This window comes from Durio zibethinus, chromosome 15 (assembly GCF_047325235.1).
Source record: "Durio zibethinus cultivar Kanyao isolate XHJ-2024 chromosome 15, ASM4732523v1, whole genome shotgun sequence".
Lineage (NCBI taxonomy): Eukaryota > Viridiplantae > Streptophyta > Magnoliopsida > Malvales > Malvaceae > Durio > Durio zibethinus.
In genome coordinates, this window is record NC_143176.1 from 14,100,138 (window position 1) to 14,244,316 (window position 144,179).

Sequence of the window (144,179 nt, forward strand, 5' to 3'; positions counted from 1 at the left end):
CTTGCCTAGGTATGCTGATTATGTTAATTTCATTGTTAGCGGAGTTTTACCCCAAGATCTATCATTCCACAAAAAGAAGAAGTTTTTTGCATAATGTTTGGTATTATGTAATTGACGAGCCCTATTTGTTTAGGTAGTGTAAGGATCATATTTTAAAGCGATGTGTCCCGATAGAGAAGCTCGATGATACAATGAGACATTGTCATGCTTTTAATTATGATGAACATTTTGAAGGACAGAGAACTGTAGTTAAAATGCTTCAATTGGGATTTTATTGGCCTACTTTGTTTCAAGACACATATTTGTTTGTTCAAAAGTGCGATCGATGTCAAAGTGTTTGGAGCATATCTACAAGACATGAGATGCCCTTAAACTTGATTTTAGAGGTTAAGATATTTAATATGTAGGGTATAGACTTTATGGGACCTTTTATTTCTTTTTGTGGGAACCATTATATATTGATGGCTATGGATTATGCTTGAAAATAGGTAAAGGCAGTAGCTTTGACTACTAGTGATGCTAGGGTAGTACTTAACTTTTTGAGAAAAAATATATTTTTTTAGATTTAAAACTCCTAAAGTCATCATTATTGATTAGAGATCCCATTTCTATAATAAGGTGTTTGATACATTAGTAGCAAAATATGAGGCCATTCATAAGATTGCCATGGCTTATCATCCATAATGGGTCAAATAGATTTATCAAATAGGGAAATCAAGTCTATACTTGAGAAAACTACGAATTCAAGTTGTAAAGATTGGACTAAGAGATGACATGATGCATGGTAGGCATATAGAGTCACCTTTAAGACTTCGATTGGGATGTCACCCTATCAATTAGTATATGGGAAAGCTTATCATTTGCTAGTAAAGTTACAGCACAAGGCATATTAGGCTATTAAGAATTTAAACTTTGTCTTAAATGTTACAGGTGAGAAATGACTTTTACAGTTCCACAAGCTTGATTAGTTTTGCTTGCGTGCTTATGATAGTGCTCAGTTGTTTAAGGAAAAGATGAAAGAGTGACATGACAAGCGAATATTGAATAAAACATTTGAGCCCAATCAGCATGTGTTGGTATTTAATTCCCACTTAAAGTTATTTCCAAGGAAGCTTAAGTCGAGATGGACAGGCCCATTTATAGTGACACGAGTTTTTCCCTATGGCACTATTGAGATTATGGATGAAATGAAAAAGGTTCCTTTTAAACTGAATGGACATAGATTAAGGCACTATTATAGAAGAAAGATTGGAAAAGTGATAGATGTGTTTCATTTTTTAGATTGATTCTTTTGGGCTCATAGTCTAAGATTTTGGCTTCAAAGAAAGTGCTTATTGGGAGGCAACCCAAGTTTTATTTTTCATGTTATTTATTTTATACATGTTTGTGTACATATATGTTTGCATGTTTGTTTTATTATACATAATTGGGTTCATGGTTTATACATAGCTATTTTTTGTGTTCCTTTAGTTTTTGTACACATTGATGTTGTTCTTTCTGTGGTTGTTTTCTTGTTTTATAAGAAGAATAAGAGCTTCAAAATGATACACTAGTTTTGGCCAAAGCTTTAATGGGAGATTCGATCATCGTCCTCCATAAAGATAGGGGAGTTTACTTCTTCCTTTCTCTTTTATGCTTTATTGCTTGATGCCTACACATTGAGGACAATGTGTTATCTAAGTTTAGGGGTATTAGGGGAATTTTAAAAAAATTTTGCAAAATTTTTTACTTTTCTTGATTTTTGCCTTGAAATTAGGCTTAACATGTAGTAGCTTGAATCATTATTATACTTTCTTTAATTAATTCTTTATGAAGCTAATGGCAAGTAGTGATTGATAATGAATATAACTTTAGGAAAAGATTGAATGTGTGTGAAATATGAGATGATATTTAGGTTTAGTGAATTCTTGAATATGATATCCATTTGTGAATGATGCTTTAAACATTGAATTGCATTTTTTATTTAGTGTTGATTATGTGAGCATAAGATTGTTTTTGTATTGGTGTTTAGAGTTATGTTTCATGATTCTATAATTTGTTTTGTTCATCTCTCGAGGTGAAATCCTAAAGGACAAATGATTAGAAAAATGATATAGGTCATCTTTTTATCGATTAAACCTTTTGAGCAATCCTTGATATAATATTTTCATAGTCACTTTATTTGAGCCTTATGATATCATTTTCTTTGTTTTGAAACCACATTACAAGCCATAACCATATTTTGATATTTCTTATCTTTTTGGTCCTTTACCTTATATGCATTAAGATATACATGCACCATTTGTAAGCTATGCATTACTAGGGAGAAAGGGTGAAACTTGGGAAAGAAAAAGGGAAATTGAAAAAAAAAAGTTGTGAAAAAAAAAACCATAAGGAAAATATAAAAAAGAAAAAGAAAAAGCAAAGAAAAAAAAAGAAGAAAAAAAAAAAGAAAAATTAGTACAATCAAAGTTTTGGGGGAAATTCCTTATTCAAGCTTACCTTTCTTGCCTTGAAAGCTCAATGATGAATGATCCTAAACATTTAGCGAAAGATTACTTATTCAAGCTTACCTTTCTTGCCTTGAGAGCTTAGAAATGAAGGATACTAAACATGTGATGCATTGTTAGTGTACTTGAACCTAAATAACTTTTATCATACCTTGACGTTAGCCTTACATTATAGCTTAATGAAGTCTTAAATGATCTTTGGTCATGTGTTTATCTATATTAGTGGAAAGATATGTGATAAACTAACTTATAAAACATGAGCACGTTTTATTGATCATTGTTATTAATGTTTCATTTTTTGCATAACATTACTAGATTTCATGCAAGGATATGTGATAGGTGTTGCTTACTTGTTGAATCATAGTTAGGAATAATCTTCGCTTAGGTTTATTCTTATATATTAATATTTATTCATGATTTTGCTTTAGTTATATTCATTGATCAAACCATAAGGCAATTATGTTGAATCAAGCATTGAGAGTATAATATGATTCTTGCTCAATCTTATTTTGCTTGAAGACAAGCAAAAGTTTAAGTTTGGGGATTTGATTACACTTAAAATTTTAGCTTTTTAATGCTTAATTTTAGTGCAATTTAACTATTATTTTAGTTTTTTTTTTAGCATTTCTTAGCAAAAATACTCCTAAAATCACAATTATCTTATGTGTAGGTGCAATTGAAGAAGATGAAGAATTTTGAACGTAATGTAGAGGATTTTGGTGCTAATGGCCTTCATTAGTGTCAGTTGGTCACATTAACACTTAGGAAGTTTTTTAAGTTTCCTTACTTGATTATCTTTAGCTTTATTTTCATATTTTTTTTAGTAAAATGTGTGATTAAAATACTCATTGAGTTTTAAAAATTTTTTGCAAAAAAAAATGAAAGGTGTAGGATGCATGGTGGTGAACGTATATAGGGATCAAGCTACTACAAAGCTACCCTAATTGAAAAACATGACAGAGGCTAATGTGAAACATTTGAGAGATTTGATTGGCTGCATAGTTAACTTAGATCAAGGTTATATTTAGTAAAGGATAACCAAGCACCAAGGAAGAAAATAATAAAACCTAGGCATGCACCAGAACCCAAGCATGCACCAACATCAGTGCTACGACACCAGCAGGAAATGTGAAGGTTTCAGAGGCTCAAAAGTGCACCAGCAAGAAAAGGAAGTCTCTAAATATTTTTAAGACCCTAGGTCCCTCCCCTCTGCCTATAAATAGAGGAAAGGACTTGCCATAAAAAGCACTTAGTCTAGATTTTAAATTTCTATTTTTCTCTACATTTTTTTCCTATTTTTAGATTTTCCTAGCTTCCAAACAACTATTTTACAAATTTTTCTATTGAAACTCACTGCCAAATTTCATGTTTCTATATATTTTCTTGTGAATTTTTCAAATCTTACAATAATATTCTCATTTGTAATCATCTTTAAGCTCAAATCACCTAATTTTTATTCACTTTCTAAACTGTTTGTGAAATTGATTAGGTTGGTGTTCATCCAGTTTTTGCATTTAACCTCTAGCAAATCTTATTAGATTTTGTTCAATTTTTTTCACCGATTCCGAATACACAGATCTTCAACACATAAAAAATCTAGATTTAAACTTGCAACAAAGAATTCTAGATCAAAGATCGAAAGTGCAGCAATATCAAAATACAGGTGCTAGACATGAACTATCTACATTAGTGTGGAGCCTCTTTTCTCATGGAGTTTCATTTGATCTTTCTTTTTCTTAGACCTATAGCTTTATGTTTTACTTGGTAAATATTGATTGATTCTATTGATCTTACTTAAAGTTAGTGGCTGTTTAAATTGAATATTTGAGAATACAATTTGCTTGATGTTTATCAATGCACTATTGGAAGTTTAAGATGTTAAGCTAAATTTCTGCATAGGTTCTCTAATTTTTATGTTGATTCTTGCTAAATGCTTGTTAATGAAGATGTTTTTAACTCATCTAAAGATCTCTTGCAGCTAATGATCATATTTTAAAATTTTCATAAAGATCATGTGATTTAGTCATACATGAGTTGAAACAATTTCTAGTTAAGCATTACTTTACTATTATCATGTCTTCTACTGCATTTTAGTTTTTTAATTGTTTTTACAAATTTCAATTAGATATATTTTCACTTGTTTAGTTTAGATCTACTCTATACTATATTTTCATCTACTATACATGCATATTCAATACATGCAGTAGCTTTAGAAAGCATTTGTTCATGTGAGGCTTACCGATTGTTCAAGTTTTTCTTTCTTTTTGCATGTTAAATCTTTAAACTTTTAGATATTCATTGAAAGTTCATTTAACTTTAAGTCATGCTTACAGTCTAGAAATTCAAATCCTATTTACTATGGTTTACCTCAGATTTAACAGCTCTTAATTGTATTTATATGTATTTTTGTGCTTTTATTTAATTAGAATTCCTAAACAATTTTATAAAATATTATTATCTTTTTATAAATAAATCGGAGTATTTATTTATTTAGTTTTTCTATTTATGTATATTTTAATATTTATGTAATTACTTTTAAAAAAATTTTAAAAAAATAAAATAAATGGAAAAATTGTAAATAAAATATAATTAAATATGATTGACAAATAAGTATTATCAATAGAAATTTGAGCTATTACCGACAAAATTTCAACTTTACAAACAATTTTATTATTTTGCAAAATTGAAAAAAGAATTATTAAAATAATATATCGCTATGTTACAAACAAAAATTTTCATCAGTAAATTATCAATGAAATTTTATAATATCAATGGAATTGTATTACCTACTATTCTCATCCCAATGGAATTTTTTTGTAGATAAATTTGTCGATAAAATTATTATCAACAAAAATTTTTGTCAATCATTTTTTTGTAGTGTTACCCATATATATATATATATATATATATATACACATACGTATGTATGTATGTACGTATGTATGTATGTATGTACGTATGAAACTATAAACTTAAAAAAAAAAAAAACATAAGAGAAAAAAGAATGAAGGAGAGAGGAAAAAACAAATTTGTATATTCAAGAGTTAATAGTATGCATGGTTCTTAAACTTTGAATCAGATTCTATATGGGTCCCTAAACTTTAAAAAAATTCTAATTGAGTCTTCAATTGGCCAAACATGTGTCAATATTGTCCGTCCATCTGCTACCCATCTAAATTAATGGTAATCCTACGTGGAATGACACATAATCTAACCAAGTTGTATTACGTAGAACTTTTTAAATATTTTAATACATTATGTGGAATTTATCAACTCTTAAACTAATCATAAAAAAGAAAAGGCAAAAGAAAAAAAAAATGAATGTTGACCAGACAAAAACCAAAAAAAGACTAAAAAAACTTTGTGAAAGAGAGAAAAGTTTGTGAAACAGTGTGAAAGAGAAATACATGTGTAAGAACAAGGGGGCTTTATGAAATGAAAAGATTTTGCTTACCTTATAAGAGATGATCGACTAAAGGGGATCGCTTCTCAATGAAGGGATCGACCAAAGGGGGACCACATGATTAGGGTTTACAAAAAAGGAATACCATGAGTTGGAAGTTGAGAGAGAACGATAATGACACTGTTTATGGTTAGTTTTTGTTATTGTCTATTTATGATATTGGATAGTTTTGCATTATTTATGACTTGGGTTGTTTAGTATTCGTGTTTGCTTTGGGTTTTTTTTTTTTAGGGTTTTTCATGTTTAGGGTTCTTTTTTTATTTGTTTAGGGTTTTTCATGTTTAAAAATTTTTGTTCATTAATTCTGTTTGATTTTTTATGAGCTTAGTTTATATTTAGGGATTATTTTAGGGTTCACGTTTTAGGGCTTCATTATTTTAGGATGTTTTGCCTATCTTGTAAATGACACAAATTGACAGAACCCTCAACATGAACTTTACATCTAAACCATTTGTCTATCATTTTGAATTTACATACATTTTAAATACACCCCTCCTTGCATAAACCATTGAAAAATCTCACAAGTTAAAGGCTGAATTATAACAAAGCAAATAATACCTAATGTTGTATGTTAACAAAATCCAAAAGAAAAATTAAATTAAACAAAATAACTAGTAGGAAAGGGAATTATTGATAAGGGAATGGGAATTGATAACTGTCACAACTAAATTAAAGAAAAAGTATCAATGATAACTGTTAGAACTTTAAAGTAGTAATAATAATAAGACAAAAGCTTGAAAGGCAACAAAAATGAAATTATTTAGTTTATTAATTATTTTAAGTCAGGACCTATCAATAAGATTTCCACCATTGTCAAGGCATATGTCATATTGATAATTGTGATCTGTATACATATTAAATACAACTTCAAGGAACCATTTCCACAAACACAAGTCATCATTCAATGTAGAATTATATTTTGCATAGTGCATCTCACATCATATAGAATAAACAACAATAAAGAACACTTTCATACAACAAAATCATTCAATAAACAACAATCTTATACAAGACTAAACATCAAAAAATAGAAACTAAACATATTGATACTATATCACTTAATAATGCCATAGTTTCTTTAGACTCATAATTCATATTTACATAATCAAATGCTAATTCCTATTTACATAATGATACAATATCACTCACAACCTCCAGCAATTAAATTACATAATCAAGCATTAAATTGTCAATAGCACGCATGGTTCTTGAACTATAGGGTCAGATTCTCTGTTGGTCCCCAAACTTTGAAAAGTTCTAATTGAGTCTTTAATTGCTCAAATGCATGTCAATTTGGTCCGTCAATCTTGGAACAAATTGACACACATTTGGACAATTGAGGATCTAATTTAGAACTTTTCAAAGTTTAGGGACCAATATAAAATCTGACCTATAGTTTAAGAACCACGTGTGCTATTAACTCAACAATATTTTTTTTGAATATTTTGTTGATTTTATTTTTTAATATTTTATCCTTGATAGTGTTAAATCTTTTAACAATATTGTTTTTTGTTTTTGCATGGCAGATGACTATTCCCTGTACTTCACTATAGTTTTGCATCATTGGGGCTATCTTTTAGGTGATCAATATAAATAGAACAAATAGTTTATTTTAACTTGTGTGAGGTTGATAAAATATTTTTGTTTGAACTTCATAGCATGGCAAATATGATAAAGCATATTGGATTTAATATGCATTTTTGAAAAATGCCTGATAGAAATTATCACTAATACTGATGTGATAGAGATGTGTGAGCATATGATGTTGATATGATGGAGATGTGTGCCTCCAAGTAGGTACATTGTTATTTGTCAATAATCCAAGGTATATGTTAAGTCTAATGCACAAAAGCCTAGTACCATTGCAACAGGGCCTAGTGTAGAAGAATTTTATGAAAATGTATATAATGAAAATGGAACTGAGAGCGAGGACTTTGACTATAGGGATAGTAAGTATGAGTTGGATGAGGATGAAGATGATGTGAATTATGAAAATTACGTGGATCTTGAAAGTGATGGAGATACTGGTTATGAGGAGATAAAAGAATTAAGAGTCAATTCTGATGATGATTTTTATAGTATTAATGGATTCAATAATGATGATAATAGGAAGAATTGGCTTGAATTTTAAAACACTAACATGGATGACCTTATATTCTATGTTGGAATATAGAAGCAATTAAAGATATTGTAAAGAATGTTAACATCAAGGATAAAGTGAACATTATTTTTAGGAAAAATGACAAACTGAGACTAAGGGCTATTTGTAAAAAAAAGTGTGAATGAACACTATATAGTAAGAAATTTAAGCTTGAACCAAAGGATCCTACCTTTCATATTAGAACATACAAGCCAAGCATTCTTATTGCAAGGACTATGCCAATAGGAATATGGATTGTAGGTGGTTAGCAGATAGGTATATAGAATGTTTCTTTGCTAATCCAAATTATTCTTTACCTTTATTTGAGAGGCAAGTGTATAAAGACAACGTGTTAATTGTGCCTAGATTGAAGTTATGGAGAGCAAAACAGTTGATTTTGAAAAAAACTTAGTGGAACTTACTTGGAATACAATTCCAAGATTAAGAGCTATGCAAAAGAAATTAGAAAAACTAACCAAGGATCCATTGTTCAGTGTAAGTTAGATGGTGGTCTATTCTAAAAAATGTATGTTGTCTAAAAGAATGTGCTACTATAGTTGATTATAGTTGGCCAATAATTAGTGTTGATGGCTATCATTTAAAATAAAAGTATAGAGGCCAAACATTTGTTGCTGTAGGAACTGATGTTAATGGCTGCATTTACCCTATTATATATATTGTGGTAGAAATTGAAAATATTGAAATAAGGACCTAGTTCATTGAAAGATTAAGGGAAAATCTGAAGATAAAAAGTCAATATAGTTAGGCTTAAATGTCTAACAAACAAAAAGTAAATTATATGCTTCTGGTTTAACTTCTACTTTAATTGTTTTGTCTAATCAATTGTTTTTTATCATAAGGTTTGAAAGATTCACTCAAAAGGTTCTTCCCAGAATCAACGCATAAATGTTGTGTGAGGCATTTACACAATTTCCAAAATGATGGCCATAGAGGGAAGGCTTTAAAGGATGCTTTATAGGCTGCAACAATGGCAAACCACATGGCAGAATTCAATGCAATTATGGACAAGATAAAAGATAAGCATATGGTTGACTTTTAAAACGGCTAGTACAGGAATGGTCAAGGTCTCAATTCAGCATAGTCCCTAAATGTGATATTCTACTTAACAACTTGTGTAAGTGTTTCAACAAATACATTTTCGATGCTAGAGACAAGCCAAATTTGACTATGTGCAAAATAATTACACACAAACTAATGAATAGATTATATGTGAAGAGGAATGTTGTGGAGAAGTATTCTTGATTGATTTGTCCAAAGATTTAGAATAAACTTAACAAGAACAAAGAATTGTATGGAAAGTACTAGCCACAACTATCTACAAAAAAAACATTTGAAATAAAAAGCCTGACGAACTAGTACGTAGTTAACCTAGATGAACAGTCTTATAGTTACAGGAAATGGGAGTTATATGGTATTCCTTGCTTACATGCAATTTCTGTAATTTTATTCAGCAAGGTGCAAGCTGAAGACTATGTGCATGAATATTACTCTATTGACAAACAAAAAAAGATATACAAGGAAACCACCAATCCAATCAGGGGTGAAAATTATTGGCCTCCATGTGACTACAAGCCAAAACCTCCAAAAGTGTAAATGAAACAACCTAGCAGACCTAAGACCAAGAGAAGAAAAGAACCTGATGAAGTAAGGACCATAAATGCTAAAGTTGAGAAAACAAGTGTCACAATATCATGTTTCAAATGTGGACAGAAAGGTCACAATAAAAGGTCTTGCAAAAATGTTTCATAGGTACAATCAACTGCAATTAATAGTTACAATTTCAAATTTTTTTGAAATCTTGTTGAATTGATACTGTTTATTTCAATTTTTTTTCTATCCAATAGTAGCAAACCATCAACAACAACAAACTTTCAACAAAAAAAAACAATAATCACTTCCATTGCATGATGTAACACTTAGATGGATGCCTAATATAAGTATTTATATTTATATTGGTTAATAATGATTTAGCTATATATTAATTTTATCTAATCATCATGGTTTGTTATATTTAAGGATTTAAGTCAAACTATGTATCATAACAATCCACCATTAGGTATGCAACATTCACAAAGTGATACATAAAATGTAATGTTGAATCCTACTCCTACTCCAACTTCTAATGAAGTAAGTAAACTAAAATTTTGGTTTTTGATTAGCTTTAGGGTTACTAATAGATTATATTTTTTAGTAATTTTTATCTTTGTATGCAATTTAGGGTTCAACATCTCTTTTACATAGTCCAAATTCCATGAAAACCTTGTTCAAGCATGTTGCTCAAAAGCTTATGGCCAAGCAGCAAAAGGTCTAGAAGTTTGCATGATGAATGAAATTTGCAGTGTGAAATAGAAACTTGTTTTGTCCAAAACTATATTTTTTGTTAAAACACTATGTATTTTATTGTGCTAGCAATTTTCAGTGTAGTTTAGAACATTGTGTTCGATTTTGCTGGGAAATTTTAGTTTAGCCAGTTTAAGGTTCGAACTTGTTTGCATTAAAGTGTACAAAACTTTACAAAGTGTAGAACTATAGCCAATATAGGGTTTGTCCATAACTATATTTTTTGTTAGAACATTGAGTCTTTTGAAGTGTACAAAACTTTAAAAATTTTACAAAACTTCACACAATAAAGTGTACAAACTTATATTTTGTTGCCATTTTAAATGAAACTATGAAATTATTACTTATGTATGGAAGTGTTATACAAACTTTTAGTGATTTCTACAAAATAGAGTTATTATTTCTTATGTATGTGAATAGTAATCATTACTTATGGAAATGTGCTACAAACTTATTGCTACCAAACAGTAGTCAACTGCTTGCTGTTCTATTCTCAGGATCATTTCATTTATTTTGATGTGAACATAATCATATTACACAAAATATGTAAGTTTACAAATATACAATTTTATGAACAAACTTGCATTAATATCCACGAAACATATTCATATTATACAATATATGCTAGTTTACAAACATAAATAGCTTCCAATCGACTACATACATATTACAAGCCAATTACCTTAAATAGTATACTAAATTTTATTGAATTTCTTTCCAACAATAACATAAAAATAAAAGAAGCAAACACATTGCAATCTATTTTCAATTTTTATTCTTGCAATTGTAGTTGTTTGCATTACCTGAAAAGACTTAATTTTGGTGTTTTGTTCTTTGCAATCTCCTTAATAAACCTAGAATGACTGCTTTGCTATGTTCATTTATTAAAGGATCATACCATTTAAAAAATCCACATGCATTAACTTGCTGCAAATTTAAACAAAAACCATCACCAAATAAAAGGAATAAAAACACAATAAATTAAAGAAATAAAAATCATAAAAATAATAATATGCTACCCATTGTTACTACTTACTACCCGTATTAAAAAAAAACACTTATTAATTTGTTGTCTTAAATATTTACAAAATCCAAAACCAATAGTTGTGTTCTCATATTAAAAAACCATTGCACATTTGTTGTGTTGCTAAAACCTTAAATTCAATTAATTAAAAAAAAACTAAAATGTTGTATTCTTACCCCATAATTGTTACAACCAAAAAACCGATGGCCTAAGTTAGTATCAATCTATGATGTCCTAATTTGAGTTTGTTGACCACAATGACAAATAGGTAACAAGCCTATATCTTCCATATAGCAACACGTAGCTCTTTCTTTTCAACCTTTAGCTCCTCCTTTCAACCTTTAACTCTTTCTTTCAACCCTTAATTCCTCGTTTTCAATCTACAGCTTTTCCTTTTCAAACTCCCTTAATTTTTCTCTTCAACACCCAAAAAATTGCAATAGTTGCTTACAAGCCTATATCTTCCATATAACAACTAGTAGCTCCTCCTTTTCAACCCTCAACTCCTCCATTTCTCTTCAACACCCAAAACATTAATAAGATCTCACAAGTTTCTTTTTTTTTAGATGGTTAATTTATTTTAATGGACATTAAAGTTTCTTTTGCTTTTTTTATTTGCTTAGTGGACATTAAAAAATTTCACATAATACAATTTGTTCAAATTATGTGTCATGTCACATAGGATCTACTATCAATTTAAACAATTCAGTAGATGGAAGGACCATATTGACACAAGTTTGGGCAAATAAATACTCAATTATAACTTTTTAAAGTTTAAGAACTAATATAGAATCTAGCCCAAAATTTAGGGTCCATGCTACTATTAACTCTCTATTTAAATATTATGTGTTAAATTTTATTTATTTAAATGTTATGCATTAGGTAATATTAGATTTATTTAAATGTTATGCATTAGGTAATATTAGACAAAAAATAATGGACATCTTTATTATATTGATTTTTTAAGTGCGATTAAAGATGTCAATATGTAAGATATGGATGAGTAAAGCATTTCCCATTTTCATATCCGATTTTTTATATTATATACATTCCCATACCCATACTCAATGGGTATTTTAAGTTCATCTCGATCCCCATCCCCGTAGGTATTTAATGGACATAGATAATTTTCATATCTTTGACTTTTTTAAAAATATTAAAAGTTAAAAATTATTTTTTAGTTTTTATTTTTTATTTTTTATTTTTTTTAATCTTGCACATTCAAATAATTTTTTTATAAACATTTACTTTTTTTAAATACAAATATATTAGTTTTAATAAATATAAAATAAAATTTATATTATTAAATAAAAAATTAATTTATTAAATATATATAAATATATAAGAAACGGGTACAAAATGGGCGCTATATTATCCATCTTCATACACATATCCAATAAAAAATTTAAAACTATATCAATCTTCATCTCCATCCCCATTCTTATCCTCATCTCTAATATTTAATACATATCCCCATTAAAATAAAAAATCAAATTATTTATTAAATTTGGATAAAATTAACATTCCTAAATGCGGCTAAGCTGAACCACTTTTTATCTTTATAGAGAAAATCTTCTCCACTGGAATAAGCAAAGAGAAGAGCTGAGAAAGTCCAATATGGACTTCCATGTTCTCTGCATTTTGATGGATGAAAAATCTAATTTCTTTTGGGACCCAATGGCTTAAAGAAAAGAGGAATTATCAAGGTTTTTCTGGCTCAAGAGTAACTTAAAATCTTTATTCTTTAATAAGTGTAGTTTTATACTTATTTCCCTTATTAAGGTACTTTAAACCAATTTAGTGCCATGTCAAAGTTCATTTTTTTTGCCTTTTATTAAAATCTCTTTAATATTTTTCAAACAAAAATCTTCTGTGTCTCAACGTTACTTTAGATTTGCTTAAATCAATAAAAATCTTGATGAATTAGCATTAAAACTCAAGAAAAAAAATCAAATCAAATCAAATCAACTCAATAAAAACTAAAAAAAGCACTACCAAACTTTTTTTGGTAAAAATTGTCTGATTTAAATTTGAGCAAAATGTTTAAAGATTAAAACTTGAAAATTCTGTCATTGTATTTTGAAACAGAAAAAGTCGACAAAACAAACAAAACCAAAGTTTTATGGTTAAAAATAAGCTTTTTACTCTCTTTGCGTTCTTGAAGAAATTTTTTTTTTTGGCTCTCGCTGTGTTTGTTGCTAAGCTGCCAGTTGTTGCCTCTCTCGCCTTTTAGCAGCAGGAACCCAAGTACTCTAGACAGTTTGGCATTGAAACCCTCGGCTTGTGCAACAAATCCTGCATCTCAATTGTGCACAGTCTTTCTTAGCTTTGTTTCCACAATCTTGGCAGTTCATGCCTCTTGTCTCATAACCACAAAACCTGCTGATCTCGAAGACAACTCATCAGAGAGGTTAAATCCACCAGTTTTTAGACTAGGACCGGCTCCAAACGAGTAGTTGTTCACATCTTGCCGTTGTTTGTAATAATACTATGACCATATCTCAAACCCTTTGTTGTAGATCTCTTCGTTTCTGTACAAATACAAGTTCTTGAAAATGCAAATTCTCAGTTTTTAATTGGAAAAGAAAATGATGATTTGATAATGGTGTTAATTGAATAAAATTCCTTTATCATCTTCAGCAAAACAAAAAAATAAAAGGAAAGAAAATGATGAATTTTCATGTTCTAAACTTCAAACTTTTGGCTTACATTTAAATCAAACATTTTTGCCAGAAAATTTGGGTAATACTTTTTTTTTTTTTTTTTTTGAGTTCTACATTGAACTCATTTGATGATCTTCTTTGAATTTTAATGCTAACCCATGAATTCTTATAGGTTTAAGTAATCTCAAATAATGTTGATCAGAGATAAAGTTTTCATTTGAGAATATAAAAAGCAGTTTCTTGATCCAAATGTTTAGTTTTCCGATGTTGAAATAAAGGGGGGTGGAGAAGATGAATGAAATGCTGACACGATATATTTGGTTTAAAGTGCTCTGTTTAGGGAAATAAAGTTAAAAACCATCTTCATTAAGGAATAAAAGTTTTAAATTACTCCTGTTTAGGAAGAAAACTCGCGAATTATCCACCATGTTCTCCAACATGTGGGTGATTTGCTTTTAATTCATCACACTCCAAAATTTATTCTTCTATAATTGTCATTTTTAACTCTATTGCTATTTTCTTTTATTTTGCTTCACTTCGATTTCTGCCTCCTCTTAGTTTCATTCATCTACCATAGATTACAAGGGGACTCCAAAACAGACATTCGAGAAAGGGGATGGGAGGACTAGCCCTTGTCTAAAAAATAAACAAATGAATGAACTATTTGAACTAAAATTTTATTTATTTCTCGAAAATTAACTTTCTTTTTTTTTTTTTTTTGGGCCAAAAAATTTTTATTTTTTGTGTGAATGAATGAATTTTTTTTTTGAACATTTATTTTTAAAATAAAATAGACAATTATTAAAATATTAAACATAATTTATTGTTAACATATTAAAATTGGTTTATTTTAATAATATTTTTTAATATTAAACACTTGAAACAAAACTATTTATTATTTATATTAAAAATTTAAAATATTTAAAATAGTATTACTATTATTAAATGTTATTTCTATTAATATAATACTATTAAAATAGTAATATTCATTATTAATATATTAAAAATATTTACACTATTAAAATATTTATTATTATATCAAAAGTATTTCTTATTAAATTATAACAATATTATTTACGTAGTAATATAAACAATATGTCAACAAAATATAAAAATAATATATTTTAACTTAAAAATATTAGCAAATGAATAAAAATATTCATAATATTATTATATTAAAGAATATTAATTTTAAAATTAGTCAATAAATTATTTTTGTTGACCAATCAAATTTTGCCAAACAAACAATAAAAATTATAAAAATTATTTTTTAAAAATCAATTTATGCAAAACAAGTGCAGCCTAAAATCTTCATGTTTTCATTTGTACTTTGAAATTTGAACCTTCACCATTAAGGTAAACATTTTATTGCTAGCTTTATCATACACCAATCTCGTTAAACCAACGAAGTTTTTAATAACCACACATTTCACCAACTTTTAGCTACAAAGATTTAAATAAATTCTAATACACAATTATTTTTCAAACTAATTTTTAAAGAATAGGAACACAAATCATAATCAGCCTACTCCAAATCCTCATCCTCCAATTTTTCTCCAACAACGTTATTAAACTCGGTCCACTTCTTGGATTTGCGTAACTTCATTACAAAGTACCATACAATGGTAAAAACAGTTACTATAAAACTCACCAAAAACACTCGTACCGTAGCCACTGACATAACATAGACCAAAAACCCAGAAGGAATCAAACACATCACAATCAAACCAGATAACTCCATTGGCACTTTGAACGGCCTTTCGATCGTTGGCAATTTTCTCCTCAGCCAAAGGAATGCTGCAATTTCCAGTAACATCCCTAAACTATATAAGAAATTAGCTGAAGAAATCAAGTCTGCAAAATTCATATAAGAAACTCCAACAGTTATCAATGTTGAGACCAGAATTCCCAGCCAAGGTGTATTGAACCACTTTGATCTTACCGAGAAACATTGTGGCAAAATTCCTAAATCAGCCATTCCAACGAGCTGGTACACACAACTGCTCAACTGTGCTTCATAGAGTCCAATATTTGATAAAACTGCACCAATTTCAAGAAAGATCTTTAACCATTTTCCTGCAATGATTTCAGCTGCATCAGCAAAATACCCGTCAACCCAATTCTTTTGCTCTAGTGGTATAGCCCCAGTAGCAGCTAAAAGAGGTAGCAAGTAAGCCAAACAAGTGAGCAATCCAGCTGAGAAAAGCGCTTTGGGGAATGTCTTTTGGGGTTGCTCTACTTCACCTGCTAAGGTACTGGCATTGTCCCAGAAGTTCAGGTTCCAAAAAAGTGTATTGAAAAACAATGACCAATCTTTTTCTACTCCTTTCTGACCTAAACTGATCCATCTACCAGGATCTATCTTGGGAATTGAAATCAAAGTCAGTAATATGAATGGTAGAAGTGAAACAACACCTAAACATACTGCAGTGTAACCAACTATGACCAAACCTGTGTAGTTCAAGAAAGACAAAACCAAAGTTGAGGACACTATTGCAAGATAGCGAGGCAGCCCCGAAGAGAAAAGTGGAATGACTAACTTGACATAGTCGATGCAAAGAACTGGATACGAAGCTAGGTTCATCACCCCACAGAGGAATTTCCAGGAGCCCATAAGTGAACCCCAGAATGGCCCAAAAGCCTGGTGAGCCCAGATGACATATCCACCGTTACCAGGGAAGGCGGTGGCAAGCTCAGCTGTGATCAAGGCCTCAGGAATGCTCCATATGAAAGGGAAAATGAGGAAACCCAGTATGGCCCAAAGAGGCCCAGCAGCACCAACCGCTGCCTCCTCACCATATGCTCCCCCGGATACCTCGAAGTAAATGACGAAGATTAGGGGGATGATAGATAGCTTTTTGGAATTTGTTCTGGCAGTGGCAGCGGTGGTGGTTGGACGCGTTTCCTGGTGGCCTAGGAGTTGCTGGGAATAAAGGTTGGAGTCTCCCGTCATGGTAGATATTTTCCTTGCACTTGGGGGGTTTTGAATTTCGAAAGCTTCTTGAATGTAGGACATTTGCTAACAAACACTGCTTTTTCAGCATCATCAGTGCGAGTACGGAGTGATGACAATTCAAAGGCAGTAGTAGGCCACAGCTTTTAAGACTCTGTTGGAGTTAGATCTATCTTATGTTGTCGAAACGTCTTTCATAATCGTATAATTGGTAGATATAAATATACCTCAAGTTATTTGTGTTCATTTAAGATAATATTTAAATTTAATTTAATTATTGTTAAGTTTAACTTCGAATAATTTAATTTAATGAATGAATTGAATTAGAATATTTTGATATGAGAATTAAATAATTCATGAATTTAATTAAATATTTATATTTTAATATATTTTTTATTATTATAATTAAAAATTATTATTTTATTTTATATATATATATTAAATTAAATTTAAGCTCAAATTTTAACATAAATCATTAAAAAATTTTAGACACTTTTTTATTTATAAATTTAATAAATTTATAGAAATTTTTTATATATTATAAATAAATATTTTTAAAAAAATTTAGATACGTTACTGTTCTGTTAAAGTTAGATCTCTATAGGACGGCTTAATAATCTTAATTGTTCATAAAATATTATAATTTTAATTATACTGATCGAAATTTATTTTTTCATAATTTTTAATATAAAAATATATATTTAATGTATAAATATTTTATAGTAATAAACAAATTGAAAAGTGAAAGTCCTTCAAAAAAAAAAAAAGGAAAAAATGCAACTGGGGGTTAGGACCAGTAAACGAAGTCAATCATCGAAAAAGTTGGCGGACAGCTCATTTTGGCCCTCTCTCCCATGATTTCTGGAACTAGGTCCACAATGTATGAATATCATAATATATGGCTGGAGTAAATTCAATTGAAATGCATCTCAAAATGATAAATATAATATTGTATAAAAAAACCACGTGAAAAATGAAATGATAAATTATCTCAAACCTAAATTTCACTTTTTTTTTTTTCATCATTAATTAAATGGATGGCAATGGCTGTGTTTGAGTGAGTTAAGTAGTTTGAGCGAGTCAAACCAAAGCCAATTAATCAATTTTTTAATTAAATGTCGTAATTGGGTGTAGTTATATTTTTAAAAAATGTATTAATTATTATAATTTTTTTATAATTACATGATAATTGATTTTTTTATTTTAAAAATATATAAAATCGTTTTTTTATTTGATGATAAAAATATTAGTCGTTATGTTTTTTTAAACAAAATAAAATATTTTTCTTTTAAATTGTCAAGGATATTATCACAAAAATACATAATTTAATAAACGTAAAATTTTTCTAACCAAGCACAGAAATTTGAAAAGAGAATACCTTAAAAATTAAACTTTCCTCGAAATATCACACTTTTATCTAAAATTTAAAATTTTGTTTATTAGACACCTTTTAAAAAAAGGAGTTTGAGCCTCTTTGTCATTTGAATATTAATTAGTCATATGTTAAAGAACTTATGATTTGTGGATTTTACTTTTTTTTTTTGCATGCATTTATAAGTTTGTTTAGGCCTTTTTTCATTCGTCGACTAATAATGGATAATGGATAGGACATATGATATATTTAGTCATCATTTTCAAGGAGAGTTACCTATAATCTATTTAGACAGATTGTATGATTAATTCTGATAATATTAAAAATAATAATTATCATGAAATTAATTATTATAGTAGTAAAATTGAGAATTTTAGTAATAAGATTAAAATTTACGGTAAAATATACATAAAATTTAAATATACTTTAGTACAAACATACATGTAATATCAAAATTACAAAACAAAAAAATAAACAAAAAAAATCAAATCCAAAAAAAAGATTTATTTGTTGCCAACAACATCATTGGCATGCTACAATTTCAAACATGACTCTAGTTCATACTTCAAGTTATGGATATTGTCAAAAAAAAATCCAAAAACTCAACCTTTTCCGCTTGAATCTTATACACCAAGACTATTATTTCAAACCAAAGTCGTCTATGTGCCGCCTCTAAATATAATTCACACAGATATCAAATTGAAACCTTCAAAAGAACAAAGATTGTATTTGACTAAAACCTATGCTAGTATTTTAAGATTCAAAATTCTTCCTTTCTTATGACAATCTCAACTAGTTTAGCCAATTATAAGAACATTTAAAAACAAGAAAACTCTTTTCTTCTTCATGGGAACAGGTTGCAACAAGATCATAACACTAAGACCAAAGTCAGCAAAACCTTGTAAGAAGGGTGTTGTAATCGATGAAACCTTGTGTTCTCTTTGATTACTGAATTCTATTATCTCATATGTATACAAAAAGGCCACCAAACAATTATATTTTTACCTTTTCACTTAATTAAACATTTTAATTAAGTTTTATTTTATGAAATTCAAAATTTCATAACACTTAATCTCATGTTAATTCATTATGTCATCTCATTGTATGTGATACATTGGCTCCCAAAATGTTATCAATTAATATAAAATAATTCAAGCATGAATTCTCTTTATATTATGATCATAAATGATATTTAACAATGCATCATGACCATCTAAATGTTAGAAAAGTCAAAATGATTTGACTAACATTTCAGTGTATAGTATGTTAGTGTAATTGGATATTTTCATCAAATATCCTAAAAAGATAGAAAGCATGGTGCAGTGTATACCTTTTAATCTTTCCATATTAGTCTTGCAACTTTTTATATTAACCTTTTAGCATAAGTACCTTAGCCATGGACTTTTCGATTAAGATAATCATGAACAAATGAGATAAGTCCTTTCTATATCACTTAAGATGATGAATTCTCTCTAGATCTCTCACCCACTGTCACATATTTCATGCTATACCTAAAGGCATTGTTTTTAAGCATCAGATGTCTTGATTGATAAAGATGAAACCAAAACATGATAATTCACATATAAGATGACCTGTTATCACAAGTCAAAGATTACTTACACGACTGACACATTAAGAGTATAGTCTTTAGACACAAAAGTGAAATACCTCATAACAAGTCATTTTCAATGAATTTATTCTCTAATAAGCACACACATGCTATCCCCAAAATATCACATACTTAATTTATGCAATCGGTTGCTTACCTAATAAGTAAAGAGCCTTAATATGTACCAATCTTTTAAGATTATTGATGGTTTTAGTTTTAACAATACAATGATCAAGAATGTCTCTAATGAATAAGGATCTCATAATTATGACTTTTTATAATTCTTTTTGCAAAGTATATTTTGTTTCAAGGGTTTTATTTACATATATTATTAATAACACATTATTTAATAAAATTTATGAATAAAAAATATCTCATACATTAATAACCAATAATGTATTTTACATAAAAAAATTATGATTAAATAATATTTTTACAACCAATCTCAATTAGTTTGTAAGGATTATACTAATGGTGATATGTTTGGATACAAACATAACAATTGTAGTGGATGAAATATAGTAAAAAGAAAAAATTATCATTAAAGATATTTGATTAAAATTTTTATATGTAAAATTTATAATATATATTTAATAATTGTAAAACTAACAAATTATTAAAAATTATTTTGTTGTATCAAATAACTTTTATAAAAAAAATAATATTTTTGTAAATAAATAATCAAACTATAAATAAAACTAAAAAAAAAAGTCCAGTTGGCCATTACATAATTCTTCTCCTATTGGACAATAAAGGATTAAATAAAAAATTAAATAAAAAATTTCAACATGATGCAAACACAATCTCCATTGTATATTTGTTCCCTTTTCAAAAAATTAAGATGATTGTTTGTTGATAAAAAAATATAAAAATATTTTTTAAAATTTAATTTTTACTAAATAAATGCAATCTTATTCTCACAAAAGTTCTAGCTTACCTGCCATCCTACGACTCCCCTTCTGTATCCTCTCATCCCTTCTCTCTCTATATATCTCCATCCACATTTAGATACAGATTTGGAGACAAAGAGATAGGGGCTGTGAAATTTAGTTAAAAGTCTGTAAGGTAAAAGTAGAAATGGTGCAAAAGATGGGCAAAAATAGTGATTTCAAAGGAAAGGAAGATATGGGTATTGTTGTAGTTCATAACCAATCGAGAAATATAAAGCAGGAATCGAAGCAAATCATTGATAATCACCTGGACTGCTTGACATAAGACTTGTTGATGGTGCTTTAGGAATGTTTTAGTTGGAAGAAGATGTTGGGAGGTTGAAGGTGGAATGGCCTGAACCTGCAGTCAGAAATACGGTTAAGGAGTTCCGAAATTGATTTTTCATGATACATTCCAATGTTCAAGTTAGTGAGGTATTGGAAGTAACATGAGGAAGAAGGTGCGGTGTGTGTGGAAAATTATGATGGAAGAAAAATTGCTTAACTGTGAAGTATGGTCTTGTATCTTACTTTACGTACCTAGGTCTCTTTTTTATTTTATATGTGAGATAAAGGATAATAATTTAATTGAGACAATTAAAAGTTTATAGGAAGCATACGTGAAGCTTGAAAGAATCAATGTAGGTGGTTACAAATTATATTTAATGATCCCAGATAAATATGGGCTACATTTAATGGTCTTGAGTAAGTTGGTGGTTAGATATTCAATTCTTAAGTAATGTATTGATAAGATATAAAAGGAATGTTGGGAAGCCTTTTCCTTGGTGAGGCTGAGCTAGTTCCTTGAGTAAAGATGATGTGGCAATTATGTGTGCACTATCTAGTCATTCCAAGGAGTTGACCATGTTTACCAAGAGAAGATCATGCTAATTTGAGTAAATGGGTGTAACAAGACTTATTTTGAGAGAAACTTCTAAATAGCAGCTTTCTCGGTTTTTTTTTTTTTTTTATGTTAACCAACAAACCAATCTTTGTTAGTCACTAGTCTTGTACATCAATTTGATAAGAGTCTTTTCAAATATTCAAAGAATACAAAGAAAAAGTCCTTTGCTTTCACCTAGATTTTTATTTTTTACAGCTCTTTTCTTTCTCTTTCTCTCTCTCTTCCTATCTCTTTGAACATCTTTGTGTGTATGTATATATATATATTGATAATTCTATGAAATAGAGTTGTTTAAACTTATTTTCAAGACTTAAATGAGTTAATTTTACTTAATTCTTGATAAAAAAAACTTTATCTTTTGATTCTATGGATGAAATATAAGCTAGCTTCGATTCAAAAACTTAAGATTTATTTGCTTGAAGCATTTTTTTCACCTGTGAATGAACATAATTGAAAACACAAAATCATGACTTTTTTATTTTTATTTTTTTGAAAACCAAACAAAAAAGTAAATTTTAGATTTGACTTGGACGAAAATTAGGAGTTAGTTTTTAGAATGTTTTATCCGTTTAAGTTCTTGCAGAAGAAAGCGCCATCGTCAATCAAAAAGTTTTAACTTTAAAATCAAATTAATATATAAAGGATAATTTTGACCAATAAAAAATATCATTTTATCTTAATCTTAATTTTGTACATAATAAACATGATAAACTAATATTTTATCTTATTTTTAATCTTTACATATATCAAATATAACATAAGATGATATAATTTAATTCAATCCTATCTATAATCTTATATTATTCTATCCTATTATAAATTTATGCGTTAAACATAGGCTTAAGTTCTTAAAGTGTTTTTTTCTCTAAATTAAACTTTTATTTGAATCAAAAAGGTCAAAATCTTGTTACCTTTTCATATCGGTATTTCTTGCCCGTTGTCTCTACGATGTCAACATTTACATGAAATATAGCAATCGTACCTCTTCCGCCACAATATTTACATGGCGCATACATTCAACAAATGACTCTTTCTAGAGGCTGATGTAACATGGGTTTTAAGCGTCAACTCATAATAAAATTTCATATTTTGAGAGGTCTGTAATTTGGTAAACTAGTTAGACAGTACCAACATGATAAAAATAACATATTTTAGTGATTATCATTTAAAAGCTTAATTACGTAAAATAAAAAGTTGCGGACTTATCTAAGAGATTTGAAAAAAGTAGAAAGTTGTTTTAATAATTTAGCCTTTTTTTTTTAATTTTTTAATAAAAGTACATGGGATTAACGGTCTTTTTTATACTATTTCAACAAAGACAGTTTTTTTTTTTTTACTCATTCATGACATTAGTTTGGATTGACCTTCTACCATATCATTAAGTATGTTTTATAGTAGATTTCTTTAAAAATTGTAGGTATTAGTATATAATTTTGTAACAAAAAATATTATTAATTTGCATGGTTTTACGTAGAATAATCTTGTATTGCTTCATTTTTCGAATTCTATTGTAATTTCAATTTTGGGTTGATCTCTCCGTCTATTTGTTTGCATCTTGAATGGTGTTTTGGGTAAACCAAAAAAATTGCAATAGATCACAAAAAAGTACACGTGACATATGAACCAAAAATCAATATATTTTAAGGTCTATTTTTGTATTTTAACTATAACTTTGTTAAATTTTATTCTCCGCTTTTTTAAATTTCTGGAATTCCCTCTATAAAGTTTGTAATATTACCAATTAAAAAATAAGATTTAATAGATCGATAAAACTGAATGAATGGATTATCAATCACATATAATTAAAGTTGTCTCTAAGAATAACTACTCAATTAAAGGGTGAATTACAATTGCGCAACGTATATATTTACTTGTATATATAAAAATTCAAAGAATTTAACATATTTTGATATTTATTTAGTAATAAATATTTAGCTCAAAATTAAAAGAAGTTATTCAACATTCATTTATTACTAATTAAATTTTGTATAAATACTAAATTTTAGTTAATTGTTTACATATCAAAACCAACTCGTAGATTTCGATTTTTCAATTAATAATTTTAACTTAGAACTTGGCAACCCTCATTTAGAAAATTCCACCTTCCTGTCCGGATGCTGTAGATTGTTGCTAAAGAAATCCTAGTCATAAAAAATCCACCTTTTCCTTCTCAATGAAACAAAAATCTCCACAAGAGTGGGTCGAAAGAGAGCAAAAGACTGAGATGGGTAAAACATGGAGGATTCCATTTATAGGCACGTAACAAGTTCATTTTTCGTGCATACTTCTGATTAATTTATAGGTGGGCTCTATTCTCACACATAGTCGAAGCCAACTGTCCCATTATACATGCATTCATCATTAAACCAAATATTCAGCCAGCCAATAAATTGACTGTTGGCTGCTAATTATAATAATAAAAAAAAACAAAAGAAGAAGAAGAAACTTGATGTGTAATTTCATCCTGCATTTGCCTCGGCGAGTTGTATCTTGATCATCTTTCTTCATCTTCAACGCTGATATACTTAAATACCTTCTTTTTCCTGCAAAAATTCATCAGAAAGTACCATCCAATGGCGCCCATAGTCATCAATCCACTAACCAAGTACACAATTTTAGTGGCAATAACCATAATAACTATAAGGAATGCTGATGGTATCAAGCACATGACTACCAGTCCCGGCATCCTCAGAGGAACCCTGTAAGGTCTTGTCTCAGGCAATTTTCTCCTCAGCCAAATAAAAGATGCAAATTCCAGGAGCATTCCCAAACAGTACAAGAAATTTGCTGATGATATGATATCTGTTAAATCCATATATGACATGCCAATTGTGATCAAAGTTGAAAGCAGTATCCCCACCCAAGGAGTGTCGAACCATGTGGATCTGGTACCAAAAAACTTGGGCAAAATGGCTAAATTTGCCATACCCTCGAGTTGATAAGCACTGCTGCTTAATTGAGCTTCAAATAAACCAATTGCTGATAACACAGCACCCACTTCAATCCAGAATTTTAGCCACTTCCCTGCAATCATCTCTGCAGCAACAGCATGAAATCCGGACTCCCAAGCAGTTTGATCGACGGAAACAGCCCCAATGACCGCAAAGAGTGGAACCAGGTATGCTACGCAAGTGAAAATCACTGCTACAAGAAGAGCACGAGGAAACGTCTTCTGGGGTTTATCAACTTCCCCAGCAAGAGTACTAACATTGTCCCAAAAGTTCAAATTCCAGAAAAGGGTATTGAAAAACAGATTCCAGTCCCTTTTCACACCTTTCTGGCCTAAACTAAGCCATCTATGGGGATGGATCTTGGGGATTGCTATGAGACACATTATGATAAAAGGCAAAAGCGAAACAACACCCAGCAAAACAGCAGCCCAACCAACAATGGTTAATCCAGTATAGTTTACAAAAGATAATACTAATGTTGAAATCAAAATAGAAATGCGCCGAGGCCTGCCCGACTCCAAAGGATGGATAATATTTTTCAGATAGTCTACGCACAGAACTTGAAAAGCCGCGATGTTAATGACACCACTCAAGAATTTCCAAGATCCCATCAGGGAGCCAAAGAATGGACCAAAAGCACGATCAGCCCAAATAACAAAGCCACCATTATCAGGAAATGCAGTAGAAAGCTCTGCAGTGATGAGAGCTTCGGGGACACTCCAGATAAAAGGGAACAGAAGGAACCCCAGAAGAGCAAAGAGAGGGCCTGCAGCGAGAACAGCGGGTTCTTCGCCAAAGGGGCCGCCAGCAACTTCAAAATAGATTAGAAAGATGAGAGGGATAAGGGTCAATTTTTTTGGTGTTTTGGGGTTGTTGTTGGTGATGGGAAGTAGATGAGATGGGTTTTCTTGGTTCATGGCTGCAGGCGACCTATGCTCCAAACCTGCTCCTTGGTTCGTTGACTGGATTTCGACTTGCATCATGATTGGTTTGAGAGCTTCAGGGAGACTTTTCAGCCTCCAAGAGAGTTTTGACAGATAGGTTCTTCAGTAGAAGTTGGAGTCACATAAAACAAGCGATTGCAGATAACAAAAAGCAGGAAGAAACTGGGTGAGATCAGCTCCTGATGCTTTTAGAACAACATGGAAACCTTATTGCTTGGTGGAGTTTTGGGCAAACCAGAAATTCAGGATTCATGGGCATCTATTAGGGAGGAAAAAGATTCTTACGTGGTTTGATTGGTTTTGGTTGTCACCTACAACAAAAACGATATTTTACCATTGTTATTATTTGAAAATTTTCCTTTTCTGTTTTTCTGTTTTTTCAATCGAGAGACTTCAAGCAAAATATATAGACATATATATATACATATACAAAATTTGTTGTGATATTTTTTATTTTCGCGAAACCCGCATATGGTTTTTTGTTAAAATTTTAAATCATGTCTCTTTTATGTCTTTTTTCATAGCGTGTTTAAAACTGTCTGAATATTGATTAATTTGCTACTATATATGGGAAGAATTAGGATTTCAGCCGAGGTCTTTGAGCAGGATACATTCATCTATTATTGAGCCAAATGTTTGGGAGTTACTTGATGAAAATAGATAATCTCTTTACTATTTTCTGTAGCAATGGGGTTTGAGAATTTCCTAGTTTAACCTTTTTATTCTTCAACTCCGGAATGACCAGTGTCAAGTATTCTATTGATTGAGTAGTCCTGGAATCAAAGGAATATGGTTAAAGCTTCAAATTCAACTGAGATGTTCCCGTACATATGTGTACGCAAATAATGCAGAATAAACTGGGACTTTTCATTTCTGAATCCATGACATGCATTGTTAGACCGTGTTGCAGATATATCAAATTATCCATAGTTAAAATAGAGTTAGTTTGTGCTCATTGGTTGCTCCCTAGGTGTTCATTCTCTATTAAATATAGGGATAGAGATGTCTTCTCAAGGTTCAAGAGTAGATCCTAGTTCTACACAGCAATGTGCAAATTTAGCTGACGTAGGAAACATAGAATGCCTGGTACTGTAATTTGTGTGGCAAAGTAACAAAAAGAGGCATGTACCTGGCCAAACATATTGCTTGAAGTTTCAAAATACAACATGGTGAATGAAATGCATACTGAGAAGTAGTTAATCCCTAGAGAAGGTAGTGCAAACTATGAAATATGTGAAATGAGATAAAACATGAGAGTAGTTACTTGAAAAATCCTAGATTTTACAAACATGTTGCAAATTCAGAATCTATCACATTATTAGATATTGTGAATTTTATGCAATTGGTTAACAGTTTTTATAGATTACTAGCAATGCATGCATTTCCTTTTCAGATACCTGCCCCATTCTTTGCTTTGCTCAGAGGCTCTAGAAATCTTTGCATTACGATGTACCATGTGCTGCTAATGTTTAGATGTACCATATGCTCCCCCGGATACCTCGAAGTAAATGACGAAGATTAGGGGGATGATGGATAGCTTTTTTGAATTTGTGCTGGCAGTGGCGGCGGTGGTGGTTGGACGCGTTTCCTGGTGGCCTAGGAGTTGCTCGGAATAAAGGTTGGAGTCTCCCGTCATGGTAGATATTTTCCTTGCACTTGGGGGGGTTTGAATTTCGAAAGCTTCTTGAATGTAGGACATTTGCTAACAAACACTGCTTTTTCAGCATCATCAGTGCGAGTACGGAGTGATGACAATTCAAAGGCAGTAGTAGGCCACAGCTTTTAAGATTCTGTTGGAGTTAGATCTATGTTATTTTGGAGTTAGATCTATGTTATGTCGTCGAAACGTCTTTCATAATCGTATAATCGGTAGATATAAATACACCTCATGTTATTTGTGTTCATTTAAGATAATATTTAAATTTAATTTAATTATTGTTAAGTTTAAGTTCGCATAATTTAATTTAACTAATGAATTGAGTTTGAATATTTTGTTATGTGATTTAAATAATTCATGAATTTAATTAAATATTTATATTTTAATATATTTTTTATTATTATAATTAAAAATTATTATTTTATTTTATATATATATTAAATTAAATTTAAGCTCAAATTTTAACATAAATCATTAAAAAATTTTAGACACTTTTTTATTTATAAATTTAATAAATTTATAGATAATTTTTTATATATTATAAATAAATATTTTTTAAAAAATTTAGATACGTTACTGTTCTGTTAAAGTTAGATCTCTATAGGACGGCTTAATAAACTTAATTGTTCATAAAATATTATATTTTTAATTATACTGATCAAAATTTATTTTTTGATAATTTTTAATATAAAAGTATATATTTAATGTATAAATATTTTATAGTAATAAACAAATTGAAAAGTGAAAGTCTTTCAAAAAAAAAAAAAAAAGGAAAAAATGCAACTGGGGGTTAGGACCAGTAAACGAAGTCAATCATCCAAAAAGGTAGCCGACAGCTCATTTTGGCTCTCTCTCCCATGATTTCTGGAACTAGGTCCACAATGTATGAATATCACAATATATGGCTGGAGTAAATTCAATTGAATTGCATCTCAAAATGATAAATATAATATTGTATAAAAAAAAACCACGTGAAAAATGAAATGATAAATTATCTCAAACCTAAATTTCACTTTTTTTTTTCATCATTAATTAAATGGATGGCAATGGTTGTGTTTGAGCGAGTTAAGTAGTTCGAGCGAGTCAAACCAAAGCCAATTAATCAACTTTTTTAAGTCAATGTCGTAATTGGGTGTAGTTATTTTTTTGAAAATATATTAATTATTATAATTTTTTTATAATTACATGATAATTGATTTTTTTATTTTAAAAAATATATAAAATCGTTTTTTTTATTTGATGATAAAAATATTATTTGTTATGTTCTTTTAAACAAAATAAAAGATTTTTTTTTAAATTGTCAAAGATATTATCATAAAAATACATAATTTAATAAATATAAATTTTCTCTAACTAAACACAAGAATTTGAAAAGATAATGTCTTAAAAATTAAACTTTCCTTGAAATATCACACTTTTATATGAAATTTAAGATTTTACGAATTAAACATCCTAAAAAGAAGAGTTTGAGCTTCTTTGTCATTTGAATATTAATTAGTCATATGTCAAAGAACTTATGATTTGTGGATTTTACTTTTTTTTTTTCTGCATTCATTTATAAGTTTGTTTAAGCCTTTTTTCATCCGTCGACTAATAATGGATAATGGATAGGACGTATGGTATATTTAGTTTTCATTCTCAAGGAGAGTTACCTATAATCTATTTAGACAGATTGTATGATTAATTCTAATAATATTAAAAATAATAATGATAATGAAATTAATTATTATAGTAGTAAAATTGAGAATTTTAGTAATAAGATTAAAATTTACGGTAAAATATGCATAAAATTTAAATATACTTTAGTACAAACATACATGTAATATCAAAATTACAAAACAAAAAAATAAACAAAGAAAATCAAATCCAAACAAAAGATTTATTTGTTGCCAACAACATCATTGGCATGCTACAATTTCAAACATGACTCTAGTTCATACTTCAAGTTATGGATATTGTAAAAAAAAAAATCCAAAAACTCAACCTTTTCCGCTTGAATCTTATACACCAAGACTATTATTTCAAACCAAAGTCGTCTATGTGCCGCCTCTAAATATAATTCACACAGATATCAAATTGAAACCTTCAAAAGAACAAAGATTGTATTTGACTAAAACCTATGCTAGTATTTTAAGATTCAAAATTCTTCCTTTCTTATGACAATCTCAACTAGTTTAGCCAATTATAAGAACATTTAAAAACAAGAAAACTCTTTTCTTCTTCATGGGAACATGTTGCAACAAGATCATAACACTAAGACCAAAGTCAGCAAAACCTTGTAAAAAGGGTGTTGTAATCGATGAAACCTTGTGTTCTCTTTGATTACTGAATTCTATTATCTCATATGTATACAAAAAGGCCACCAAACAATTATATTTTTACCTTTTCACTTAATTAAACATTTTAATTAAGTTTTATTTTATGAAATTCAAAATTTCATAACACTCAATCTCATGTTAATTCATTATGTCATCTCATTGTATGTGATACATTGGCTCCCAAAATGTTATCAATTAATGTAAAATAATTCAAGCATGAGTTCTCTTTATATTATGATCATAAACGATATCTAACAATGCATCATGACCCTCTAAATGTTAAAAAAGTCAAAATGATTTGACTAACATTTCAGTGTATAGTATGTTAGTGTAATTGGATACTTTCATCAAATATCCTAGAAAGATAAAAAGCATGGAGCAGCGTATACCTTTTAATCTTTCCATATTAGTCTTGCAGCTTTTTATATTAACCTTTTAGCATAAGTACCTTAGCCATGGACTTTTCGATTAACATAACCACGAACAAATGAGATAAGTCCTCACTATATCACTTAAGATGATGAATTCTCTCTAGATCTCTCACCCACCTTCACATATTTCATGCTATACCTAAAGGCATTATTTTTAAGCATAAGATGTCTTGATTGGTAAAGATGAAACCAAAATATGATAATTCACATATAAGATGACATGTTATCACAAGTCAAAGATTACTTACACTACTGATACATAAGAGTATAGTCTTTAGACACAAAAGTGAAATACCGCATAACAGGTCATTTTCAATGAATTTATTCTCTAATAAGCACACATATGCTATCCCCAAAGTCTCCCATACTTAATTTATGCAATCGGTTGCTTACCTAATAAGTAAAGAGCCTTAATATGTATCAATCTTTTAAGATTATTGATGGTTTTAGTTTTAACAATACAATGATCAAGAATGTCTTTGATGAATAAGGGTCTCATAATTATGACTTTTTATAATTCTTTTGCAAAGTATATTTTGTTTCAAGGGTTTTATTTACATATATTATTAATAACTCATTATTTAATAAAATTTATGAATAAAAAATATCTCATACATTAATAACCAATAATGTATTTTACATAAAAATTATGATTAAATAATATTTTTACAACCAATCTCAATTAGTTTGTAAGGTTTATACTAATGATGATATGTTTGGATACAAACATAACAATTGTAGTGGATGAAATATAGTAAAAAGAAAAAACTATCATTAAAGACATTTGATTAAAATTTTTACATGTAAAATTTATAATATATATTTAATAATTGTAAAACTAACAAATTATTAAAAATTATTTTGTTGTATCAAATAACTTTTATAAAAATATAATATTTTTGTAAATAAATAATCAAACTATAAATAAAACTTAAAAAAAAAAGTCCAGTCGGCCATTACATAATTCTTCTCCTATCGGACAATAAAGGATTAAGCCCAATTAGCCCCAAAAAAGGTTGAACTCCCCTCACGGATGGAGGTTAAGTACTCATTTGAATTTCATTTGGTATGATTTGATTGAATTTATGATTGTAATGATTGAATTTAAATATTAATTTTAATGAGATTTAATTAGTATAAATTTTTTATTAAATTTTTTTAATTATAATTATAATAATAATTATTATTATTTTTAATATTATCGTAATGAATCTTGTTGCCACTCCAGATGAAGTCTAAGCAAATGGAGAAATTGGACATTATGCTTTGAGAAATTAAATTAAATAATTTTCCAAAGTGGGATGCAACTTAGACATGAAATCTCGGGATATGGATCCTTCTGACCAGTTCTACGCTTCCTAATTTCCTGCCTCACAGCAAAATCGACTAGACATATTATGAAAATCTTATAATATTACATAAAATATGCAACTGGCATTGGGTCCACACCCGAAACTCAATTCTATTTGCTTATTTGGCACTATTAAAAATCGTTCAATTAAATGTTTAATTTGATATTAACTTTTAAATGTTTTTCAATTCAATTATCATATTTAATTCGATTTAATTGAAAATTAAATATTTTTTTAATTAATTCAAAACAAGATTTCGTAACAACAGTATATACGTGCTTTTAAACAGAGTGAAAAATATTAGACTAAAATAATAAAAGATTTTTAAACTTTACAATTTTAATTTCATAAGTTTTTATATTTTTATTATATTTAAATAAATTCTTAATATTTAATTTACATTCAAATAAATTTTTAACTTTCAATTTACATATAAATAAACTTTTAAAATTTTAATTTATAATAAAATAAAATTTTAATATAAAGCATTAGAATAATAAAAATTTATTTGAATATAAATCAAAATATAAAAATTTATTTAAATATAATAAAAATATAAAAATTTATTTTAAAAAATTAAACAGTTTATACTTTTTAATATTTTAATCAAAATATTATATTTGAAGTTAAGACCGAAAACAAAACAAAATCGTATTTTTAATTATTGAACTAAAATCAGAAAAAAAAAAAAAAAAAAAAAAAAAAACATGAAAAAATTCTTCCACCAACATTACTGCCAGTATCATTAAACCAGAGCGTGCTTCATTCACTGGATTACAAGCTATATGAAGATTAAAATTAAGAAATCAAAATCAAAATCTGGGCTCACTAAATCTCACTCAAATCAAATTAACCATGAGAAAATAAAAATCCAATAACATAAAAAATTAAATAAAAAATTTCAACATGATGCAAACACAATCTCCATTGTATATTTGTTCCCTTTTCAAAAAATTAAGATGATTGTTTGTTGATAAAAAAATATAAAAATATTTTTTAAAATTTAATTTTTACTAAATAAACGCAATCTTATTCTCACAAAAGTTCTAGCTTACCTGCCATCCTACGACTCCCCTTCTGTATCCTCTCCTCCCTTCTCTCTCTATATATCTCCATCCACATTTAGATACAGATTTGGAGACAAAGAGATAGGGGCTGTGAAATTTAGTTAAAAGTCTGTAAGACAAAAGTAGAAATGGAGCAAAAGATGGGCAAAAACAGTGATTTCAAAGGAAAGGAAGATATGGGTATTGTTGTAGTTCATAACCAATCGAGAAATATAAAGCAGGAATCGAAGCAAATCATCGATAATCACCTGGACTGCTTGACATAAGACTTGTTGATGGTGCTTTAGGAATGTTTTAGTTGGTAGAAGATGTTGGGAGGTTGAAGGTGGAATGGCTTGAACCTGCAGTCAGAAATACGGTTAAGGAGTTCCGAAATTGATTTTTCATGATGCATTCCAATGTTCAAGTTAGTGAGGTATTGGAAGTAACATGAGGAAGAAGGTGCGGTGTGTGTGGAAAATTATGATGGAAGAAAAATTGCTTAACTGTGAAGTATGGTCTTGTATCTTACTTTACGTATCTAAATCTCTTTTTTATTTTATATATGAGATAAAAGATAATGATTTAACTGAAACAGCTAAAAGTTTATAGGAAGCATACGTGAAGCTCAAAAGAATCCATGTAAGTGGTTACGAATTGTATTTAATGATCCCAAGTAAATATGGGCTACGTTTAATGGCCTTGAGTAAGTTGGTGGTTAGGTATTCAGTTCTAAAGTAATGTATTGATAAGATATCATAGGAATGTTGGGAAGCCTTTTCCTTGGTGAGGCTGAGCTAATTCTTTGAGTAAAGATGATGTGGCAATTGTGTGTGCACTATCTAGTCATTCCAAGGAGTTGACCATGTTTACCAAGAAAAGATTATGCTAATTTGAGTAAATGGGTGTAACAAGACTTATTTTGAGAGAAATTTCTAGATAGCAGCTTTCTCGATTTTTTTTTTTTGTGTTAACCAACAAACCAATCTTTGTTAGTCACTAGTCTTGTACATCAATTTGATAAGAGTCTTTTCAAATATTCAAAGAATAAAGAGAAAAAGTCCTTTGCTTTCACCTAGATTTTTATTTTTTACAGCTCTTTTCTTTCTCTTTCTCTCTCTCTTCTTATCTCTTTGAACATCTTTGTGTGTGTGTATATATATATATATTGATAATTCTATGAAATAGAGTTGTTTAAACTTGTTTTCAGGACTTAAATGAGTTAATTTTACTTAGTTATCGGTAAAATAAGCTTTTTTTTTTTTTTTTTACTTTTAAAGTGTTTAATTTGCTATTTTATAAGAAATATTTAAAGAAAAGATTGAATCTCGGTAAATCTTCAAAACTCTTAGAGTTTCTTGATCAATTTTGATAGGTTCTTAATACATTTGGAGTAATCTAAGATGGTATTGGTAAAGACTTTCGAATTTTTGGAATTTTTGAAAATCTTGGAGTTAAAGTGATGAATTTATGCAAGATTTGCTTTGACGAACAATGAGAGTTATAATTGTTTAATCTTAATGAAATTTTTAGAAAATTCATGCAAGAATTATAAAAGAGATGTTCAACCATTATAAGGGATAAAAAAGTAATTTCAAGTTGAAATGCAAATCCATTGTAACTTATGTAGTGCGCATTGCATGAAATTACTAATGGATGACATGGTAGCAAGTCCGTTTCTCATTGGCCAAGAAAGATTACTTGTAAGCTTATGTGACATGATGACTTGAAAATTTTATCCATATGTGAAAAAGTCTAAATAGCCCTTAATTTTCCTATTTCAAGAATGTTTTCCTACTTTGACTTGAAAATCCTATATTGACTTGGAATTCCTACCACGATTAGGAGATGCACTTAATTATCCACTTAAAGTTGGTTTTTGTAAAGTTGACTAGGAAATCCTATTTTGAATTGGTATTCCTACCAAGGATAGCATTTGTATAAAGATAAAAAACTATTAGAATGAGGGGATGGCATACTAGTAGAAAAATACTACTCAGAGTTTTATTTTCTTCAAGAAATCCTACTCCAATTCCAAGAAATTTTCAAGAAGCACAAACCCTACTTCAAGTTAAAGATTTGTTTCTAAATGGTTGCCAAGAGTTCAAAAGTAATTATAACACATTCTTTTCTCTTGAAAAACCTTAGCCACACACCATTCTTCAATTTTAAGGGATTTAAAGTTCAAGAAGAGTTTAAGAAAATTATGTAGTTGAACTTTTCAAAACCTTTAAGTTGTTAAAAAGATTAAAGCCATACAACTCTTTTCTAAAAAAAAGGTTGCAAGCAGCTCAATGTTGGCACTTTGAGAGTTGCATAAGAAAGTTTAAGAGAGAATCAACTTCTACTCTCTTAAAGAAGTAGTCAAACCTCCCTTCTTCAACTCAAGAGAGATGAGTTATATAAGATAAATCCAAGTTAGCAAGATTAAAGACAATTCAACACTCATATAGCCAAGATTCAGTCCACATAGATTTAATAAAGCAAGTTAGATTAGCACATTAAAAATTTATCTCAAGGAGATCGTTTCATCTAAGATACCAAGCAAGGTTGAATTACACTACTTCAAAAGACCAAGTTAAAGTCGTCACACCTCTTTACATATCTCTCTAAAGGGATCTTTTTTTTTTTAGTAGTTTAGTTTTATCAATAGTTATCCTTTGTTTAAAGGAAAATTCAAGTAGGGTTTGGGGTGATAGCCCAACCTAAAGTTGTTAGTTTTTTTAGTTTTCTTGTTCTTTATTTTTCATGTTTTAAACTTTCTTTAAGTAGTTATTTTAAATTAATGCAAAGTTCAATTTCAGTTTTCTTTTTTATTCAAGTTCTGTTCTTTTCAATTCAAGTCAAAACTTTCTTAATTTATGTTTTTACTTTCTATTTAATTTTATTTCACTATTATGCATTTGAATTCATGTGATTTAAGTTCACCTACTACTTATTCTTTAATTTGGTATTTACATGTTTAATTTTGCTAAGTTAAAATCAATTTATATGCTACTGATTAATTTGACTTGATTCTAAGTTAACTTGTTATTCTTTAGCTTAATTTATCTTAATTTGACTAGTTTGCATGATTTAGGGGTTAATTAGTTAATTTACATTATGTTATTCATGATTTAAGGTTATTATATGTTAGTTTATGGTTAATTACATGTTTTTAAGTTTATTAAGTAAATTTATATTCTATTTTGTTTAATTTAAGTTGTTAAGTTCAGAGTTAGTTTATTTACGTGCTTAGTTAGGTTGTGCTTTAGTTAGTTAATTTAAATAGTTATTTAGTTATTTGTATTATTATATTCTGGATATTCTTAAAGGTGAATATTTCAACATTTAGTTCTATTACATATATTTCAATTTTCATGGGAACCATCTTTACTATATTATTGGTTATGATTTGTGCACTTGTAGATATTCAATCATATATGTTGTTCTAGATATACTAAAATTTTAATAGATTTATGCAACCCAAGCTATTGGTCAAAGACTTCATTAATTCTCTACTTATAATCAAAGGTGTAAATGAACAGAATTTTCATGATGTAACATGGGTTTTAAGCGTCAACTCATAATAAATTTTCATGTTTTGAGAGGTCTCTAATTTGGTAAAAATAACAACTAGTTAGACAGTACCAACATGATAAAAATAACATATTTTAGTGATTATCATAAAAAATAAGAATTTAATTAAACAAAACTAATTTTTTTTAAAAGCTTAATTACGTAAAATAAAAAGCTGCGGACTTATCTAAGAGATTTGAAAAAAGTAGAAAGTTGTTTTAATAGTTTAGCCTTTTTTCGTTTATTACTAATTAAATTTTGTGAAAATACTAAATTTTAGTTAATTGTTTACATATCAAACCAACTCGTAGATTTGGATTTTTCAATTAATAATTTTAACTTAGAACTTGGCAAACCTCATTTAGAAAATTCCACCTTCCTGTCCGGATGCTGTAGATTGTTGCTAAAGAAATCCTAGTAAAAAAAAATCCAACTTTTCCTTCTCAATGAAACAAAAATCTCCAGAAGAGTGGGTCGAAAGAGAGCAAAAGACTGAGATGGGTAAAACATGGAGGATTCCATTTATAGGCACGTAACAAGTTCATTTTTCGTACATACTTCTGATTAATTTATAGGTGGGCTCTATTCACGCACATAGTCGAAGCCAAATGTCCCATTATACATGCATTCATCATTAAACCAAATATTCAGCCAGCCACATGTGCCCCTTTAAATTAATAAATTGACTGTTGGCTGCTAATAATAATAACAAAAAAAAAAAAGAAGAAGAAGAAGAAACTTGATGTGTAATTTCATCCTGCATTTGCCTCGGCGAGTTGTATCTTGATCATCTTTCTTCATCTTCAACACTGATATACTTAAATACCTTCTTTTTCCTGCAAAAATTCATCAGAAAGTACCATCCAATGGCGCCCATAGTCATCAATCCACTAATCAAGTACACAATTTTAGTGGCAATAACCATAATAACTATAAGGAATGCTGATGGTATCAAGCACATGACTACCAGTCCTGGCATCCTCAGAGGAACCCTGTAAGGTCTTTTTGTCTCAGGCAATTTTCTCCTCAGCCAAATAAAAGATGCAAATTCCAGGAGCATTCCCAAACTGTACAAGAAATTTGCTGATGATATGATATCTGTAAAATCCATATATGACATACCAATTGTGATCAAAGTTGAAAGCAGTATCCCCACCCAAGGAGTGTTGAACCATGTGGATCTGGTACCAAAAAACTTGGGCAAAATGGCTAAATTTGCCATACCCTCGAGTTGATAAGCACTGCTGCTTAATTGAGCTTCAAATAAACCAATTGCTGATAACACAGCACCCACTTCAATCCAGAATTTTAGCCACTTCCCTGCAATCATCTCTGCAGCAACAGCATGAAATCCGGACTCCCAAGCAGTTTGATCGACGGAAACAGCCCCAATGACCGCAAAGAGTGGAACCAGGTATGCTACGCAAGTGAAAATCACTGCTACAAGAAGAGCACGAGGAAACGTCTTCTGGGGTTTATCAACTTCCCCAGCAAGAGTACTAACATTGTCCCAAAAGTTCAAATTCCAGAAAAGGGTATTGAAAAACAGATTCCAGTCCCTTTTCACACCTTTCTGGCCTAAACTAAGCCATCTATGGGGATGGATCTTGGGGATTGCTATGAGACACATTATGATAAAAGGCAAAAGCGAAACAACACCCAGCAAAACAGCAGCCCAACCAACAATGGTTAATCCAGTATAGTTTACAAAAGATAATACTAATGTTGAAATCAAAATAGAAATGCGCCGAGGCCTGCCCGACTCCAAAGGATGGATAATCTTCTTCAGATAGTCTACGCACAGAACTGGAAAAGCCGCGATGTTAATGACACCACTCAAGAATTTCCAAGATCCCATCAGGGAGCCAAAGAATGGACCAAAAGCACGATCAGCCCAAATAACAAAGCCACCATTACCAGGAAAAGCAGTAGAAAGCTCTGCAGTGATGAGAGCTTCGGGGACACTCCAGATAAAAGGGAACAGAAGGAACCCCAGAAGAGCAAAGAGAGGGCCTGCAGCCCGAACAGCGGGTTCTTCGCCAAAGGGGCCGCCAGCAACTTCAAAATAGATTAGAAAGATGAGAGGGATAAGGGTCAATTTTTTTGGTGTTTTGGGGTTGTTGTTGGTGATGGGAAGTAGATGAGATGGGTTTTCTTGGTTCATGGCTGCAGGCGACCTATGCTCCAAACCTGCTCCTTGGTTCGTTGACTGGATTTCGACTTGCATCATGATTGGTTTGACAGCTTCAGGGAGACTTTTCAGCCTCCAAGAGAGTTTTGACAGATAGGTTCTTCAGTAGAAGTTGGAGTCACATAAAACAAGCGATTGCAGATAACAAAAAGCAGGAAGAAACTGGGTGAGATCAGCTCCTGATGCTTTTAGAACAACATGGAAACCTTATTGTTTGGTGGAGTTTTGGGCAAACCAGAAATTCAGGATTCATGGGCATCTATTAGGGAGGAAAAAGATTCTTACGTGGTTTGATTGGTTTTGGTTGTCACCGACAACAAAAACGATATTTTACCATTGTTCTTATTTGAAAATTTTCCTTTTCTGTTTTTCTTTTTTTCAATTGAGAGACTTCAAGAAAAAAAAAATAAAAATATATATATATATATATATATATATCTCCGCAAAAATTCTGGCCAATATCTTTGGCGTCAGATTCACAATATATTTGGCATCTCTTTCTCGTCTTAAGGCCAAACTGGCACCAGCTATTTCACCCTTTTTTTTTTCTTTTATTTAAATTCTGTCTTCTTTGGAAATCTGTCCATTTTAAAAGTTTGTGTAAATTACTTTAGTAAGTAACTGATTTTCAACTAAAATAATTCAACTAGACGTATACTTTTTCAATTAAACTATAATTCAATCTCCTTGGCTTTGGGACTTTTTTTTTCTTCAATATTTATAAATAATAATAATAATTAATTGAACTAATAATAGAAAGAGTAATTCTAAATTAAATTACAATATAAATAGTAGTAGTAGTATTAAAAGATAAAAATAATTATTTTGGCCAAAAAAGAAATTTTTTTTAAAGTACTATGGTTTTTGACAATCTTTTTATTTGTATGTAGTTGTGAGAGTAAATTTTTTATTTAAATAAATTTTAGTTTTTGTATTTTTTAATATATGTTAATATTAATGTAATCATATATTTGTTAATTATAAAAATTAAATATATTAAATGTAATTATTCATAACAAAATTTAAATATATTGGCAAATTTAATTGATAATTTGATATATATATATATATATATTTAAAATATTTTTATGTTATTGGATGATATAATATATAATTTAAATTAATAATTTTATTTTTGTAATTTTTATTGTTCTTGGCATATATAATAATTTTTATTGTTCTTTATTCTCTAAAAAATTTGATAAATTTAGTTCATGTAAAAGATTAAAAATTAAATACACAAAATAATAAAAAAAAAAAAACAAAGAATGGGTTTTTAATCCAATTTGATGGAGTCGATATCTGATAATTTCGCATGGGAGATGTTTTTTTTTTTTTTTGGAGGAGAAATTATCCAAAAGTATACGTCATCCAGGAGTTTGAGAGTGATTAAGATAATTTGTGTAGATAGGAATTAGGATGCGAAGGAGACAAAAATCGTGGTGTGTGGCGGTGGCAATGGAGTCAGTTTCCGTTGGTCACGGATTCTTTGCAACGAATCAAAGGGATCATCATCCCTTTAGAATTAAACCAGCAGGACGAACGTTTCACTTGCAAACTGCTCGTTTTCGCTTTGGCTTCATCATCTCTTCTTCCAAGAAATCCGATTTTAAAGGTGCTCTCTTACTAATTAAATTAAAACCCTTAAATAGCTTTTCTTTCTGAATCCCTGTTTTATGGTCTTATTAAACTTTAAATTTCTTGCTTTTTTGTTTCCGGTTTCTTATATGGGTATCCCATCAGGTAATTACTGCTAAGAAGGTTCAGGCAGGATGTAATTAAGTCATATTTTGACTGAAAATGGCTCTCTCTCTCTCTCTCTCTTTCTCTTTTTGTTTGCCAAATTCATAAATATTAGAGTTTCTTCCTACCAAAAGAAAAGACTTGTAAGTTCTGACTTCTGTGGCTACCTACAACCATACATGTTCTTTTGATAAAACAGAGGCTTCCATTTTTAGTCTAAATATTACAAACATGTGTAAGATGCAAAATACAAAATTTGTTGTGATATTTTTTATTTTCGCGAAACCCGCATATGGTTTTTTGTTAAAATTTTAAATCATGTCTCTTTTATGTCTTTTTTCATACCGTGTTTAAAACTGTCTGAATATTGATTAATATGCTACTATATATGGGAAGAATTAGGATTTCAGCCGAGGTCTTTGAGCAGGATACATTCATCTATTATTGAGCCAATGTTTGGGAGTTACTTGATGAAAATAGATAATCTCTTTACTATTTTTTGTAGCAATGGGGTTTGAGAATTTCCTAGTTTAACCTTTTTATTCTTCAACTCCGGAATGACCAGTGTCAAGTATTCTATTGATTGATTGGTCCTGAAATCAAAGGAATATGGTTAAAGCTTCAAATTCAACTGAGATGTTCCCATACATATGTGTACGCAAATAATGCAGAATAAACTGGGACTTTTCATTTCTGAATCCATGACATGCATAGTTAGACCGTGTTTCAGATATATCAAATTATCCATAGTTAAAATAAAGTTAGTTTGTGCTCATTGGTTGCTCCCTAGGTGTTCATTCTCTATTAAATATAGGGATAGAGATGGCTTCTCAAGGTTCAAGAGTAGATCCTAGTTCTACACAGCAATGTGCAAATTTAGCTGACAAAGGAAACATAGAATGCCTGGTACTGTAATTTGTGTGGCAAAGTAACAAAAAGAGGCATGTACCTGGCCAAACATATTGCTTGAAGTTTCAAAATACAACATGGTGAATGAAATGCATACTGAGAAGTAGTTAATCCCTAGAGAAGGTAGTGCAAACTATGAAATATGTGAAATGAGATAAAATATGAGAGTAGTTACTTGAAAAATCCTAGATTTTACAAACATATTGCAAATTCAGAATTCAGAATCTATCACATTATTAGATATTGTGAATTTTATGCAATTGGTTAACAGTTTTTATAGATTACTAGCAATGCATGCATTTCCTTTTCAGACACCTGCCCCATTCTTTGCTTTGCTCAGAGGCTCTAGAAATCTTTGCATTACGATGTACCATGTGCTGCTAATGTTTAGATGTTGCATCACCAATTTGAGTGGTTATTTCATCTTGGTTTTTCATTTTTTCACTCTTATCTGGTAGTGCTGAAGGCTGTACTGCTTGCTGACCAAAATATATATATATTTGGTCATAAATGCAGAGCAAAATCAGATTGATATGTCGACTAATTATAAGCAGAAAATTTTTTATTTTTCTGTGTCCCTTTTTATTAGCTGCTTCATTTCTTTTTAAATTTTCATTTGTCCTTCCAATTGTATTTTGCACCTAGAATATCACAACAAGAAGATAAATTCCAAGATGAGGTTTATTAGAGAGTTTGATGTAGTACTGATATCTTCTCCAGATTTTCAGGGCTTTGCAAAACCTTCACGTCTTTTGCCATCCACAGAACCGAAAGTCTGTACAGAGACCTTGGAAGAAAAGATCTTTTCATCTACCGGCTTGAACAGAGATCGGTCTTTTTACAAGGTTAGGTTGTGGACAAGTAACATGTATGGCTCAAGTTTGAGTAATATAAATGCTGGAATACACTTGTGCTTGATAGATGAGAAAGGTGACTCAATATTACAGAGGATACCTGCATGTTTGTTAATTGAACATTCTGCAGAATCAGAGAACATGGTGGAGGCTGAAACTCTCTATTTCCAAAGAGGTTCTGTTGATCAATATATCTTTGAGGGTGCAAAATTGGGGAAGGTTCAAGCTCTTTGGATCGGTGTTGAATCAGGTTAGTCTTGAATAACAGTTGCTAGTTTTAAGATCTTGCTTTGTGCAAGCAAGCTGTTCAGTGACTTGTAGCTTAAAGTAAATGCAACTGAAAATTTTAAATGCTTCTCTTCCTTTCTCATTTCTCAGGTCAATGGAGATTAGGAGGTGTCAACCTGATCATCATTAATGCATCTCAATATTCCTTGGGTGAAGATTATGGAGAAAATTTTGAATATGTTGGTGCTAAATATGACTTCAAAGTTGATGATATCTTGCTTGGAGAGGGTGGTGACGAGTCCATGGTGGAACTAAGACCTTGTCTCGTTACCGAGTTATCTGGGCCAAATGTCTTCGTGATGTTGAGCGAGGGCTTTTCTCAATCAACTTCACCCTTGAGTGACAGGATAACTAATGAGAAAAGTATGAAGGAATATGCAGATTTGAAGTTCTCTTTGTTACTTTATGATAGTGTTCTTATACTTGTTGGTACATTATTTGCATCCTTCTCAATTGGGGAGAGTTCTGCTTTTGCATTCTTACTCGGTGGGATCACTGGTTTTCTATATTTGTTGCTATTGCAAAGGTCTGTTGATGGATTACCAGCTTCAGAATTAATGTCCAAGAATCCTGGAGATGGAATGGTCAGATTTAGGGGTCCAATATCAAGGCTTGCTCTGGCGATAGCACTTTCTTCATTAGCAGTCAAGTATAGCATGGCAGATGTTCCGATTGTGTTGTCTCCGAAAGAACTTCTGGTTGGAATGATGGGATTTCTTGTATGCAAAGTTGCTGTGGTTTTGGCTGCATTTAAGCCCCTGCCTGTGAGTATTGAGGAGAGGAAGTGATGCATCCTTTTTCATTCCTTTCTAGAGCGGAATTGGTTACCTAAATTATACATAATCACTCAACTGTAGATGTTGCAGTGATCTATGGGTACCCATTACTTTTAACAGAAATGATGACATGAATACCAAATGATGACATGAATACCTTCACAGTTCCATATCATTTTCTCTTGACAGAAAAGATATAATAGTACACAACTTGCTTTGTTCTCTGGGTCGATCATGTGTCATTATTTGCCACATTCCCCATTCTAGCTCTATTTTCTTAGCTTTTATTTGGAAAAACGATAAGATTGAATGCGGTAAGATTAAAAATAATAATAATTATTATTATAATTATGATTAAAAAAATTTTTAATGAAAAATTTACACTAAATGAATTTAATTGAAGTTAACATTCGAATTTAATTGATAGTTTAATCAGTTTAATTATATCATATTTTTGATGTGATAAAATTCAAATAAGCATTTAATGCTTTTATTTTTATTTAAACCTAAGGATATGAACTTAATTATTATAATTAAAAGTTTAATATTTTATAATAGATGAAGTTACAGTTGGCTTCAACAGGGAGGCACATGTGAGAAAGACTCAACGCGCCTTTTTTCCTGACATCGGGTCTTCTATGTGTAAAGTTTATGGCCTTAATATATTTCCCAAGGAGTAGGTTTCATGTTGAATTACTCCTAACCCAAAACGATGAGAAAGAAGAAATTCACTCAAATTGACAGAGAGTTACATGTGTACTTTAGTGACTTACCAATAACATTTAAGGGTTCGGTATTATTGTAAAAATATTTTGTGATGAATTAAAATATTAAACAATATGGATGAAATAATAAAAACTTAGAGCATATGAATAAAAAAATAAATTTAATAAATGATTTAATATTTAATATATTATCAATATAAAATTTTAATTATATAAACAGAGTTAAGAGATGACACATCTTTTTTTTAATTAAATTTTTATTTTTTTAAAATATACTTTTAAGGATATGTGTAACTCATGCAATCAAAATTTTATTTTGACAATGTATCAAAAAGTTCAATTGAAAGGTTAAGACGCATCTTTAGCTGCTTTTAACGATAATGTTAGAAACCCCACTTTTTTTCATAGGGGACAACATTCGTTGATTTAAACTGAAAAAATCGATCACAGACTAAGTATTTATATAAATTGGTTTGATTTTTTTAAGATTTAAAAGTCGGTTTAGGTGATTTAGTCGACGGTTTGTGATTTCAAATCTTATGAATCGAACCAATAGAAAAAACCAACTTTTAATAATTAAATATTTTATAAAATACATATTTACCCTCATTGATATCTTATTTTAAATAACTATTTCCCTTCTATCTCCTTCTTCCCTAATTTTCATTTACTCTCCTCTTCCCGACAACCACCCAAGCACCGTACCCAACCCAATTTGGCCCGCTTCAGCTGCTGCCCAACATCGTTTGACTGTCAGAGTACCTCATCCCCTTTTTCGGATTGGAACTAACCTAGTTTAGTCCGAAAACCATGTGATTCAGCCTCTCCCTTCCCCTATATAGCCCCCTTCTACCTTGTTTTCGATGATTTCCTGACCACTTTTGTTAGTTCCCTTATCTCCAAATCAAATCCTCGAAATCCCTAACTCCTCTACCCCAAATCTCTCCTAGTTTTGGCAAAGGCTCAACGAGTTAAGGTCGAGAAAAGAGAAGCTTAACCAGAAAAGAAAATCCATTTTAAGGTCGGGGAAAAGTCGAAGGATGAGTTCAATAGCAACCTAAAAAATGGATTTTTTTTTTTTTTTTAGTTCGAGTTTAGCAATTTTAGTGAGTTGTTTTTCCTTTTTTAGCATTTAGATTGGTGTTACATTGAAAATTTCAATGCCTGCAAGGAGTAAGATATGGAATTGTGGGTTCAAGAAGCAATTTTTTTATTTTTTCATCAAGAATAATCTATTTGGTAGTCAGGAAAGTGGAGAAAATGAGAAGGAATTAAATTGAATTTTAGAACTAATGTTTTCATTATTTTAGTCATTGCTAATCTTAGTATGAATTAAAAACCAATTTTCCAAAAATTTCCACTCTTTTTTTACTAAATTGGGTTCTTATTTTGTCTTCTAAGTTCTCATTTGCAAATCGAAAAAACTGACTAAACTGATCGACTTAAGTCAGTTCGATTTATATAAGTTTTTAATCATTTAATCGGTTGGTTTAGTTTTCATATATATTAAATCTGTGAAATTAATTTTTGAAAATTTACAATTGAATTAGCTAAACCGATAGTTTGCTCACTTATATTTTTACACCTTTAGCAACTGGCATTAAGGAAAGAGTAAAACAAAGATTTTAATTCAAAAGCCCATTCCCACTTTACTAGCAAACTGAGCTTAAGTCACATTGGTTACTTCTTTAGTTGTTTTGATGTAGTTGTGATGAAAAATTCTTGCTAAACACATGTTGATTTGGTCTCAAATATTTTGGTCCCAATAATTAGAGCTATGAAAACTAATATGAAATTGAAAAATTTGTCTAATCCGTTTGAACCTGGACCAAACTTAATTAAGAAAAGTCTATAATTAAATTCATGTAATTTAAATCCGAAATAATTTAAATCTAAATTAACCTAAACCTAAAAAGATCTAATTCAAATTATATGAAAGATTAACATGAAATTAAGTTGATTTAACTTTAAAACTCAATAACTTGGACTTGAAATTAACTTAAACTTGAATAATTTAAATGTCAAACTTGAATTATCCGAACACAACTTAACCCAAACCTTAAATGAATAGAGCCCAAAATTATTCGAATTTTCTTCGACTTGAAATGATTCATCCTAAAATGACTCAATCCAAGTTTGACCCAACTCAACAAATTACCACCTTTACTAATAATATCTCAATAGGTACTTTTAAGGTTGTCATGAGTAATTTTTTGACGATCAAATACTCAGAATGTTCATTAATTTTTTTTAATAACAAAATTATCTTTTTAACTATTCAAATATTTTGAATTTAAAATGAAATATAGTAAAAATATAATTATTTAAATTTTAGTTTAAAGAAATTTTAATTTTTTAAAAAATTTAAAATATAATTTTTTGTGTATATTTTTAAAATTAAATTTTAAAATAGTTTATCTTTATTGTTTATCTTGTGGCACAATGGAACAATAATTTCGTTCCTAAATATTTTGTTAATCCTTCATCTATTTTTGTTTATAATAGAAGTGCTAATATGGTATTTTTTATTCTTATTTTTAATAGTACTTGTCAAGGTTTTAAAGCCATTTGACTTATTTTTTGCGCCAATTTAGTGTTATACATTTTCTTTTTGATTTTTACCAAAATTATTAAAAAGGAAATTTATGAATAAAAAAAATATGGTTTTTAGCCTCTTCCCTAATTCTTCTCTCTTCACCTTAAAAGCAAATTAGTAATATAATGTATATTGTTAGATAATGAGAATTGGAATATGATCTCACTAAATTCTTTTGCCAAGCTATATTGGATGTAAAAGTACAAGTGAGGAGTAAATGAAGAGAAAATCACAAGAGAGAAAGAAAGAGAGAGGTTGTTAATGCCATATGACAACATCATTGGGTTAAAGTGGCTACTATTGTCACACTAGTGATAGTAAAGGCTAGATTTTGCATCTTATAATATATCGACCTAATAGTGAAAAAGAAAGAAAAAAAGAAAAAAAGAAGACAAAAGAAGAATAAAAGAGAAAATAAAAGAAAATTAAAAAATGTATAAGAAGAATTTTAAAAATGAAAAAAAAAAAGAAAAAAAAAGAAAGAAAAAAATATAGATGAAAAAGTTAATAAAGTTAAAAAATAAAAATAAAACATTTCATTTTGATAAGGGTTTAAACTTTTTAAGACATATTTTAGATTTTGTTAAATGAGATTATCATAAGCATTTCACATACAATTCTCTCCACTACAATCTTGTAATTAGTCAATTATAACAAAAAATTATGTAGGAGTCTATCACTTAAAGGTATGAGATTTACATAGCTTTTTTGGACACTATATGATGCTAAATTATAATTCACTAATTGAACTACAATAATTGTAAATGATATGCTTCCAAGATGATCAGGTATGTGGTTGAGTTTAGACTTGTTCAATGGCGGGTTACCCAAACAAACTCGAAAGCTCGCCCAAGTGTTGAGAGGGGTTGGACAAAAAATTAATACCCATTAAACAGATTTGGGCATAATTTTTATACCTATTTAAATTTTGGGCAAGGTCATTTATATATACCTATTTAAATTTTGCCCAAATTCACATATATATAAATTAAAAATAAAATATATATATTTTATTAAACTTATTTTTTATTTTTATTTTATATATATGTGAATTGAATATAGTCTCATTAAACTTAATTTAATAACTTTTTTTAATTTTTTATTATATAAATTAAGTTTAATTGGTAGGCTTAAGATTTTTTTTTTTTAATTTGGGTCAAGTTCGAAAAAATTTTGAAGCTTGAAATTTCAAACCAGATCGGACCTGGACAAGTATATAAGCTATTAATAGCAAGCATGATCCCGGCCCAAACCAAAATCGACTCAGCTTATGAACACTTCTAGTTGAGTTTATATTTTGTATTTTAAGTATAAATTTCTATGCTATATTTTTTATTTTTTATTTGATGTATTAATTTAAATTTTTAATTTATTTTTTATGCTTATTTTAGCTATTCATTTCAAAAAATTTTATATTGATTAAATGTTAAAATAATTTTAATTTATAATAATAGATTAATTTTTCATCTTTATTTGTCTATTTTTGACAATTTCTTAAACTTTTATCATTACTGAATATAATTTTTATTTATATGTTAATTACTCAAATCTATTCACCTCTAAATTAAAAATATCACAAAAGGCATTGATGGCTTGACAACTATCTTTTATATGGACTACTTTTTTGGGTTTTCTTTGTCATTAGGTTATTTCATTTTAAGCCTTATGAGTATAGGCCATTGAATTTTGAGTATGGCTTTTTTATGTTTGAAAGCTTTTATTATTTTAAAGAGAATTTCTAGCTGCTTTTAGTGTGTCTTACATTTTAGACAAATTGATCATCAATGTTTATTAATGTGTGGCATGAAAAAAGAAATAATGGTGTCAAATCTATACACATCTCCATGGTCTTTCAAGGTTTTCATTAAGTTGTCTCTTTTTTTTTTTTTAGTTTTGCTTATGTGTCATTAGAGTTTCGTCTTTTACTACTAGAAATATTGGCATCATCGATGGAATTTTATTGATGAAATATCGGCAGAAAATAAAAAATAAAAATATTTTACCTACAGAAAAAAATCTATTAATATTCCGTATGTAAAGTGGTCTTGGGAAAAATAACGATTTGGGGCATTTTTTACCAATGGAAAATTTTGTCGATAATCTATAGCTAAAAGCTTTATTGACAATTTATCGATGATTTTTTTTATCGATAAAAAATTTTTAGTTTACAAAAGTAAAAAAAAAAATTAGAATTAAATTTGGATGAAAAATTTTTATTTATCGAACGAAATCTGTTAGTAAAAGTAAAAAATGCAGATGGATTCTATTAGTAATCCATAGCTAAAAGTTAAAAAAAAAATTAACTTATCGAAAGAAAATTTGTCATTAATTCATTGGTAAAAGTAAGTTAAATATGAAAATCTCATTCCCTCTTTCTTTTCTTCCTCGATTGAAATCCTAACTTTGGTTTCTCTTTCATCCCCTCTATCCTCTCCTATCTCCTTTCTTCTCATCAATGACCTGTACTTATGCTTGTACCACCCTTTTATGACCTTTGTGTCGACCCTGAAACCCATGACCTTGAGTCATTAAGCTCGTGATCGTTAGCCTTTAAACCCGTGAATAAGCTTGTGATCGCCTGCACCTAATCGTGATTGTGCCAATTGGTTTAAAACTCATCTCCTCTACCAAGGTATAATTTCATTACTTGGCTTGTTGATTTTGATATAGACAAAGCATATTTATGGCATTCAACTAAAAAAAAAAAACTTGTAATTAAGGTTAACAATTTTTTGTGCATATATATTACATGTGTGGCAAATACAAATAGTAATGATTATATGAATTTGGTTTTATGAGAATTATCAATGAAAACTATACCAAATAGATTTTCGATATTCTTATCTTTCTTGTGTTAATTCCATTAAAAGGATAAATACTAATTTTCTGGATATTGGTATGTATTAATAAAGTAAAAATATCATATCTAAAGTTAAAACTTTCAATTTTTCTATTAAGTTCTAAGAGAAAAGAAGTGCTTTATTGGAAAAATTTTTAACGAAAACTTTACTTTTGGTATTTGTCACAGTTGGCTAGTTATTTTCTGAATTTGGATAAGTTTACAAGAAAACATTAAGAAATGGTGTTTAAGAAAGACATTTAACTTTGAAAAAAATAACTTGAAAAATACTTTTGTTGAAACAAGTTGTACAAATTGGTTAGAACTTTGCTTTCAACAATGAATAAGTAGATATTTAATATTCTTAGAAGATATTCACAATTAATTGAGAGAAAGAAATAGTCAACCTCTTTATCTACTACTGTTGAAGATAAAAAAACTCTATTCCATAAATTTGACATAAATAAAAGTAACAGAAAGCTATATATATTATGTTATAAATAGTTTAAAATTTTCTCTAAATTGTTAATAGTATCAATTAATAAAATGTTGAATTGTTAATTTTAATAATCAAAATTACTTATAAAACATACGTGTGTGCGTACATGTGTATCAATTTTGTAATTGCTTTTTAAGAATTTAATTACTTAATTTGCATGGCTAAAGCTTCTTATACTTTAAGCGAAGAGTAGAGAAAAGATGTTTGTGCATGGGTTAAACAATTAAGACTTCTTAATAGTTTTGCATATAACATAGCTTGGTGCATAAAAATGATTGATTAAAAGTTTTATGGGATGAAAAGTCATAATTGTCATGTTTCCATGTAATGATTGCTCCCAATTGTCTTTCGTGATTTGATGGCTAACTCCATTTAGGATGCAATTACTAAACTATTTTTTCAAAGATTTGTGTTCTATGAAACTACAAGTATATCATATGAAAGTATTAGAAGAAAATTGTAGAAACAATATGCAAATTAGAAAAGATGTTTCCTTAAATTTTTTTTATTCTATGGAGTATTTGCCGATTCACTTCCTTAATAAGGCAAAAAATGGTGGATCTATTCATTATCGATGGATTTATCCATTTAAAAAATAAATGGTGAAATTGATCATCATTTAGTTAAGATAGCTTATGGCTTCTGATGCATAGTTAGGTGTTTCAACGATTATTTTGTGAATGGTTTTAAGTTCCATATGGTTAACTATGGCCACAGTTGAAAGACGATGAATTATAGGGCATGTGTGAAAGGAAGTTGTTATAATGATTATGAGTGTGACTTTTATGGTATCTTGAAAGATATCATTAAATTAGAGTATTTAGGAGCAAGGAATAAAGTTTTACTTTTTAAATATCATTAGTTTGAAACAGAGAAAGGGATAACGGTAGATCTTCATCATGGTCTTGTTGAAATTAAACATAGTTTAATGCTTGCTGACAATGAACCATTTGTCTTAGCTTTGCAAGTACATCAAGTTTTCCTATACAAGCTATCCTTTTACAAGAAGATATCAAAATGATTGGTGGGCAGCCTTGAAAACAAAGTTTAAGAGTACATATCAGATAACTAATAATAATGGAGATGAAAAACAAACAACTGATTTAAATGAAGACATGTATAAAAAAGTTCAAGTTTCTATTTCGTGTAATGCTACTATATCAAAAGAACTTGATAATCCTACAATTCCTGTTACTGGTAATTATGAAAATATAGATTATGAATAAGCAATTCAAGGAAAAAAAATGATGATGATGATGATGAAAGACATGAGTTTGCTTACTCTAGTAGCGATTAATGTATTAAATAACTTTTAATGGTATATATAATATTTATTCGATATGGTCAATATATACAATGTTAAATATATTAGTTGATTTGGCCTATTATCATTAATAGGTTTTGATATGCTTATTTGTATATATTTTGCTCATTTCATTTAATATTCTAATACTAAAGTAATATTATTTATGTTTGTTATTTTTGTGCTTTTTAAATTTTTATGAAATATTTATGTTCTATATGATAGATATGATAGGACATCGTGTAAAGAGTTTTATTCATAGAGGTAATTCAAGAGCAAGATCGATGAAAATGATTCACGTATTGAGTTATTGATAGCATTGATATAGCATGATCCTTAATACGAGTCTTCTTCACCATTGATACAACATAATCCAACATACGGGTCATCCTTCGCACTAATGATGGATGATCCACCGACGAAGCATGACGTAAATCCATTATTCATCAATGAACCACCACTTAAAAAAGAAAAAAGTACGATAAAAAGGCAAGGACTAGGGAAGTAAACAAAAGATTACTAATTCGATCAGATCCAAACAAAAAGTTATGATACTTCATTAAGAAAAAGGTATGAGATACTTTTTACAATTAATTTTTCCTTATTCTTATTTGGTTTTTAAAAAATTCGTATAGTTTAAGTAATTTTACTACAAATTGATGTTGGTAGTTGTTTTGAGCAATCGACGATTAGCTCAACAATTTTATGAATAATTTAAGCAAATTTAACTAATTCTTCACCTACATGGGGCAAATTTCTACACTAATAAAGTCTATGATGTTTGATAAATCTAAAGTAGTAACTGGATATTTATTTATTTTTATATTTTTTATTTAATCTAAATGAAAAGATTAAATTCTTGTCAATCACTTATTGTATTTCGCTATTACTTATGTTAAGAAAAATATTAGTGGATTGAGTTAGATGATGCTCTAATTCAATGGACATGGAACAATATTTCCAAGAATCATTTGAAAGATTTGTTATCTAAAGAAAGGGAATTGGTAATGAAAGAGCGTGGAGTTAATGACATCATACGTTGCAAAAGGATGAAATAGAGGTGGATCACAGCTCCAATTTAGGATGCTCTTATTAAGAATGTATGGAGCATTCCCAAATGGTAAAACACTTATGCCAAAACCAAACAAAATCATTGGATACAAAAATGAAGTATTACGAAGCACATGATAGCTTGGTTCCATTTTCTATTCATAAAAATAGAATGGTATGATTCTTTTTTCATGAGTTATTATTTTCATCAAATGTTAATTTTATATAAAATTGCATTGTTGTATATTTCATTCAATGTATCTAAACAAATGCAATCACTTGGGTTGGAACGAGAGCCAACCTTTATAGAAGTCTTCATTTACACTCACAAACGTTCAAGAAGATGTGATGATTTTGTTTGCAAGAAGTCTAAAGTTGTTAGTGTATGTAACTTTTCAATGACTTTGTGAATACTTTCAAATTACTATTTTACTTTATTGAAATAAATAATATGTTATGTTTTTTGAAACTAAAAACCTTCATGAAAAGTAAAAACTATTGCGTAACATGCTTCGTAATTCTGGTTGTGTATTGTGATTGATGAATTATCTTTATAATATATTGTAATGCTATCACATTTATGAAAAGTGAAAACATTGCTTATTTTGCTTTGTGATTCTAGTTGTGTATTGTGATTATTGATAAAGTAAATAGTATAGTAATTGAAAAACTAAATATTGTAGGACGAATGTTATTGAACTATATAGTGTTTTGTACTTATTAAGATATAATGATTCTATGAAGGTGAAAACTATTGTGTATTTTACTTTGTGATTCTGATTGTATATTCTGATTGTTGATGAACTATCTTTATAGTATATAACTGAAAGCCTAAACATTGTAGAACGAATGGTATTAAGTTGTGTTGTTAGAATGATGGTGTACTTGTATTGGAATGATAATTGTTTTAAACTTTTTGTAAGAAAATTATGCTACTGTATTATCTAAAAAATATAGTGAAAAGTCTTTCAATCATGTAGATTTCAATCCATAAGCATGGATTAAAACTAATAAAAAGGTTAAAGTTGCGCACACTCATGTATATGACTTTGGATCTGTAGATAAATCTAATAACTTATTTTACTCTAGTTCACTATTGTAGTAGCAACATCTCATTCTTTTTATGGTCCATCACCAATGCCTCCTCAGCCTCTGCTTTGTCAGACTTGGATACAAGGACAGATTGATGAGTTAAGGATTGAGTTAAAGATCGAGTTGAGGACTGAACTTAGGTTTTTCATGGATCAGATGATGCAGTTGACAAGGTCTTAGACAATTTTCACCAACACAATTTTTTGGACTTGACAACGGCAACATCAATTCTAGATTATGAGATGCAGCAGAACAGTGAGCTATTTTTTAGGACTTTTATGGATATTATAGATATTTTTATAGATGTTATGAACATTTTTAGTATTATATTTTATGGATGTTAGAGATGTTAATAACACTAACTTATGTTAAGAATGTTATGTGGATTTGATATGTGGATTTTTTATTTTTGTTAATACTAATAGAAATAATAAGTTTTTTTAAATAATTACATATGTTTTAATTTTAATTTACAAGTTTCTTAAATAATCATAGATGAAATTAATCAAATTATGGATGAAATTATAATTTTAATAACGAATTTTATTGACAGAATTTGGTTATTATTGATGAAATTTTATTATTACTGATGGATTACCAAAAACTTATTGATGGATTAGCAACATAATTTTTACTGATGAAATTTTTATCGATAGATTACCTACGAATATTTTACTAACAAAAAATTTCATCTATAAAATCTATTGGTAATTACTGACGAAAATTTAATTTTACTAATAAAAAGGCATTACCAACTTGCTTAGTACCAATGAAATTTTTTTGTCCACAATTCCGTCGGTAATACTTTTACTGATGAAAAAATAACTTTTATCAACGAAAAATTATATCGATAAAAGTTATATTTCTGGTAGTGTTTGTTATTCTAGTTTTTTTTTTAAGATTTTTTTGTCAATTCAAAATTTTTATAGGTTGATATTGTTTGTATTTCTTTGTATTTTATCGTTATTCTTTATTTTTTATTTTTGTTTTAGGATTCAATTTCTTTTAAAATTGTTTATTTTCTTGAGAAGTATTTGATGCTTTGTCAAGTGCGTGTTTGTCTATCTTTTTTGTAATTTTTTGTGAGTTTGCTCTAGTTTGAATTTTTATTTCAATTGATAATTGAATTGGTATTTCATATGTTTTCTTTGTGGTTTTGAAAGATTTTGTCTTTACATGTTTCTTGATTCCAAATAAAATTAATCCCTTATTGTATTATGTTGTTGTCTTAGAATAGAGGTTTTTGGTTGTTGTTTTTTTTACAATACTTTATTTTATAGTTGTTGTACTCATTTTTTTTATATAAAAACATAGTTTTTTTTGTAGATATTTTGTGGCATTTTTATGTTGAAGTGATATATTTTCAAAGTTCTTATGATAATGTAAAATGTTTTCAATAGATAATTTATTTTGTTTTGCATGTTGTTTAAATCAAGTTTTGATTTTTTTCTTTCAAGGTTTGTTGAAGTTTCTTGGATAATTAACTTTTAGGTTAGTATCAATTGTATTATGTGTTGTTTTGCCTTTTTTTTTTTTGTATTTGTGGTCTTTTTGTGTTGATTTTTCTTAGATGTTCGGCTTGTTAAACTATATATGGTGTTTTTTTTTTTTTCATTATCTTGGTCTTACGCGATTCTGCTCCTACATCTCCATTATGAATTAAAATATTTATTCCTAACATTAATTCCCCCATCATGCTTGTTTGTCTAGTTACAAAAAAACTATAATATAAGTATAGGTCTTGTGACAAGAAGATAATTTTGCTTAACATGCTTAAGAGAACAAACTAAAGTAGAATGTAACTGCCTTAGAATTACTTAGTGTTGAATTAACAAAAAAGAAGTAAACTTGATAATATTTTTTCCTTGGCAATTATAAGGGGAACCTAAAGTACAATCTTCTTATGTTGTTTTTAACATTTATCTATTTGTTTGTCAAAATGCCATTTTCAACCTCAGTGCAAAGATTATTGATGTTGATTCGACAAATGGATGGTTTTACAATATGTGCAATGAATGTGTCAATCCTTTCCAGTTTTGTATGGACAAGTTTTGGTGTTCAGAGCATGGCGAAAAAGTTTCATGCTATACATGATTTGTTATTAGTTTTTTCTCGTGTCTTAAATGTATTTTATCTTATATTTTGTTTTCTATTCTTGAAATGCCAAAGTCTAACTTCTTATTGAAGACATATGTTGCTTATGATTTTTCACTTATTGAATAAGAAACTATCTCTTTAAAAGTTGTATCTAAAAAATAATATTTTATCATTGATTAAGAATACTTATCCTAGTTAAAAAAATCGGGCAAAGCTAAGTAAACACCTTAGTAGTAATAATAATAATAATAATAATAATAGTAATAAAGCTCTAAAAAGTGGATCTCACTAAGTTTTGTGAAGATAAAAATATAAAATCTTTAAGTAAATGAAGGATTATATTCTAATTTTGTCCATTCATCTTAAAAAAAAAAAAAAGAATTGATTAGGATTCAAAAAAAAGTATTAAAGAAAAAAAGAGCACCCATCATAAAGAAAACATTCTCAGCATTCTTTTATAGATCTTTAACCCTTAAATGGCCATTTTTCTAGAAACAAAAATTAAATCAAAGAAAATAAATAAGTGTTAGATTATTTGTTTGAAATCGTACTTGTGCCTTTACAGTGTTGCCAACTATTTTACCTGATATTATAGAAAGTCATGCATAATTCAAGGAAACAACCCTGACCAAAGAAACCTCATCAAGCCTTAATGCCATCCAACCACCATTATTATAAATTACAAATCTTATCTTAATTTTGAAAAAATCATCAATGCAAATCCATCGATGGGCATTAGCCATTAGAAATTCATCAACTTGATGTGAGTTTGTTTTATAGAAAGTAATCAGGTGTCTTTTAGGTTACATTCGACTCTTCTCTCCTTAGAGTATGCTCAAGTTGCAAGAATGGAATAGTTCTAAAATATTTATATATAGACATATAAGAATTTATACACTTACACAATGAAAATATTAAGCATGCAAAATGGCTTGTGTGTGAGTGAAAATAGCTTGCTTGAATACATGTATGACCCTCGTAATCATCAACTTCTAGGATGGAAGCCATGTTTCCACATTGATAGGAATGATTATATGTACTAAATATAGTAATAATCTTTTGTTCCTATGAAAGAAATTATATCAATTACATAAATCTCATATCAAAACTCAAATAATTTTGACAAAGCACCATAATAGGGGAAGTACTTATATGACCCTAGTTGTATCTTTCTATGACCAACTGATGAGCTTTACTTATCAGCTTCAAATTAGTTGTATAGTTAAATTGCTTAGAAATGTCTTAAAGATGTCATAAAAGTTACACGCCAAGGGAAGATAAAAAATATATCCTTTGACCATTTCTGATAAAAAAAAGTAGTAAAACAATAAAATGAAGCAAAGCAAAAGAATTATACTTAGCTAAAGGCATACATGAGACCTTTATGAGGGATTTTTTAAATATGGTCAAAGTTACATATGTTATCTAAGGTTCAATGGATGGAAGCAACCCTCCATAGAGATAGAAAATTTTATATTCAACCTTCAAAACAACAGAAACTCTGCAGCTAAGAACCATTAATGAAAATGTCAAACATAACAAAAAAAAAATACATTTGCCTGCTTATAATTGATTTTTAATGTCATAAACTAACAAACTACATGAAAGCTCAGCTTAGGCCAAACATAATCTATGTAAATGAAGCTTTAAGTGATTAACAATTATGCTACATTTTTTATAAAAATTACTAGTGACAGATGCAAAAAATAACAAAATATAAATCCAAAGGCTATTAGGTAAAATGATGAAAACAACATGCTAGAAATGATGGTAGTACCATTAGTTCACCTTAGTACTCCTTTATAATTATAGTTATATGATAAATGTTAAAAAGTCCAATGATCATGTGGTAAATTACGAAATCTTAAAAACCTACATCATTTCTGACTTAAAGTGAGTGTTGGATATAGGTATGTCATCAACAAAGGTACATTCAATTTTTTTGTAAGTGTTTCTTTATATATGGAGGGTTGAACGTCTAGACCTACATCCATCTGATGTGCATCGGATAAAGGTATTTCATCGAAAATGAAATATAACAAGGATCACTTTTTAAAAGTTGTGAACTATATTGAAAACACTAGAAATAAAACCAATCACATGGTGATGACACATAGTGTGAAGTATCTAATTTCTTAAAGCACACCCAAGTTATTGTCCTAATTTTGAGTAATCATAACCTAAAAACTTTATAGAAGATCATTTCAAACAATATTAAATAATAACTAATTAAAAACTAACCAATGCTATTAGTGAAAAATAATCAAATAAATTAGTAAAAATTTTTCAAACATTGGCATTGCCATGCCTTTAAATAAATAGAAAAAATATCTTAAAAGAAATACAAAAAATTAATTAAAGAGAAACTTAATACAAAAAATTAAAACAATGAAAGAAAAGTTTGCAGAAGACCAATATATATCATAGTGTAATTGATAATATAGTTCCTGAGTATTTTATATGTTGAAAAGAAAAAGATAATTTTCATGAATCCTATCAACATATTGAAAGATTTTTTTTAACAAAAAATCTTACCAATATATTAGAAGATATTTTTGAAAATAAATATTAAATGAATGATTTTGCTTTACAAAATTGATTTTGAATCTCTATGATGAAATTACTAAAAATGTTGTGAATATCAGCTTTTATGTAAATTTATAGGTAAGAAATTCTTTTTAAATTTTACCAACATATTGGAAAATTTAAAAAAGATTTTCAATATCAACATTTTCATAAAATTTACATTTGTAATAAATTTTCTTTTAAATGTTAATGAATCCGACAATAGAATCTCTTCAAGTATGACAAATATCTTGTTGAATACTGTTAAAGTGATGAAATAGTCTTAAATTTTACCAAAATATTATAATAATTTAAGAATAATTTTTTATATTAAACTATTTTATAAGATTTTCAAGATGTTTCTTAGGCTTTGGATAACACAAAATCAATTGGTACCATCATTTGAATTGGCATTATAAGGGTGTTATAACATTTTTCACACATAACTATACTTCCAGACCTTATCTGATTTTATAGACTAGAATCTACTTTTTTAATAAACCTGAGTCAAGCTTGAAATTCTCTTTAAAATAAGATAGATTCAATTAGGTGGCCAAAGCATCTAAATAAAGAAAAAGTTGTTTGTGACTCCTAAAATTGTGTCTAGCGATTAGGTTTGTAAACCTATAAGTTATGACACCAAGCAACAAAATATTTTTTTTATTTCAAAAAACATTAACCAAACATTTGATTCTAACTTATATTTTTAAAATTTTTCATCAAACATTCTTCAAGCTTTTGAAAAGGATAAAATCAATGTAATATCAAACAAAAATATAGCATTCTTAGAAGTAAAATAAGCTTTGACCTAGTCTGGATGAGGCTTGACCGAAAGTTCCATGTGCTTTTATGAGAAAATTTTTGTATTTCTACCATATGATTAAACCATATACCAAACACATATCAACATCTAGAGCATCATCTTTATTTTTAAATATATATTTTTTTACAAACACTTAGAGGACTATATATGATAAAAAACATAGAATGGCATTTTACTCATCAAAAGCAAACTAAACACAAGAATAAACCAAGTAAACAAACTATCATAAGGCCATATAATCACAAGCTCATCAATATCAACAAACAAAGCATGTAAGACACCAAAAAAAAAAAAAAAACTTCAACCACAGAAAAAGATTTCTTAGCCAAAAGCTTTTTTGCACTAAGTTTGATATTTTTATTTTTATTTCACCTCAAATCACTATCATCGGCTTGATAGGATGAGAATGATGAATCAAGCATGGATTTATAGACAATCAACCATAAGAAAAGGGTTTTTTTTATATATAAATAACTATAAAAAAGAACTTGATGACATGAAAATAAGAAATGCATGAAAGGGATAGAAATGGATACATTTCAAGCTTTTATAATTTTTTTTCATTATTCTCCTTTTTTTAATGATTGCTGCCACTATCTATGTTGCCAACCCTAATTTTAGCCCTAAAATGCTTCATTTAAAAACCAAGCCTCTTTTTAGTAGCTGTTGGATCAAATTATCTAAAGGTTGTAGTGATTTTTTCTTTTTCTCAAAAGCTTGATGATCAAACAATGCATTTTAGGCCTCAAGATAAGATAAATGGCTCAATAAAAACCAAAACACACATCTTGGTAGTTAGTGTAGCTATCATAGTAAGAAAAGATCATTTTACCATTAGTAGTGGTTAGAGCCTTTTTACATGATTTTTCCTAAATCTTATTATCTAATAATAATTTTTATGATTCTAATGCACTAAAATTTATAAAAATAAATAATTATGATATGGAGTTTTTCACAAAAAAGAAAAAAAGACTGGCCTAAAAATGCCAAATTATAAAAATGCCTTTAAAAAGGATTTTTGTACTTTCACCTCTTATTTGGGATCTAACTTGATTTCTAAAGGTCCAATCATAATTTTTTTTTTAATCCCAAACCTTAATAATCTTAGTATATTGTGAATTTCAAGAGTTGATCTGAGTTTGACTAAATTTGACCAAGTTTGATCATAGGGTATTTTGATTATTTTATCTCAAAATTCAATTTTTTCCAAGGTTTTCCTCTCTAAACATAAGGATTTGAAAAAAAAAAAAAATTGACCAAGTCCAAGTAATCTTGACCAACTTTGACTCAAGGCCTCATCAAGGGTATTTTGGTCTTTTTACCTATTTTTTCTCAAAACTTTAATGTTATTTTAGAGTCTTCAAGAACGCAATGTCTTGGTTTAATTCTTCCAAAATGCTCAAAATAAGACCTTATTTTTATCAAAATCGACCAATTTTTAACAAGTTTGATTGAGTTGACTTTTAGGTTAAGCTTTGGCTTTTTTGTTTGATTTTTGCTGTTTTTCTTGCATCTTTCTAATAATTAACTTATTTAAAATCTTGAAATATTCATAAATCTTAAAACAAAAAAATCTTGGACGAGACCTAGCCCCAACTTGTAAAGTATCAAGATTGATTAAAATATGCCTAGATAAAATTAGGTGTTTATAATATGCTCTTAGTTTCATTTCAAATAAATTGAATTCTATATGTTTAGATGAACATAACTATAAATGTCATAAGCAAAAATGAAAAAAAGATTTGATGCATTTATCAAAAGAAAAATCAATTCTACCTAACTAAATAATAGAAGGGAAAAATTAAAAATAAGTCATTAATCAAAGTGAAATATCTTAATTTATATTAAAATTTGACATTTAGAAAATCATGTGAGACAAAACTATAGAGTATGTATTTAAGGTACTTTCATGCCTAAAAATTAAAAAAAAAAAAGCAAAACTTTTGAATTATTAAACTTTAAATAAGTAAAACCTTAGGAAAGAAAGATGAATAAAAAGGTAAACACATAAAATAAGTAAAATATCATCCTTAAGCTTGAGAAAGATTACAAAAAAAAATTAAAATGAGTAAAAATGAAGTAATATAAATAAAAAAAAGCTCATTCCTTTCATATAATGAAATTATTAAGTATAAAAAAATATAACTAATTAAACAGTTCAAGACACTTAAGGTGTGTTTGGTGCATAAAATTGTAATAAAATAAGATAAATTGAAATTAAGATATAATTTGATTAAATTATGTCATCTTATCTTGTGTTTATATATGCAAAGATTATGATAAAATAATTTTATTTATTAAACAAAACTATCTTTCCTCAAAGTTTATATAATTTAAATATTGATGTAATTTTTAAGGATATAATAAGATATGTAAATATAATCTTATGGATTATAAATAATCATCTCTATTTTGGTTGAATTAAATCATCTTATACCAAGAGGATAATTAATTTTTCTTGTAATTTTATCCATATCTTTATATGCAAATCAAATATAATATAAAATCATTATCATTTTATACTATTTTAAACTTTTTATCTAAAAAATGAAAGAATCGAGCAAACAAAATGATGGCAATAGAATATGCGTTTAAGATGAAGTAAATTTAAAAATGTACTACCTTTATCCTCTTTGTAAACATTTGTCCCAAAATAATGTCTCATTTGAAAAATCAAAGAAAAGATATTCTTAATTTTCCTTATTACACTTAACTATAAGTACAAACTTTTCTCTCTCTTCAAAATAAAGGTAATTCAAGTAAAAAAAAATCTTATACTCAATGAAAAGAAAGTTTTAACTTAAATTTTTTCTTTAAACTTTATGCAAAATCGAAATCAAACATTATTTATGAGACCAAATGTTCATATTCAAGATAGTCTGACTTAGAACTTAAATCATTTAAAAATAACCGATGCAAAATCTCATAAAACTTTAAAAATTTTAAAAAAGTTTTTGAAACAAAGTTATAGTCAATTTTTAACTATTTAAGTGATCATTTATTCAACAAGACAAATTAATCAAATACATTAAGTATACAACATTTATTTAAATATTAGATATAAATAAATGAATATATAAAAGTTCCATGCATTGTTATAAAGTAAAGAGGAAAGCATAAAGGAAAATACCAGTTTCCTTTACATTAAACTCAAATCATATTATATATATATATATGAGATAGGATACAAAATTATTAGATAAAGTATATTGATAAGGATGTTTATGTGGATATTCTTTATCTATGACATATAAGATAAGATAATATTTATATTATATTATTTATCAAATAACTCTATTTAATAAAATATTTAAATTTATTTTTAGATAATTATTTAAATTTAAATCAAAGTCCATCACAAATTGAAAATCTTGCACACAGTTTGAATTCAAATACATTAAATCTTATTTTATCTTTACTTTTTAACTTTAATTATAATTCCAAATATATATATGCTTAATAAATTCTTATTTGTTGTTAAAGTAACTATTTAATAAAATATTTAAATTTATGTTTTGGATAATTTTTTAAATTCAAATAAAAATCCATCAAATATTGAAAATTTTTAGTAAATTTTCAATTCAAATATATTAAATTATAATTTTTCCTTTTTTTTTTAATTTAATTATAGTTTCAAATATATGTATATATGCTTAATAAAATTTTACTTGATGAAATCAAAATTTGAGAATGAAAATAAAAAGCTAGTAAAGCAAAAGCATCACCTAAAAGTCAAAGTTATTTTATGTTATTATTAGAATTAGAATTTAAAGAAAACAAGTTTTTGTTTTTTTTATGGTTATAATATATTGGTTTTGATAGAAATTGAGAAAAACTAGAAAAAAGAGCTACATTAAACTTACGAGCAAGTAAATCTGTTTTCTTCCTTTGTTACTTTACTCCTTAAAATATAGTTTATATTAGAATTAAGAATTTAGAAATAGAAAATAAATTGGAATTTCAATTGATCAGGTATTAGAATTTATGATTTATTCAAAATTTATATGATGGTTGCACTACAAGAAATTTGACTTATAGTGACACTAAAAAAAACATTGGTAAAACTCTAAAATCTGTCAGTATAGCACTATAGACCTTATATCGATTGTTAAAATGTGTATTTTAATAAATTATTAATCATTAGTATATCTCCTGTTAATATAGACCTACACTGACGACTTTTAAGGTGTCAGAATAACTTACAGAGATATATCTATGGTTTAAGACCGTCAATAAATGTATATCTGTTGTATGTTCCACTATTATATCTTTTAGAGACAATTAACACCCGTCTGTATAGACTTGTATGTTTTAAGTTTTTTTGCTTATACCGACGGTTAATGATCATTAGTATAGACTTTTAATTTTTTTACCTATACTAACGCTTAAAGCCCGTTAGTATAGATTTGTATGTTTTAATTTTTTCACCTATACCAACGGTTAGTGCCCATTAGTATAGACTTATATATTTTAATTTTTTTGACTTATACTGACAATTAACACCTGTTAGTATAGATTTGTAATTTTTCTTATCTATACCGATGCTTAGCATCTATTAGAATAGACTTGTATTTTTTAATGTTCTTACCTATATTGATAGTTATAAACTATCAATATAGAATTGTATGCTTTAATTTTCTTACTTTTACTATCATTTAGAGAATGTCAGTATAGACTTATACGTTTTAATTTTTTTATTATATTTTTGTGACTGTTAGTATCGCCTAAAATATTCCAACGATCAAGTGCGTCAATACAAATGTTAAGACATTGGTAAATTTTTTTAAAAATTATATTTTCAATTATTAATATTAATTTATTTATAATCATAATATGATATGTTTTCATATAAACAAAAAAAAAAAGTAAATAGTGTTAAAACAAAGTAAATAGTATATTTTGTAAACATTTACCTTCGCTTTATTAGTCAACCAATGTGCAGCAAGAAATAAGAATAAACTTTTGTTTATTAAAGAATCATCAACCTTTGTAGCCATTTCCTCCAGTGTCTTGTGTTCATCATAAAATTTAGACTTCAATTCGTTCTTCCATTGCCTCCACTTAATACCCATGTTTCTTAGTGCCTAAGATTTAATTTTTTGAAATATTTCTTCATGAACAAGCTTATCAAAATTAGATTTATGAAATTCAAACTTTGATTACAATTTGAAATAGGTAATTGAAAAGAAAATGTCAATATATATTATATGAATTACTATTATTAACTAGAAACTAAAAGATTATTGTCATGGCATTAGCTAGCATATAAAACATTATCGTATTCATACCTCTAATATTTTTCACATTTCTTTCTTCTTATTGTCTGACATTGCATGCCAATTTGTATAATTAATCAGTGCAAAGCTAGGCATTCTCACCATGCTACCAATTAATCGAGTTAAAGAGCAAGATTCATCACCGATAGGTATAGCATCATCATTGACCTTAACAACAAGATGCTTTCCTTCTTCCAAATCCCAAATATCAGCCATACGTGTAGGACCTCAAGCTTTTTTATGTTGAACATTTCCTACATAGGAAAATTATATGTAAAGAAAGCAATTAAATTCATTTGAAAATTATAATTGTACAACATTATAACACATAAAAAATTGTACTAACAAAATATAGTGTTTTTATACCTAAATTATGTTCAACTTGTTCATCTTGATCTTTATTACTAGTAGATTGAGAAATTGGTTCTTGTGATTCTTGTAGAGGCTCATGTTGTGAAGCTTCTAGATTTATAATCACATTTTATTCTTCAAATTATGTTTGTAGTTAAGAATTAGAGGCACAATTTGTTTTAGTGATATTCAGTTATCAATGCTTTGCCATTTAAAGTCTAATAATACATAAAATATACTAAGTACAACGTAATAGAAAACTTGATAGTGACAAACCATATAAAGCACAAAGTACAATTTAATATATTTTATGATCACACAAAATTAAGTAATTCAAGCTAGTAACACAAAAATAAAATATTAGTGAACTATGTCTTACATTGCAAAACCTTAACAACAATTTAAATTATTACATAGAATTAAAAAATTTCTGCCCTATTATGTTCATCTATGGTATTTTCTTTTACATGCTCATTTTTCATCTATGGTGTGACCTCCATTCCTTCATCATCAACTTCGTTTCTAACCCAATTTGAAGTACCATGTGTGTCATCAAATTCAACATAGATTTCTCCATTTTCTTACTCTTTATATAAGGATGATTCATCACCCATATCAAATATATCTCTAAGTTTTGCTTGCTTGATAAAAACCCAACCATTATGTCTTTCATCCTTCACATAAAAAACTTTCTTAGCTTGTGATGCCAAGATAAAAAGATCAAGAACCAAATTAGTTCCACTATAAGCTAAATGTGAAAAATTCATAAGAGTGAAACCAAATTATCCTTCTTGTAACCTTTATTTATATCAATCCAATTACATTTAAATAACACAACTTTCATTCTATCAATATAATTCAACTAAATGATGTTTTTTAAAACCCGATAATAGTTAACTTCCCTTTCAAGAGGTTGTGCATCTCTTGTACTTGCATAACTCATCATCTTGGTTGTTACAACAATCTTACTGTTTTGAGTTGTCAAGTATCTCTCATGTGCCTTGGTATGAAATCTAAAACCATTAATGATATAACCAATGTATTTCCTAACAATATTAGTTAGACCATAAGCAAGCCATCTAAGTTGATCTATCATGTTTGTATCTCCTTGTTGATCCAAATTGGTAACCTATCCATTTTCATATTTGGTTAAAATAATAATCTAACTATAAAAACTTTAATTACATATTCTAAACCATGATATGTAACTTACATGATCACGAACCAATCAATGTATTTTCTAACAGTATCAGTTGGACCATGAGCAAGCCATCTAAGTTGATCTATCATGTTTGTATCTCCTTGTTGATCCAAATAGGTAACCTATCCATTTTCATATTTGGTTAAAATAATAATCTAACTATAAAAACTTTAATTACATATTCTAAACCATGATATGCTACTTACATGATCACGAAACCAATCATGAAAAGTTTCACTTCGTAACTTTTCTATTTCATATGGCGCAAGCCAAGGCGATCAATTACACCTCTTAATAAATTGCTCATGTTTTTTATATAAAAAAAATTCTTAGAAGACTATACAATATACTACAAAAAAAAATTATCAAGTATAATATGCATGTAGATAAATGATCTTACTTTATAAAGAGAGCAGCCTTAGCAGAATCAAATAGCACATATTGATATGCTTGAATCAAAGTTACAGTATTAAGTACAATTTATGAGACCCTTATATGCTTGTTAACATTAAAACCTTTACATTTTAATGTTCATAACAGTCTTTCTATAGTAGAAAGAATGGATATTTCTTCCTCTACAGAGGGATTCTTGTCTTTATTTTGGATGGGTCAATTAAAAATAGTTTCCATCCCATCAAAGTATCTTGAACAAAAAGTTATGCATTCATTTGCTAACTACCCTTCTATAATTGAACCTTCAGGATAAGCTCTATTGCACACATATGATTTAAGAGTAAGAAGAAATCTATATAAATGGAAATTTAATAGAAAAGATCATTAGCAAACATCATAGTTGAAATTTAAGTAAAAAACTCTATAATATTTTAAGATATACCTCTTAATAGGATACATTCATTAATAAATGACTGGATCGATAATTTTTACTTCATTTGTCAAATGGCTAACTAAATGTATCATTATTGTGAAAAAAAAGATGAAGGAAAAATCTTTTCCATTTCACATAAAATTGATGCAGCCCAAGACTCAAGTAATTTAAGTTTATGTTCTTCGAGAACTTTAGAACAAAGTTCTTTGAAAAAGGTACATAAAATAATAAGAACCAAGCACACCTTATCAAGTAAAGACCAACATATTACTATAAAAAAAAACTCTTACATTAAGAGATGATAATCATAACTTTTGAGCCCTATTAGCTTTCGTTGTTTAAGTTGCACACAATGTGAGATATTTGAAGGGCATTCAATTGAAGTTTTCATTTCTTTGAGAATCTTTAAAAAATAATTTTTTTTAATTAAGCTTATTTGATATGAAGCTTGAGGCAAGTATTGGGTGTTAGTGCTAGGACAAGTTTTTTGATGAAGAACGCTCTTTATACCCATTTCTACAAGGTCAAGTCATATTTTATAGTTATTCTTTAACTTTTCTTCTTATCTAATCAATGTACCAAGAATATCATTACAAATATTCTTTTCTACATGCATCACTTCAAGATTATGATGCAATAGAATATGTTCCCAATAAGGTAATGTGAACAAAATACACTTATTCTTCTATGGGCTATCTTCATTACCATTTCTTGGTCCAACTGTCTTAACGCTTCACTCTCTAGTGGTGGTGAAAGAGCACTTCTAAATTCTTTAATCCTATCAAACGAGTTTTTATTACTTCGAAACCTATGATTAGGTTGCAACCACCTACGATGACACATGTAACAATACTTTTTAGCATGTTATAACCACTTAGATGCAGTATCAAATCCATAGCAAGGATATGCATACTCTCTCTCAGTACTGCAGCCAAACAAATTGACATATGCAGAGAAGTCACTAGTGGTCCAAATTAATGCTGCACATAGTTGAAAGTTTTGATTTTTTGAGGCATCAAAAGTGTGAACACCAACTTTTCAAAGTTCTTACAACTCTTCTACCAAAGGTTGTAGGTATATATCTATATTGTTTCCAAGACCTTTTAGACCAGGAATAAGTAGGAAAAAAATAAAGTTTGGCTATTTCATGCACATCCATAGAGGCAAGTTATAAGGTATCAATATTATAGGCCAAGTGTTATATGTCACACTCATAGTTTTGAAAGGGTTAAACCCATTAGAAGTCAATCCCAAGTGAATATTATGATGGTCAAAGGAAAACTTAGGATATTGAGAATCTAATTCTTTCTAAGCTAAAGAATCTATAGGATGTATCATACATCCATATTTAGTATGCTTATATTCATGCCAAGTCATCAAAAGAGCAGTTTTTAAAGACATGAATAACCTTTGTAATCTTGGAATTAAAGGAAACCAATGGACAATCTTAGCAACTTTTTTTCCTGACATTATATCTTGGAAATCATTTTCTACATCATTCAAGCTCTTTTCCATCTAGAAGCACCACATTTTGAACATATTTTTTCATTTATTTTATCCTTCCAAAACAACATACAATCATTGGGACAAGCATGGATTTTTTCATATCTTAAACTTAAAGCAGATATCATCTTTTTCAATTCTTAATAAAACCCTAGCAATGTATTACCCTTTGGTAGATCAAGTTTCAAAACTCCTAACAATTTATTGAAAGATTTATTTATCCAACTATTAAAACACTTAATGTGGAACAAATAGATTACAAAGGAAAACTTTGTGAAGATTTTACAATTTAGATATAGTTTCTCCTTTATATCTTTAAGTAAACCATAAAACTTATCACATCAATTCTATGACTATGGTGTTGCTCTCCATTAGTATCTCCAGCTTATATATTTCTCACATCAACATTCATAGCTCTTTCAGCCATCATATCATGTAATAAATCATGAATGCAAGACCTAGCCCTCTTCTTTTGTCATTAGTTGTTCCAGTAGATAAACATACATCCAAGACCTCCCGTAAAATACCCATCAAACATATCATTTGAGAAAATCATTACATATTATGTGATCAAATGCATTTCTCTCACAAACTCTAAATATGTTGACACATTTAACATAAAGACACCATATTTTTTCATCTTTAAGTGATATTGCAAAGACAAAGTTTAAAAAACTAGTGGCTCATTTTATGTGTTCTTCACTGGCTCTTGACATGAGATTTATCTATGCCTTATCCATAGAATGTAAGATGATTTGCCTTAATAATAAAATTATATTTAATTTAAAAACTTAAATTAAAATAATATCATTTAATTTTAGCACTAAATAAAATTTGACTATGCAAGCATAATGTCAAATTTTCATTAAAAATAATATTGCACATGTACCTTTATAATTAAACTTATGTATTTTTAGGATAAGCAAAACCAAGATCAGTTTAGTTGAATAAGCAATAGAGAGACAGAGGATAGAAGGAAAGTAGCTCAAAACAAAAACAAGAATATTTGAAATAACTCACAATTGCAAAAAGATAAAGTTTTAAAGATTGAAAATTTAAACAAGGATTTTAGCTTAAAAGTTAAAAAGATCAAGGTAAGAGAGAGTGAAATGAGATAAGCTTCAGGTGAGTTAAGGACTGAAAGGTAAAATAAGGATGGTGGGAACAAAATTTTCACTAATTTTATTTTAATAAGTTTAGATTTTTTTTAAAAGGTTTTCATTCCTAATACATGGGAACATAAGGTAATGATAGTGGATTATTGAAGGTAATTTTTTATAGAAAATGCTTGAATAATCTTTAGAAAATCTTTATATCTGGTTATTCATGGCATTTGTGGTAAAAAATACCTTGAATAATCCCTAAAAATTTTTTATAGGAGATTATTGAAGGCATTTTCTACTAAAAATGCCTTCAATAATCTCCTTCATTTTTTATGAAGGGATTAATCAAAGTTTTTATGCCCAAAAAATACCTTAAATAATCTCTTACAAAAAATATTAAATAAAATTATTGAAGGTGTTTATGGCAAAAAACACCTTGAATAATTTTCTTATTTTTTTAATAGTTTATTTGAGGTATTTTCTGTCAAAAATGCCTTTAATAATCTCCTCTCATATTTTTTTTTTTAAGAATAATCCCCTTTAGGTGTTTATGATGAGATTATTGAAGACGTTTTTACCCAGAAAATACCTTGAATAATCTCTAACAAAATATTGAGTGGGGTTATTAAATGTTTTTTTGGTAAAAAATACATTGAATAAATTTTGAATTATTGAAGGTATTTTTGGCCAAAAATACTTTTAATAATCCCCTCCAATTTTTTAGAGGGGATTATTCAATGCATTTTCCATAAAAAAAACACCTTTAATAATCTCCTCCCATTTTTTTGGGATCATTCATGGCATTTTTATCAAAAAAATGCCTTAAATGATCCCTTAGGGTTAGTCAAGGCATTTATGGTAAAAAATGCATTGAATAATTACCTTCAGATGATTATGAGGAAATTATTGAAGGTGTTTTTGCACAGAAAATACCTTGAATAATCTCTAACAAAATATTGAATGGAGTTATTGAAGGTATTTTTTGTCAAAATGCCTTCAATAATCCCCTTCAATTTTTTAGAGGGGATTATTTGAGGTATTTTCTGTCAAAAATGCCTTCAATAATCTACCCTTTTTTTATTAGAATCATTCAAAGTATTTTTGACTAGAAAATCCTTGAATATTCCCTTATAAAAAATTGAAGGCTTTTTTTGTTAAAACGCATTTACTAATCATTTTAAAAATTCATTCCTATGTTTTGAACTTTGGAATTCTAATATGCTATTACAAGGAACAATTAAAACTTACATTGCAACCAAACCAAAACCTTTAAACCCATTTAGTTTGTCTTTTGGTTTCTTCATCTCTCTTGTCACCGTCGACCTTCAACAACTGAATGCCATCACACCTCTCTTTTTACTGATATGTCTTTATTTGTTTTGGTATTATTTATATTCTTTGATATATGTATTTTTTTGTTCCTTACTATATATATTTTTTATTCTTTACTATATATATTTTTTATTCATTCTACCGTCACTTTAGTCATCCAATCTCCCTTAATTGCATGTATGGTGTTTCTTTGTAGTTTAATTTAAATATTGTGGTTTGCTTAATGGTATTATGGAGATTATGTGTATTTTTTTACTCATAATTTGTTTTGCATGGAACTCTTATTTAAGGTAGGAATCACAATATGGCTCGTACTTGTAAAATATTATTGGTTTGAGGATGTTTTACGTATATTGGTGTAGTAATTGTAGTATGATTATTACGTACTATGTGAAATTTAGAGAGATAATTTGGTTTATTTCATACATAGATCAAAATCACATGTATTATGGAATCCGAATAACATATTTCTCATGCTACTGAACATAAAGAAAACACACCTATAGTGAAAAAAAAAAAAAAAGCAAGGGGATGAAAGAAACAAATTCAAGTGACTGACATGAAAATTCATATCGACTTCAATCAAAGTGGGTAGCCTGTATCTAATGGAGCTACTAAGTTGGCTAGTCATATTGGAATGATCGTTCATAATAGCATTTCTATTATATACCATAATTGGTGATGAGTTCTTGATGATCTAAAAGATCATATATGGGAGTTGGTTGTGGTATTTATTCAACTATTTCATAAAATTTGTTAAATGATCATTTAATTGAAATTCAATGTGTTCATACTTATTGTGTTAAATTTATTAGGAATGGTTTGATGTCCTAATTGAGTGAAAAAAAGCTTGTGTTGCAATCGGTTTGGAAAGCATTCAAAGACTTTAAAAGCGATTGAAAACGTAATATATTTTACCGTTCACTGATCATAGTGATATCTTGGTTGTTCCACCTTCGTCATATGCAAATGTTATAAGTTATCAAGATTGAACGAATTTTGTTTGAGATTAGCTATTAGAAGAATTCTCGGTACACTTTCCCATTACAAAAAATTGTTTATAAGATTTTATATAATATATTCGATATCTTAATATGTGATTTACGTAATTTTTTTTTTAGAAAATCAAAGAACAACAAAAGAACATTTAGGCCAAACATGTATATCACCATCGGACATCGAGAAAGGGTTATGTAAATGTCAAGTATGAGCTTTTAAGTATTCACACACTTGTTTTATACTCATAAATGGATATTTCTAAATATTCATTTAATAAATTTTGATTCTTGTATAGCATTGATTTATTAGGAATCATTAGCTCTAGTACTAAAGTTTCTAGATGAGATGTGTGAAAATAAAGATATATGCAGAAGGATGGATCATTTGCAAATAAAACAACCGAAGAAATGGCTAAAAAGATTGCATTTATAACTTTCATTATATCACATATGATTGGCTTTGTGCTTGTATGCATAACTCTATACTTGTATAGATTTGTTGTTACGGCCCATCTTATTATTATCTTTCAGCATGATTTTGCTACTAAAATTAAATCTGGTGAATTAACAACCCGCTATGGCGAAGATCTTTTGACTTTTGTAATAAGAGTAAAAGAAAGACATGGTCAAGTTTATGGTGGTTGGTAGATTTGTGTTGCCATCAAAGTTCTTCAGTGATCAACCCAAAACTTTTCAAATGACGAATGAATAATGAAGCAATCATTGAGCAACAACAGCAAAGACTTTACGATCAAGAGCGATGCTTCAATAATCAACAGCAATGACTTGCAGCTTTAGAGGTGATGTTGGCAACAATACAGCCTAGCATACCTGCCTGTCAGTCGGATAGCATCATCCAACTAGGACAAGCTTTCGTTGCAAGTCGGGCAGGAAACCTAACCTCCAGTACTAGCCATGAAGTATGATTTTGTTTATTATATTTATTGATTTGGTTTTAATACTTATATTTTATTTTATATTATAGAAGGATGGTGGGATTTAGAGGATGACCCTTGCTCAAGCTACCATTGATGTATTATCTAATTATGCACTTCATCATTTATCAGAAGAAAACTATATTACCGTTAAGTTTAAGGATGGATTATTTGATCATCCATTAGTTTTTTACATTGAAAGGCTTGAGATTAAGGAATTTTGTACCCTAGATGAAATATCAGCTTTTGATATTATTGTCTATATAAGGTTAGCTTATAAATTTAAATATACAAAGTCAATATGTATTAATCTATATTACAGTGTATTACTAACTAGTATTGTTGATTGTTATCATACAGTTTCCTATATAGAGAGATCAAGGTAAGACAAATGATCTATAGATTCAAATTCGTTGACCTAAATTTCATTAGCGAACAGAGTGGTACTGTCATTTTTTATGGTCGTCATATGGGTCAATGCTTACAAAAATAGGTTGATTATTTTTTGGTCCCGTATAATGCTGCATAGGTTATATTCATATAAATAATTTTCCAACCTTACCCGAATTTGAGATGATGCTTAATCTGAGTATATCATTTTTATTATTTTATAGTCGTTATTTATAGCTTATTGTAATTGATACTAGTTCCTTAACGTCGTACTTATTTAATTTCGCTCAACTAATAGCAAAGCCTAACCCTGATATTTAGAATTTTATAAAAAAGTATTACATGTTATTATATTAGCTTGTGTTTCTTCATAATTACTTTTATTTTTGTTTTAAGTACTTTTTCTCTATTCCATTTAGGGGAATGTCTACAGTTGATAAGAAAGCAAAGATAAATTTAGTGTCATTATTGATAAATGTGAAATTTATTCTTTTATGCTGAGTTTGTTTTTATAAATATTTTCTAAAGCCATTAAATTTATTTTTTAGGTACCTTTCAACCAAGATATACTAAATATGGATATTATGTCATTTGTTTTATGAGAGAGATAGTTTTATATGATTTTATAACCACACCATTCAAGGTCAGTATTAATTTCATACAATTGTAATATCTTAAAAAAAAAAGCTAAATTATGTTCTTGTTTATTAACATTTACTTCTGATTTTTTTTTATAGTGGGAGAGTAAATGAAACTTCATATAGACAAGCTTGATGAAGTTCGTAAAGAGTGGGCTAAGTATGTATTATTGTTTGCTATACCTTCAGTTTGGAGATTGTTGGTTGGATGTAAATATATGCATTTCATTTTGTATAATGTTTTTAACATGCCATATTGAATGGATAATTTAAGTTTCTATATTGGGGTATTGGTTTAATATTATTGGTATATATTTGTTTTATATCAATTGGCAGCTTATATGAATACAGATATATTAAGTACAATTATTTGAAAAAAGTATATTTATATGGTAACATTATCAGTTATAAATTCGGATGTGTGGTCAATTTATTGAAATACTACAATATTTGTAATGTAATTTCCAAAATGTAATTTATAGTATCACATATATAAACTAAATATTTTCTTGGCATAAACCTACAACTGATTTGCATTCATTTCCAAACATGCTTTTCAAAATGGTAAGGACTATTTTTTCATTTTTTAGTCAGGTCAAATGGCTTAAATTGCAAGCATTTCTAGCTAGAAATGCCTTGAATAATCCTCTTAAATTTTTATGAGTAGATTATTGAAGGCATTTTTGGCAGGCGTTTTTGGTCAAAACTGCCTTCAATAATAATCCCCTCCCATTTTTTTAGGATTATTAAAGGCGTTTTTGTGAGAAAAAGTCTTGAATAATCCCTTAGAAAATTTGAATGGGGTTAGTTAAGCCGTTTATGGCCAAAAATGCCTTAAATAATCTCTTTCAATTTTTGTGATGGGATTATTAAAGGCATTTTTAGCCAGAAAATACCTTGAATAATTTTTTACAAAATATTAAATGGGGTTATTGAATGCGTTTCTGGCTAAAAATACCTTAAATAATTTATGGTCTATTCAAGACATTTTTTGTAAAAACACCTTCAATAATCCACGAATTATTCATTTAGAGGAGATTATTCAAGACATTTTCTATCAAAAACGCTTTCAATAATCTCAGTTTCTTTTTAGGTAATATTCAAGGCATTTTTGCCCAAAATTTTTTTTTGAATATTCCCTTACAAAAATTTGAAAGCATTTTTTTTTTGTCAAACACCTTGTGATCATTTTTAAAATTCATTCTCTTTTCTTAAACTTTGGAATCCCAAACTGCTAATACAGTAAACAATAAATATTAATTTATAAAAAAAAGCCTTTTACAAATTATATAGAAAAATATTTATATGGATATAAATACTACTATATATGTAGATTATTTATAATTTGACTTTCGATCTAGAATGATTTTAAAATTTTATGAAACCATATTAAAACTGAAATATTAATTGAAACCAAATTAATATAATATTTAAATTTAAAAAATTTTTAGTTTAATATTTAATTATAAATGTATTAATTAATATAACATTTACAAGTTTTATTTAAAACTTATTATCATTTAAAATTAATTAGGTTACAAATTTTATTTATTAATAATTATAGCTTTATCAAATTATAATTTTTGAAAATTTTTATTAGAGGGAAATATTATGAATTAATATTTTTTAAAAAAAAATTAGGAATAAATATATTTTAGCTTATACTGACAATTATTATAACCGTCAATATATAACATATTTATACTGACAGATATTTTTGTTAGAAAAAATTTACCTATACCAACGGATTTAGAAAGTGTTGGTTTTGGCACTATCTATACTGACAGTAACAAAAATCCGTTAGTGTAGATACTTTTTACTTACATAATTTGACCGTCAGTATAGATAAGTATTAGTATATAGCATACTTATACTGATGGATAATTATACCGTCAGAAAAAATTTATCTATACCAATGGTTGTATAAAGTGTTAGTAAATGTATAGTATATTCTGACGGTATTAAAAATCTATCAGTAAAAATCTCTTTTATTGATGTAATTTGACCGTCAATATAATCAAGTGTCAATATATGAAAATTTTTTTGTAGTGTTGACCCCAAGTTAAGGGGAATTGTTGACTAAAAAGAATGTATTACTTTTTTTACTTTATTAATAGGAGATTGCATTTGAGATGTTCGAATATTGTTAAAGTAGATAGATCAAAGTATGTTTTAGGAACAAATAGAATGCTTTTTCATTTTATATGGCTTTTTCTCTAAAGATTATTTGAATTTTAATCACGCTGATAACTGAAGCTCCTCAAAAGATGAAGGAAAATATTCTGGCTCTCACGTTTCTTCTCGTGTTTGATAGCGGGTTGTCAATGGTTGTCTAATCTTTTTTTTTATTTGCTTCAAATTTGTGTTAAGTTACTACTTACAAACGAAAAGGGACGCTATATTCAAGGAGCTTCTACCACGTTCTTTTTACCCTTGCATGCAATATCTATGTTGGGCATCTAGTGAAGAACATATTAGATACAAGTATAGTTTTGCTTCATAATTTATTTTCCCTTTTTTAATTAAACCATAGTTGCAAAAATTTATATATATATATATTATTTTTTATATTTTCAATAGCAAAAATATGTATGTAATGATGGGTCGTTTTTTTTTTTTTTAATTTTTTTATTTTAATGATATTGATTGTTATAGCAGAAAATAATTTTAAGCCAATAGCTAAAAAAATAATTGTATTTTGTTGCCATAGCAATAATTGTCAGGCCAATGTATTTGTTTAACAATTACTTAAAAGTATGTCAAAAATAATTAAAACTAATAAAAAGTAAATTGTTATGGCCAAAGTAATAATTATGCTTTGTTGTTCAATCAAAGAAATATATATAAAAGAAATTACTTTTTTATGTTTATTTTTTGTTCAACTTTATAAGATTCAATTGTTTAGGAATCTTTTATTAATATAAATGTCTTTCACAATTTACTTCAATGATATATATATATATATATATATTTATATATCCATATCAACAATATCATAAAAAAAATTATTAATTTTGACTATTTAAACTTTAAAGATTGGATCTAGTTTTTTATCGAATATGAAAGAAATAGTAGCAAAATTAAAGAAATAGTAGCAAAATTTTGTGTTTAGCAAATGAATTAAATAAAATAATTTTTTATAAAAAGAAAAGATTTTTGTAATTCTTTAAAAATTTGCAAAAGCCTAGGCTTCTTTTAAATAATATAATATGTATAAACTGTCATTTAGTTGTACCTTAACATTTATGAATGTATAATTATAGTAAATCAATAAGAATTTACATATTCTTTAATTAAAATAATATAAAAATTAAAGTTAATAAAAAATAAATTTTAAATTATGAAAATATAATGAGCAATCTCGTGCATCACTCAAATTAAAAAAGCTATTTTATAATCTATAATTTATAACTATATATTAAAAGAACCTCTTAATGATTTTTTGATTGAGACATGTCTAGTATAAAAAAATCATGTTGTCCATTTAAATTTTAATGCATACCTTTCATATAAGCAATTGGATAGTGGGCCTCTTGATTTGGATCCATGTGTCATACAACCCTATCAAATAAATCCAAGTCCCAGTCGAAGAATAAGCTAAAATCAATTTATGTAAAATTTAATTTATTAAAAAATAAAAAAATAAAGTTTTTAAAATTTTGCTTTGAATTATATTTAGTTACATTTTCCATTCTTTAATTATCTATTTTATTTTTTTTATTATGTTAATTTATTGAATTATATTTTAAAAACTCAAATTCATAAAAAATTTATTAAAATATAGAATAATTTAATTATTTAAACATTAAATGAGAAAATTTTGGTTAGAAATAGTGACAATTTTTAAAAATAAAATTTTAATGTGATGAGAATTTTATTTAATCCACCCGAGCATTAATGAAATTTTTAAAATTTTTAAAATGAAAATTAAATAAATTCATAAAAAAATAAATTTTCATTAAGATTAGTAAATTTTTATTAGCTCTGCTAAAATGTTATGAAAGTCTTAAATTTTTCAACATGAAAATTAATTAAATTCATAAATAATAGAATAAAAATAAATGAAAAAATAAAATCAAAGTCACAAAATTCATAAAAATTAAACACAAAAAATAATTAATAATGGATGAAAATATATAATTATAATAAAAGACTTTTTTTTGTTTTACTTACAAAACCTCTTACATTCTTTTATGTATATGTCAATATAGGATATAAAAATATACATTAAAAATTTCAAATAATGAAGTTCAAGGAAATCTATAATGATATTAAAGAAAAAAAAATTAATTTCCTTAAATTTGAGTCGAGAATTAATAGAGTATTTTTTTAATATTTTTTCAACAAATTATTTGTAATACATTTATTTTTGGATAATTTTTTATAATAAGTTTCAAATTTTATGAATTTTTAATTAAAAATATGTAATAAAATATTGCAACGAATTACAAGCACCCATTCAAGTAAATAATGAATTGTGTCATTAATAGCTAAAGTATATGTCGCAAATATATAAGCCGCAAGCAAGGGCACGAGAAATAACTATTATATTATGGCATACAATACTAATTATCATAGATGAGAAAGAAGGATGATAGGGCAAGTGTCACGGACCTAAGGGGGAGTCCTGAATCCCACATCGAACATAATAGGAGGGTCACTAGGATATAAAAGGGTTCACACCATCTCCGCCTTGTGAGGCGTCTTTTGTAGGACAAAACCCTGAGGCCAGGGGGGCCAGAGCGAACAATACCTCACAAAGGTGTGAACCGTGGCGGTCAGGCTGATCCGAGACGCCGGAAGGGTGAATGCCCGAATCCCGGAGCCGCGAGGGTTCGGAGCTTAAGTCTCGACTCGTGACACAAGGACCAATGCGATAGATATCAACTAATGCAACCATGACAGCCATATGATTTTCACTATAGAGTATCACTAAGATCAACTTAAAATTTCTCTCTATTGAATTCAAAATTTAATTTAGATTATTTCTACAATCATTTTTAAAAAGTAATATCCCAATAAATTTAGTATTCGAATCTCAATACTTATAACGTTTTTCAATATTTCTAGATTGTGATCTCTTTAATTTGTAAAAAAAAAAATTACCTCTCTATCTAAAAAAACATATATATCACCTACATAATAATCGCATGATTCCGTAAATAGAGCTTTAATAAAAATAAGTTTAAAACGACCCTATGGGATTTTCATAATCTCATCCTATTATTATGAAAAGTACATTTAAATCTATTATTAGGTGTGGAAAAGTAATCAATAAAGTTAAAAGCATAATTAAATCAAGTTCTAAAAAATAAATGCAATTATAAAAAGAATGGCTCTTATACTTTTATTACATTCAAATAAGTCTCTAATTTTTAATTTGTACCTAAATAAAACCTTAATATAAATAATTTTTTCATTTGAAATAATGACTTATTTAAATATAAATAAAAAAATAAGGGCTTATTTGAATATAATAAAAGTATATGAATTTATTTAAAATAAGTGAAATAATGTAAAAGCTTTTTTTAAAAATATTTTAACCTAAAAAAAAACACATGCAAAAAAAAAAAAAGTTGATGAGTTTGAAGTATAAATATGAAAAAAATATATAAAATAAACTTATATATCAACACAACCAAAAAATATTTAAATCCCATGGCAAGAATAGTCAATTATATTTGATTAAAGGGTAAAAAATGTTCCTAAATTATAATTAAAAAATCATTTAAATTTTTAATATTTTATTCCAATCAATCAAGTCTTTAATTTCTATTTCAAATCAATTGAACTCTTAATTGGATGCAATTTAGTCCCATAACAAAATTGAATCAATCAGTTTTCAAACTGTAGTCAATTGAACACTTTGAGAGATTTTAGAGAGAGGGAGAGAGAAAATAGAGAAGAAAAAGAATAAAATAAAATAAAATAAAAAATTATTTTATTTAGTTTTACATATATTCATCCATATGATAAATAAAACTGAAATAAAAAGTTATGGCATTTTTAAACTATTGTCCACCATCACTATAATCAACATAAGTAAAACAACACAATTGAAGTAATATTAACAAATAAACAATTAGGTAAGCCCTAGATATCAATAATAGAAAGTAAGCCAAAAAATAAGTTAAGAAGATTTGTCAAATTCACCAATTTGATATATAAAACAATCAAAAAACTGAATAAAAAATCAAGTTACTTTCATAATATGCTACATTTAGCCAATTTTTATTTGTTTAAGACAAGAGAAAAATTAACTAGTTGTCAATTTTAAAGTATATTATTAGATGGCATAATTACAATTAAGATTTTTTGCCAAAAGTTAAAGAATCTTGTTCAAAAATAAAAAATTTCAGAAAACGATAAGTCCTGCTTCACATTTCATTAACAAAATTTGAAGAGACTGGGAAATAGAAATTTAAAGGCTTTGGCCTTAATGAGATCATCAACCTACACTTCGCTTCAAAACATATATAATCTTATTAAAAAAAGATAATTATCAAATATTAAGAAGGATTAGTGAAATGCTCAAAAAACAAATAACAATTTAGTGCAAGGCAGAAATTTTAAAAAAAAAAACTCAATAACTCATTTTCAAGATTTAAGATTTAGTAAATATAAACAAAATTTAATAAAATGTACATTAACCTAAGAAACTAGATTCACACCCATATTGTAATTAAATGTTCTTATCTATGAAATACTCCTCTCGTCCCTATTCTCATCATGCTCTCTAAGACAACCACTTGTTAAGCTTAGAGTTGTGGTGGATTCAAAAGATGTTGATTAGATCTAATAATTTATGTTTTCGTATCATATTTTGTATCATGTTTGCTACGTGTAATCACATGAATTATTAAAATACGAATACGACACAAATTATAAAATATTTTTAAATTGTAAACATGAACATAACTAATTTATTATATATGTTACAGAGATGCAACATGATTAATATATATACAATTAATTCATTTAAATACGATTCGAATAAATACGAATAATATGGATATACATGAATAAATATGACTAACACATATATATATGAATAGACATGACTAACACGAATATATACAAAAAATACAGCTAAATAATAAATAACTATAAACTATCTATCATTTACAACTTAATAAAGTTGACATATTAATAATATAAAAAGTATTTGCATATTAAAAAGAATAAAAAATTGATACCCATTTAATATGTACTTAATAAATATTTAAATTTTAATATATATTACATAATTATATTAGTTTTTAATGGACTAAAAATCATATGATAATACTTAACTATGATTTGGAGCTTTTCATGAAAAATTAATCTATAAAAGGTCAAATTATGAAAATATCCCTAAAGAGCATTTTTTTTTTAGGTGTAATCAAAGTTTTCAATGCATCCAAATTTATAAAAAATATTAAAATATGATCTGAAGTTTTTTACGAAAATCGACCTCGAAAAGATCAAATTACGAAAACACCTTTATAAGGCATTTTAGTAATTTCACCTTTCTAAGATGCAATTAAGGTTTTCATTGCATCAAAATTCATCGAATAATATTAAAACATGATTTGAAACTTTTTGAAAAAAATGAAAATCGATAAGGTCAAATTACGAAAACTTTTCTAATAGGCATTTTGGTAAAATCAACCTTTTTGAAGTGTAATCAAAACTTTCAATGCAGCAAAGTTCACAGAATAATATCAAAATATGATCTGAAGTTTTTCATGAAAAATTGACCTTAAAAAGGTCAAATTACAAAAATACTCTTAAAAGGCATTTTGATAATTTCACCCTTATAAGGTGCATCAAGATTTTTAAAAATTCAAATCATAATTTTATTAATCTTTTCAGTCTTAATAGTCCTATTTAGTTGTGAATTCCAAGGGTTGACCTGAGTTTGACCGAGTTTGATAAATTTTTCCCATGTTGAATATATTTGACCATGTTTGATCACGGGGCATTTTAGTCATTTTAACTCAAAATTTATTTTAAAAAATTTGTAAATCTTAGAGAAATTTAGACATGAACTAGGCCTTACTTTAAAATATCACAACTAGCTAGAACATGTATGAACAAAATTAGGAGTCTACAGCTACTTTTTTTTTTTTGCATATTTTTGATAATAAGAAATAATGCAAAGACAAAAATAATAATTTTGTCTAAGACTAAAACTCGAGAGAGAAATTCTTTTTTTTTGTTTGTTATTTTGTTTTTTTAGAAGCATTCAACGTTGGAAATGGCCTAGACTAAATCGTAAATTGGAAAATAAAATACCTGAAACTAAATTGTAAATTAGAAATAAAGATGACTAGGACTCCACAAGTTAGAAAATAAAGATGATTAAGACTGAACCACAAGTTAAAAAAATAAAGATGATCGAAACTAAACTGTAAGTTTAAAAATAAAGACAACTAAGATTGAACTGTAATTTATAAAGTAAAAATGATCGAAACTTAAACACAAATCGAAAAATTAAAAATGATAGGGATTAAATCATAAGTAAAAAAATAAGATGATGCAGACTGAACAACAAGTAAAAAAAATTATTAAGACTAAACCACAAGTAAAAAAAATGAAATAATTGGACTAAACTGCAAGTCAAAAAATAAAGATAATCGAGACTGAACCATAAGTTAAAAAATAAGGATGACGAGGGCTAAACCGTAAGTTAAAGAAATAAAAATGATCGGTACTGAATCATAAGTAAAAAAATAAAATTGACTGGGATTGAATCGCAAGTCGAAAAGTAAAAAATACTAAGATTGAATCGTAAGTTAGAAAATAAAGATGAACTGAACTAAATCGCAAGTGAAAAAGTAAAAATGATTAGGATTAAAGTGTAAGTTAAAAAATAAAGATGACTAGGACTGAACCTCAAGTCAAAAAATAAATTTGATAAGGACTGAACCATAAGTCAAGAAATAAAAATAATTGAGATTGAATCGTAATTGAAAAAAATAAAGATGATAGGGACTAAACTGTAAGTTAAAAAATAAAAATGACTGAAGCTGAATAGCAAGTTAGGAAACAAAAATGATCGAGACTGAACTGCAAGTCAGAAAATAAAATGACCATGATTGAATCCCAAGTCAAAAAATAAAAATGACTAAAACTGAACTGTAAGCTAGAAAAAAAAATGATTGAAACTAAACTGCAAGTCAAAAAATAAAGATGACAAGGACTGAACCGTAAGTTAGAAACTAAAAATGATCAAGCTGAAACATGAATAAGGAAATAAAAATGACCAGAACTTAAAGATTTTTTTTAATTGAATTTTTTCAATTTTTTTTTGGATTTTGAACTTTTTTTTCATGATTTTTCTTATTCTTTTCTTTTTTCTTTCTAACTTTTCCTTTTTTAAAAACTTCTCTCGTTAGAGGCACTATGACTTTTGAAAACAAATTTGAAAACCTTTTTTCAAAGCTTTGATTTTTAAATTTTTTTTATATTTTAATCAAGATTCATAATGAAGTAAAAAATTCAAAACTGAGAGACTTTAGATTCACATTAGAATAAAAAATTCACAACTGGATCCTAATGTTCTCATCTATGAAGCTTAAGATTCTTATTAATCTCAAATGCAAATTAAAAAACTAAAGATTCACATTATAGTCGATGATTCACAAATGAGACTCTGGATTCATAAATGAGACTCTAAATTCACATATGGTCAAGGATTCACACTTGAATCCTAGAATTCTCGTTTGGGATTGCTTAGGATTCTTATTAGTCTTAAAAGTAAATTAGAAAACTCAATATTCACATTAGAGTTAACAATTCACAATTGTAGAACTCTAGATTCACATCAAAGTAAAAAATTCACAACTAAAGGTCTTTGAATTCACATTAAATTCAATGATTCACAATTGAAGAACTCTTGATTCAATTAGAGTTAACGATTCCTAATTGCAAGACTTTAGATTCACAACTAGAGATAATGATTCACAATTATAGGACTTTAAACACACAAATTTAATCAAACTTGATGGAAACTTATGATTCTTCTTTGCTTGTTGGTTTGGGTTGTTATGGAGAAGTTAGTTTGGTTTTGATTATAGAAAGATCAAAATTTGATAATGTGAATTTCAACCATGTTTGGCAAGTGAAAGTGTTTATTGTTGGCTCAAAATGCAAAGAATTGTACTAATTATCATTTATCTTATCATTATTTCAAATTTTATGTATTTATTTTTGAAAAGTTATTTAAATTTGAATGAGTATGAAGCATAATAATTTTGAAAAAAATATTTTTATTATTTTTATAATTTACTTTAAATCATATTTTAATAAGTTTAAAAATCATATTTTGAATAATTTATATAATTTTGATTTTCATTTAAATTTTGAAAAGATTTGGATAACTAATAATTTTTAAATATAATTATTTGATAAATAACCTAAAATTAGAAATTATTTTATGTGTCATTATAAATATAAATTTTCAAAATTTTTTTATGTGTCAAATAAGAAAATTATTAACTAATTTTATCACGTGTGTATTCTGTAATATAATATATATTAGATTGCGGCCTGTGCGATGTATGAAATAATTTTATTTATTTAATGTGGGCATATACATACAAATTAGTTTCTTTCCAAAATTATATTTAAATCTTCAAACTTTATAACCTATATAAAATTCATATATATTGACTTATCATAAAAATTAAAACTTTTTTGAAGAAAACCAAAAAAAAAAAAAAATGATATGTCTTCCCTTTAAATCATTTTTATTTGCAATAATATTTATACTCTTGGAAGATTATATCAAATTAACATAAATAAATTATGTCTTTCTTAAAAAACAAAAATGTATATATTATTAAATAGTAAATTAAATAATAAAAAGAGTATTGACATACTTTCACTTTTGTAAACTTAACTAAATTGTTGTGCAAACTATGGAATTATTAAGAGATATGAGAAAAAAATAAATTAAAAAAATATTTTTCATAAGAAGGAAATTGCAATAGTTATAAAATATATCTTGGAAAGAAAGTTTTACACCAAAAAAAAATTATAATAGAAATAGAATATACCTTGAAAAAAAGTTGCAAACCAAAAAATAAAAATTGATATAATACATTACATTTATAGTTTTAAATTTGTAAAAGAACTCTTGAGTGGTAATTAGGATTGAATAAATGATTTTTAAATTAAATTTTTTTAAATTTAAAAAGGATATAATAGGTGAAAACGATGAAATCATTTTTTTTGCATATATTTAAAATATAAATTTGATAATTAGAGTTGAGAGGCATATGATCTTTTTTATGGTCTTATTATTTAAAGCTTTAATATGAAAAATTATTTGAATTTTTAATATCTTACATAAATTTTTGAAATGATAATTTTTTATTGATTTAAATCAAGATAAAAAAGGTTGTTTAAAGTTATGAATAAACTTAATCTTTGTAATTTTTAAACATATTAAAAGATTTTGATAATTAAATAATTTTTTAAATAAGAATATTTGGTAAATAATTAAAATTATTTATTATGAAGATAAAATTCATAGTTTTGATTTTTAATTTTAAAAAATATATATCTAGATTGCTTAGATTGTCAATTATAATTTGAATAATTTTGATATTTGAATAAATTTAAGATTATTTAATTTGTAACTAAAAAAAAGTTATTTTATTTCTTTAAAAAATATCTCATATGTCATTCAAAAAAACTATACACATAAATGTTCATGTAATAAACGTTATTAAGTGTTTACGTATATTGTAATATATATATATATATATATATAATATGATATAATATGATTTGAATACCTTAAGCATATTGGTCAATAGTACTACTAATATGTTACGATTAAATAACTTTCAAAATAAAATTTCTAAACTGATATTAATCAATCAATAATGTAAAGCAAACCAAATAGAGAAATCCGAGGAATCTCTTTACCTTTGAACAAATTTTAACATTTTCTTGGACGATAACATTGCCAATTAAACACACAATGTAATTAGTAAATGAAAGCAAAATTCATCATTATCTCCAAAAAAAAAAAAAAAAAAGATAAATAATTCTAATAAATACAATGTCTTAAAATTTCAAGTGAAGCACTGTTTATAACAGTATGATATTAAGTAGTATAAAATAAGTTTGATACAAACTTCTAAGAATGACAAATATTATAGATTATCAATAAGTGGTTGGTTTAATCAGTTAAGGTTTGTCATTTTCAATGAAGAGGTATTGAGTTTGAATCTTATCGATAATCATTTATTGAGGTTATCTCGAATGCACGATTTGCAATCATTTTTCTTAAGCTATCAGATATGATACATCTTGTCATGACTTAAAAAATTGAGTAATTTATCTATCATTGATTTTTTTTTTATAAAAAAAAATAAATATTATAGATTGCTTAAAAAAAAAAATTATAGATTGCTTAGGTAACGTGATAGTAAATAACATAAAATTAGTTAGATTGAAAACTTCTAAGTGTTATATTGATATATAAATTTAATTATTGTTTTACTCTAACAGATACATATTCATATATTTAAGGCTTAATTCTACCATATAAATAATGAAAGGAATTACAATAAATTTGGAGGATTTATTTCTTAACTTTATTCATTTAATTTTTTTTTTTAATTATGATCAAATAGATTGGAGTAACACTGTATTTATGATACTAAATAAAATAATTCTATATAAATAAATTCTTTTGGTCTTTATATTTAAATTATTTTAATTTAATAAGAGATAATAATTAAGAAATCAAATAACTAGAAGAGATATTTTGCCAAAAAAATAATGAGAAAATTTTCTTTGCTTTCAACTTTTGTTAGTAAGAAATGGCATTATGTCATTTATAATAATTATAATATAACGAATCAATTATAATTTAGAGTTATAAAAATTTGATATAGAACTTATTATTATAAGTATTAAATTATTATATATAATTTTGAGTTATAATCAGATAATTATAATATTATAATAAAAAAATTATAAGTAAAATATTTTTAGAGACGTGAAAAAAAGGATGACGTAATTGACTTGCGCTTGAAACAACTTCTCCCGTAAGGAGTAGAGCAACTTCGCCCCTAAGCTAAAGCTGAAAAACGCGGGAGAGGGTCTGTTGAGAGTTGAGAACAATGCCCCCACTGGGCGAAGAGGGTCATTCCAGTAATTTAGAGTCCCGACCATTTATTTACAGCACAGTAAAGTTACCAATCTTGGGTGCGTTAAACGCCATCATTCTCTTTAGCCGGAAATTTTGTACGGACTATCTAATTTATTAAAAATTAAAAATATAATAAAAATTTTAAATTTCACATTTAATTAAAAAAAATAGAGAAAAAAAGAGAAATCGGCGAAGGCAGATGAAAATAGGAAGAAACTTTTTTGATAAGTCAAAAAATAAGTATAAGTCTAAATATTTGGTTAAAGACAGAGAGAGAGAGAGAAAGAAAGATATTCGTGTGTTTTTTAAAAGAATTTTCATCTCCTTTTCCTCCTCGGCGTGTGTCTGCAAGCATAATATTAGGGGTTTTTTTTTTTGGATCTTCATTCTTTCAACATCAGATTTCGGCTTTTCTCATTCTCAGGTTTCAGTCTCTCTCTTTTATCTCTGTATAGTTAAGTGCATTAATTTTTCTATGCATTTGAATCTTTCATGTGTTGTTGCATTTAATTTGTGTTGGTTGTTGGGCTTAGCAGATCAATGTTGTTTCTTTTTTTCTTTTCTTTTCGGGATTTTGGCTTTTTACATTTTGATAATTTTGCATTTGGGATTTTTTTATTGATTGACGGAAAGGCAATTGTTTTTGGTTTTTGCTAATCAATTTTGGAATAAATTGATAAGATATATTAATTTTTGTGTTTTGTATTCAATTTCTTCGAGCTATCAAATAGAGCCAGCGTATTGTTTACATTGATATGTTGCATTTGGGTGACTGATGATGTAAAATTAGATAGCATAATTTGTTTTGATGGATATATATATATATATATATATATTAAAATTCCGTTTTATGGGTTGATCAGGTTTGACAAATTTCGTATTGGAAAATATTTTGGTGGATTTTGACGTGGTATTGAAGTGAATTCTTGGATTTTGGCCAAAAGGGGTTTTGTTAAAAATTTTGGAATCTTGGTGGTTGCGAATTGCGATGACTACAAGAACATCATGGGCAGATTTGGCTGCGAATTCAGCAGCCGAGAATGTAGGTGTTGTTTCTTCCTCTGCTAGCAACGGAGTTGTTGGTACCACCTCATCTGCTGGCCGACCTGTTTATGTACCTCCACATCTTCGTAATCGCCCACCTTCTGCAGACTCACCTGCTCCTACTTCAACTGGCGCTGCTTCAAGTAATGACCGACCTGGATATGGTGGATCTCGTGGGGCTGCTCCTAGGAATGAGTATAACAACCGATCAGGGCATGGTAGTGGTAGCAGTGGTGGTCGACTTGGTGGATGGGGTGGCAGAAGTGGTGGTTGGGATCGTGGCAGAGACAGGGAAGTCAATCCATTTGGAAATGATGATGATAAAGAGCAGGCATTCAGTGAGCAAGAGAGTACTGGGATTAACTTTGAGGCATATGAAGACATTCCTGTGGAGACAAGTGGTGACAACGTGCCACCGCCTGTCAATACTTTTGCAGAGATTGACTTGGGTGAAGCACTGAATCTAAATATCCGAAGGTGCAAATATGTGAAGCCGACACCTGTTCAGCGGCATGCCATTCCCATTTCACTTGCAGGACGGGATTTGATGGCATGTGCACAGACTGGTTCTGGAAAGACAGCTGCCTTTTGTTTTCCTATTATCAGTGGAATTATGAGAGGCCAGATTCCAAAAAGACCATTACGTGGGGCACGTATGGTATACCCACTAGCTCTTATACTCTCTCCTACGAGGGAGCTCTCAGTGCAAGTGAGTGTCATATTTTTAACAATTTAAATAATGTGCTTCTATTTTTGCTGTGGAATTTATATATTTTTTTACTATTATCACAGATACACGAGGAAGCCAGGAAGTTCTCTTTTCAAACAGGTGTTAAGGTGGTTGTAGCTTATGGAGGTTCTCCTATTAAACAACAGGTATTTTTTTTTCTCCTTTCTTTTTTTATTTCATTTTACCCTTATTATTCTGTTTTTACTTTAAGTAGCATCACCAACTTAGTAGTGCTATAATTTTGATGATTTTTATGCATCAACTCCTATATAAGCAAAATTTGCACTCTAGTTTTGCTGGTCAAAGTGAAACTATTTGCTCTTGGGGAAAATATAGCCTTCTTTGGCATATTTTTGAGTTTAGTCTCTCGTTTTTCAATTGTTTACTCTTAGCTACTTAGGATATAGACAAGTGCTCTTCAGGCTTGATGAGTCTTTTGACTTTTTCTGCACCCCCAGGAAGGAACATTTTTTTTTTGGTGTGAAAGGGGTGGGGGGGGGGGGGGGAGTGCATGGTTGAGGGAATTTGTCTATTCCAGACTTATCTTGAACATATTTCTTAAGTTTACGAGATCTGTAAATTTTTCTCTGATATGTCTTGTTGCTATTGATAGCATAAAAATTTTGAAATTCAGGTATCAATTTTGAGCTCTACTGGTTATGTGTCATCATTCTCATCTTAAATTATATGTTTGAATTATATTTGTGTTACTACAAGTTGATGGCATTTTAATTGAACAGCTGAAGGAGCTGGAGAGGGGAGTTGATATTCTTGTAGCAACTCCTGGAAGATTGGTGGACTTGCTAGAGAGGGCTAGAGTTTCCCTACAGATGATCAGGTACTTAGCCCTAGATGAGGCAGATAGAATGCTGGACATGGGTTTTGAGCCTCAAATAAGAAAAATTGTGGAACAAATGGACATGCCTCCACCTGGTGTTAGACAAACAATGCTATTCAGTGCCACCTTTCCAAAAGAGATACAGGTTGCTCCTGGCTTTCTAAAGAATCATTTATTATTTTCTTTCAAGTATTTAAATATTTGTTTAAATTCTTAACGAAATTTCAATGCTTTACTCATGAGTTATCTCTCTACATTATATTCTTTATTAGGTTCATACATGGCATGCATATGTACTGTAATACTGATTATTGAAGATCATTCTTTGTTATGGCATGCATTCTGTTGGAATTTTAATTTTTGTTTATTGGTTACAAGAGAGAGCATTACAGCTAAAACCCAAGTTTTTTAGCCAAACCCCAGTCCATTCCTGCCACTTGAACCACAACCTAGTTGCTACCATCTTGGAATATTATTTGGAGTGTGTATATCATGCATTTTGGTAATTATTTACTCTTTCATTTTTGCTGCATGCAGAGACTGGCCTCTGATTTTCTTGCAAATTATATTTTCTTGGCTGTGGGGCGAGTTGGATCAAGTACTGATTTGATTGTCCAGAGAGTAGAACTTGTTCATGAGTCAGACAAAAGAAGTCACCTTATGGACCTTCTTCATGCTCAGAGAGCAAATGGTGTCCAGGGCAAGGTACTAATGATTTGGAGTTGTGGTAGTTTATCCTACTTACGTAAATGGAAATTCCTGCATGACTCAGATTTAGGTCTATTTATAAATCATTTGTCTACTTTATAGTTTTGTGAATTTGACTGTTGTTTCCTTTTTAGATGACCTTTTAATTTTAATCTCGCAGCAGGCTCTTACTTTAGTTTTTGTTGAGACAAAAAAGGGAGCTGATTTGCTGGAACAGTGGCTGTGCATGAATGGTTTTCCTGCAACTACCATTCATGGTGATAGAACCCAGCAGGTAAATATGCTTGTTTTTGTTTGCCTTTCATATTTTTTATGCATGGTACTTCCTTTGAATTGAATTGTTAGTCTCATGGATAGAAGTGTATTTAAACCCTAAAATATTTAATTGTGGCGTCTAGTTTGCCAATAAAGCTTTATATTTGTAGTTAGGGGAACTTGCTGCAGGTATTTAATGCTGTAGGATTGGAGGTTTTAATGATAAATAAGTGGCTAAACTTAAATGAAACTGTTCAGCCCAGTAGGTAAATGGTTTGTGGTGATCCATGAGTTTTAAATTTGCATTATCTAGACTTAAAGGAAAAAGGGCCTACCTATATAAAAGGATAACCGTGCAACTTTGTTGCCTTTCATATTGTTGTAGACATTTTTTGTATTTAAAATTATTTAAAAGGTTAAACTTGCTTATTTTTATCTTCCCTTGTTGGTTTTCCCATGCATGGTTCTTTGCCTAGTTTAGAATCTTGGAGCTGGATATGTTTTCTGACATATAGAATTCATGTGTTATCAATATTTTGGGCACAGTAAGGCTTTGGGCCGGCCCTTCTTTGAATTTCTATCAAATGCCTTTCTTGGGAGAAATGATTGATATATTGTTGCAAATATGTCTCCTTAAAGATTATCCTCATTGATCCCAATTGGTTTTTATATCTGATAAGTCTGAGTTTGTCATGCCTATGTGCTAACTGAGGTGTGGTATTATTTTCAATAGATTTCCTTATTATCCAGTTAGTGTGGAGCATCTAGAATGGCAAACTCCTTCAGGTTTTCTTTGGTTAATACCCAAGGATTCTCTTAGAACTAATTTAAACAGTCAGTGGAAGTACAGAAATCCGTATGAATTCTGACCTGATTATTCATGCATGAAAATGATTGGTGGAACTTTTGTTTTTCTTTAAACTTCTATTGAATCCAATATATATAGAGTACATGCTCAATTGGATCTGATTTTGATTCCTATTAGTTGCCTTATCAACCAAGAAATCCTTATTAGTTGTCTATAACCCAATGAAAGATATAGTATCATTCTGGCAAATTTTTTTTATGCTTATAATAATTGCCAAGATACTTCAGAAGCTTCTGAGGGGAGGACTGTTGGAATACTTGCCTAGATAGTTTGGTTTGCTTCTATAGCTGCATTGCATTTAAGTCCCTATTCAGTTAGTTTGCCTTTTTCCCAAGTAATTTAAGTTTCCATTTTTGGGAAATTTTTGTTAGTGGGATACTTAAATATCTTGTTTCATGCTCTTCTTGTTGCTTTTGCCCTACATTTTGCCTAAAAGTGAATTACTGATGCCTCTATAATGTCCTTGTCACTGGAAGCTGTTAGGCTTCATTATCTTGCCTTTTAGTTGCTATTTTTAATTTTTATTTCCCTTTTGATGTCTCACTGAGGGCTCTTATGTCATTTGGTTGTTGATGGTTTTATATTTTCACAAATGTTAACATTGAAATCTTTCTTACATTAGTATTTCTTTTGTACCATCTGAAATATATTAGGCGTTCAGTTTTCAGTTATTATTAAGCCAAATTTGGATTGTTTTATGGTGTTTCTCATGATTTTACACTATTGGCCTGTTATGATGAAATGACTGGATTTGTGCTTTGTTCATAACATCATTATCGTCAGTATCATCTTCTCCCTGTTTATCATTCCTTTATTATCCTCCCTTTGTCTGTTCTAGTTCTGACAGTGGGAGATATCAGCTGTTTTATTTATTTATTTATTTTTTGAGCATCTTATCATCCCTTTGGCTTATAACTTTCTTGGTTACCATTTTTTGCGAGTACTGCAACTGAGAGGTTACTTATGCATTTTTGAAGCAAAATTTTGAGATTGTTTTTGTTGCATTGTGCTTCATATGGTTGACTTGATGGCAAATCTCTTCATTGATTAGATATATATAATGCTTTCTTCATACTCTTCTTCCTGTTGCTTCCAACCTAATGTCAACCCTATCAGCTGTGGTGGTACTTTGAGTTATGTGTTTTATGTGGCCAAGCTTAAAGTGAGTAAAGTAGAGTGAGTAAAGTAGATGACTTTGCTTTATATAGAATACTTGGAGTATATAGGCAGCTTCTCCGTGCTGCATTGTACCAATAAGGATTGCTTCACATTTGGGTATAATACTGGGTGTCAGAATGAAGAGCATGCTTATTTTATCTCTGGTGTCTTACAGTCTTCCTTAATAAAATTGAGAGCAACAATGGTCACACATCATTTATGAAGGTTAAATTATAGTTTATTTATATTTTTCTGAACAATTGTTAAGCTGCGTGCCTATATAATTAAGAGATCAAATATAATATAAACATTAATGAATTCTGTCATCTTAGTATTTTCTTTGGTCTTATCATATGGGTAAAAGAAAATTCCTTGTTTATGTGTTCTTTAGTCTTGATCATTTTTTTATGAAAGTTAAAAGGGATAACACCCAAATAAGCCTTCAAAGTTTAGAAGTCATTGATTTTTTATATCCCATGGAATTAATGTTATGAACTTTTATTTTAGTGTAATTATACCCATTTAATTTGAAAATGGGTGAATAAATTCCAATTGCCATAATTATTAAAATATGATTCCCTCAATTATTTATCATCCAACTCATCCAAATAAATTTAAGTAAAAATTTTCTATGGATTACATTAGACAACCAAGAAGGTTTTAACAAAATATGGAATATCACATAACGTCAAGGTTCTCGTTATATTAAAAATAAAGGTTCATAGCTTAATTCCATGCAATAAAACGTTGAGAGCTTATTTTCTTTTTTTTTTGTGAAGTTCAAAGACTTATTTGGATATTATTCTGAAGTTAAATTATAATTTTTTGCTGAACAGTTCTTATGCTGCATGCTTATATTATAATCTAAAAGTTAATGGATGCTCTAATAAGTATTTTCTTTAGACTTATCATCTGGGTAAAAGAAAATTCCTTGTTTCACTTTTTCTATATAAAATATGAATGATTACCTTATTGGCCACAGCAGCATATCTGTGGTGCAGGTGGCCTTGCTTAATATGATATAGGAGCACACCAAAGCCAAGGGCCCTGTAAAAACCAGAGTTGTATGTAGATTGAAAGAAAATAATATGTAAAATAATTCTTGCTTTGTGTTGTTTACTTGCAATTTACTGCAATTTACCTGTTGCTCTATGTGTTAATTTGCATTAAACTGTTGCATTAGATGGGGCATTTTTTTAACATTTCTAAGAAGTGAGAGTAGTTTGGACGAGAGGGCTGAGCAATTTGCAAAACTATTAGTTTCTGGTTGGGAGTTGGAGAATAATTCTCAGCAAATCCATCTTAAGCGTTTTTGGTGTTTTTCCTTTTATTCTCATGGCTGGAGGCGTTATTGTTATCCCCCTTTTATATTCCTGTTTTTTTCCCTCTTATGCAGATGGTCCTTAATTATCCGTTGGTTTACTAGCGTTCAGTATTCTATCCATTGTGCAATTTCTATCCTAGGCTAATTTCACATTTGGTATTGGTTCTATAGGGAGCTTATGCTGAATTTTTTTTTTGGGATGCCGGGCTTATATATCATCTCTGTTGATAGATGTTAATCACTAAGAGGTCTGTTAATAGATGCCAAGAATTAACTAACAGAATTAACTAACACATTAATTATCAAGTAATGCATTGATATGGAAATGAGTGTGGTGTCAAATATGTATATGGTTGCAGTTGGATTTCTACATGAAGGCAGATTTCTAATAAAGATGTGGGCATATATTCCAAATTATATACTTTCTAGGTATTTTTGGTCTCTAGGAATATTAGTCATGGAAAAATAATACAGATGGATCACTTTGTCTATCCATTTTAGTGATGCCTTTGTCTTTCGTTTGAAATAGTCGTGGCTTGCATCAATCATTTACTGTGTCCTTACTCAAGATTTGACTTTCTTTATCTTCCTCTCTACGGCATCATCTACATATTTTGAGCAATTTTTTTCTCTATTTTTCACGTGTAGAATGCTTCCTACTCTTGTAAGGTGAATTATTTTGGCTCTTTGGGCTTACAACTTTATCTGTTGTTAAGATACCGCATTTATTGTGTATATTGCAGGAAAGAGAACAAGCATTACGGTCATTTAAAAGTGGCGCTACCCCAATCTTGGTAGCAACTGATGTGGCTGCCCGTGGTCTTGATATTCCTCATGTTGCACATGTTGTGAACTTTGACCTTCCTAATGATATTGATGACTATGTTCATCGAATTGGACGGACAGGGCGTGCTGGCAAAACTGGTTTAGCCACAGCCTTCTTCAATGATAACAATGCTTCTTTGGCAAGGTCATTAGCGGATATAATGCAAGAAGCGAATCAAGAGGTGCCCGCTTGGCTCACTGGATATGCAGCTCGTTCATTTGGAGGGAGGAATCGTCGTCCTGGGGGAGGCCGATTTGGTGGGCGTGACTTTCGAAGGGAGTCATCTTTCAACAGGGTTGGTTCAGATTACTATGGTGGGGGCAACAGTGCTGGTGGGTATGGTGGAGGTTACGGTGCAGGTATTACCAGTGCATGGGATTGAAAACTCTAAATTTTTTAGTACTTTTTGGGTGTCTAATAGTAGCAGAGCTTCGCTTCCTTTGATGGGAACTACTTTTATTGGTCTAACGTTATCTTTTGCTAGTAGTCTTGGGGATTGTCATTTTATACTTTAGGAGGGTTATAACAGCATTACAAGGGAGGGGGATGTAAGTTTGGTGTTGATTTCGAAGGAGCAGAAGTTGGGTGTATTGTTTTAGTAGGAAATGGTGAAGAAATTAACAAAAAATAGGGGGTTACTTCATACTCCTTTGCTGTCATATTTTGATGGGTTAGTGGTAATTTTGTTAGGTAATGGGGGAGAGAGAGAGGGAGGGTTTCGTATTGGGGACATCATCTGTGATCTCATAGGCATATACTTTCTGCCATTTACGGATCAATATTCCCCCTTTAAAGGGAGTTTGAAGACTTTTTGTACTATTTTGTTGGTAACTGAAATACGTAGGAAGCTTTGCAGCTGGTAAATATTAGTTGGTAATTTGTTATTGGTAACTGACACCTTTATCGGTCATTTCTCTTATGCCTGCTGCCGGTTGAGATCTTATTTTAATTATTATTATTATTATTATTATTATCATGAATTGAATGTGAAAAGTAAAATCTGTTGCTGAAAGTCAAATAGCTATTTTGATGATTAGTGATTGGAATATGAGATTTATTTTGATTTGAATTTTGTATTATAAATTGGGAATTTAGGTATTTTGTTATTTGAAGCCTTGAATTTAGTTCTATTCACATTATAGAGAATAGAAAAAAAATATATATATATATATATATATATATATATATATATACACACGTCATTGGGTCAATTCGTTAACCCTTTTAGTTTTTTTTTTCTTTTAGAAATTATAGAACCTTGTTTCTTAAATTAAAAATTTTACTGTTTTTCTCCTATTATAAAATAAATAGTAGGCAAGTTTTTATGCTCGTTCCGAACTCGATCCGATTTTATGTTTTATCAAACTCGATCTCGATCCGACCCGAATTTTTTTAATACTCGAACCCGACTTGATCGGACAACATGTAAATCGTATCCGATCTGATTCGATCCGAAATTAATAAAATATTATTTTTTAAAATATAAAATATTATTTTTAAATATAAATATTTAAAAATATCATTATATAAATATATATAAATAAATAATTAATTAATTAAAAAATAATTTTTTAATAATATCGGGTCGGGTAAGGTCGAGTTTTAGGCATACCCGACCTGACCTGATCTCGATTGTTATCTAATTTTATCCGACTTCGACCTGAAACTCGAAATTAAAAAAAAAAACTCGATCTTATAAAGTCGGGTTAAACCGAAACCCGTCGCGGACGGGCTTGATTGCAGTCCCTAGTTGCAGATATCTTCTTCAACTTGAAATAATTGAAAAAGTTATATTTAGTTAACATTTAATTGTCACTATATATTAAATTTGTGATTAAGTATAATACATTAGACCTTGAAAGTATGTAAGTTATGTATTGATTATGCCTTTGAAGTAAGGCCTATATAATAGGTCCTTTTTTTCTTTCTTGCTTAAGAAAACATAAAATAACATTATTTTTTTAAATATGTGTTTTAAACAAAAAATGTATTCCATGGTAGCATATCTTGTTCTTGGTTTCTTAGTTGGTGATTTCATATCGAACAAATTAGTAAAAAATGTAGTATTTGTTGGTGATTTAGATGCATTTTTAGTCAACTTTTTCTATCTCATTTTTGTTTTGGTGGAGGTAACATTAGAATGTATGATTTGATGCCAGATTCATCATGGTGGAACATAATGTTGATAAAGTACTAAGGCTTTAATTTTTAAATTACCTATTTGGTTAAGGAAATTTGAAAAATTCTTTTTTTGCTTTTTAGATTTTTCGATGGTTTTGAAAGTGCAAAATGGTTTTCGTTTGCAATGTTAATAAAGCTCATTATTGTTCCTTAAACCAACCTTTTTTAGGAATGTCAAAGAACACGAATTGTGTAATTTCAATATGATATTCAATTATTATAGGTAATTTGCACCAGTAATGTATTTGTTCTTTGTTGTTAGATAACTAATTAATGTATATTTTAGAAAATAATTACCTAGGAGAATGTATTCTTTCACCATTCTCATTACACCAAAATTTACCATCATAGGGTATGACTATTCTTGTGCATATAATGCAACATTTGTAAAACCATTCTTGGGTTTCATCAAGCTCAAGAATCTATGCTTTAGATATAAACTTTGTATTATTGAATTTGTGATATTGTATATATGTTTTTAGACTTAAAAAGAAATTATTTTTTTCTATGTTTTGAATTTGAAATAAACAATATACTGTTGCTTCAGCAGGGTTTAATTTTAGTAATTTTTCAATTGTATTTCTATTCTTTTTTTTTTTTCTCTTTTTCTTATGGAAATCTAAGTGCAATGTTAAATTATAGAAGCCAAACTGTCTTTCTTGGATTGTTACACCTACTTAATTTTATTTTAAGTGTATAGTAAATAATGCAAGCATTGGTTAATGGATTATACATATTTGTTTAACTTATATAAGGTACCTATTTTTTAGTTCATATGCTTCTAGAATATTTGGATTAGTTATGATTCTTGAAGTTGAGAAAGTAAAAATGGAAAATTGTCATGTTATATGTATTGTATTTGTTAACAAAGGATAGATTCCTTTAAAAATTTGCTATAGGTAAGTAAAATAATTTTTTTAACCATGAATTTTGTTATAGTCATTGATGCAAATATTATTGTATGGCTTTCTTGGTTTTCTACAAAGTCTTTCATCTAATTGGTTTGAAAATTCACTCCAAAGTGTCAAACCTATAAATCATTCCTATAAAATAAAAGATACCGTCAATTCCTTTAAGTATAGTATGTTATATTTAATTAAATATTTGTAAGAAATATACTTTGAGATTTAGATTTGTATGTTCTTGTTTTCAACTTCTTGTAAGTCTTCTTCAACATATGTTCTCCAAGTTTTTTGTGTACTCACCAAGATACCAATTGCACTTGTTTTTGCAAGAAAAACAATATTCTTATATATAATAATTTGCCACATAATAGCAATGAATGGTTAAATTTTAAAATAAAAAGTTAAATACTTGACAATATTTTATGCCTCTTGATTTTATTTTTCAATGGTTAATGTTACAAAATTGTAATGATATATGGAAAAAGCCTTAGATACCTTTGTTGATTTAACAACCTTTATGATTCTTCCTAAATTTATTTTAAGAGGATTTAGAACTACATTATAATGCTTTTTCCTTTGATTAAAAGGAAGTTTAAGATGAAGAGAACTCCATTCTCTTTAAGAGTGTTTTCATATGCTACCATGTCAATTGGTTTGATTATTTTTTTAATAGCATTATTGTATATTAGGTTGTGGATGCATGGTAACAAGTGGTAAATAAACCTCAATTCAAATGATAAGCCAAATGTGTTGTCAGAAAACAAATGTCCAAGTTTCAACTTACTATTCTCATTTCATATAATCTAAATGCAAAATCAATTGATAACATATTTGGATAGGTTTGTTAAAAAAATGAACTGTAGCAGCTGAATCTAAAATCCAACCTTTATCACTTTTTAAAGTCTGGGTCTCATCTACACAAGTTGTCAAAACAACATCATCATCATCAGACACGACAGCAGCAGTATCACTCTTTTCTTCATCTGATTTCTTCTCATCATTCGCCCTTTTAAAAGCAGCCATATCCCTTCTCAGCTTCCTGCAGCGCACTTGGATATGTCCATTCTCACCACAATAATAACATTCTACATCACTGTAATCTCTGTCTCTTGACTTGGATCTCCATCTCGATCCATCAATCCTCTTTTGAGTCCTCCCTCGATTAAAACCCTCTACAGCTAGTGTACTCCCCCCAGGTGATGAGTTCTGAGCTCCCATAAACCTTTCATTCTCACGCAACAGGGCAGTCACATCATCCAACTTCAAAGTAGACCTGCCTACCAACACAGTCTGAACTAAAAGCCTATAAGACTTGGGCAAAGATGACAGCAAAATTAAAGTCTTCTCTTCATCTTTTAACTCATCAAGAGAAATCGCTAACAATTGAGAAACCAATTTATTAAACACATTCAGGTGATTATGAAGACTCATACCTTCTTTCATCTTCAGAGAATACAGATCCATCTTCAAACATAATCTATTAGTCAACGACTTCGAAGCATAAATACCTTCAAGCTTATCCCACAAACTCTTCGGAGTACTCTCAGTCAACACACTGTATTTTACCTCTGGAGCTAACGCCAATCTAATAGTACTAACGACTTTCTTCTGAATCCTATTTTAATTAGCATCAGACATTTCTTCAGGCTTACTACTCTCTAATGCCTGATCCAACCCTTGTTGTACTAACAGATCTTGAATCGTACTTTGCCATAACATAAAATTATTCTTTCTATCAAATAACAGAATCTCAAACTTAGGCATAGACATACCAGACATACCTTCTTCAGACATCTTCAAACACTGCTTCACGATCTCTTGGACCCACGAACCTCGAACCTCGCTCTGATACCACTTGTTGGGAAAAACAACAATACCACGCGCAGTAACCACACACAAAATAACAAGCTCAAATCAAGAATAAAAACACACAAATATATTTGGTTCGGCCCAACTCAAAATGGCCTACTCCAAACCTAATCCACTATCAAATAAATCTTTACAATTGTGAGACTTTTAGAATGAGAAAAGTCTCCTAAAACTCCTTACTCAAAATTTAACCCAAAACCCAATTACACCCTTTTAATAGCCTACTCACTTAGCTATTCTCTTGGTGTCTAACTCTCTGGGGTTACTAAACTAAAACCAAAACATCTTATTTATAGGGGTGAAACCCTTTATACTTTTACTAAACTCCCGATGTGGGATACAAGATAAATTCAAACTTACTTAACTTTCAATGTGGGATTCTGAGATTCAAGGCAAATCCCAACAGGCTGTATTAGTTGAAAGATTACAACTATTTCTCAAAATTTGATCTATTTCCTTTTCTAACAGTGCATTGGTTATGTATTTACTAGTTACTTTAACAAATAAAAGTTTTCTAGCTTTTTTTTTTCTTTTAAAATCTACATTCTAATAGTCTTATTGCGTTTAGGTTGATTCACATAATTATTGTCCATTCTAACTATAAGAAAGATTGGTATAACAATAAGTAACAAGCATATAAATTGGATGGATTTAAATTTGTTCACTTTAAACTTAATCTAGAAATGTTTTGGTTAGCCTAAACATTTTAAAAAAGATTAAAAAATAGGTTTTGTATATAATTTAGTAATGCTAGTTATTCTAAATAGTAGTAGATAATAGAATTCATATTTAAGAATCAAGTTTTCTAGCGGTTTACTATTCAAATTTATGCTTATTAGATGGTGAAGAGTTTTTTAATTATTTTTTTCCCTTAAAATCTACATTTTATCAAATTTATTGGGTCTAGCATGATTCATATAATTATTATCCATTCTACCTTTAAGAAAGATTGGTATAGCAATTAGTAAAAAGCATATAAGTCGGATGGATCTAATGTTATTAATTTTAATCTTAATTTGACAAAGTTTGGGTGAATTTAAATATTTTAAAAAGGATTAGAGGTGGTATGTTCTGTATATAGTTTAATAATGCTAATTGTTTCTCAACAATAGTACACAATAGAATACATATTTAAATTTGAGTTTTTTTTTAACAATTTATTGTTCAAATAAAGATTTATAAGTTACCAAACAAAGAGTTTTTATCCAAAGTTATGTTCAATAGAAGTTCACAATATGAAGGCAACAACAAAAATAGATAATGCCAATTACCATAGGTCCATTAAGCTAAACAAACATAAATTTCTTGTTAAACTAATAAAATAATTCTAACAATGTTTTGATGAAATGATCAATTATTCTTACGAAATATCTCTTTCACTTGTAGATGATTTGTTGCCTAAATTAGCCTATAACTAAAAAACAATTTAAAAAAAAGTAAAAGTTAGTATATATGAAGATAAACATTGCTATATTTTTTAAAAATTAATATGTTTGTTTTAAAATAGTCCACAAAAAGCATATAATAAAGATAATTTAATTTTTTTAAAAATTTTGAATGAACCATGAAATTATCTTGACAAAAATCGAAGGTAACACATGGAAAGCTTTAGGTTTCCAAGGAACTTTACATACAAAACATAAAATTTGTTTTAAAAAAATTTTTAAATGTAATTTTGTGACATTTAGGTAAGTTTCATTTTAGAAACCATGTTTCAAGTGGTTTGTCTTTCATTCAAAAAATAGGAAAAAAAAAGATAGCTATTATGTACCAAACTAATAAGAAAATGAAAAGAGTTTTCAAAGGAAACTTGTATTTTATTGCATTCAACATCACTCCAAAACAATTATAAGATGACCTTTTATATAAGCTATTCAAATTCAAATTGATGATGATAAATATAAATAATTATTATCACTTAACAAATAATCTTAGAAGATAAATAAATAAATAAATATTTTAAGATAATTCTAAATAATAAATAAAATAATAAAATAAATTCTAAGATAAAATATTAAGATAATCTTAATTAAATATCTTAGATTTGTATATGCACATAACATTTTACTTCCCTTAAAAATGCCCTTGTCAATAAAGGTTAAAACCTGAAAATCAAAACTCACATTTTCTCATATCTTTTCTTGTTGTTTCAATTGTTGATGAATCATGTTAAAATAAACTAAAATTGAAATTAGCGAGATGCTTAATTGAATCATTCCAACATATGCAAGAGTTATTTGATCAATGCTAATATTCCAAAAGTATGATTGATCAAACGCAAAATCAACTACTATGGAATATAATTTAATGATTTTGCAATTGATATGGTAGTAAGATGATCAAAATTTTTGTCATGTTCTTAGAATCGTTGGATGATTCTTGTTTAAGAGAAGTATCTGGTGTTAATTCGGTAAAAAAAAAAATTTTGATAGCTTCAAAAATTTTCACCTTTTCGAATCTATAATGATGATTAACATTATGAGAGACCACTATATCCAAAGCAAAATCATAGAACATAGTTTACAGATTTTGTTAATTAAATTTTCTAACTTGGCAAGCCATTGATTTGACATCTCAACCTATTTTGATGCCAAAATATTATGTACCAAGTTAATAAGTAAAAACATAAAAGAATTTTTAAAGGAAACTCAACCTTTAGTATTTTATTTAATTCAATTTCACTTCACATCAATTATAAAATTACCTTTATATAAGCCAGTCAAATCATAAGTGATAATGATAAACATAAATAATTATTATCACATAACAAATAATTTTAAAGATAAATAACTATCCTAAGATAATTATAAATAATAAAAAAATAATAAGATAAATCCTAAGATAAAATATTAAGATAATTCTAATTAAATATTTTTGAATTGTAGATGTACATAATTTTCATATAAAATATAGTACGAACACATGAATTTCATTATTTATATGGCACAATTACAAGGATCACTAGGTTTATCCAATGATAATCTACAGAAGAAGAACGATTCAATAAAGTCTTCAAAAAACCCAAAATGCTTGAAAACCTAAATCTAATAAAGCAAATGTAATTTTTTTCTAAAAAGAATTTAATAACAAAAACTGATTGATAAAAAATGAATGGATTTTTCTAAAAAATTAAAAAATTAAAACTAATCAACAATTAATAATGAGAATATGAGCCAATGGGTCACATACATGATGAAATAAATTGGTGAGGTTTTAGCTCATCTCAAGCTATTCAAATTCATAGGATTCTCCATTGTCTCTTCAAGGAGGAAAAAGAACAACAAATTGCATGAAATAAATGAGAAATAAATAGAGGAGGATAAAAGGTAGAAGATTAAAAAGCAATTTATGAAACATTATTTGTAATTTAACAAAATAGGTGGCAGTAATTTTTAAGAGGTTAGGAATGAGAAAGGGCTAGTTGGGAAAATGTAAAAAAAAAAATGTAAACAATAAAAACCTTTTTAGATGTAAAGAAGGAGAAGAACAACTAGCATGGCAAATGAATGGTGCTTACATGGCATTTTTCATGGTAAAATTTTAGAACTAGATAATGAAAATATATGTAAGTAAGATATGCTAAATTTTTTAAAATTATAAAAACTATTAAGAAAAACTTTATCAAACTATATATATATATATATATATATATATATATATATAAAGAAGAAGACCACAAAGGTAAAGTCTTAAATGTTAAGCATATACTCAAGGTGGATGAATTTATTTACTTATAAATTGAACTATTACTTTGTTTTCAAAAGCAAAATACAAAGGAAAAAAACTTAAGTACAAAAACAAAAATGAAGAATTAAAAAATTTTGGAATTCCATTGAGAGATCTTCATATATTGTCGATATTTGTTAGTCAAGAAACATTACAAAAAAAATATTTCTAGCGACAGAACTTTTTTAATAAAAAATATCAAAAAAGTTTTGTCGCTAATGGTTAATAATGATTGAATTTGAGTAGAAAATTTTTTATCATTTTTGTTAATTTTTGATGGATTTTCAATGAAAATTATCAACAAAAATTAATTCCGATAAAATTCCGTTGGTAAAATTTGACATCAAAATTTTTTTGTGCGTGATTTTTAGATCGAATATTTCATAGAAAACTTTGTAAATTCTATTAGAAATTTCATTGAAAATAATTTTCAAAAAAAATCTTGAAAAGTTTCTTTAATTTCAAATAAAAAATTTTTGATAAAATAATTTGTCAAAAATTTTGTCAAAAATATAATATTTATTAATGGATTTTTATGAAAATTTTCATTGAAAAATATCTAACGAAAAAAATATTAATTTTTTAGGGAAACAAATTTTAAAAATAATTCTATTTTGCACAAAAGGAATTTTAAAAATACTTCCATTAATACTCATTTTATAACAACTTTACATCATTTCAAATTTCTTCTCTTCCATCTTATTTTTTGGTTTTGGTTCAAGTATATTTAAAAAAAGTTTGAAGTACAATAATTTCTTCTTTATTTGGGCATTGTGTCTTCGAGACAATGTTTCTAGAAAACCATTTGCACTTTATATGGAAACTGTTGTCCTTAAGAAAGCTTTTTAAAAGTGCCTTGCCCAAGTTTTTTCTTCTTTAACAAAGATTGCTTTGGTTGCCACCCTCAGATACAATAATTTATGGATAATAGACTTCTCTACTGACAATGTATGCATTGAAATCTTAAGTTTATGATGTGGAGAAAATTCTGTGAAAAGCACTTAGGATAGTCTTGTTGTTGAACAAAAATCAGAAAGTTAATTCTTAATAAACTATCTTAGTAATGATGGAATATTGTTTTGGTTGTCCTCCAATTTTTGTTCTTAGTTCAAGAATGATATAAAGTTATTTTTCTAGATTTACTTTTTACAAATTTTGAACTCAAACAAGAGTAAGTAAGTTTAAGAACAAAGAAACAAAGTGGTAAGTATTACAAAGTGTGAAAATCTCTTTTGGTACATCATGGTATGTAATCAATTATACTACTATATGCGATAGTGGTAAAATATTTTTAAATCTATTTGATTAAATGTTGATTTGCATGATTAATGTTTAAATTTTTATTTTTTAAATGTTCTTGATTAAAGTTTATTCAAAAAGTGGATATATTTTTGAATTGTCATTGTGTGAGTTTTCATTTTACTATGATTTGATATTAGAACAAAGAGTCATCTACAAGTAAAATGATAGATGGAAGGTTGAAAACACCCTATTGAAAATTTGTGTGAAAAATCACAATAAAGATGATTTGGTGGTGGATGACACCAAAGTTTTATCAGAGAAAATGGCAATGATTATCTATTTGTTAATAAAATATATTAAATATATTGCTAATATATATTAAGTGGTATATAGATTGTTTGAATAATCTATATCTTTTTATGTACTTTAGTATGGTGATATTTAGGATTATGATAAATTGTTATGTAACACAAAGTTTGAGATTAATGCATTATTTATGCATCATTATTATAATGGCATAATGCTTATTAATTTGAGAATGATAATTGTTTAATCAGATATACATATATTGAGGAGTAGATTGCAATAATATGATTGAAATATGTATTTTTGTATGAGATTTGTGTTACTAACATCTTTGATTTTTGAGAAATCCTAAGCTGATGATTAGTAAAGATTTCAAGGAAGATAAATAGAGTCTATAATATATGTGATAAAAATGAATATTTAAAAATTGTATGATTTAAGTAAAGGCAATTAAGTTGGAAACAAATTAATGTGATGAGAAATAAGATGACATGGTTATAAGATTTACTTAAAATTTACTTTGTGAAAGTGAGAAATAATAAGCATTAGTAAATGATTAAATTCAAGAAAAACATGTCAAATGTCATTTATTAAAATGAGTTTTTAAGTGTTACAATAAAATCTTCTTTCTAACTTATTGAGACATAAGTGTGGGTTTGAAAATTTCTACAAATAGTGTTTGATAGATCAAAGGAAGATAATGGTTAACCAAAGGTTATAATAGCAAAAAAGAGATTGACTACTTGAAATTTATTCTTTTGTGATTAAAATTTTTCTGTAGGAATTATGGTTGATTTCTAAATTACAAGCTTGAAAGGGGAAGTATAAAGATGTTGTTCTTAATAATAATATGGATGAGAACTTATATTCATCAAGTGAAAAGGATCTACTTAAGACAAAAAGACAAGGTAAGGCAAACGAAAAGGCTAGATTGAAAATCTTCCTATTAAGAGGTATGCTAAATTTTAAGATAAATTACTAATATATCATTGTAAGAACTAAGGAGGATGAAATGGTATTTGGATTAAAATAGTTCCAAATTCATGATTATTTATCTTAAGTGATGAAATCACTTTAGATTAGATGGTTGAGATCAAAATTATGATTCACAAAGATTAAAAAAATTATTATGAGAAATAATTTTGTGTGGAATTATCATCCATAAAATAAATGCTCAGTGATATGTCTTATGCCACCATAGACTTTGATTTAAAAAGTCTCCTGATAAGTATAACTTTTATTGAGAGAACCAAATGGCCAATCATTTGTCTAACAATAGCTAACACTTTGTTTTGAGAGAAATAATCTGATGTTGGAAGAAATGTGAGAAACTCCCAACAAATCAAATGTTAGTAGATCCATTTACTAAACCCTTATTGGGTGATAAAATTCCAAATACTATAAGAGGCATGGGATTGTTGTTAGTTACTATAGATGTTCTTGATTGATTCATACTCTATCTAAATTTTGCTATTTAGGAAATTGATCTTTTGAAATTAAAAGATAATTTCATCTTGAGGGGAATATTATGTATGAGAGTTAAGGGTTTTCAATCTCAAAATTACCCAAGGAATTCATATATGAGATATATGGAATTCCTAAGTCATCACATTTGGAATAGTACAAGTAAATTAATAAGCTATTTTATTAAAGTCCTATATCTAAATGCATTGCTAGTCCATAACAAATGGTTGGACATAAGTCTATAATAGACTTAGAGCTCATTTGAGTAGAATGTTAAGTAAAAAAATGAGGTTGTGAAACATTTTAGATAAATTTTCTTATGCAAGTAAAGAAGTAAGAGGTTGTTTTTTTTGGATTTTCGTTTAATCCTATAGTATTTGCTAACACAAGATAAAGTGAAGGCACATGTATTGAATTTCACTGCTTTTGATGGAACTCATGAACTAATGTAAAGCGTGAATGTGTCTTATATTCAATCTAAAGATTCAAGCTTTGGCCTCTTTTAGACATACACTTTACATAAGAACCAAATTACATTATTTCTTATAATTACATAGCATTTGCATTCTTTGGTAATAGGTGGGGGATTGTTGTATAAATTATCAAATAAAGTGTTTTATATTACCAAATAAGTGACAGATTGTTGAATTATGTAGTACATATATGTTTTGCAAAATGGATCTTTAGAAGTGTTGAAATAAACTTTCGAATGAAAAATAAAATGGAAAGTCAAATGCTCTTTGATAGGAATTAACACTTTTTTGATTATCATATACAAAAAAGTCTATTCCACTTTCCTACTAAATCTCTTTTTATTTTGGCACATAAAAATTTTGGCATATCATGTTTACCAAGAAATGACCTAAAATTTGATCTTGGTCTATTTGAAATTGTTCTTTTTAATTTTAATAAAAAATGTTTTCTTATCTCTTACTTCTTTTATGAATAAATTGAAGAACCTAATGGATTGAATTTTAACTCCGAGTGATTGCCCCGCTGGGGTTTCTCTAATGCAGAAGGTTTTGAGAAGTGAAGTACTTTAATAATGGATCCTTTAGTGGGTGAAGGGGCATAGCAAACCTAGTTTCCCTTGGCAATAGTTTAGCTTTTTATGTCTACCTTGATGAGTGAGAAAGGAAGTCAAATTCGGTTGTTTTCATTCTTTCCCTTCCATCGCATACTCCTATAACTCTGCCCCTCTTTCATTTATTAAAGAAAAGCGAATATGCAACATGAAAGATATTTTCTATCTATCTAGATAAAATTTCATATATGATTTCTCAACCTTCCCATCCTAATAGTGGATATGCAACACATTTTCCCTATTGTTTACCAATTATCCTATTACTTTTTCTCCTTACTTTGTGCAAAAATACATTTTGTCAAATTTTTGGCCTTGGAAAGTTAATGCTGTGAGAGAGGAGTTGATTGCCTTATAAGGATTTTACCTTTTATTGAAAATATAACTAGGGCAATCAAATGCTAGAAATAAGCATTCAAATGCCCTACTTAGAGATTCAAAAAATATGTCCATTGGACACTTGGATATATTTTTCTTGTATTTATGTCAATGGCAACCATGTAACTTTATTAAAGATGAAAGTAAATAAAAGAAGTCACTTTCAAGAAGTTTTCTTAAGAACAATAGTTTCCCCAATAATTTCAAAAATGGTTATAAGAAATGTTGTTCCCAGGATCCAATATCCTATGAGGAAGGTGTTTGCACTTCAAGTTCTTTTTTGAACTCTTTTGAAACAAAATAAAAAAAATAGAGCGAAAGAAGAGAAATTCTAAATTTCATTTGAAAAAATGTAAAGATGTTTAAGAATGAACATTTATGGAAATGTTTATAGGCCCTAAAAGACATTAAATGCTTTTCTATGAATATGCATCGTTTGAATGAAGTAATATCTCTTTTGGAATGAAAGAACAAGTCCAATGTATTTATTTTTTGAATTTCTAGCACAAAAAGTAGACTGTTTTACAAAGGTAGTTAATTGCCTTAACCATTTTTCTAGAAATAGAAACTTAAATTTTGTTGGGCAATTGACGACTTTTTCGGGCAGTTGATTGCCCAATGCAATATGAAATAGAGCATTTGACTGCATTTTTAACTAGAATGTAAGATTCTGTTTAGCTCTTTAGGTAGTCAATTTTCTTATGTTAGATTTAATCCCATCATGCATAGCTTTTTTCCATAAAATAGAATCATGCATGTTCATAGCTTCTTGAAAAGATTTAGGATATTCCTCTAGATATAAGTATACAGGTCTGGTCTAAATTCTTTTTAATCTCTTTCTTTTACTTCTCAGTTTTTTCTTTCATGAGATGCATTATTATAAGATACAATATCATTACTATCATTAACATATTTATATGCATCATTATTATAAAAAATAAGATCATGCTTAATCAATTCATTTGACAAAAATTTTCTAACTCTAGATTATTAGCATATTTTATTGTTAAATTTTCAAAGTATATGGCATGTGTAAATTCAAATATACTATTAGTCTTTAACATAAGAAATATGCATGGCTTACTATTTAATGCATTGTAGACACTCATCTGTGTTTGGGGTTAATCAGATTGTGTCCAGGGTCAATTGAATTATGTTTTATTATTTTTGTTATACCTTATTATACAATAGTATTATTATCATATTATTATTAGTATATTTTTTATTATTATTATTATTATTATTTATTTCTTATTTCCTTTCTTTTTTGATTACTAGCGAAAATTGTGGAAATGGGAATTGTGAAAACGAAAACTAGATTAGCTAGATCAGAACCTTTCATAGTCAAATGTTCTAATGTGAAATCAAGTCAGGGTAATTGCAAATTCAATTGGGACTGAATTAAAAACCTAAAATTGGGTTAAGGAAGAATTAAATACTAGGATTTAAGCCTGGATTGATTCTGTCTGTTTCCTAAAATTCCTCTTAAGGGTGCCTACAAATTGAACCAAGAATCAAAAGAATAGACAATGATTAACTAAAAGGTGAAAGGAAAACTTTGGAAAATTTTTAAGGGTGAGTTTCGGTTACTGGGGATTTTTGGTTCTGAAATTTTTTGATTTGGATTTTCGGGGTTTGATTTGAAGTCTTTGGGCTTAGATTTAGGTTTCTAGAGAATTTTTGGAGAAATCTAGACAAAATTAGAAAGAATATGAAAATCTGGGTTTTGTCTGGAAAATTCTAGGTTTGGGATGAATTTTTCGACGAAGAATGAATTTTCTAGTTGAATTTTCCTTTGGGATTTTGGCAACCTTTCCAGAAACTAATGTGTTTTTTAGTTTTTGATTGAATTTTTGGGTGACTTTCTCAAAAACCGTGGGTTTTCCAATTTTTGACGTGTTCTTGGAGAATTTCTAGAGAGAAGTCAGAGCTTCTTGGTTTAGGGAGAGGGTGAGCAGGGTGATTCTGAGGCAAAATGCAAGGTGGCATATATACCGACCCAATACGATGTCATTTTGGATAACTCAGGATTCGCATATTGACCCAATGACCTGTGCGCCTACCTAACTAGATCGCAAGGTTTCCTTTTTCTATTTTATTTTTATTTTTTGATTTTATTTTTTAGCTTATTTCATTTTTAGTTTTTTTATTTTATTTTTTCAATTTTATTTTTGAGAAATTTTATTATTTTGTAAAAATTACTTCTGTTATTTTTGAAAATAAAAAAGTTTAAAAGAAAGAAAAAAACAATAATAATGAAAAAAAAATTTTCAAATAAGTTTTCAAAAAAAAAATCCTTTAAATAAAAAAAAAATCTTTACAAAATTAATTTATGAATCCTACCAAACTATTGGAGAATTTTCATGGATTTAAACTTTATGGAATCCACCAAATTATTGAAAAATTTCATAAATCAATTTTAACAAAAATAAAAAAATAATTAATAAAAAATAATTTTTATCCTTTAAATTATTGGAGGATTGCTTCAAATTAAGTCCTACCAAACTATTGGGAGACTTAATGAGACTCTCAAAATTTTTACAAATCTTTTTGCAATAAAAGTCATCAAATTATTGAAAGATCTGCCTCAAAGTAAGTTTTATCAAATTATTGAGAGATTTTACTAATTTTTTTGAATAAAATACTTTAACAAATCTGATGACAGAGCCTTTTTAGAGTGAGACACTAGTCCCTATGAATACTCTTGAGGTGAGAGAATTATCTTAAATTGCTACCAAAATATTGGAACAATTTTAAGACTAATTTTTAATATTTAATATTTTGACAAAAGCATAAACATTGTTTCAGGCTTGGATAATTTCGAATCAAACTGGTACCATCCTTGGGATGGGCGTTGTAAGGGTGCTATAACCTTCCTCTTGTGTAATCGCACTCCCAAACCTAAACTTTGGTTTTGTAGATCATGATCTACTATTTAAAGATACCCAAGTCAATCTTGAGACTTTTCTTTAAATAAAACATATTCAATTAGGTGGCCAATCACACATAAACAAAAAAGATTGGTGGTGACTTATCTAATCCATGTCTAATGGTAAGTCAATGGATCTATACGTTAAGACATGCATAACCAAGAAAAATAGATTTAATGGCTTTTCTTCCAATCTTTGGTATTTTATTAATATAATCTAGAACGTAAGCAATGTATCCAAATACTTTAAAATAGTATAAGATAGGTTTTCTTCATTTAACCTATTTATAACGTGATTTTTCATAAATTTTTATGCCAAGATATATTAGAAATATAACATGTAGTAAAGAAAGCTTCACCCCAAAAATTCATGGGCAAACAAACATGTAAAAACATAGCACTTGCCATATTTAAGTAATTCTATTTCTTTTTTTAGCTATTGCATTTTGTGGTGGAGTGTTTGGAGCTGAAAACTTCTTTTACTATGCTATTTTATTTACAATATGCATCAAACCCATCAAACAAAAATTCATCACTCCTATTAGACCTTAATGATTTAATCTTCTTGTTAGACATATTTTCTATTTCTTCTTTCAAAACTTTAAACTTTCCAAAAAGTTTCATCCTTAGTTCTCAACAACTAAAATAAGTGTATTTAGAGAAATTGTCTATAAAATTTATAAATATCTTTTACCAACTCTAGTTAGTACATCATGATTCTCACATATACCAGTATGTATCAATTATAACAAAATTTTTATTTTAATAACAATCTTAAAAGAACACTTAGTAATTTTTTCTTCTGAACAATTTTCACAAGTTTTAATATTAAGAATAGTAGAAGACTTATGAATATAATCATGTAATGACATTGGATTTAATTCATTTACACCAATATGTCCTAATCTATGATGGCATAAAAAATTTGAATCATGCACATCAACAATATAAGCAAAACTGGAATAATTTTTATTAATATTGAGAACAAACATTTATCTTTAGAATATCTCTTCCCGAAAAAATGATCTTTTATTAGAAATGATCATTTTTTAGGAATCAAACACAATTTTAAAACCATGATCATCAAGTTTCTTCATAGAAATTAAACTTTTCATAAGATTTGGAATGTGATATACATCTTGCAAAGTTAAACTTTTATTGAATGCTAGAGGAGTTTTGATTGTTCCTTTTCTAACAACCTTGCAAGTGAAGGAATTTCTCATGAAAACTACTTTATTTTCATTTAACTCTTTAAAATTGTAAAGAGTGACATGGCAAGTTGCATCTTAATAAATCTACCAATCCTCTTGGTTTTCAACCATGAAAATTTTCGTAAGCAACCATATCATCTTCATTCACTATGTTAGTTTCATTCTTCTTGCCTTTTTGGGCATCAGATACCTTTGCAAAGTGGCCATTCTTCCCACTTACATAACCAGGACTTTTTTTTTTTTTAAATTCTTTTCAAACTTGTTGAATTTCCCTTTTCTTTATGGAAAATTTTTTTGGCTTTTGTTGTGATGATTGCTTTCACCTTTTTAGAAGATGTTTTGATAGGACCTTCAAAATTGTGCATATTGTTATCTTTCACTCCATTTGAGATTTCATCTCTCATACGAGTTGCACTCTCAATTTGTATGTGTTTAACCAATTTATCTATAGTAAATAATTTCCTTTTATGTTTCTAGTAACTTTGATAATCTTTCCAAGGTGGATGATGAAGATTGAGACTTGGAAAGTTTTAGAAATTGATTCACTGGCATCATTACATTTATTTTCAATGTTATTTAACTCATTAACTTGATAAAAAATGGGTTTATAATTTATCATTTTAAAATCAACATACTTGTTCACAAGAAAGGATTTGTTTCTAGCATATTTATTCTTATGCCTTTTTTATATTGCATGCCATAGTGTCCATGCTATTTTATGTTTGTGGAACACATTGAAAAAAAGATTGCTTAATACTTGAAGGATGGTTAGGTGACATGTAGTCATCATCTACCTATTTTTGGATGTCTAGCACTTAATTATCAATCATCACTTGTTTCTTATGAATAGTCTTCATGTAATACATAAGCAACCTTTAAGACACTAATTTTATAATAAATTTTCATGTTCCATTTCTTGTAATTCATCGCATTGAATCTTTTAAGTTTCTTTACTTCATAAACTTATGGCTTGATTATAAAAGTTGCCATTTGAGAAAACTTTTGTTCTTAAATTATTATATGTGTTTCAATGGCAACATTACCACTTTTGTTAGAGATGAAAGTAAATAGAAGAAAGTTTTTGTTAAGGTACTTTTAGGAAGCTTTGTTAAGAACAATAGTTTCTCAACGAGGTGCAAAATGGTTAGAAAAAACTTTGGTCCTAGAATATAATACCCAACAATTAAGAAAATGATTGCAATTTAAGTTTTTCTTTGAACTCTCTTGAACTAAAACCAGAGAATAGAGTGAAAGAAGAGAAATTTTGAATTTCATTTGAAAACATGTAAAGATGTCTAACAATGAGTTTTTGGGGAAGTATTTATAGACCCTTAGAGACATCTTAAACATCTTCCTACAAATGGCACCATTTGAAAGAAGTAACATCTTTTTTGGACTGAAAGAACATGTCCAACATATTTATTTTTTGAATTTTAAGTACAAGTAGCTGATTACTTTACAAAAGCAATCGACTACCTTAAGCATTTTTCTAGAAACAAAAACTTAGATTTTGTTAGGCAGTTGACTGTTCATATGGGATAGAGTAGTCGACTATGTTTGTAAGATTCTATTGAGCTCTTTAGGCAGTTGATTTCCTTAAGGTAAAATTAATATAAGCAATCGCTTGCCTTTAAAGGCAATCAACTCCTTTGCTTAAAGAGAATACAAGCATTTACATGCCATTTCCTTAGAAGTTGATTGCCTACTTTTCTAGGTAAGACAATTAATTGTTTCTTTAGGGAAGTCAACTACTCTTCTAAATTGAAAATCCTTTAAACTTTCTATTCAGGGGCAATTCCTAAGGTAGTCAATTGCTAATGAACAATTACTAGGCAATCGGCTACTCAATTAGGTATTTTTTCAATGTTAACATTGAATTGATTAAAAGTTTTGAATTGACAAAACAAAAAATTTGCCTAACTTGAATCAAATTCTCTTAATCTCAAATTGAACATTTTTCCAATCTTCTATCTTGTCAAAATTCATTTAGGAACTAAAACAAACAAATTTTAGAAACAAAGTGGGTTCATGGCATGTTTTGGATAGAAGGGATCAATCCCCTCCCTTACATGATCGATCCCCTGACCAAAGGGATCAATCTATTTTTCTTCTAGTAGCTAAACTCGTGAAAATTCATCAAGAACCAATCAATCCCCTCCCTGTAAAGATTGATTGGTTGGAGTTTAAACTTACTCAATTGATCTCTCCCTTAAAGGGATCGAGCTATTTTTTATATAAAATGCAATCCTGGGTTAAAAATCTACAAAAAGAATCGATCCCCTCACATAAAGGATTGATCACCTAAGCATGAGATCGATCAAGTATATTACCTAATCGATCAGGTAGGCTTTTTAAGGCACGAAAAGGGCTTTTCTTATCACTAAGCCAATCAATCCCCTACATGAAAGGATCGATCCCCTGATGCCCAGAAAGTCTCAACGGTTATTTTTTTGTTTGATATTTTGCAAGTTTGAAGCATTAAATGCAAAGTAATAGCTATCTACTTCTTTCTTTATATAAATGAAGGCTTCCACTACAAATCAAGAGTATGAAAAACTAAGAACTTATTACCTCCATCAACCATCTTGTTCAAGCATTCAAAGCAGTTCAAAGAGAAAAGTGTAGAAAATCCTTCTTGTATTAGTTTTTCTCTAAATCCTCTTGTCAATATTGCTTTGAACTTCAGGCTGGTAAACACCCAGCCTTAGAGAGGTTTTTTAAGTTTGCAAAACACTTTAGAAACTTTGTATTGTGAGATTGTGAGATTGTGAGATTAAGGGGGAGGATAACCCTTAAAAGTTTGTAATGTTGATTGTGTAGAGCTTTGAGAAGCTAGGTTGTAACCTTCAACACATCATGGATTGAATTTTTTTACAAGTGAGGCTAAGGGAAAGGACGTAAGTGTCTAAAAAAAAGATTAAACCTCTATAAATCTGGATATCTAATTCTTTATCTCTATCTCTTATTTTCTTTAAGATTGCTAGTTTACTTATATATCTTGTGTTCATTTGCTTAAAAAAATTATTTTGTAGAATTTGTGCTTATTAGATATTGATTTTTAAAAATTTTATTATCAACCAATTCACCTATTCTTGGTTTATTTCAAGTCTTTAAGCTAACAATTGATATCAGAGCTAGTACTCCTTTTGTAGGTCTAACAACCTAAGAGTCATTTTGAAAATGGCTTAAAAAAATATAGTGATCAATGTAGAGCAACCTTCCTTAAGCTATAACAAATACATTGAGCAATAAGAAATTTGTCTTATGGTGAATGAAATGTTGCTACATCTCTTGGAAGTGAAGGCCATTCAATTGTAAGACTTCCTCTCTTTGTTGGTGACAACTACTCTTATTGGAAGACTAGGTTGAGATTGTTTATTCAAGCTAATGATTGTGAAGTTTGGAGAGTCATTGTAAATGGCCCTCAAATTCTAATGAAGATGATGGATGGTAGAGAGGTGATTAAGCAAAAGAGTGAATAGGATGTCAATGATATGAAGATGGCTTAACTCAATGTCAAAGCAATGCATACACTTTTTTGTGCATTGGGGCTTAATGAATACAATAAAGTTTTTTTATATGAAATTGCAAAGAAAATTTTAGACAAGTTACTATCACTCATGAAAGTACCAATCAAGTGAAAGAGACAAAAATTGGCATGTTTACTCATGATTATGAGTTATTTAAGATGAAACTAGACAAAACCAATAGTGAAATGTCAAACCGTTTCATCGACATTATTAATTATTTAAAAGGTCTTAGGAATACTTACTCAAATATAGAGATGGTGAAGAAAATTCTTAATAGTCTACCAAAGAGCTGGGAAGCTAAAGTGATAGCCATTAAAGAGTCCAAAGATCCTTACACACTTTCTTTAGATAAACTAATGGTTTCTCTCCTTACCTATGAGATGAAGCTTAAAAGGGAACAAGAATCAATCAAGAAAGGTGGCATTGCTCTCAAATCAACCTTTCAAGAAGATGAAAAGAATCTTGGACAATAAGAAAATGATGAAGATGAAGAAGTGGCCATATTTGTAAAAAGATTCAAGAAGTTCATGAGGATGAACAAGTCTTCAAGTAGAAGAAGACCATAAAGCGAAATGATTAAAAGAGAATCAAGTAGAAGAGAAAATGCTCAGATTATTTGCTATGAATGCAACAAACTGGGTCATATTAAATTTGATTATCCTTTGTGAAAAAAGTAAAACATGACAAAACCAAAGAAAAAAATAATGGTTAAAACATTGAGTGATAGTGACTTCTCTAATGATGAATCAAATAAGGAAGAAGTAGCCAATTTATGTCTCATGGCTCTTGATGAGCCCAAGGTAACTTTTAATCCATATGATTTAAATTCATACACATTTAATGAATTACAAGATGCCTATGATGAATTAGCCATAGAATTTGAAAACATGAACATGAAATATAAGAAAATGATCTCTAAGTTGAAACTAGAAAATGAACTCTTGACCAAAGCAAAAGATGACTTAAAAAAGGAAATTGAGCTCTTAAAGTTCAATCTTCATGATTTGACTAAGAAAAATAAAAATTTGTGAACTTACTTTCTAGATTTTATATGGGACATCAAAAACTCAATGACATGCTTGAAATGCAAAGAGCATTCTTTGATAAAAATGGATTAGCTATAATGGTGGCAACAAAGAGACTCATTTAAAGAATTTTCTTGTTAAGCCAAATGATTCATCTAGCATATGTGTATGTTATCATAAATTAGGTCATTCTATACAATATTGATCCTTGAAAAAAGTCACTTATAAAGGTAAACTCATTAGGAAAGTGTGGATTCCAAAAGGAGTTAGCACATCTCAAGATGAGATTATTGAAATGAAGTAGATTTCAAAAGGCACAAAAATTGTTAGTACTAACACTCAAGGACCCAAGAAAGTTTGGGTACCCAAAATAAAAGTTTAATTGTGTTTTTGTAGGTCGATGAGAATTGCTATAAAGTAAATTCAAGCAAGAACAATCCATGGTACCTTGATAGTGGATGCTCAAAACACATGAGAGGAGACAAGACTTTTTTTAAGGAAGTAAAAAGCTAAAAATAGAGGAGATGTTACATTTGGTGACAACTCTAAAGGCCAAATTGAAGAGATTGACACTATTGGTAACAATTCTTCTACTACTATTAAAAATGTTTTACTTGTAAAAGGACTCAAGCAAAACTTACTTAGTATTAGTCAATTATGTGACAAAGGACTTAGAGTTGTGTTTGAATCCATGTGCTACTAAGTGATTGATATCAAAACTAACAAACTTGTTTTTGTTGGACATCATTAAGGAAATATTTATGTAGTGCATCTAGATGATCTCTCCTCTAAAAATGTTTGTTTTATGGCTCAAAAAGAAAATGAAAGTTGAATTTGGCATAAAAGACTTAGACATGCAAGTATGCATGTAATTTCAAAACTTTCTCAAAATGATTTGTTTGTTGGTTTACCAAAATTGAAATATGAAAATGACAAAGTTTGTAATGCATGTGCGCAAGGAAAACATAGAAAAATCTCTTTCAAACCTAAGAATTGTATTTTAACTACTAAACCTCTTCAACTACTTCATATTGATCTTTTTGGTCCTACTAAGACAATGATTCTTGGTGAAAAATAATATGGGTTTGCTATTGTTGATGATTTTATTAGATTCACATGGGTTCTCTTTTTACATTCAAAGAATAAGTTTTGAAAAAATTCATCACTTTTAGCAAGCAAATACAAAATGAGAAAGGCTACTCAATATAAAGTATTAGAAGTGATCATGAAAAAGGATTTGAAAACTTTGGCTTTAATGTGTTTTGTAGTGAAAATGGTATTAGCCATATTTTTTTTGCTTCTAGAACTCCTCAACAAAATATGGTAGTAAAAAGGAAAAATAGGACCTTAGAAAGAATGGCTAGAACCCTACTTTGTGAGAATAATTTACCTAGATATTTTTGGGCGGAAGCCATAAGTACCTCTTGTTATATTATAAATAAAGCTATGATTAGGCCAATTTTGAAGAAAACTCCCTATGAATTTTTAAAAGAAAAAGGCCTAACATAAGTTATTTTCATCTTTTTGGTTGTAAATGTTTTGTTTTGAATAATGAAAAAGATGATCTTGAAAGATTTGATGCAAAAAGTGATGAAGGCATTTTCCTAGGATTTTTTTGAATTCAAATGCCTATAAAGTCTTTAATAAAAGAATATTAGTGGTTGAAGAGTCTATACATGTTATCTTTGATGAATCTAATCCACCTTCGAGAAAGGTGCCTTTTGATGATGATGATGATGTATGTATACTTTAAGAATATATCAATGATGCATCACATGCATTGAAGAGAACATATAAAAGGAAGATGATGAGTTTCTAAAGGAGCCACAACATATAGAGAAAGAACCAAATCACTATAAAGAAAGGAGATATGGCAAAGATAATGAGATTATTGGTGATCCAACTTAAAGGGTAAGAACTAGATCTTTTTACAATGTGTGTAATTATGTTGCTTTTTTATCTTATATTGAACCCAAGAACATAGATGAAGCCTTAGGAGATGATCATCAGATATTGGCTATGCAAGAGGAATTGAACAATTTAAAAGAAGCCAAGTGTGAAATCTTGTACCTAGGCCTAGTTATCATCCTACTATAGGCACCGAATGGGTTTTTAGGAATAAAATGGATGAGCATGAAAATGTTGTTAGAAACAAAGCTAGGTTGGTAGCTCAAGGGTATAGTCAAGAAGAAGGAATTGAATATGATGAAACTATGCCCCTATTCCAAGGTTAGAAGCCATTAGAATGTTGCTCGCATTTACATGTTTCAAAAATTTCAAGATTTTTCAAATGGATGTCAGGAGTGCATTTCTAAATGGTTTTTATAAATGAAAAGATGTATGTAAAGCAACCTCCCAATTTTAAAGATCCTAAATTTCCAAATCATATTTATAAATTGACAAAAATATTATATGGTTTAAAACAAGCTCTTAGAGCTTGGTATGAAAGATTGTCAAAATTTTTTATTAAAAATGGTTTTAATAGAGGGAAGGTTGATACTACACTTTTTATTAAAACAAAAGGAAAGGATATTCTTATAGTGCAAGTTTATATTGATGATATCATATTTGGTTCTACTAATGATGTTCTTTGTTAAGAATTTGCTAAGACTATGCAAGATGAATTTAAAATGAGCATGATGGGAGAACTTACATTTTTCTTGAGATTACAAGTAAAGCAAACAAAGATGGTACCTTCATCAATCAAGCTAAATACATAAAGGATTTGCTCATAAGGTTTGGATTGGAAGAATCAAAGCCTTGCTCAACACTTATAAGCACTTCAACAAAACTTAACAAGGATGAATGAGGTAAATATATTGATTCTAAATTATATAGGTCTATGATTGGTTCATTGCTATATCTTACTGCAAGTAGACCAGATATAATGTTTAGTGTATGTTTGTGTGCTAGATTTCAATCATCACCTAGAGAATCATATTTATCTACTATTAAAAGAATTTTTAGATACCTTAAGGACACTCATAATCTAGGATTATAGTATTCAAAAGGTTCATCTTTTGCTTTGCATGCCTATTCTGATACGGATTTTGGTGGTTGTAAAATTGATAGAAAGAGCACTTTTGGTACTTGTCAATTGTTTGGGAATATGCTCATATCATGATTCTCTAAGAAACAAAATAGTGTTACTCGATCCACAATCAAAGCCGAATATGTAGCGACCGGTAGTTATTGTGCTCAAGTTTTGTGGATTAAGCAACAATTAAAGGACTTTGGAATTACCATGGATCACATTCCCATTAAATGTGATAATACTAGTACCATCAATCTCACCAAAAATCCAATTCAACATTCTAAAACCAAGCACATTGAAATTAGGCATCATTTTATTAGAGACCATGTTCAAAAAGTTGATATTGTGCTTGAATATGTTGATACCTTGCATCAATTAGCTGATATTTCACAAAACCTCTTGATAAGGATAGATTTTATGCAATTAAAGGTGAACTTGGTATGACGAATGCTCCTTGAAATGAATTTCTTGATGGTATGATGAATGTTGCAACCTTGATTAATAAAATGTATGTTTATCTTGACATTTTTTTAATCTTGTGCGTGATTGTATGATGCATATTTGAATGTTCATGTTGCATGGTTTTTAAATTAAAAAAAAATTGCTACAAGTAAAATCGATCAATCCCTTTTGGATCGAATTGATTGGTTTTTCATCTAATAGCCAAATTAAGAAAAAATGTCGAGGAATGGATCAATCCCCCTTGGACTGGATCAATCAACTTTCCATCCAGTAGCCAAATTGAGTGAAAAATGTGAGGAACCGATCGATCCCCTTTATGGACCTAATTGATCGATCTATGGCAAACCTATACCAGATCGATCCCCTTTTATAACTGATCGATCGAGTCATGTAAAACTAGCACTATGTGCACTATTTTGGCCTCTCAAAATCGGGTCTCTTTTTTTTCTTTGGCGATCATTCTAGCCCTTTATCTCTTCATCTTCTTCCTTAAACACTTTCTCCTCAAACTCTAGGAATTCTTGCTCTATTTCTTCTCAAAATTCATCTCTTTTAACCAAAATCTTTTACAAATTGCTTCATTTCTATTTGATTTCTTGCAAAAATCATCCTTAAAAATCTTCAAATCACATAAAAATCTCAACTCATTCTTCTCATTTTAGAAAATTGATTCCCTTTTTGAAATTACTACATTCATTCAATTTTCTTGCCTTTCTTAAATATATTTTACTACCTATCATCTACAATCACTAAATTCTTCATCAATTTCACATAACCTTATCTATTTCAACTATCCCATAATCTTCATGGCACCAAAGACTAAAGGAAATGTTAGAACAAGGAGGAATCCTGTAAGGGAGGCTTCTAGTTCATCAATGAAGCCTTCATTCAATCAAAATTTTACAAATCTTGATGCTAAGGAAAGACATGAAACACACTTTGCTTATAGAGGAGTCAAGCATGGAAGGGTAATCTCTCTTGAATTCTTACAATCTTTTGAGTTCTCTTATTTGCATGCATTTTAGAGATTTGGCTAGATCAACTACTTGTGCATAGATGAAATTTTGTTTGAAAATCCAGTTAAGGTATTCTATGGTAATGCTACTTATATTGAAATTGAAGGGTCTGCATATATATATATTATCTTGATAGATTCAAAACCTATGTAATGGGCAAAGAAATTGTAGTTAATAAGTAATTATTAGCTGAAGCCTTTATGCTAGATGATGAGGGAGACACTAACACTAGGTGTGACAAGTTGAAACTAGCTTAAGATATATTTAGAAATGACAATTTAAGAGTTGTTCCTACTTAAGCCACTAGACTTTTAATGCATGATAGGTTATTACACTTTATAGTCACTCATGTATTGGCACCTTTAGCACTCAATACTTAACCATTAGGAAACAAGATTACTAATGGATGTACAAAATCAAATATATTAAAAAACCCAATCTAGTGCACTTTATTTTCAGTGATATGATGAAGGTAATGTAAAATAGAGACTACACCTTTCTATATGGGTTTGTAATCAATAATCTTTTAAAAAAATTAGGGATTAATATTAGAGGTAATAAAGAGATTATGTTAAATGATCCATTTAGCATTCTTGGTGCTTCTACTCTGCATAGTATTGGCTATACTTAAAATGAAGCAGGTTTGTGGGTTAGAAAAATTGATATTAGGGCTATGCAAAAAAAGGGAGAAGAGTATGAAATCCCATATATTCCTTATACACCTCAAGAAAAACCTTCTACCCCACTATTTGATACCCAAGGAGCTTTAGAAATGCCTATGCTTTGAATAAACAATCTCTACTTAGTGGTTGGGACTATGAATTCTAGATTGAAAAATATGGAAATGACCCAACAAGAGCTCATTTCTCAAGTTCACCTAGTTAGAGATGATATTGAACATATTCGAAATGCACAACAGCAAATGGGGTAGCACTTTCCTCATTTTCCTCTTTCTCCACTACCTCCTCAATGATCCTTCCTAATGCCATTCCTCATATGTTTTCCCACATCTTTATTTTTTTTATATTGTAAAATTTTCCTTAAAAACACTTTGTGTTATGTTTGCTTATCAAACTTTGGTATTTGATGTTTATATTAATGAAATATACATTTCATCTTCATTATGATATTTACTATATCACTTTGAAATTTGGCTTGTGAAATTAGTATATTGCTTGATGATTTGACTATGAGATTGGTATGAATTTGAGTTGTGAAATTGAGTTGGTATAGCCTTGAATTGATTGCCATCTTCCTTTGATTGACTTCATCCTTTTTGCTATAACAAAAAGGGGAAGAGGAAATGGTATGAAAATTTTTTATTTGATTGATGATCTTGATGGTATGAAAAATTCCTAATTGATGATATTGACATTGTTTTTATTCTTAGTTGTTTTAAAATTTCTTTATGCTTAAATTCAGGGGGGCTTATTTTTCAAATGGAAAAATGTTTTTTAAGCAAAATTTTCACTTGGTTTTGTCATATCAAAAAGAGGGAGATTGTTAGCCTTAAATCGATTAAAAGTTTTGAATTGACAAAACAAAAAATTTGCCTAACTTGAATCAAATTCTCTTAATCTAAAATTGAACATTTTTTCAGCTTTCTATCTTGCCAAAATTCATTTAGGAACTAAAACAAACAAATTTTGGAAACAAAACAGGTTCATGGCATGTCTTTGATAGAAAGGATCGATCCCTTAAGGGGAAGGATCGGTCCCTTCCCTTACCTAATTGATCCTTTGGCTAAAAGGATCAATCTATTTTTCTTCCAGTAGCTAAACTCATGGAAATTCATCAAGAACCAATTAATCCTCTCCTTATAGGGATCGATGGGTTGGGGTTTGAACTTACCTGATCGAGCCTTCCCTTAAAAAGATCGATCAATTTTTTATACAGAATGCGATCCTGGGTTAAAAATCCACAAAAGAGATCGATCCACCCATATAAGGGATCGATCACCTAAGCATAGGATCAATCAAGTATATTACTTGATCGATCGAGTAGGCTTTTTAAGGCAGAAAATAGGCTTTCCTTATCACTGACCCAATCGATCCCTTACATGAGGGGATCAATCTTCTGATACCCAAAAAGCCCTAACAGCTATTTTTTTGTCTAATATTTTGTAAGTTTGAAGCATTAAATGCAAAGCAATGGCTATCTACTCCTTTTTACATATAAATGAAGGTTTTCATTGCAAATCAAGAGTATGAAAAGCTAAGAAGAACTTATTGCCTCCACCAACCATCTTGTTCAAACATTCAAACCAGTTCAAAGAGAAGTGCAAAAAATCCTTCTTGTATCAGTTTCTATCTAAATATTCTTGTCAATATTGCTTTGTTCTTTAAGCTAGCACATACTCAACCTTAGAGAGGTTCTTTAAGTTTACAAATCACTTTAGAAACTTTGTATTGTGAGATTGTGAGCTTAAGGGGGAAGATAACATTTAAGAGTTTGTGGTGTTGATTGTGTAGAGCTTTGAGAAGCTAGGTTGTAACTTTCAACACATAATGGATTGAACTCCTTAGCAAGTGAGGCTAAGGGAGATGATGTAAGTGTCTAAATAAAGGACTAAACCTCTATAAATCTTGGTATCTAATTTTCTATCTTTATTTCTTATTTTCTTTAAGATTGCTAGTTTACTTGCATATCTTGTGTTCATTTGTTTAGAAAAATTGTTTTGTAGAATTTGTGCTTATTAGATATTGATTTTTGAAAATTTTATTACCAACCAATTCACCTCCCTCTTGGTTTATTTCAAGTCTTTGAGCTAACACTCAATACTTCATCCTAGATACTTCTAAAACACTATCTTCAATACACATTCAATCTATATGCTTTTAAATGCAATGTTTTTACTTAAAAAAATATTATTCTTTGGTAATATATACAAATATTTTTCATTCCAAAAATGGTGTTATTTTAACCAAAAGGTGTCTATTGATAAAAAGGTGTTTCTAACACTAATCGAGGCTTATAAATACTTCCAAAAACATTCTTTAAAACAACTTTACATCTTTTGCAAGTAAAAATCATGTTTCCTCTTCTTCATTATTTTCTAGTTCATGGTTCATGTGAGTTCAAGAAGAAATTAAACTGCAATCATTTTCTTCTTTAATTTAAGAGTAGTATCTAAGGGATAACATTTCTAACAATCCATCTGCACCATAATAGGAAAATTATTAGCCTTAGGATAGCTTCCTGAAAGTGTCTTACTTAGAGATTTCTTTCTTTCTTTTCCAATATTGCATTGTTGACATAACTATTTAGAAAAACTTTATCTTTGGGGTAAAAATTTAAAAGGATCCCATATATAATATCTAAAAGTTTAAAAGGGTCCCATAGAGGTTCTTAGTTGTCAAGCATAATGGATCTAAAAAATTAATTAAGTGGGGCATATTTATTAAATAATAATTATGTTGAATTTTGAAAAATATAAAAATTATTTGGAAAAACTTTAACAAACTATAAAGTAGACAATAACCAAATTTCCTTTAGCTTTTATATGAGTTTTTTTAGGCAAAAGCTTAAACATTAAGCTAATATTCAAGTTGTATGAATTCAATTTAGTTATCAATTTAATTATTTCTTTACCTTAAGAAACAAACTACAAATAAAAGGAAAAACACTTAGATACAACAAATGTGAAGAGTTAAAAAAAATTGAAATTCCATTGAGTGATCTTCATATATTACCTTTATTTGTTTGTCAACAAACATATTTTGTATTCTTACTTTACAATTTAAGTCTTTTGGTTTAGTGGTTTTTGAAATGATATCCAATTTTAAATCCTAGTTACTTTTATGTACCATATAAATATTTTTATTTTATTCACTTTTACATATGACAATGAATTTTCAAAAAAAAAAAATGTCTTCCATACGAATATCACTAACTAGTTTAAACTATTAAAAAAAGTGACTATTTTTAATTCTTGAAATTCTCTAATTTTTTTAAACTATAAAATGACACATATTATCATTTTTTTTGCCAATACATTTTATCCTAATTTGGTTAAGGTAAAATTAAAACCTGCACTAAAATTGCCTCATTATCTCCACTTTAAATCCATCCACGCTACTAAGTGTTAACTAGCCACCCCATTGAAACTTTATATTGTTTTTTATTTTCGTTTATTTTTTTTTTTCATGGACAAATGCTTTTCATAAAAATTATAAAAAAGAAAAAAATTAATTAGCCTATTCTAACTTTTCTCAATTTTCTTTCTATTTGTTTTGTTTTTCTTAGGTTCAAGAAATAAAATACACTAATTATTTACATAATTTTTTTTAAAAAAAATCAATTTAACAATAATAAATAAATACCCTAATAGTAAATATTCAAAATTAATAGAGTAAATGTAAAAAGAATCAATACAAAGAAAGTTAAAGGAAAAATGAGAGAAAAGACATTAGTTTAAATTATAATTAAAATAACTACTATAAGTTTAAATGCTTATGAAGGTAGAATTTTGCTATCATTATATATAATCAATGTAAGTGTCAAACTTTGTACCATAAAATTGATTTTTGAATAAATCAATTTTAACTTGAAAAAAGAGTGAAATTATGCAAAAATTTGACTATTGATCAGCATTGTCAGTGTCGATATAGGTTTCACACTTTCAATCTACATATTTCTTTGTTGATAAGCAATTTTAAAATGATGCACAAGATATTTTGGGCATATGCATTGACTTCAACCTTCAAAGAATTTGATTAGTGTTAATTGGCACATATTTTTTATTTCAAAAATTAGAGATTTTTTCTTGATTCATTCTCTCGAGAAAATTTCTTTCCAATGCTTTGAACGAGTGTAGTTGTTACTACAAGATCTAATCTTTTTACCCTAATTGTACCTATAAATACCTACCTTTATCTATTGTTTTAATAATCAATTCTTCATGTAATTTATCGTAATTTTTTCCTTGTACTTTGACATTATCTTCATCATTAACCTTTTTTCAATAACTTATAACTTTTAAGTAGCCTCTTTTTGCCTCTTCCAATATCTTTTAGCTTTCAAACACCTTTAGTCTTTTGAAATTCTTAGTTTTCTTATTTTCAACCAAATTGCTAGTATCAATGCAATTTCATACATCCCTTAATAGAGTTAACAATTTTTCAAAATGTGTTTTTATATTTAGTAGTATTATGGGCTAATAGCAGAATAAGCTAACAATTAGTTTGTTATTGTACTAAGTTCATGAATGGCATTTTAGTTATTTTATTTTTTGTGTAAGTTAGTTATGAAGGCTACAAACTGGTTGTTATATAAGGGAGTATGAGATTTTTGACGATTGATGAATGAATTTTAGAATTTTCCTTATTGTTCTCTCTAGTCTATCTCTTATTATCTTTCATTTCAGGATTCTTCTGTCACCATTTCTACATTCTTTTCATCATTCTCCATTATTGTGATTTACATTATTATTTAGTGTATTTGAGCTAACTATTTTTTAATAATTGTATCAGTGGTATCAGAGCCATTTTTTTCTAGCGATTATGGTGGATAACTTCTCACTTACATTATAGAAAGAAGTTTAGTAGCTTTATATAGGTATTCAACATATTAACAAGTAGCTAAATGACAAAATAAATAGTTTTAGAATGGAACTAAAGAAAGAGTTTAAGGATTTCTTTGAACTTTTGGCTGCTTGAGAGAAAAGTCATCAATGAACAAAAATGGAGCTGCCTTTTCCTTGGTTTCAGAAGAATCACCACCAAAAAACACTACTCAAGTATGGATCTACTTTAAAAACTTTAGGTAGTTTAAGTTGGAATGTCTTAAGTTTAATGGTGATGGTTTTAAAAATGGTTAACGAAGTTAAAACAATAATTTAAGGCTCAAAGAATGTTTGAAAATTCTAGAGTCAATGTTGCTATGCTTATCCTTGAAGGGAAGGCATTACAATTGCATCAACACTATTGTAAAATTCAAGGTGGTTTTGACAGATTGAATTAAGGAACATACATAGCTAAGATGCAAGATAGGTTCATTTCTGGTGAATATAAGGAGCATATGGCAAAGTTGGTTAAACTTAGACAAACTGGTATTGTCAAGTAACCTTTTATAGCTGAGTGATGACTATGTTGTTAGTATTTTATTAGCAATCATAGGTTTGATATCTTAAAAATCTTTAGACTTTTAAACAAAAAACACTTAATCAAACACGTCACTTTGCCATATAAATAGAACCCATTTTATACCTTGTCCATAAGAAAATCATAACACGTCAAAGTTTTTAGTGACAAATAACCCTTCCTATAACACTCAACATGTACATAAAAACCATTCCTTACCACCTCTATTACTTATACCTAAAGCACCTACCAATCTTAACATCTTAAACTTGCATAATTCCAAATAGACTACACTATTCCAAAGATCAAACACCAGTGCTAGCTAACCTAATACTTTAAAAAATGATCCTAAAAAACTTACTCCAACTAAGATTGAAGAAAATAAGAAGAAAGGCTTATGTTACTGGTGTAATACAAAATATATACCAAAACATAAATACATGAAGTCATAATTGTTTCAACTAATAACTAAGGATTGTGAGAATGAGGCAAAGTTAGAAGAATTTTTTTATTTTATTTACAGTCTTGATATATTGACAATAGATAATGGTAGGGGGAGTCAAGCTTTTACATCTCTACATGCCATGTTAAACACATCTAGATATCAAATAATGAAGGTGAAATGGGTTATAAAAAGATAGGCACTGGCATTTTTAATTGACTCAAGTAGTACTTATAATTTTATGGATCTTATTATTGTTAAAAATTAAGGTTACCAGTTAGGTAAAGCTATCAGATTAGTGTTATTGTGGTAAATGGAAAGAACATAGCCATCATAAGAATATGTAGAAATATAAATTAGGTAGTACAAGGGATTAAGTTCAATTTAGATTTTATGGTTCTGCCATTAAAAAGGGTTTGCTATGGTATTAAGGGTTCAATGGCTGGTCACCTTGGGATGAATCTTGTTGGACATTATTGACTTAACTATGTAGTTTCAATATGACCATGATTGGAAATCCCTAACAAGTATACAACCAAGAATGATCCAATTGAATTAAAATAGAAAAGCATTAAAGGCCTTACATACATTGATGATTGCTAGTCCTCACTACCTTTATGTATTAATGATGATTGAAGAATCTTAAGTGTTGTTAAAGATAAATGCTGCTCTAATGAATCAGAATTCTACCAATGATCAAGAATTAACTTAATTGTTGGTAAAAATTAAGAATTTTTACAGTACCAAAAGGGTTGCCATTTTGTAGGCTTTTAGATAAAAAAATTTCCTTTAAAGATGGAGGATGGATTGTTAGAACAAGACCTTATAGATATCTAACTATACAAAAGAATGAAATAGAAAGGATGGTCAATGAGATGCTTGATGTTGGAATCATGAAAAAGAGCAATAGTCTTTTTGTTTCTTTTATTGAGATGGTAAAGAAAAGGGATGATTCTTGGATGTGTGGATTATAAATAGTTTAATTAGTTAACTATAAAGGATAATTTCTTGTTCTTATGGTTGAAGACTTAGTAGATGAACTTAATGGGGCTATTTACTTTTTTTCAAGTTGGATTTAGGGTTAGGATATCATCAAATTAGAATGCATGAAACTGATTAATATAATATTGTATTTAAAACTCATGATGGCCATTATGAGTTCTTGGTGATGCCATTTGGACTCACCAATGCTCATTATACTTTTCAATGACTTATGAGTAGCATTTTCAAACCTCACTTAAGAAGATTTATACTTGTCTTCTTTGAAGACATCTTAATATACTCTTAAGTTTGGAAGACTTACATGAATCACCTGAAACTAGTATTTGAAACACTAAGAAATAAACATTTTTTCTCAAATAGAGTAAATGTGAATTTGGAGCAAGAGAAAGAATATTTGGGGCATGTAATCACTACTCAAGGTGCCAAGATGGATAAGAAAAGGTTCAATGTATATTAGACTGGCCATAACCAAAGAATCTCAAAGAGTTAAAAGGGTTTTTGGGTCTTACGGGGTATTACAAATATAACCTTTAACCAATCTGTTGAGAAATGATGCTATTGGTTAGGGACAAGCAGCACATAAAACTTTTAGGATCTTAAAATAGCAATGACTATAACACCAATACTAACTTTACTAGACTTTTTTAAAGAATTTGTAGTAGAGATAGATATTTTTGAAGGGGGTGAAAAGGCAATCTTAACTTAGAATAGTAGGCCAATAGCCTATCTTAGCAAAGCTTTAGCTTCTAAATATCAAGTTTCTTCTATGTATAACAAGAAGATGTTGGCAATATTGTTGGATGTAAAAATTAAAAAGACTACTTGCTAGGAAGGGACTTCAAGATCAAGACAGATTATCAAAGCTTGAGGTTTTTGTTGAACTAGCAAACTTCTACATCAGCTTAATAATTGTGGGTGGCTAAAATGATGGGGTATAGCTATAAAGTTTGCTATAGAAAGGGAACTTCCAATACTGTGGTTGATATGTTGTCTTGAAAGCTTAGAGAGGTAGGGTTTATGTTACTAGTTATTTCTTTGATGAGTACTAATGTATATACAAGGATCCAAGATTCTTGGAACCAAGATCCCTCTCTGCAAAAGCTAATCCTTGAACTACAATCTACTATTTCAATAACCTCTAAATTTTCTTAGTTTGAAAGGCAACCAAGAAAAAAAAGGGAAAATTGATGGTGAGAAATGTACCAAAATTGAGGCAAAGACATTTTTAATACTTTTATAGGAGTCTCATAGGGCCATTTAGAGTACAACCCACTATGAGTAGAATTTTCATTGTACTTTTACTGAAAAGGCATGAAATAGAAGGTTAAAATGATGGTAAAGGAATGTTAGGTATGCCAACAACAAAAGGTTGATAATACTATTTTACTAAGACTAGTATAACCACTACTTATACAAAAAAAAAGTGTGGTATGATATTTTTATGGACTTTATAAAAGGGTTACCAAAGTTTGGAGGTAAGGATACTATATTGGTTATAGCTGAAAAGCTAAGCAAATATGCTTATTTCATTGCTCTACTGCCTCTATTTTTCTACTCTAACAATTGCTCAAGCATTTATGGACTAAGTGTTCAAGCTACATAGCATGCCTAATGGTATTGTATTTGATAGATAAATCTTTATGAATCAATTTTGGCAAGATCTTTTTAAAAGGTAAGGCACTTCTTTGAACATGTCTACAGCCTACCATCCACAGATAGATGATTTAACCAATATGGTCAATACATGTTTGGAGTCTTATCTTAAATGTATAACTAGTGAAAAGTCTAGAGAATAGAGTCAGTGGTTAGCTGTGGCTGAGTGGTGGTATAACACTACCTATCACTCTACCATACACACCAATTCATATGAAGTAGTACATGGTCAATCCCTGCTAGTACATCTTTCTTATTTGCCTAATGACTTTTTAGTGGAATTTGTGGAAAGAAGTTTAAAGGCAAGGAAAACTATCATTAAAATGCTCAAATTCTACTTAGAAAAAGCTTAAGCTAGAATAAAGATTATGACTGGTAAGAAAAAATATGATAAAATATTTAAGGTAAGAGACTAGGCTTATGTAAAGCTTTAGCCCTACAAACAACAATCTGTTACTAACAGAAGTTACTCCAAGCTATCAGCTAAGTATTTTGGGCCATAACAAGTTCTAGAAAAGGTAAGAAAAGTAGCATACAAGTTGAAATTGCCTACTGGTTTAAAGGTCCACATTACTCATGCATCATAATTAAAGAAGCATGTTGGTAGGCAACTTACTTAGCAATAGTTGCTTATTATGGGAAAGGATGGGACTATAGTGAAAGAACCCTTACAAATCATAGACAAAAGGTTGGGAAAGGAAAGAAATATGAATTTCTGATTCATTGGTGTAATTCCTTTCAAGAAAATGTGACTTGGGAGATCTTTTATGAACTATCGCGAAACTATCCATAGTTTAATCTTTCAGGGCAAGGATTATTTCAGCAATGGAGCATTGGTACATGCCTTAATAAAGTTAACATTTTTTTAAATTATGTTTTTATATTTAGTAGTATTATGGGCCAATAACAAATTGGGCAAATAATTAGTTTGTTATCGTACTCAGTCCATTAGTGGCATTTCAGTTATTTTCTTATTTTTGTGAGTTGGTTATAAAGGGTACAAATTGCTTGTTATGCCAAGGAGTCTCGGATTTTTGGCAATTGATGAATGAATTTTGGAATTTTCCTTACCATTTTTGCTAGTCTTTTTTTTTCTCTCTTATTTTTGAATTCTTTTTTCACCATTTGTACATTCTTTTCATTGTCTTCCATCACTGAAATTTACATTGTTCTTCAGTGTACTTGAGCTTACTATTTTCTTAAGAATTGTATCATAATGGTAACTACTAATAAACACTTTACTTGATGTACAACATAAATTTCAATACTTATTTGGGATTATTCAACCAAACAATAGCTAAATGCCCAAATTCTATCCAATTGAAACCTAAACACTGTCTAAATATAGTCAAAACTCCGCTTAAGTCAATCAACCTACAACCCAAAAGCTTAAAACTATATTTTTGAACCTAAAACAGGTTCACTTGGGTAAATTTCAACTCTTGCATGACAATCACTTGATACAATCTGTCCATAATCATTTATCATGTAAGCCTATGTATGATGACTTGCTTAAATAAAAAGAATTATAACATGTGATCTAGATTTAATTTAGGATTGCATCATATATATCATGTAGAATCTTATATTAGGTTTACTTTTCTTTATTTTATTACGCTATGTTATGGATGGACGTATTTATGCTATTCAAGTATGTCTCATAGTAGCATAATTAGGGCTAATTTCAAGTATACTATTTATATTTAATTACATTTGGTTAAATATACCATATAAACATTTAGTAATTTAATATGTCTTATAGCTTATGTTGCATTTTTTCTTTTACCTTTTATTTTATGTTTTATTTAATATGCAATTTATTTGTTTTTCAAGTTGTTTGTTTTAATTGTTATTATTTGCATTATTATTAATAATTGTAGACCATCTAATGTTGCACGTCCATTTGAATCTCTTTATACTGTGTGTGACATCATTAAACCTATAATGAAATAATTGCATGGTTACATTAAATTAAATAAGTGGTGAGATGTATTTTTTAATTTAGATGGTTGATAGGGTCTTATCTAAAGTAGAGGTTTTGTTATCCCAAACAAGGTTAGAAGCTTTGATTCATTTTATACTTTATATCCAAATCTCCAAACTAAGTGTTTTGGCAACGATGAGACTTATTGCCATAGTGCCTATAAATGATTCACGATTTTTGACTTAAAATCAAGTGGTGACTTGAAAATTACCTTAAGGTGGCATTTGGTTCAGAAAAATTCACACATTGTTCCCTCAAAATTTTACTATTGGGTATTTGATTTCAACGTTTAGTTCAAGGTAATCTATTTTCAGAAAAAACTAATAGATTCCCAACAATACCAAAGTCCCGAAATAAAAAACTCACCTCTTTTTATGGTATTCTAGGATTCCAGGGAGGGGAGAAATAACGTTATTTTCAAATTTGACCTGACTAAAAAATTGTGAAATAACCATTACCATTTTGAAAAGCATGTCTAAAAATGAATGCAAGTCAGTTGTAAGTTTGTGCTGGTAAAAAATTTGGTTTATATATGGCATTTGACGTGAAAAATGCCTTAATAATCCATTTGAAAAATTAAATATAGTTATTCAAGGCGATTTTGGCCAAAAAAGCCTTAAATAACCTCCATTCAATTTTTTGTAAAGGATTATTTAAGGCGATTTTTGCCAAAAACTCCTTGAATAGTCCTTTACCTTTTTTTTTTTGGATTATTCAAAGTGTTTTTAACAAAAAATACCTTGAATAACACCATTCAATTTTTTGTAAGGAATTATTCAAGGTGTTTTTGGCCAAAAAAAATAAAAGAGAATTATTGAAGCCGTTTTGGTAAAAAACACCTTGAATAATCCTTTCTAAAAAATTAGAGGGGATTATTCAAGGCGTCAATTTTTTGTAAGGGATTATTCAAGATGTTTTTTGTCCAAAAAATGAAAAGGAATTATTGAAGGCGTTTTTGACAAAAAACACTTTGAATAATCCCCTTTAAAAAATTGAAAGAGATTATTCAAGGCGTATGTGGCAAAAAACACTTTGAATAATCCCCTTTAAAAAATTGAAAGAGATTATTCAAGGCGTATGTGGCAAAAAATACCTTTAATAATCCTCTCATAAAAATTGAGTTAGGTTATTCAAGGCGTTTGTGACAAAAAAACCTTAAATAATCCCCTTTAAAAAATTAAAGAGGATTATTCAAGGCATTTTTTTACCACAAACACCTTGAATAGCTTTATTCAATTTTTTGTAAGGATTATTCAAAGCGTTTATGACAAAAAAATGTTTTGAATAATCCTCTTCAATTAAAAATTAGATAATTTAAGTTACCATCATATATATTAAGAAGATTATAATAATTATTTAAATTTTAATATATGTGAATTTCTTCTAATAAAACGAGTGAATTTGAATATGGGATGTCATGAAAATAAAAAAAAAATTACAAATATTATATTTTTTTACGGATCACATTTTATTCTAAATCTACGATTTCATGAACCGAACACCCATAATTGATATGCCTTGAGTTTGGAACAAATCTAAATTCATAGTGGAGCTTAATGGGGTGATTCTCGTGCCGCTCACAATCTTTTTTTTTTTTTTACATTTACATTCATTTAAGAGGTTTTTCTAGAATCATTACATAGAATTTAAATATTAGAATAAAATATTTATTAAATTGAAAGTTTTATATTTATTCATTGATGTAAAAGCATATAATTTTATGATATATTCGTAAATTATTTATCATTTAAGTGAATAGTATTAGTTAATATATTAATTTCAAGGTTTAAAAATGTTAAGATTAATTTGATTTTGGTTAAAATTAATTGACCTGAGTTATTTGTTAATGAATTAATATTATATTTATTATCATTTTATTTTTAGAAGTATTGTCACAATTTATATTGATATTACCGTTTATTAAAATTCATAAAAAATAAATTTTTTGTAATAATTATTCTCTAGCCAAGTATGCAATACGTGATAATTAGTTATGATTCTAATTTACACTTAAATTGTGGAACAAATGATCTTGTAATATTACTAAATCTATCACAGGTTGAGAAGCCTCCTAGCCTTGGAAGTCTAATTTCCACTCATGCCAAGTTTTGGATAAAAATTTTCAAACTCCAGTCCCATTCAATTTAACAGGTGAAAGTATTTAATAGTAAATGAATTATTTTATTTAAATTTAATTATAAATACATTTATAAAATATTAATATAATAAATTTAAAATAATATGAGGATCAGATCTGGATTAAATCTTTAAAAGAGTTAACTAATCAGTTCAGCTCATAACTACTTGCTATTCCTTTTATTTATGTAATGGTTTAAATATATATATATATATATATATATATTTTTATTAATCTCCATCACAATAGGGCAATGCCATTTGTATATTTGATCGAATAGCAGGCCTTGTAAATAATTTCTTGGTATTCCTTTTTATAGTCTTGTTGTGTCGTAATCTTTTTTTTTTTTCCTATATTATTTTGGTTATGCAATAGAATATAATATTTCTGTCGTTTATAAATGTCAATTTTGTCGTATTAATATTTGAATGGAAAGTTCAAATTAGAGTTTCATATTCTAAGCCGCTAGCAAGGGGATAGAAGGAGTGGGACGGCGTCACTCCCCTAAAGTTCCTACGATTCTTTTATGTGTCTATTTTTAACTTTGCTTTAAACAAGTCAAAGAATATAATTTCGCTCTCCCAAAGTGAAATCCAATGGTGTAAAACTAATTCACCCTTTTCATAATTTTTTATAATGTAAGTCCAATTATATATATAAATACATGTATGTTAAATTATATATAAAGAAAGATTCAGAATTCAAGTTTTATATATATATTTTTTATTTTTGGATATAATATTTTTAACTTTTAATAATTTTAATTCAAAAATATAAAATATAAAACATACACCGTATTCGTTAGATTGCTATTTATTTCCACGTGAGGTCCAATTTTCATTTATTCTTTTTTATGACTTCTACAATAACAATTGAATCACCCAAATTTGGACCAAATTTGTTAATAGATTGAATTTGTGTTTGATGCGCTATCTGCGGGCGGCCCCTCGTATATTAATCAATACTCCTCCTGCCACAATTAAATAGTCATAATTAATTTTTTTTTTGTTAAAATTTTAATTTTGATAGTTATTATTTTAAATATTTTAATCAATTAAATTTTATGAATATTTATTAAAAATTACTTTGTTTAAAGTTTTTAAAATATATCAATAATAAATATAAAATAATAAAAAAATCAAAGTTCAAAAATTTTGTAAAAAAATGGAAATGTGATAATTTAATTGAGACAAAAAGAATACTAATGAGATTAATTAAGAATTTAGAGTTTATCTTATAAAATGACATCTAATAAATTTAAAATTTAAATTTAATAAATTTTAATCTAATTTTTTATTCTTAAACTATTGTTTTATTTGTAAAAAATTATATATATATAAATCATCTTGAGCAACAAAGGAACAATTCAACTAAGATAAATTATTTGAATGGCATTTATGGGCAACGGAAGTGTTTAATTGTTATAAAAGTATATTGACTTACAATTTGAGATGAAAAGGTAGGAGTTACTTAATATGCTAATTCTATGAACAAAAAATCTAAGAAGTATTTAATTCATCCACATGATTGCCATTTCTCTCTCTTAACCATATTAAAGTGGGGTTTGACCAGACTGTTGTAAGCTTGTTTGTCTTCTAATAAGACTTTAACATTAAAATTCACTCAAAATTAAATGACACTAACTAAAAAAATCAAACAAATTTAAAGAAGTTGGTGAAGCCCATGGGTCCACCAGTGTGCTTGCTCTTCAGTTGATACCTGAGTTATATTGAAAAAAAAATTTTGTTTGTTGGCATTTTCTTAGAAGGAAAAGAAAAAGTAAAAGAAAGTTGGTTTTGGTATGTACCAGTGCTAGTAAAGGCAGACCATAAATTTTAATTTTTGTGCTTGGAGGATCAGATTCCGAGTATTGAATCTCTTGAATTGGGCTCTCGATCTGAGCCTCTTAAAAGAGAAGGAAACGAAAATGAGAAAAAGGGGTTAGATTATAGTAGATTTTGATTCTGTCTATGAATCTCTGGTTTTAAATGATGGAGCAATCCATTTCTCGACACTCGTCTAATACTCCCAGAGGGTTTAGAGTTCATGCTCCGTTGGTAAGCTACAACATCATTCTTTTTCACTTTCTTTTTTTCTTTTCTTTGTGAAATCTTTAAGGTTTTAGAGATATTTGGTCGATGAATTTGTTGGAAACGTGATTTGAAAGATACCCAGTTTCCTTTTTGGGATTTAGTTTTCGTGAAAACTTGAAGATACCTGGATGGAAAATTGTACTTAATTGGGCAATTGGGATTCTAAATTTTAAGCCTTTGACAGGGCTCAGTGTGCTTTATTATGGGGTGTTTTTTTCCTATGAAAATGCTTAGTTGTTTTGTGTATTGAAGGTGGGAATTTTGCTATTGATTCCCAGATCAAATTCTTTTGAATCAATCTACCTTTTTTTCTTTTGGGGGGGGGGGGGGGGGGGGTAATTTGGGTTTTCATGAACATATAAATAGGGATCATTTTTCTTTTTACTTCTTCTGTAACTTGCAACTTGGCCTTTTCAACTCTGCATTTTAAACTCCTGCAACTTAGGTGATTTCTTTCCCCATCATTCTAAGTTTTGGAGTTTTTTTTCGTGACAAATTTAATGAATTTTTTTTTTAATTTTTTTGCTTGAAAGAATTAAATTTGGCCTTGAAATTTGCTGGCTTTGGTTTTAGATTCATTGGTTCATATACTTTTCTTCTTTTGGTTGATTTTTTGAGATTGTTGTTCTACTTTATTGGATATTAATATAGTTTTTTGTTTTTCATATAACAAAATAAAGCATTAAAAATAGATAGTGATCTGCTGTTTGTTGCCTGGCTTTATTTTTTCTGCTCTTCCTTAAATTATTTGCTAATTTGGCTACTAGCATCATATGGAAAGAACTATGGAGGAGCTTCTGTTGGTTCCTCATAGTGTTCTATAGATGCACATACATGCATATAATAGATTGTGGCTTTGTGCTTGATAAATGGTTTGGTCGTTTGCAACAGAACCTACGAATGAACTAGTGTGTAAGCGGTCAAAATAATTTTGTTAGGGTAGAATGTACTAAAAACAAGACAAAAGGAGTTGTTGGGTCAAAATCTGTTAGCTGACACTCTTTGGTTCAATAGTTATCCAGTATGATTTAAAGTCTATTTGACCTGGTATTTCTGTGTCCAAAATCCTGAACTTTGGCTGTCCAGCTCTTATAATATAAATCCCTTAGATGGTCACTTACATGCAAAGTCCTGCCTCATTTGCTTGTGACGAGTCAAGTCAGGGATTTGTATTAGTGTATATTACTTTTCCATTCTCTATCATTTCAAGTTTTTAGATTTGTTGATTCTCTTAAATATCAGGAACTTTTAAATTTTTGGGTTGAATATAAATTGTTGTATACTCTAGTGTACTTCCTCGTGTAAATTCATTGGCTTTGGCATGTGGCTCAAAATTGTGCTCCTCTTGCTTAGCATAGGTACTTAATTTTACTTTTTAGTTGAATTGAAGATCTTATCAGCAAAGTAGGTCAATAATACATAAATGCCGTATTGGAGGACTGCTGGACATAATTGTTTTTTTGGTTATTTTATAACTTTCATTTAGGCCCCTTGTTCTTTGATACCATATCTTATGGTGTAACTTTTAATTTCTTCTTCCTCATCTGCCTGAGTTTTTGGATGTCCTATTTTCTCAATTCAAACCTGTTTCTTAAGAGAAAGGAGAAGGGATGGAAGGACTGCTTGCCCTTTTTGAATAGTGCTTAATGCTTTTACTTGGTAGACTTTAAAGATACTTTATATAGTAGCTTCTATGTTATTTCTGAAAAATCTGAGATGCAAAGTTTCTAGGAGTCAGAAGATGAACTATTATATTGTGTTTATTAACTAAATCTGATGATGCCTACACTGGCTTAAAAAATGGTGAAGTGTATGCTCTCCAATATCCATACAGCCCAAGAAATTGCAAAAAAGAATTTCCTTTAGGACTCATATCTTAGCTCCAGTTTCAGAAGCTTTTGGTAGAATTCTCATGTCACAATGTGGACATCTGGCACATGCCATGTTAAATCCAGCAGTTTTTTTATACTAAACAAACAAATGATCAAAGGAGGAGTTGATCTATACCCTCACTTCTGATTTTTTTCAAGAAAATTAATAAAACTTTTCTTTGGTTGTCATCTGGAAATGATAACAGTGGATTTATGTTGCTGCCTTTTTTGATATTGTTTGTAAGAACATAAAGTGCGAGTAAAGTACAAATTTTTGCAAAAGCTACAATAAATGATCAATGATGAATCTAATATGAGTGGTTTCTCCTTTTTTTCTGCTCTATGTCTTTCTCATATTCTGATGTTTATCTTTTTTAGTGCCTTCCTAATTGGAATATTCTTGCAGGTTGATTCTGTATCTTGCTATTGTAAAGTGGATTCAGGATTAAAAACAGTTGCTGAAGCACGAAAATTTGTCCCAGGATCAAAGCTTTGTATCCAGCCTGATATCAATCCCAATGCACACAAGAGTAAAAACTTGCGCAAGGAGAGGACTCGAGTCCAGCCACCTCTCCTCCCTGGCCTTCCTGATGATCTTGCCATTGCATGTCTGATTCGAGTTCCTCGTGCTGAACACCAAAAACTCCGTCTAGTTTGTAAGAGGTGGTCTCGCTTTCTGGCTGGGAACTTCTTTTATTCTCTTAGGAAAAGTCTTGGAACGGCAGAAGAGTGGGTTTATGTCTTCAAGCGAGATCGTGATGGAAAGATCTCATGGAATGCATTTGACCCTACCCATCAGCTGTGGCAACCACTTCCTCCAGTTCCAAGGGAGTATTCTGAGGCCCTTGGTTTTGGTTGTGCTGTTTTAAGTGGTTGCCACCTGTACTTGTTTGGAGGAAAGGATCCACTGAGGGGGTCAATGAGACGTGTTATTTTTTATAGTGCCCGAACAAACAAGTGGCACAGAGCACCTGATATGCTTCGGAAACGTCAATTCTTTGGTTCCTGTGTAATAAACAATTGCCTTTATGTGGCTGGCGGGGAATGTGAGGGAACTCAAAGGACTTTACGATCTGCTGAAGTTTATGATCCAAACAGGAACCGCTGGAGTTTTATTCAAGATATGAGCACTGCTATGGTACCTTTCATTGGGGTAGTTTATGATGGAAAGTGGTTTCTAAAAGGGCTGGGGTCCCATCATGAGGTTATGAGTGAAGCATATGATCCTGAAACTAATTCCTGGACTCCAGTCAGTGATGGGATGGTTTCTGGTTGGTGGAACCCTAGTATCTCTTTAAATGGACGGCTCTATGCCCAGGATTGTCGTGATGGGTGCAAGCTTAGGGTGTATGATGGAGCCACAGATTCATGGAACAAATTTATTGATAGTAAGCTCCATTTAGGGAGTTCTCGAGCTTTGGAGGCTGCTGCTTTTGTTCCTCTCAATGGCAAGCTTTGTATTATTCGCAATAATATGAGCATAAGTCTGGTTGATGTTTCCAGTCCGGACAAACAGGTTGAGAGCAACCCTCATCTTTGGGAAAATATTGCTAGCAAAGGTCATTTAAGGACTCTTTTTACAAATATATGGTCAAGTATAGCTGGCCGAAGTGGTTTGAGAAGTCATATTGTTCACTGTCAGGTGCTTCAAGCATGAGAGCTAGAATTAAAATTTACTTATCTATGTGTAAAAATTTGTGCATTTTTTAAGACTTGTCATGCCATGGTAGTCAGATTTCCAATGTTTATTTGTTCACCAACATTTTGGGGCGCAGCACCTCCTGAATAGAAAAGCTGAATATACTCTGTTACCTTTTCTGATGTTTATTCTCGCTATGGAGATTGATATCAACGGTGACCCACAAGGGGAGGGGATTGATGTCCACATTAAGAATGTTCCTCTTGTGTTTGACTTGGAGAAGTGAGATGAAGCAGATAACCAAGGGTTTTTCGAGTTACTGAATAACAGCTTGGATGATATCCCATGGTGCATTTGCGGGTGAGGTGGTTCACTGTTGATCTCGGCAATATAATTATGAGGTTATTTCTTTACATTTATGAATAGAGCAGGTACTTGTAAATCTTGTCATTTGGGCATAGGATGGTCTTATTGTGAGATCTTATCCTTTGCAGTATGTAATCTTTGAGATGCTTTGAGATATACATGGTTTATCTGAGATGAGTTAATGTATAGTTGGACCTTCCATCTTGGTGGCTGTGAATTATATCTTGTCAACCATGATAATTTGTAGATGGTTGTGATAAATAGCATGGAGATAGCCGCCATGTACGTAAGGTGATTGCGGAAGTTGCTGATGAAAGCATCTGTCATTTTGTTTATATGATCCTTCTGTTGACCCTCGATAGGTTTTCTTGGCATTATTCCTTCTGATCTCTCTGACTTAGTCTCTTTGCCATCTATGTCGTGGATAATACGAATAGGAATCTCTGTATCATGCTCTATTCGTGGCATCAGGTTTCAGATTGAAAGAATGGAGATGATTTTTCTTGAATTTCTTAGTCCTGACATAAAGAAGAACCCAACCGTGATGTATTTATATGTAAAAAAATAACCCTCGTTTAGAAGCATGGTTTGAGCATGCTAAAAGCCAACGAAAAGTAACCTTGGCGTTAGTGATGGCAGCGTCATCTTATTCTATAGCTGGAAAGGGAATTGTTTTTTTTTTTTTTTTTGACTTTGGTTTTATACAAATAAAGATACGTCATGTCCAAAAGCTTTCCAGGAGCCATATTGTTGTTTGTTACATTTGTTAATTGAGGCGACATAGCCTGCCATGTTGATCTCATTTTCATTTTAATGTAGAAAACAGAGTTCAAGAAAATATCTATTTCCACTGGTAATTATGTGGGGCACTAAGGGAGGAAATCTTGGCATATAGAAGCTAAGTTGTTAATGGCGTTGACAAACTAATGCAATCTTTGTATGATCCTTAAGTTGTTGTGTATGGGGTGACAACCAATGCTAACTTTGTTGAAAATTTTGAAGAAAGAATTTGGGTAAAGCACTGCAAAAAAGCTTTTTTTAAGGACAAAAGTTTCCTCACAAGCTGCAAATGGTTATTACGAACATTGTTCCCAAGATACAAAGTCTAAATGAATAAGAGAACAATTGCACTTAATGTTCTTGAGCACACTTGAATCATGAACCAAAAAAAAGAGTTTAGGAAGAAAATTCTATTTTTGATCTTTAAAGAATGAAAAGATGTAAGGTTTTATGAAAATTCGGTGCTTAAGAAGTATATACAAATCTCAAAATATGGCTTTAAACCAACTGCTCAGGGGTGGTTGTTAGGGCAATCAACTGCTCATGTATTGTAGTTGATAGGGCAGTCAGCTGCTCCATCTTTATTTTATGCCAATGATTTTCCATACTCTCAAAACATCATTTTTCAATACACATGCATACTAAATGATTGTAAAATAATGTTTTCATTTTAATAATCTTTAAAAAACATATCTTTGACAATATATACAACAATTCTCCATTTATTACCAAAGAATTCACATGTATGCAAATCTAAAGAAAATGTAATTGGGTTCTTATGCAAGGTATATGTCTAAAGGTGGTCAAGGCTTGAACCTTTAGATTGGATATGAGACACAAGAAAATGTATTCACCTCTTAAATTGGTTTGTATGTTTCTCCAAGGGTAACATAATTTAATACATACATGAATGATAGATCTTGTGCTAGCAAATATTCTACAATAAACCGAAAATTCATAAGAAGCAATCTCTCACTTCTATACTCACATAAAAAGACTTATCTAGAATGTTCCACAAACTCTTTTTTTACTTTGCACTCTACTTAAAACAGCTATAAGTCAATTAATGAATTATGTCCAACCATATTGTTGGGATTATCAATGCATCTAGAAATGGGACTTTACAATGAAATAGTTTTTAAAATTTAACCCTAATATTCCAAAAGTGATGCATCAGGAATTCAAAATATCTCACATATGAATTCTTTGGATAATTCAAGGTTGAAAGCTCTTAACTCTTGTATGCATCGTTTTCTTTATGATTGATTATCCTTTACTTTGAAAGGATCAATTTCCTCAGTGGCAACACTAAGATAGAATGGGAATCAATCAAGATTGCCTCTTAATAATCGGTAACAATCCCATACCTCTCATGGTACTTTATCACCCATAAAAGGATTAGTTTTTGGATCCAATAATATGAAGCTTCTTACCCTCCTTATAACATATTATTGTTTCTATTTGTTATTGTTATATAAGTGATTGGTTCTTTTGTTCTCTTAATAAAAACTATACTTTTCAAGAAACCTTTTAAAATCAAAGTCCTTGGTTGCATGAGACATTATCATGAGCTCAGATTTTATGCATGATAATACCTCACAAAATTGTTTCTCATAATAATCTTTTGATCTCTTATGAATCATAATTTATACTCCATCATTTAAAGTGAATTCATTATTTAAGATAAATAATCAATCTCTTGTAAATTTGGAAATTATTTTATCCAAATTCCATTTCAGCCTTATTAATTTTTACAAATGATAGATTTGTAATTTATCTTCTAAAAAATTAGTATACCTTTCAATAAGAAGACTTTGATTTTTGCCCTTCTTATGTCTTACCTGGTCATTTATTTAAAGCACTTTCCTTTCCACTTGATGAATGAAAGTTCTCATCCATACCATTATGAAAGATAGCATCTTTATTCTTCCATATCCAAGATTGTAAATTAGAAAAAAATTACTCCAATAGAAAAGATATTGAACCAAAAGAATAGATTTCAAGTAGTTTATATTTCCGTTGGTGTTATAACCATTGATTATATACTATCTTCCTTTAAATTTATCAAGCACCATTTTGTTTGAATTTAGAAATTTTTAAACACACTCACACTTGAGTCTCAACAAGTTAGAAGGAAGATTTCATCAAAGGCACACTTGAATAAGTTACACATGACATGCTACTCTTGAATTACATCATTCACCAATGTTCAGTTCTCTGTTTGACAAGGTGAACATGATAAACATGTCATTTCACTTGTCACCATATTAATTTGTTTCCAAATTTGCCATAGTTATAATGATACATTTTAGTAAAGTGTTCATTGTAATCACACAGAGTATGGACTTTTCCTTGAACCTTGAAATCTTTACCAATATTTAACTCAAGATATTTTCAAAAAATAAAAAAAAGTTAGTAACATAATTTCATATAAATAAGCATATGCTTTGACCATAAAATAATAAATCTCATGAAGCAATACACATTACAATATAAAGCTTATACTTTTACTCATGAAAAAACTTACCATATAGAAATAAATACCACAATGTAATTTTCATATATCTATAACGTAACAATGCATGTATATCTTCTAGTTAAAAACTTAAACATGCATTAAATCATAGTTATGAATTAGAAACTATGATCACCAATATATTTAACATTATAATTCATCTTGTTCTTTCTAATTTCATAGTTCATAAAACATTAGACATATGCATATTTGCACAAAGCAACTATGAAATATTCTAAAGTAATTTTTAGAATATTTGTCTAAAATTTATAATTAATTTATAAAATTTTTCTCTTCCAGAAATAAAGATAATTTAAGTAAAAATACTTTATAATCAATGAAAGTAATACTTTATAATCAATGAAAATAAATTATTTCATTGATTATAAAGTATTTTTAGTTAAATTAAGAAAGATGGTGGAAGAAAAAAATATTTTCTTTTCATCATTTCCTTCTTTTCAAATTTAATGAAATTTTTTTTTATTAAACTTAAACTAATAATTTTGTTTACAATTATACGGATTTTTTTTTTAATTTTCTATCATTCATATCATAAGAACAATTTTTTTTTCATTACCTTTATTTTCCCTCTTTCTTACCCAATATAATGTATGTTCCATGTTAATAGCCGTGTAATCTGGTGGTAAAATACTAGACTCTTACACTATGTTTGGATAGATATAAAGGAAAGAAAAAAAAAAGTAATGGAAAGAAAATGTTTTTAGTGGAACGAAAATGATACATATATCTCTTGTTTGAATAGCTTAAATTAGTAAAATAATAGAAAAAAAAAGAAATCCTAAAAACCATTATTTGGTTAAAGAGTGAAAAAAAAAAAAGAAATGATTAATTATAATATTTTTTCAATTATACTCTAAAATATTTCATTTATCATGAGAATAATCTAGAAATTAATTGTTTTAAGTAAAAAGAAAGAAAAAATTCAATAAAAGAGATGAATTTTTATTAATCCATAAAAAAAGTAGGTTTGGAATTATTTTTCTATAATTATATTTTTTCAAAATTAATTCCAACAAGAAAATTCAAGAATCTAAATATGTATTAGTAAATAAATTAATTATAAACTCGTATTAACATTTTCTTATAATTTTAGCAAGCTTTATTAATATAGGCATAATTTCTCCAATGGTATATTTATTCATGTGCATTTTTTTCTTTTTTTCCCAAATTTATGAAATAATAAAAAATTCTAATATGATATAAGATCCAACAAAAATTAAAAAAATAAATAATATGATTATTTTTTCTATGGACAATGATAAGTTA

General features: G+C 28.6%; 4 protein-coding genes and 2 pseudogenes across 8 annotated transcripts; 3 read left to right on the forward strand and 3 right to left on the reverse strand.

Moving 5' to 3' along the window:
- Positions 1 to 15,492: 15,492 nt before the first annotated feature.
- Positions 15,493 to 17,221, reverse strand: LOC111302379 (putative polyamine transporter At3g13620). 2 transcript variants are annotated; one of them, XM_089744290.1, is made up of 2 exons: positions 16,592 to 17,221; positions 15,493 to 16,498 (listed from the first exon to the last, which is right to left on the reverse strand). In XM_089744290.1, the coding sequence occupies exons 1-2, from the start codon at positions 17,154 to 17,156 to the stop codon at positions 15,666 to 15,668; spliced, it is 1,398 nt and encodes a 465-aa protein (XP_089600416.1). In that variant the 5' UTR covers positions 17,157 to 17,221; the 3' UTR covers positions 15,493 to 15,665. The 2 variants fall into 2 exon arrangements, with proteins under 2 accessions (XP_089600416.1, XP_022754042.2); XM_022898307.2 differs by having other exon boundaries at positions 15,493 to 17,218.
- Positions 17,222 to 24,132: 6,911 nt separating this feature from the next.
- LOC111302380 (putative polyamine transporter At3g13620 pseudogene) lies at positions 24,133 to 26,224 on the reverse strand (annotated as a pseudogene). Its single transcript, XR_016328219.1, has one exon. The product of XR_016328219.1 is annotated as a putative polyamine transporter At3g13620 pseudogene (transcript).
- Positions 26,225 to 36,662: 10,438 nt separating this feature from the next.
- On the reverse strand, positions 36,663 to 38,744 carry LOC111302381 (putative polyamine transporter At3g13620 pseudogene; annotated as a pseudogene). Its single transcript, XR_016328220.1, has one exon. The product of XR_016328220.1 is annotated as a putative polyamine transporter At3g13620 pseudogene (transcript).
- An 818-nt stretch (positions 38,745 to 39,562) lies between these two features.
- LOC111301808 (Lipase/lipooxygenase, PLAT/LH2 family protein) lies at positions 39,563 to 43,155 on the forward strand. Its single transcript, XM_022897789.2, has 3 exons — positions 39,563 to 39,970; positions 41,728 to 42,111; positions 42,240 to 43,155. Exons 1-3 carry the CDS (start codon positions 39,775 to 39,777, stop codon positions 42,935 to 42,937), a joined length of 1,278 nt encoding a protein of 425 aa, XP_022753524.2. The 5' UTR covers positions 39,563 to 39,774; the 3' UTR covers positions 42,938 to 43,155.
- Positions 43,156 to 86,491: 43,336 nt separating this feature from the next.
- Positions 86,492 to 94,989, forward strand: LOC111301809 (DEAD-box ATP-dependent RNA helicase 37-like). 2 transcript variants are annotated; one of them, XM_022897790.2, is made up of 7 exons: positions 86,492 to 86,644; positions 87,084 to 87,973; positions 88,057 to 88,140; positions 88,735 to 88,977; positions 89,370 to 89,537; positions 89,701 to 89,814; positions 93,889 to 94,989. In XM_022897790.2, exons 2-7 carry the CDS (start codon positions 87,209 to 87,211, stop codon positions 94,351 to 94,353), a joined length of 1,839 nt encoding a protein of 612 aa, XP_022753525.1. In that variant the 5' UTR covers positions 86,492 to 86,644; positions 87,084 to 87,208; the 3' UTR covers positions 94,354 to 94,989. The 2 variants fall into 2 exon arrangements, with proteins under 2 accessions (XP_022753525.1, XP_022753526.1); XM_022897791.2 differs by having other exon boundaries at positions 89,704 to 89,814.
- A 40,336-nt stretch (positions 94,990 to 135,325) lies between these two features.
- On the forward strand, positions 135,326 to 139,798 carry LOC111301811 (F-box/kelch-repeat protein At1g55270-like). The gene is made up of 2 exons (XM_022897792.2): positions 135,326 to 135,685; positions 137,999 to 139,798. Exons 1-2 carry the CDS (start codon positions 135,617 to 135,619, stop codon positions 139,247 to 139,249), a joined length of 1,320 nt encoding a protein of 439 aa, XP_022753527.2. The 5' UTR covers positions 135,326 to 135,616; the 3' UTR covers positions 139,250 to 139,798.
- Positions 139,799 to 144,179: the final 4,381 nt, after the last annotated feature.

Bases quoted from the DNA above. Each gene is read 5' to 3' on its own strand.
- LOC111302379 (XM_022898307.2), bottom strand. From the start codon at position 17,156: ATGTCCTACATTCAAGAAGCTTTCGAAATTCAAAACCCCCCAAGTGCA.
- LOC111301808 (XM_022897789.2), top strand. From the start codon at position 39,775: ATGCGAAGGAGACAAAAATCGTGGTGTGTGGCGGTGGCAATGGAGTCA. The intron at 39,971-41,727 runs GTGCTCTCTTAC...TATCTTCTCCAG, and splicing joins CAAGAAATCCGATTTTAAAG to ATTTTCAGGGCTTTGCAAAA. The intron at 42,112-42,239 runs GTTAGTCTTGAA...CTCATTTCTCAG, and splicing joins TTGGATCGGTGTTGAATCAG to GTCAATGGAGATTAGGAGGT.
- LOC111301809 (XM_022897790.2), top strand. From the start codon at position 87,209: ATGACTACAAGAACATCATGGGCAGATTTGGCTGCGAATTCAGCAGCC. The intron at 88,978-89,369 runs GTTGCTCCTGGC...TGCTGCATGCAG, and splicing joins CCTTTCCAAAAGAGATACAG to AGACTGGCCTCTGATTTTCT. The intron at 89,815-93,888 runs GTAAATATGCTT...TGTATATTGCAG, and splicing joins ATGGTGATAGAACCCAGCAG to GAAAGAGAACAAGCATTACG.
- LOC111301811 (XM_022897792.2), top strand. From the start codon at position 135,617: ATGATGGAGCAATCCATTTCTCGACACTCGTCTAATACTCCCAGAGGG. The intron at 135,686-137,998 runs GTAAGCTACAAC...ATATTCTTGCAG, and splicing joins TTAGAGTTCATGCTCCGTTG to GTTGATTCTGTATCTTGCTA.